At 36.0% G+C, this 113,838-nt stretch overlaps 1 protein-coding gene and 1 pseudogene across 1 annotated transcript; both read left to right on the forward strand.

Moving 5' to 3' along the window:
• LOC138923463 (UDP-glucuronosyltransferase 2B31-like) overlaps positions 1–1,522 on the forward strand; it is a 5,108-nt pseudogene extending 3,586 nt beyond the window's left edge.
• Positions 1,523–29,690: 28,168 nt separating this feature from the next.
• On the forward strand, positions 29,691–72,080 carry LOC100068026 (UDP-glucuronosyltransferase 2C1). The gene is made up of 6 exons (XM_001497927.5): positions 29,691–30,460; positions 52,445–52,593; positions 56,730–56,861; positions 63,802–63,889; positions 65,230–65,449; positions 69,606–72,080. The coding sequence occupies exons 1-6, from the start codon at positions 29,740–29,742 to the stop codon at positions 69,883–69,885; spliced, it is 1,590 nt and encodes a 529-aa protein (XP_001497977.3). The 5' UTR covers positions 29,691–29,739; the 3' UTR covers positions 69,886–72,080.
• Positions 72,081–113,838: the final 41,758 nt, after the last annotated feature.

Below are 113,838 nucleotides of genomic sequence, written 5' to 3' on the forward strand. Positions count from 1 at the left end.
TATAACTTTTCTGTAGACTAGAGACACAAATTAGGTATGGGAAAATGCTTGAAAGACTGAACGATGGGACAGTGCCTCAGGCTCCCATTCTTTCCATGCAATTATCAAGCGCCATTCTCTTTACATTAAATTGTAATAGTTAATCCATGTCAGAATCCATGTCTCAAGTTTGTTCAGAAAAAAAAAATAGATGACATGGAGACGGAGGTGAAAGACATGCTTTTGTTTAGTGCATCTCATTCATCATGCACCCTCCTGCTCCCGGATGGTCCAGGACTTTGGTCCTACAACATAGTTTCTTCTATAACATACACAAGGGAGAGTGAGTCTTGGAGCTATGGGAGGGAAGGCTTGCTGTTTCCTGGTGAGGATGGCATCATTAAGGAGGATTCTTGAGCAACTGCGGTTTCTCTGCTTGCCTCCCCTAGACTCCTAAATGATATTCAGCTTCCCCTGGGTAACTGGTTTATTCTCTGGTACAAGTGGAGAAGAGATTGAGACAAGTGTGAACAATGTAAATCTTCACTCTGGTGATCCATATTTAATGTAGAATATCATTATGATTTTTAGAAAACAATTTCTTATTTAACCACTTATATTCGCCTTGGGGTATTTCTTCATTTCAATGAGCACAAAATGGGTTCTAAGCCTGGTCCATGTCCCATGCGAAACCCTGTCACACTGGTTCTCCCTGGAGACTGAGGATCATTGGTTAGCAAAGAAAATAAAATATGTCTAAAATGCCTTAGGATTCAATAAAAATGTCAGGAATATCATAAAAGAGGAACAAATCTAATACGATGAAGATGGAAAATGAGACTACAGTCATTTAGAATGTAAAATTCATCTGAAATACTTAGATGGTTTCAGAGAGATATTCACTTAGAAATATAATGTATCAGTTATCTTGAATTCATAATACTTGAAAAGTGGAATGAATCTTTAATGAGTTTTTGAACTTAGAAAGGTTGCAGAGGTGAGAATAATTTATTAGCTATTTAACTCTCTCAGTTACATGGGTGTTTTTTGGTTTTTGGGGTGGCTGTTGTATAAATTTTAAAACACTGGCATAATTTGAAGATCTTGACCTACAGAGACCTGAAACTTTATTCTTATTTTTTTGAAGAAAAATGGATACCAATTCAAAAATTTACATATTCTCTTTTCTAACTTCTTTTCAGGAAGACTCCCTACGTTGTGTGAATTGATGGGGAAAGCTGACATATGGCTGATGCGAACTTATTGTGATTTTGAATTTCCCCATCCTCTCTTACTTAATTTTGAGTTTGTTGGAGGACTCCAATGCAAACCTGCCAAACCCTTGCCTAAGATAAAACATTGGTCTCTGGAAAAGAGCTCTTCTTTTCTAATCCAGATATTGTCTTATAAAAATACATGGGGCAATACATAAAATTTCTTCACATCATTCCCACACATATTATATGTTTCTTGTTTCTTTATCACTGAAGACTCTAGGTTGGCCAACAGTTGTTACAAGGATGATAGAAATTTATAATGAAGTACAAATCATATAATAAGTAAGATTGAGGTGGTGTGGGAGCTCTTTACTTGTATTTTATTTAAGAAAATTGCAATCAGGTATTTAAAAGGGTTAAATTCCAATAATGTTATATTAAAAGTGCAAATATGTGCCAGTATTCAAAGGTCTTGGGATGTGGTGCTTTAATGCAGGATACTATGATAGCCAGGAAATATACAAAGGCCGCATTCTAACCAGTAATATCTTTTTTTTCTTTTCTTTCCTCCTTTTTTTTTGGAGGAAGATTAGCCCTGAGCTAACATCTGCTGCCGATCCTCCTCTTTATGCTGATAAAGTTTGACCCTGAGCTAATATCCGTGCCCATCTTCTTCTTCTTTATATGTGGAATGCCTGCCCAAACAGCTTGATAGGCGATGCTAGGTCCATGCATGGAATCCAAACCAGCAAAACCCAGGACACTGAGCAGAGTGAGCAAACTTAACAAACAGCTTCACCACCAGGCTGGCCCCCAAGTAATACCTTTTTTTATTAAATATGAATGTTCAAGAGAAAAGGAGAAAAAAGATTTAACTTACCTATCTCATTGAATTGGTCTGAGAATAAAAAGTTCTTAAATGTTCTTTCTTATTAGCCGACTCTATTTTCGAATTGGCCCACACACCGAAATTTATTTGTAAGCCCAAAATCGATACTTGCAGTGCCTTCATCATCATTCATGGATGTGCACAGAGTAGCAAAAAATTGATTCACCTGACAGGCATGTTCCCAGTTGAAGTCAAACAAGGTGATGCTCTGTCTTGTTGTACGGCTCCCATACTGTAAGCAAGTATCCCTTTCCCAATCTATTTAATGCCTCATTTTTGTGGGTTTTTGGGTGATTGCACTGTTTAGAATGGACCCCAAGGATGGTGCTGAAGTACCGTCTAGTGTTCCTCAGAGGAAGCAAGACGACAATGATATGCCTTAGGGAGAAAATGTGTTTGTTAGATAAGCTTCATTCAGTTCCATAAGTTATAGCTGTTGACTATCATTTCAAAGCTAACGAATCAACAATACATATTAAATAAGATGTCTTCAAGGAGAAACACATATAAAACAAGGTTGTGTGTTGATCACTTGATGAAAATGTTGTAGCAACAGGCTTGCAGGAACCATCCTTGTGTTTCCTCTGGGGGCAATGACTCAGTATTCGCTCATCATGTGTTTGCGGCAACTTCACAGAACATAACTGTTGGGAACAATAAGAATCGACTAAGTATGGACAGCCCTTACACAGTGCCAAGCACATAGTGCTTAATATTAGCTATTGTGATTTCCATTGGACTAGTGACCCTTTTAACAAAAGGAATTAATTTTAGAAGACAAAGTAAGCAGATGAAAATGTTAAAATCTATTTGAAGCTTTAAGCAGTCTCACCTGTATCTAGACTGGAGGGATTCCTTCAGAGATACATATATGAGTATGTATATATAGGAGTGGATATTGGCAAATATTTTTCAATTGCCTCCAGCATTTGATCTAATCCTACATGAGATCAAAGAACTTCACAGCATAAAACAGAGCAGCGATCATTGTAGCCTGATAATACAATTTGTGCAAATCAGCCTCTCTCCAGAATTAGCTGTAGTGGTGCATTAAAAATCATTTGGTGTTGCATAAATTAGATATAATCCTGTTTCAAACTTTTAAATTGTCTGATCTGACGAGCTGGCTAGAAAACAAATGTAGTAAGTAAAGTCTTAGGGAGGAAATGCCTGGTTTAATATTAACCTGCACAACAGACCAGAGAGTTAGAAATATAAATAAAGGTTTTCAATGATTTTATGCCATAGTCTCCACTTAGTTCACATTCACACTCATTAGATGTCTCAACCATCAAATCACTCTCAAGGAGTAAAATCTCCTCAAAATAACTGGTTTACAAGCAAGATTTGTCACAGTCATTGTCAGTCAAGGCTTTAGTACTCTTGAAGTATTTGGGCCCAGATAAGATAGAATCAGTAGTCAAGTAGAAATTTGTACTCAAGCTTGAAACCTTGTGTGTGATGTGTATAAATGACATGTGTCAATACATGTCAGTGCACCTTCATTAGGACTTTGAAGGAAAATAGAAAGAAACAAACTGCAGGAAGTTTTGAGAAGCTATTTCCTTATTATGAGCTGAGATTAGTATAACACGCTCAATATTAGCAGAGCATGTGCCAGAGAGAAAAAGAATATGAGACTTTAAGAAAATGAAAATTATTTCATAAATTTGTAAGTCTTTGTCTCTTTCAGTGAATTAATGTAATATTGCCAGAAAAAAGGTTAATAGATCGGTGTCTCATCTGGGGATTCATTTAGGGAGCGTTATGGTGGTGAGAATTTGAAACACCAGGAAAGGTTGTGGCTGATGAATTGAGGGTCTTATTCATGTGCATATAGATGATTTAACAGCAGTACTTTCCTTCTTTTACTAAAGCTAGTATATGTAACCTCATAATCAGGTCATATTACATGTAGCCATCAAAATCAAGAAAGCTTACACGCCAAAATTGACTTCCTGAAAAACTGCCAAGAAGTGTAACAATTCAGTAACAAATATATTGGACATGGAGTGACATATAAATTCAAGAAGACTTTTCACTATATTCAAGGAATTCTGTTAGGAGTTTAGATCCTTTTAAATTCTTGAATTCTTCTGTTTATATCTCCAAAGAACACCAAAAAAAAAAAAAACCTATCAAACACAGCTTGGATTATTTGTCTTATTACAGGAAGAGGGAACAGCTCTTTGACAGGCTTTCATTACTATTCCAGGAGAGGGAAGTCAGAGGAAGCTAATTTTAAGGTGTTGGGACCTGGGTTGCATTATCAAGGAGGGCCTTGTAAAGAAGGGAACTGGTTGCAACTTAGCAAAATTTATGACACAACTTTGGACTATTGGACAGAGGTGAAGTCTTCAATCGTGTCCTAATGAGAAAGTACATGGTTTAGTAAGTTCACTGTAAAACAGTTTGTCACATCTTGTCACCCTGGGACAAATTACTGGGCTATTTTTGCTGGGTCTCAGTGTTATCTAACAAAGGACTAGGAGAAAAATTCCTTGTCCTGGTATTGTTGATGCATGGAATAGAATATATGTTCTTTTTTGTGCTCATTTAAGAAAATTAAACCTGTGTTGCTACAATAGTGACAGTTTATGCAATGAAGACTTTCTCTTTACTGTCATCTCTTATTGAGAACTGATAAATAAATCACCACAGTTGTCAGGTGCTAATTATGCCTCACCTACCAATTTTCAATAGTTTCTTGCTTGGTCTTCTTATCTCCATGTTCCCCTACGTCAGACTGCATTCTTCGCTTCTGTCAGTGTTTCTCCAAAGATGATATTGGAAAACACCACTACTTTTCTTTGGTATAGTATCTATTTTATCGAATTGGGACCTCTTTTATGACGACTATTTGTTATTAAAAATATCTAGGAATAAATATAATGCTTGTTAAAATTTCAGTAGTTGTAAAAATCTAAATTCTCATAATTCTTAACTTTACTGTGTTGTTCATGTCATATTTAATGAATTTTGTAGTAACTGAGTGACATCTGCTGGCTTAATGTAATGTGTTATATTTGTGGCAATTTTGAGATGCTACTACAAATACTTTGACAATCCCCCATCGTGTCTCCTCCCCTTGAACTCTGGCAGCTGTCTCAGCAAAAAGGATGCAGTGGAAGTGATGCAGCTTCACTTCCAAGCTTGGTTAGAAAATGTGATCCATTCTGTCACTGTCTCTTTGTCTCTCTGTCCACTCACTTTGGAGCCCTATGTTGTACCCGAAGTTTCTGAGACTGAGAGACTATGTGGTGTAGAGATTGCACAGAGATGTCTAAGAAGTCCGTTGTTGTTTCAGCCCCCAGCAGTCTGAGTCTTCTCAAAACAATCTTAAGGGATCTCTTGCACACACACAAAAAAGAAAAGCATTCAAGGTGATAGGTTAATTAAATTGTGCTCAATACTTCACAATATGTACATATATCAAATCACCACGTCCTACACTTTACATATAGACAGTTTTACTTGTCAGCTATACCTCAATAAAGGCGGGAAAAAAAAGAAATTCTTCTCTATCTCATTACCCTTGCCACTGGATTTTTCCCTTTTGGTCTCTTTCTCATCTTTCCAAATTCATCTTAAATTTCACCTTCTTTGGAAGGTTTTCCTCCACCTTACTATCTAGTATGGTTTTCTAGGTTATTATTATTATTATTATTTTGGGAGCTAACGTCCGATATTTATTTACATATGAAATCTGTGTAATAGAGTTATGATGATATAGTGCATAACACCTGACAGCAGCAGGACATTTTGAGGAAGTGAACATTTAATACATTATATAACACTAGTATCTATACACATACTAAAGAATTTATTTTTTAGTATATAATAATTGTAGGGATAAACACAAAATATAAAATGCAAAATAAAAAGTATACCAAAGAAACCCTAAAATATAATATAACTCTCTCAGAGAACTAAAATGGAAGAAGCAGAAGAGGACCTTTCAATAAAGCAGAACAGCACTTCAATAAATCACTTCAATAACAAACAATAAGCAGATTTATTGATATTGTTTTACTGTCAAGAGTCAGAGACATACGTGATATTGTGCATTTTTTGTCTGTAATATTAAGTAAATTACATGACAAAAACCTGCCTATATAAAATTATTGATCTAACTACATATTTGTAACTTTTACAGTAGTCCCAGCTATTTTATAACTTTATCTCCTCGTGCTCTTTAAACCAGGCTTGCAAATTGGCCCAGAAAGCAAGCCGTCCTCACTTTTCCTTTATAATACGATTCTTCCCCATTCTCTGAGAATAATTTAGGAAATCTGCATTCCTTACTAGATTCTTGGCCTAAATCTTTATCTACCACTGGGAGAGAAACTACTTACAAGGCTTTTTTAAACACTGTTTTGTGTGCCTTGAAAATCACTGTGATGAACCCCTCACTGCAGTTGTGTATGAAATGTGACAGCTCATACTTAGAGCGGGCACACTGAGGCTGGTGCTAAGATAATTAAAAGTTCGTAGTAGTTTTGAGATCCACAATCACTTGCAATTTATGTAGTAAAATCTAAAACCTAACACCCTAAAAAAGGCAATATCTTAAACTGTAATTAGTTAACTCATTAATTTCTGTAACATACTAAATGGTTTTTTGAATCGAGGAACTGCTCCTACTATTAAGAACTCTGTCATAAAGAAATAGTCAAAAATAAATAAATAAATGAAATAACCCTTAAAAACTCAAAATATTTTCCACTAAATACTGATATGAACATGTGACAAAGACTATAAAAAGTTATTCATTTAAATCTATGCAAACTCTTTTAAGCTCAAATATTGTTTTAATAATACTCATCAAGGACATACATGAGATGAAGAAGGTACATTGAAAGAGAATATATTGCAAAGCCTAGACAATAGTATTAACTCTATGATGCTGCAAATGTTTTGTAACAAAAATGCCTTTTCATTCCCGTGTGGACAGAGATTTTCCTTATGGCCATCTGTAGCTATTACTCAGTGGAACTCATTCTTTTGGATTTAATGAAGGCCATGCCATGTGTGAATATTTGAGGCAACTTCAGCTACAAAAGTTTTTGTGCACACTTTGCGTTTTCTGTTTGACACCACACCGTCAAATGAATTACCCTTGTTCCCTGGTTTATTCTCCTCCTCCTTATCTTCCCCAGACCCATTCTGCTTGGGCACTGGCTGAGGTTCCTTCCACTTGTGTACACTGAAGAGCTGCCTGGATAGAGAGACATAGGACATATAACAGAGGCCACCCTTGGGCTCTGGCAGGAAGAACCACCTGATTTGTGCTGCAGCATGTACTTATAGAACTGCAGGAGATCTTTTGTGGTGAAGCGGCACACAGCACATTTGTGAACCTTAAAAACATTTCTTTTTTACTTTTCCACCGATGGAGTAATACTTACTCTGGGAGCTCTAAACTCTAAACCCCTTTCTTCCAGCTTCCCATTTAGAATGGGATCTTCTGTTTCTGTTTTCTACTCAATTGTCACTTCTTCCATTTATTACTTTTTTTAGAATCTCTTGTTCTTATCTTTTTGAGTCCTCAAAATTTATAAGTATGTAATGGAATGATAATTTGTTTAAAAATCCTTAACAATAATTATTGAAAGATATTATAGACTGTGCTATGCACTGTTGACAGAGAGAAACTAGCCAGAAAGGGCCCCTACTCCTTTTGAGTCACAGTCTACAAGAGGAGATAGAAAAAACAAACAAACGGGGGCGGCCCTGATGCTGAGTGGTTAAGTTGGCGCGATCCGCTTCTGCAGCAAAGGGTTTCGCTTGTTTGGATCCTGGGCCATGGACATGTCACAGCTCATCAAGCCATGCTGATGCGGCATCCTACATAGCAGAAATAGAGGGAACTGCAACCAGAATATACAACTATGTACTGGGGGCTCTGGGGAGAAGAAGGAAAAAAAAGATTGGCAACAGATGTTGGCTCAGGTACCAATCTTTAAAAAAAAAAACAAGGAAAAAATGATCACAAGTGCTGTAAAGAGAACAAACAGAGTTGGAGAGGTGAGACTAGATTAGATAAAAATTGTTGGAATGGGAGTTTAATCTGTCATCCTCTCCCCCAGGTTACTTTACCTACTATGAACACAAGCATCGCTACCTACCACACTGTCTCACTGTAAGTGAGCGATAAGTAAGTTGAATGAATAAATGAATGAATGGATGGCTTACAAAATGTAACATTTGTTGAATGTCTTCAAATTTCACTGAACCAAGTTCTTTGTGTACATTGTCTCACTTTATAATCATAACAACACTAAGTCAACCATATTTTATAGGTAGTGATAGTTATCTTGGCCGAAATCAGAGAACTTTTCTCATGCTGGGCCATCTGATTCCAGAATGGAGATATATGACCAAGATAATTAATCATTAGAGGTAATGGTTCTATGAAATTAGACTTATTCAGTGCATAATAATATTCTTACTTCAATCCCATTCTATTTATTCTGTGCATGGGCTTCTATTAACATAAATTTTACATTCAAATGAATATAAATAATTGAATTTTTGTATGTATAATTTCCCCAAAATAAATATTTTAAAAACACTCTTCAAATTCAGTTAAAGTTCCAATAAATGTTCTGTTATCCACAGCTGGAATTGTGAGTTAACCTCTAACAACTTGTATGTGAAATATCATGGGAAAGGGAGAGAAGAAATAGTGTATACAAATAACACATAGATGTGACAAGCAAAGAGAAAATATCAAAGCTACTATAGTTTTCATTGTAGATTGATCATGATGTCCTTGTTGATAAGTATGACTTCCTTCTTTGGTTTCCATCTCACATTTCCCTGGCCTTCAAGCAGAAACTTCTCTGGGTTCTTTACCTGGTGAAGTGACCCAAATTTTCATCCTGAAAGGTCTGAGTCTTTAATCTTCCTGCCTTTTCCTGATTGCAGTTAGTGTTCTATTAACATTTAAAATTTGCATAGAAGTTAAAGAAGCATTCCAGGGAATCCTCTGGGTCCAGACATAGTCCGACTTACCTCTGTGGTGTAGCAGCAACCAAAGTTTGCCTTGGTAATTAGAATGAATCACTCCATATAGTAGATTAACGTTTTTTTTTTTTTTCTTGTCTATTGTTTCAGTGGCATGAAAATCTCAAAAAGGCTAGATGGTAGTTTTATCTTGCAATTCAGTGGAACCATTATTGTATCCTCTGGTGGAAGCATTCCCCATTGAAGATTAAGATGAGTTGCTGGAATGCAGAGCAAAAATTCTGCAGGTGTAACAGTGTAATCCCACTTCTACTTTTTGATTCTTGCACCCATGTATTCTGGCTACAGGAAGACAGCACTACATAATGGTCTCTGAATCAAAGCGTGAGCTGCCTGTCATAAAACAGAACTTCATCCTTTCAGGGTGTTGCCTCCAAAGTGTTGCTGTAACTTAGTCATCTGTAAGCCATGCCACCTTTGAATTTGGCCAGCTACTTCTGGGTGATGGAGCATGTGATAAAATCCATTGCAAACTTCTCTGCTCACTCTGTGCCTTGTCTATTCACTCTTTTCATTGTGTCTGTAATGACTAGAAGTTCGTTTTCACGTGCTTAAATTTTTCATTGTTTCTTTTTTCTACAATTAGTGTTGTCACTGTCTTGTTTTAAAGACTTTTTCCTGTGTCAAGACCATGAAAATGCTGTCTATAATACGTTTTAAAAATAGTTGGTAGTTTTGCCTTTCACATTTAGGTCTTCAATACCTTGGGGGGTTGATTTTCCTGCGTGCTGGGAGGCAAAAAGCCAGTCTCTTTCCCTCTCTGTCTCTCTTTTTTTCTCTTTTTCTATAAAGATAAGCAATTGTCCCATTGCAATACAATGACAAGTATAGCTTTCTCCTTTGAGGTCTTTAACCATCTCTATCATATAGCAAATAATCACACATGCGTAAATGTTTTTCTGGGCTCAATCTGCTTGTTTTTGCTCGGATGCCATATGGCCCTAATTATTATAGTTTTCTAACGTTTCTGCAGTGAGGTCCACATATGGCAGGCCTGTTACCATGTGCTTGCATGGGCGAGGCTCTCTCCAGTTCTCTGGGAGGACTCCCACTGAGTGATGAGGCAGGTCCATGGGCAGACAGGAGTGGCCCTGATTCACAGCTGAGTAGAGCTAGAACCAAGACAGATAATTGCTTTAAGTTCCAAAGCTGAGTCTGAGGCCTCTAGGCCTGCCTTGGGGGCCACAAATAGTTCCCTCTCCTACAGGCTCCCTGGGCAGGCAAGACAGTTCCTGAACAATGACTAGGAGGGATTGGAGAGGAATCAAAGGATTGCTTCAGGACCCAGAGCTGGGGAAGGCCTCATGTGAACATGCTTCCACAGAACAGATGGGCATGTCTTCCTCTGGGGCTCTGTGCAGGCAGGAGTGCTATTGGATCATAGCTATGAGGGGCTGGAGCTGAGTTACCAAGCTGCTTCAGGATCTGCAGTAAGGACTAAAGTCACAGGCCTGATACTGAATGCATGAGCAGGTGTGGCTCCACCCAGGTCCCTTGGTAGATTGTGCAAGTGGCAGGACCAAGGCAATTCAGGGCTCTAGCCAAGCCCACAGTGGTATTTGGTTGTTTCTGGGTCTGTAGCTGTGATTATGGTCAGCCAGCCTGCCACCTGGATGTGGGCCTGCCTTTTTGAAATGATCATACTTCGTCTTAGACTCCACCAGGATTTCACAACCTCGTATCTTGATCTCAAACTCCCACAAAAGCACTTTTGCCCATGGATGGCTGCCGATTATTGTTACCATGAGTGCACACGAGTGAGAGACCTCCTATTCTGCCATCTTGCTGATGTTTCTTGCCTAGCTATGAGCATTTTGATAACTATAAATTTTGAATTGTCTCTTCAATCATTCCTTAATATAGAAAACAATAGCCATTCTATTCTGTATTGAGCAAACCATATCTCCAGAATCACATTCACATTCTAAATGCTACAATCAAGAATTATGTTTAAAAACACAATTCTTTACAGATCAGAATTTCTTGCAGCAAAGAAGAGTCAGAGTCAAAATTTATCTCAGAAGAAAAATATCCATGGGGACATATGAGCCTTTATTATGAAGAAAATAAGTGTTGATGATGGAAGTTTGAAGCTTATATGTCATGAAGGTATGTTTTAGAATGCACTTAGAGAAACGTTACCTACCAGCATAGGCGTACTTTATTCTCAATCAATTTTTATGACATTTGTGTTTTGTCAAGAGAAGATTAATCTTTAAGTCATGATGACAGTAGTAGTTGCTGGATAAGGAAATATGAGTTGACAACAGATCTCTGTTTAAGATCTGTCAGGGAAGACAATTGTACTGTTTTATTTATTTATTATTTTTGAAGAGTAAAATTATTGCCACAGTATGAATCTATTCATTTCTCTGGGCTATAATGAAAGAGAAATATTTGGGCTCCAGAAATGACAAGCAATGTGAAACTAATTACAAAAATTGAGCTTTTCAGTTCTTTCTCCTGTGGTTTGGTATAAATACAATGTACTATATTATACTTGTATTACTATAATTATTTTAAAACATTTAAGTATAGACATTCTGTCATTCTGATTATATAAGTGTATATGTGTGTGTGAGTATGTATGTGTGTGTTTCCTTTAATGGATACTCTGGCAGGAGTTATCTAACATGCCCTAATTAGATTACTTACATCCTAGAGGAAACTCCTAATGTCACTTTAATTTTTCCTTTGAGAAACTCTAACTCTCACTGAACCTGTGCTCAAAACAAGCACAGGAAGATCATAAGCCAGAGTTATGATAAGTGCTCAACTTCTCATCCAGTTGATGGTGAATGGGGCTGAACTTTGAACAGCCTGCCCATAACAAAGGAAGAAAATGAGTGTAGCTGGTCTGCTATAAAAGGTCAATAATATTGAGCAACACAGCTCAAACTACCAAAAGCTTCCTAAAGACTACATTCTACAGGATAGGAATGCAAGGGCTTAAAATTGAACACAAATCAAAGTGATTTCTAATTGAGTCTAAAATGAGTCGATTATCATGCATTGCCTGTTGAAATATGATGGTTTGGTTTTTTTTCTTTAGATTCATTTGAATATTCATTTGGACAGAATTTTTTTCTATTTTCTTAATATTGGGGTGATTCTAGGTGTATACTTTGAAGACACATACTCTAATGTACTACTGCTTTTTGTGGTCATAATGTATAATTTATTTTGAAACTGTAAATAGTGGTTCTTATGGGGTGAAGTGTGTTCCCCCCAAAATATCCTAACCACCAGTACCTCAGAACGTGAATTTATTTGGAGATTGGACATTCAAAGAGGTAATTAAGGTAAAAGGAGGTCATATAGGCCACCCTATGTGGAGATTAGACGTAGACACATATCAGGAGACCATGAGAAGACACCAGAAGATAGCCATCTATAACCCAAGAAGAGAGGTGTTAGAAGAAGCCAACTTTTGGACACCTTGATCTTGGACTTCTTGACTGCAGAACTATGAGATAATAAATTTCTGTTGTTTATGCTACCTTGATTGTAGTGCTTTGTTATGGCAGCCCTAGCAAACTTGCACAGTGGTATATAGAAGGAAATTTGAATCTTGCATGCTGATGTGGTATATGAGATGAATTTTGAGAGTGTCAAGTTTGTATTAATGTATGAAAGGAGGATTATGCATGACTTGGAAGATGATACAGATATAACAAGTTAGATGTGCTTATCAAACTTGTCTTTTGAGAAATACCATCAATAATTCTTGGCATACTCAATCATTATTTTCTGGGAAATAATTTCTATATTGAGTAGGTGCATCCTAGATTATTGTTTATCTTTCATAAACTTATAGCAGTAATAACTATCAACTTAAAATTTGTAAATATATTAGATTCTCAATAACAAAAACAAGATGTGCATTTGGGAATACAGATATGGGTGGTAAGATTAGGATAATCATTTCTTGCTAGAACATTCTCAGAATATACATACTTGCCATAACAGAGCTCAGAGTGGGTGAGTAATTAGAAGAGAAGGCAAAAATATAGAGAGTTCATTGAGGAATAAAATAAGAGTCTATGTTGTACACAGCAGCTTGAAGGAAATGATGATTTTTGAAGGTTTATTTAAACACTGGCTCCGAGCTAACATGTGTTGTAAATCTTCCTCTTTTTAATTTTTTCTTATCCCCAAAGACCCCCAGTAAATATTCGTACATTCTAGTTCTAGGTACTTCTAGTTCTGCTATGTGGGGTGCTGCCTCAGTATGGCTTGATGAGCGGTGCTAGGTCTGCACCCAGGATCTGAACTGGTGAAACCCTAGCCGCCAAAGCAGAGTATGAAAACTTAACCACCTGACTGTGGAGTCAGCCCCTATTTTTGAAGTTTTAGTGAAAATTAAACTAGATCATAGGGTAAGACTATTTCTATGTTTTGTTGGTTTATTTATTTATTTGTTTGTTCATTTATTGTGGTGGAAAACAAGTAACATAAAATTTACTATCTTGACCATATTTCAGTTTACGACTCAGCAGTATTAATTATATTCACATTATTGTGTAATAGAATTCTAGAAGTTTTTAACCTTGGAAAACTGAAATTGCCCCATTGAACAACTCCCATTTCCTCAACTCCCTAGCCCTGGCAACCACATTTGTATCTGATGTTTCTATGCATTTGCTTACTCTAGGTACCTCATATAAGCAGGATAGTTCATCTTTGTCTTTCTAGGACTGGCTTATTTCACTTAGTGTAAGGTCCTCAAGGTTCATTGTTGTCACCGCAAGTGGCATGGTTTCCTTCTTTTTTAACTTTTAATTATTTTATTGAGGTCATATTGACTTATAACATTGTGTAATTTCAGGCGTACATTATTATATATCAGTTTTTTTATAGACTGCATCATGTTCTCCACCAATAGTCTAGTTTTTGTCTGTCACCATACATATGTACCCCTTTACCCTCTTTGGCCTCCTCTCATCCCCTTCCCCTCTGGTAACTGCTAATCCGTTCTCCTCATCTATGTATTTGTTTATCTTCCACACAGGAGTGAAATTATTCAATATTTGTTTTTCTCTGACTGGTTTATTTTGCTTAGCATAATACATTCAAGGTCCATCCATGTTCTTGTAAATTAAAAAATTTTGTCTTTTTTGTGACTGAGTAGTATGCCATTGTGTGTATACAGCACATTTCCTCTATCCATTTATCTGTTGATGGGCACTTGGGTTGCTTCCACATCATGGCTATTATGAATAATTCTGCAATGAACAGAAGGATGCATAAATCTTTTTGAATTGTTGATTTCATGTTCTTTGGATAAATACACAGTAGTGGGATAGCTTTATTGTATGGTATTTCTATTTTTAATGTTTTGAGAAGTCTCCATACTCTTTTCCGTAGAGGCAGCACCAGTTTGCATTCCCACCAGCACTGTGTGAGAGTTCCCTTTTCTCCACATCCTCTCCAGCACTTCTTAATTCTTGTCTTCTTAGTTACAGCCCTGCTGATGGGTGTGAGGTGGTATTATAGTTTTGGTTTGCATTTCCCTAATAATTAGTGATGTGAAACATCTTTTCATGTGCCTGTTGGCCACTTATATATCTTGTTTGAAAAAATGTTTGTTCACACCCTCTGAGTTTTTTCTGAGTTGTCTATTGTTGTTTTTGTTGAGTTGTATGAGTTCTTTATACGTTTTAGAAATTAACTCCTTGGTGGATATATGATTTACAATTTTTTTCCCAGCTGATGGGATATCTTCTCTTTTTGTTCATGGTTTCCTTTGCTTTGCAGAAACTTTTTAGTCTGATGTAGTCTTATTTGTTAATTTTTTCTTTTGTTTCCCTTGTCTAAGTAGACATAGTATTCAAAAATCCAGTCCTATGGTCAATGTCAAAGACTGTCATGCCTATATTTTCTTCTTTTGTTTTATGGTTTCAGGTCTTTACTCCATTTTCTGTTAATTTTTGTGTATGGTGAAGGTTAATGTTCTACTTCCGTTCTTTTGCATTTGGCTACCCAGTTTTCCAAGCACCATGTATTGAAGAGACTTTCCTTTCTCCATTGTATGTTCTTAGCTCCTTTGTCGAAGATTAGCTGTCAATAGATGTGTAGTTTTATTTCTGGGCTTTCAATTCTGTTCCGTTGATCTATGTCTGTTTTTCTGCTAGTACTATGCTGTTTTGATTACTATAGCTTTGTAATGTATTTTGGAGTCAGGGAATGTGATACCTCCAAGTCTGTTCTTTTTTCTCAGGATCTCTTCATCTACTAGGGGTCTTTTGTTATTCCACACAAATTTTAAAATTCTTTGCTCTATTTCCATGAAGAATGTCAATGGGATTCCTACCAGGATTGCATTGAATCTGTAGGTGGCTTTAGGTAATATGGACATTTTAACTTTGTTTATACTTCCAAGCAAGGAGTATGGAATGTCTTTCCAAATCTTTATGTTGTCTTCAATTTCTATCAATAATGTCTTATAGATTTTACTATATAAATCTTTCAGCTTCTTGGTTAAATTTATTCATAGGTATTTCATTCTTTTTGTTGCTCTTGCAAGTGGGGCTGTATTCTTGATGTTTCTTTCTGCGAGTTTGTTATTAGTGTATAGATATGCAATTGATTTTTACATGTTGGTTTTGTACTCTAAAACTTTAGTGTATTAATTGATTATTTGTAAGGGTTTTTTTGGGGGATTCTTTAGGGTTTGCAATATATAGAATCATATCATCCACAAATAGTGACATTTTTCCTTCTTCCTTTCCAATTTGGATCCGTTTTATTTCTTTTTCTTGCCTAATTGCTCTGGCAAAATCTTCCAGTACTATGTTCAACAAGCGCAGTGAGAGTGGTCATCCTTCTCTTGTACTTGTTCTCAGAGAAATAGCTTTTAGTTTTTCACCATCAAGTATGATGTCAGCTGTGAGTGGATCATATTGCCCTTTATTGTATTGAGATACTTTCCTTCTATATCCATTTGATTAAGAGTTTTATCATAAATGGATATTAGATCTTGTCAAATGCTTTCTCTGTATCTAATGAGATTATCATGTGATTTTTATTATTCATATTCTTAATGTGATATCACATTAATTGATTTGCAGATATTGAATCATCCCTGCATTCATAAAATAAATTCATTTGATTGTGGTGTATGATCATTTTAATATATTTTGTTAAATTTGCTAATATTTTGTTGAGGACATTTGCATAGATGTTCATCAGCAAGATCGGCCATAATTTTCCTTTTTGTCTTGTCTTTTCTGGTTTTGTTATGAGGGTAATGTTGACCTGGTACAATGAGTGAGGAAGCCTCACATCCTCTTTAATTTTTCAGAAGAATTTGAGAAGGATAGCTCCTAAATCTTCATTGAATGTTTGGAGAATTCACCAGAGAAGCTGTCTGGTCCTGGACTTTTTTTTTTTGGACAAAGATTTTATTGCTGTTTCGATCTCTTTACTTATGATTAGTCTATTCAGATTCTCTGTTTATTCTTGATTCAGTTTTTGCAGATTGTATGGTTCTAGGAATTTATCTATTTCATCTAGGAATCCAATCTGTTGGTTTATAGCTTTTCATACTACTCTTATAATCCTTTGCATTTCTGGTTGTCCATTGTGTTTTCACCTCTTTCATTTCTGATTTTATTTATTTGAGTCTTCTTTCCTTTTTCCTTAGAGACTCTGGCTAAAGGTTTGCCAATTTTGTTTCTCTTATCAAATAATGAGCTCTTAGTTTCATTGATCTGCTCTATTGTTTTCTTAGTCCCTATTCCATTTATTTCGGCTCTGTTTTTTATTATTTCCTTCCTTCTTCTGAATTTGGGCTTTGTTTGTTCTTATTTTTCTAGTTCTTTTAGGTATTGTGTAAGATGGTTCATTTGAAATTTTCCTGTTTGTTGAGGAAGGCCTGCATTGCTGCAAACTTCCCTCTTAGTACCACTTTGGCTGCATCTCACAAGTTTGTGTATCCTGTGTTTTCATTTTCATTTGTCTCCAGGTATTTTTTGATTTCTCCTTTGAATTCTTCCTTGATCCAATAATTGTTCAGTAGAATGTTGTTTAGCCCACATGTATTTTTGACTTTTCCATCTTTTCTCTTGTACTTGATTTCTAGTTTCATACATTGTTGTCAGAAAAGATGGTTGATATGATTTCAATCTTCTTACATTCACTGGGGTTTTATTTGTTTCCCAACATATGGTCTGTCTTTGAGAATGCTCCATGTGCATGGAGAAGAATGTGTGTGTATTCTACTGCTTTTAGATAGAATGTTCTATATATATCTAATAAGTCCATGTCATCTGATCTAATGTTTCATTTAAGGTCCCTGTTTCCTTGTTGATTTTCTAACTAGATGATCTGTCCATTGATGTAAGTGAGGTGTTAAGGTTCTCTACTATTGTTGTGTTGCTGTCAATTTCTCTCTTTAGTTCTGTGAACTGTTGCTGTATATACTTTGTTGCTCCTGTGTTAGGTGGATATATATTAATGAGTACTATGTCTTCTTGGTGGAATGTCCCTTTTATCATTATATAATGCCAATCTCTGTCTCTTGTTATCTTTTTTTCTTGAAGTCTCTTTTGTCTGATATAAGTATGACTACATCTGCTTTCTCTTGCTTGCCATTTGGTTGAAGTACCACTTGCCATCCTTCCCTCTGAGCCTATGTTTGTCTTTAGAGCTGAAGTTTATTTCTGGAGGCAGTATATTGTTGGGTCTTGTTTAACACATGAAGCCACTCTGTGTTTTTTGATTGGTAAATTCAATCCATTTACATTTAGAGTGATTATTGATATAAGAGCGCTTAATAATGTCATATTCTCTTTTGTTTTCTGGATGTTCTATGTTTCTGTTATTTCTTTTTCCTTGTATTTCTGTGTGCTATTTCAGTTTGGTGGATTTCTGTAAAAAGTTTACCAATTTTCTCTTTATTTATGAGTTAAGACTCTGCTGTGATTTGTTTTGTGGTACCCATGAGGTTTGTATTAAAGATCTCACAGATGACATAGTCCTTTGACTGGTAGCCTCTTACGTCTCTTTGTTTATGAAGATTCTGACGTTTCCCTCTTCTCCTTCTATGCTATTCTTGTCAAAAATTCTTCATTTTTGTGTTGTGAGTTTGTGTCCAAATTGAAGTGGTTATAGTTATTTTTGGTACTTTCACTTTAAGCTTTACGTTATACTTAACTGTTTACTAACCTATTCTGATAGAGAGTTCCAATCGTCTGATTTTTTTCTGTCTATTTATATCTTTGCTCAAAGCTTTGTAAACCTTTGCCTTTTTATTTCAGGTAGGAGGGTTTCTTTTAACATTTCTGGTAAGGCAGGTCTTGTGGCAATGAACTCTCTCAGCTTTTGTTTGTCTGGGAAAGCTTTTATTTCTTTGTCATATCTCAAAGATAATTTTGCTGGATAGAGTATTCTTAGCTGATAGTTTTTATCTTTCAGTACTTTGAATACATCATTCCACTTTTTCCTAGCCTCTAGAGTTTCTGCTGAGAAATCCACTGACAGCCTGAAGGTTTCCTTTGTGGGCTATTTTCTTGTCTTTTGCTGCCCCTAATACTTTTTTCTTTTTAATTATCTCTTGATAGTTTTAATATTCTATGCCTTGGAGAAGGTTTTTTTTTGCACTGAGTTAATGAAGAGTACAATTAGCTTCATGTAAATCCCTGTCTAGTTTCTTCCCCATGTTTGGGAAGTCCTCAGCTATTACTTCTTTGAATAAACTCTCTGCTGCTTTCTGCCTCTCTTCTTCCTCTGAGATACTTTTAATTCTTATGTTACTTTTCCTAGTTCAGTCAGCTTTTTTTTGACAAATTCTTCATTATTTTAACATGTTAGTTTTCTCCTTTCCTCCACCTGAATTATTTCTAAGTCTCTATCTACATGCTCCCAAGGTGGGCTTTTCTTAATATGTGAGAATTTAAGGAATAAGTACCTCTGGACATATCTCAGGTAAACAAGAAATACCAACAACAAAATCTCCAAGACACACATATGAAATATTTATCACAGAACAAATTAATAAAATCAACACCAGTCAGGATTAGAAAGACAGATGTAACACGTACATGGCATCATTATATCCATTTAAATACCAAAGTAAGGCTGAACAATACTGGAAACTGCTGTCATTGACAAGATGTGTATCTTGTAAGCCTTAACAATGTAATAATGATAATATGTCCAATAAAAATTCAGATGTGAGGTTTAAGAGACATGTAGGAGAGGTTGAGAAGTGACTTTAGATGAGAAGTCATTTCCTATTGACCAAAATTGGAAACATTTGGAAATAATTATTCTAATCTCTAAGGTCAATATTTGTTCATAGATTTATACGTAAATTTTAGTTAGTGATTTACCTATTAAAGAAATATTTACCCAAAGCCTGGCCATTCTTTTAATTTGACTATAGTTTCTCTTTCCTTGAACATATTTATTTGAACCATTTGAACTAAAGTAATACTAAATGTAATTGTTAAGAATTTATTTTCTTAATTATTTATTTATGTTATTTTTATTTGAAATAAAACAGTATTACAAAGTAAAATCAAAATGAAAAGATTTTTTCCAGTTTTACTGAGACATAATTTAAATATAACAACGTATATGTTTAAGGTGAACAGTGTGTAGATTTGATGTCTACAATTAAGCACTTAAGTATTACATTATGATCACCACTGTAGCACTAGCTGATACCTCCATCACCTCACATAATTACAATTATCTTTGTGGTGGGAACATTTAGGATCTACTCACTCAGAAGCTTTCAAGTATATAATACAATATTATTAGATTTAGTCAAAATTCTGTACAAGATCACTAGAAATTATTCACCTTATAACTGGGAGTTTGAGACCAAGGCATGGTGATCAATCATCAGAAGTCAAGCAGTCACAATGAACAACAAGATTAGAGTGGTAGCCAGGCAAGCCAAACTCTGAAAAGCTATGGATATGGTTATCCAACAGGCAGCCTTAGGGACAAAATGGATAAGCCTCTAGACAGAGCACTGCTTAGGCTGTATTACCAGAAGAGTTCAAGGATAGTCATCTGAAAGTTGAGGATAATTTCTCACCTAAAATCACAACCACTTGCCAGTTTTTTGAATTTGAACATTTTTAGACCTGGAACTCATTGACTGATAAAGAGAATGGGTCCTCCTCAGGAAGAATCTTGTAACATCATTCTACATGTACGTGCTTATGATTCCCTCAAATCTTTCCAAAAGAGACAGCAGCATCCCTGGAACAACAGATGAGTTTCTCAGTTCCCCAAATATCTAACTGAGTAGATACATTTTGTCTTTGGGACAAGTCTCAAAAGGGATCCTTGGCCTATGGGATAGAGTCCATCATAGTGGGAAAGGCCATACAGAAGCACTTTGCATTAGTTTCTTAGGGCAGCTGTTTCAAATAACCACAAACCTGGTGGCTTAAAACAGTAGAAATTTATTGTTTCATACTTCTTGAGGCAAGAAGTCTGAAATTAAAGTTGCATCAGAATGCTTTCCTTCCAGAAGCTTTGAGAAAGAACCCATTCCATGCCTCTCTCCTACCTTCTGGTGGCTGCTGACAATCCTTGGTGTTCCTTCACTATGGCTTCCCTCTAATCTCTGTCTTCATGTCATCTTGTCTTTATTCATCTCTAATCTCTCTCCATCTTTCTTTTTATATGGAGACCTGCCATTGGGTTTCAGTCCATCCTAAATCCACAATGAAGTTATATGGACATCATTAGCTTAAGTATTTTGCAAAGGCCCTTTCCCCAAATAAGCCCCCTTCCATAGTTTCCAGGGATTAGAACTTGGACATGTTTTGGAGAGGACCACTGTTCAATTCACTATATCCTTTAAATAGCTTCCTCTCAGCACTACCCTTACCTTTCACTCAAAGTGCAAATAAAAAATAACATCACAGTTCCAAGGATAGTGAGAATTAAAGATCTTAAAGATTTAAAGGATGCGGGATGATAGACTCTATTATATCTCCATTAATTAATAGTCTGGCCACGGCATACCCAATGGATCCAGGACTCTGATAATAGACTCCCCAAAACTCTACTGAGTAATTGCTCCACTCTCAGCCTCTGTGCCAGATGTGACATCTCTGCTAGAGCAGATTAACTCATCTTCAAGCACATGCATGGTATGAGGCCATTGCTTTAGTGAATGTGTTCTCTTCCATCCCTATCTGGAAAGACAATCATAAATGGCCCTCATTCTCTTGGAGCACATACAATATACATTTACAGATTTGATTCATGACTATATAAAATAAACTTTCTTCACTTTCTTCTCCTCGATCATTTGATAGCCCAAAGAGTTACATATTCTCTCGACATCCTTCAGAAAACTGTGCTAGCCAAGTTTATTGATGATATTATGCAAAATAGAAAAGATGAGCAAGAAGTGATCAGTGTTTTGGAGTACTGCATAACACCCATGAGCTCCAGAAATGGAGAGATAAAGTCTCTTAATACTAAACTATCTGTCACATCAATAAAATTGAGATGCAGTCATCATGTGTATTTGAGGTCATCCTTTTTAAAGAGAGGATAGATTTTCACATTTTGCCTTTCTCTCCACAAAGAAGGAAGACAGTGAATTGCAGGCCTTTTCAGGAATTAAAGGAAGTATATTCCATACTCCGGCTCATATACCAGCTACTATGAAAGACTACCAGCTTTGAGTGGGCCTAAAGCAAGAAAGAATTCTACTGTGCATGTAGCCTGTGAATGGCTATATTTACTAGGTAGACTTTATGGTATTAAAAATGTCACTGATGAGAGAAGATTTTATGTGGAATTCATGGCAAGTGTAAGAAGAAAATTACAACTCTACAGGACAATGCCATCAGGATTGAAGAATTACATGCATTTGGAAAAACACATACTGATATGCTATGGGGCACTGTTAGATGAAACATTCAATCATGGGACACCATGCTTACACTTACCAGAGAACATCCATCACAGAACAGGTAATAAACAATAACGTAGTAAATAACAACAAACTGACTCAACAAGGTGACGTCAGCCAGCCTCTATCATCAGTCATCCCTGTTCTGGACCCAAGAGCAAACTTGCAAAGTGTCCATGTTGGCAGATAGTGAGGCTGTGTATGGACCCAAATGTATGAACTCACATTTGCCAGAACTGATCTAACTACTCCCACCACTGTATATCCAGAGTGTCAATTCTGCTAGCACTAGAATGAAACACTGATTCCTTGATATGGAACAATTGTTTGAGTAGACCAACTAGGGACTTGTGGCCCAGTTTCCTAAACTGGACCCTTTTCACTCTGGCTATTTACCCTGACAGGAATAGCCACATATTCTGAGAATGACTTTATGTTATTATTTGCTTGGGTTCTGCAAAAAGGTCACATTTCACCAACCTGGAAATTTAGAAGTTTAAAGAATTGATAAGCCTGAAAAATATAAAAGCAGTATTAAAGTGAAGATATTTAAGGCCATGTGTGAAAATTGGTTTTAACAGGTCAAAATAAAGCCCTCTCCAAGTGGCTTAATTTTTCAGTAGAAAATAGTGTGGGCTATGCTGAATTTCTAAATTTGCAGATCCTATTCCAGATGTCTAGTCTCCTCAAACTCCGCTTTCTTTTTCCTCATGCAGCAATAACTCCAGTTTCTGATAGATATCTTGTTCTTGCGATGTAATCTGAAAACTGGCTACAGTCAGAAAGGTGGAGTAATCTTAGGGTTCATTATTTTCCCTTCTCTTGGTAATCATATTTCTTTGAAATCTAATGTTCATTATCTGAAAATAATTTATATATATAATTTACCTAGTTTTCTAGTTGTTTATGGCAGAGGGTTAATCTGGCTCCAGTTGCATCATCATGTCCAGAAATAGAAGTCAATACTTTAATTCTTAAGCAGTTCAAACAACTTGAAACATTCTTTGAGGGGACAAATTGAAGCAGATCCTGTTGTAGCTTAATAAAAAGGGGAATTTTTGTAATGTAGACATGTAGTGACTACTGAACTCACATCTGAGAGACAATAAACCTTTTCATTTTTTCAAGACTTCCAAAAATTACATGAACAAAAATGAACACTTTTTTAATATAAAGAACAAAATGATTAACACTCAGGCCATAATGTACCAAATAATATTGAGAGAGTAATACCGACAACGGATGAATTCATTGGTGTAGGTCAAAGGCATTTAGCTCTTCTGTGGTTAACAACAAATATAATTCAGAAGAACGCTTGATTTAGGGGATTTTTAAAATAACATTCTAGCATTATTTTAAAATCTTAAATTTTTTCCAGCTTTATTAAAATAGAATTACAAATAACATTGTGTTATTTTGAAGTGATTTGCTACACTTATATATTGCAAATAATTACCACATTATTATTAGTTAACACCACTATAATGTCACATAAATACCATTTCTTTTTGTGGTGACAAAATCTAAAATCACTTTACTTATCAACTTTCAAATATAAAGCAGTAGTCCTAACAATAATCATTATGTTGTACTTTTGATCCCCAGAATTTATTCATCTCATACTTTAAAGTTTGTACCTTTGATAAACAACTCATTTCCTTCAAAGTCCAGTCTCTGTAAACCACTATTCTATCTCTATTTCTATGAGTCTGGCATTTTTAGATTCCACATATATGTGAGATCATACAGTATTTGTCTTTTTTTGTCTGACTTGTTTCACTGACCATAATGTCCTCAAGGGCCAGCCATGTTGAGGCAAATGGTAAGATTTTCATCTTTCTCATGGCTGTTTAATATCCTATTGCATACGTATACCACAACAACTTTACTCATTCATGTGTTGATAGACACTTAGGTTGTTTCCATATCTTGGCCATTATGAACAATGCTGCAATGAACATGGGTGTGCAGATATCTCTTCCATGTCCTGTTTTCATTTCCATTGGATAATCCCAGAAGTAGGGTTGGTGAATCATGTGGTAATTCTTTTTCTAGGCTTTTGAGAGAGCTCTATACTGTTTTCCATCGTTGCTGTAATAATTTCTATTCCCAAGAACAGTGCAGAAGTGTTCTCTTTTCTCCACCTCCACACTAACACTTGTTATATCTTGTCTTTTGATGATTTTAACCATTTTAACAGGCAGGAGATGATATGCCATTGTGATTTTGACTTGCATTTCTGTGATGATTAGTAATTTCAACCACATTTTCATGTATCATTTGGCTATTTTTACAAATTCTGCGAAAACTATCTATCAGTTCTTCAGTCCATTTTTTAATCAGATTTTTTTTTCACTATTGAGTTGTGTGAGTTCTTCATACATTTTGGATATTAACATCTCCTCCGATATATGATTTGCAAATATTTTCTCCCATTCGTTGGGTTGCCTTTTTATTTTGTTGATTATTTCTTTTGTTGTGCAGAACTTACTAGTTTGATGTGGTTCCACTTGTTTCTTTTGCTTCTCTTGCTTGTGCTTTTGGTGTCATATCCAGAAAATCATTGGCAAGACAAATGTCAAGGAGCTTTTTTCTCCAGGAGGTTTACAATTTGGGGTGTTATATTTAAGTCTTTATTATTTTGTCTTAGTTTTTTGAGTGGTGTAGTGTAGGTGTCCAGTTTAATTCTTTTGCATGTGGGTATCAAATTTTCCAACCCCATTTACTAAAGATACCATCCTTTTCCCATTGAGTATTCTTGGCTCCCTTGTCAAATATTAGTTGACCATATATTCGAGGCTTTTGTTTTCTGTGCTCTGTGTGCTGTTCCATTGGCTTATGTGGATATCTTATGCCAGTACCATACTTTTTGATCACTACAAATTTGTAGTACAGTTTGAAATCAGGAAGTGTGATGCCTTCGGCTTTGTTCTGGTCTCTCAGGCTTTCTATGGCTATTTGATCTATTTATCTTTATGCATATATAAGGATTATTATTTCTATTTCTGTGAAAATGCTTTGGAATTTTTATAGAGATTGTATTTATATAGATGCTTTGGGTAGTATGGACAGTCTAACAATATTAATTCTACTGATCCATGTATACAGAATGTCATTTCATCTTTTGTGTTTTCTTCCATTTCTTTCATCAGAGTCTTGTATTCTTTTGTTTTTTATTCCCTTTGCTGAGTAAGAATAGCCCTGAGCTAATATCTGTTGTTAATCTTCCTCTTTTTGGCTTCAGGAAGATTAGTCCTGAGCCAACATCCGTGCCAACCTTCCTCTACTTTATATGTGGGTTGCCTCCACAGCATGGCTGACAAGTGGTGTAGGTCCATGCCCAGGATACAAACCTGCCAACCCAGGCCACCAAAGATGATTGTGCCACACTTAATAGGCCACTTCTGGCCAAAAATCTTGTATTTTTCAGTACCATGATGTGTCACTTAATGATGGAGATACATTCTGAGAAGTGCCTTGTTAGGTGATTTTGTCCTTGTGGGAACATCATAGGGTGTACTTACATAAACCTAGGTGCTATATCCTAGTACGCACCTGCACTATATGGTAGTAACCTATGGCACGATCATTGTATATGTGGTTTGTCATTGACTGAAATGATGTTATACAGTGCATGACTGTATACCGATCTCTCATGTCACTTGTAAAATTAACTCCTAAGCCTTTTATTGTTTTTTTTTTTCTTTTGAGGAAGATTAGCCCTGAGCTAACATCTGCCACCAATTTTCCTCTTTTTTGCTGAGGGAGACTGGCCCTGAGCTAACATCCATGCCCATCTTCCTCCCCTTTACATGTGGGACGCCTACCACAGCATGGTTTGCCAACAAGTGCCTCGTCCGCACCCAGGATCCAAACCAGTGAATCCCAGGTCGCCATAGTGGAACACACGCACTTTGCTGCACCACCGGGCCACCCGATATTTTATTGTTTTTGCTTCTATTGTGAATGGGAATGTTTTCATTATTTCTTTTACAAATGTTTCATAGTTAGTGTACAGAAACATAACTTATTTCTGTATGTCGATTTTGTATTTTGAAAATTTACTGGATTCACTGATTATTTCTAACAAATTTTTGGAGGAAATTTTAGAATTTTATCTATGTAAGACATATCTGGAAACAAAGAAAATTTTACTTCTTCCTTTCCAATTTGGCTGCCTATTATTTATTATTCTTTCCTGATTGCCCTCGCTAGGACTTCCAACACTATATTGAATAAAAGTGGTGAGATTGGGCAGATGTTTTCTTCCTGATTTTAGAGAAAAAACCATTAGCTTTTCACCATTGAGTATGATGTTAGCTGTGGGTTTGTCATATATGGCCTTTATTATGTTGACATATGCTGCTTTTATACCCAATTTGTTCAGCATTTTTATCATGAAAGGATGTTGTATTTTTCAAATGCGTTTTCTGTCCTTACTGAGATGATCACATGATTCTTGACTTTCATTCTAATAATGTGGTGCATCAAATTTATTGATTTGCTTATGTTGAACCATCTTTGTATCCCAGGAACAAATATCACCTGATCATATTATATGATCCTTTTAATATGCTGTGAAATTTGGTTTGCCAATGTTTTGCTGAGAATTTTGCTTCTATATTCATGAGGAATATTGGTCTGTAGTTTTCTTTTCTCTTTTGAATGGATAATTTCAAATGACGTCTTTGAGTTCACAGGTTCTTTCTCCTGCTTGATTGAGTCTGCTGTTGAGATATTTTTCCATTTTTTATTTAGTTCATTGTATTCTTTAGCTCTGAGAATTCTGTTTCTTCGTCCTCGTCTAAACAAAATGGTCTCTTTAATTTTTTTCAGCTTCATGCCTGATTCTTTTTATAATTACTGTGTGTTGAACCTCCCATTTTGTACATATATTGTTTTCATGATTTCATTGTCTATCTGTGTTCTTTTACAGCTAACTCAGCTCCCTTGAAACAATTTAATTTAAATCTTTTTCAAGCAATTTATAGATTTTCATTTCTTTGCTTTTGGTAGCTGGGAAATTATTTTGTTTCTTTGGTGGTGTCATATTTCCTTGATTTTTCATGCTCCTTGAAGTCTTGCATTGGTGTTCACATTTAAAGAAGCAATCACCTCCTTTAGTCTTTACTGACTGTCTTCGGTAGAGAGGTACCTTCATCTGTCAGTCTGACTAGGAATTCTGAGGTTTTCTAAGAACTTTTCCAAGGCTATCACTGCTCCACACATCTTGTTCCCACTTGAGGGAGATTTATTCAGATTATACGCCTCTTCTAGATCTCACAAAGCCAGACCTAGATTTGAAAGCTTCCCATTTGCTTTCTCTTGGCCTGAGGCCTGAATTCTCCAGTTTATGAGAATTCTCCTAAGCTCACCGATTAGGTTCAGCTTTCTGCACTTGCTTACTAGCCGTCTATATACCTCACCATCACTCTCAGCATCAATGGGAGCACACATCTGGAGTCAACAGGATAATGGGAGTGAAGTGCCTGGAGCATGGTGGGCATCTTTAGGCCAGTTGAGGGAGGTCTGCTGACAAGGTGTCTCCAGTGGCTTGTGGGCAAGCTTTCTAATGGAGTCCTCAAATTGTTGAGTAGGAAGTACCATGAAATAGTTTGTAGCATCCTTTTGATGAGTTCTGAGCTCTGGCTATGATCCTAACCTCTTCTAGCCCCTCAGTCTTGCAGATCACCTCAGTAATCTGAGTAAGGCAGAAAGAAGTGTGCCTCTCGGGCAGCATCCTGCATGACTGGGGAAGCGAGGCTTTCACTCACATGATCACACTTCCTGCTGCAGCAGAAATCAGAGGTCACTCTCTTCTCTTCTGGCACTGAGTCATGCTGCCTTGGGGGAGAAGGAACACAGACAAACTGAAACTGTTCCTTTTACCCTCTTCAATGCATCTATTCTTGGAACTATTTGTTCTATGCTCAATTGAAACTTCTCCATTGGACTCCCAGATTCCCAAAGTACTCTCATCCCTGGGTGACTGTGAAAATCAATTTTCTGTCAGAGGTATGAAAGTAGATAACGCCTATTCTACAATCTGCTGATGTCACTCCAGAAAAGAATTTCTTATGATCAAAAAGCTCAAAGGAAGGGGGTATGGATTTGAAGAGGAAAGTGGAAAAACATAAGATTAGAAAAGTAGTCAGGATCTTGGGGGCCATTTCAGACAGAGTAGATTTTAACATATAGAAAAAAGAATGTTATTAAAATATTTTGCTCAGCAGTGACATTCTTTGAAGTAGATTATTTTGAAAATCAGAAAAGTTCATATGCGGAAAGTGGGTTGCAGATGTGTAAAAGTGAAAGTAGGAATATCAGAAGTCTATTGCAGTTAATCTAGGTTAGATATAGAAACAGCCAGGGTCAGATTGACGATAAGTAAGACTGATAAAGGAGAGGAGAATGATTTTTATTTGGGGATAGAATTTATAAATATGATGCTCAACTGAATAATTGTTCAATCTTAATTTTTATTATCCAGTTATTCTTATATTAATAAAAACAATAGTGTTATTATCATTATATATTCCTATTGATTAACTACTTGAGGAAAAAGATCAACTCTTTTTTCATAAAGGTTGGCACCTGAGCTAACAGCTGTTGCCAATCTTCTTCTTTTTTTGTTTCCTGCTTTTCTCCCCAAATCCCCCCAGCACATAGTTGTATACTCTAGTTGTGGGTCCTTCTAGTTGTGGCATGTGGGACATGGCCTCAATGTGGCCTGACAAGTGGTTCCATATCCATGCACAGGATCCAAACCCAGTGAAACCCTGGGCTGCCAAAGTAGAGCATATGAACTTAACCACTTGGCCACGGGGCTGGCCCCTTAAAATCAACATTTTAAACAAAACTTTATAGATGAAGTTATTGTCCTAAATATCATTGGATCCATTTCTACATGAGGTAGCAGATTCCAGGTATGGGGATCCAAATGAAATAACAGAATTTTACAATATAAAATGTCTGTTAAATTGAGAAAGCAAGAAAAATAGAATGCATTGCCAGAAGATAGGATAAGATTATTGCTATCTTCTTCATGACTTGTCTTTTTTATTCTACTATCTGTCTTCACAACACAACATTAATCTAAGGTAGAATCAGAACCTGAACTCATACCTGCAGTAATAGTAAAAAAAAAAATTTCTTCTTTTGCTCTTAAAGATAAATGTGATTTAGTAGAAAGAGCACTAAATTTAGCATTAGAATATTTAGATAAGTCTTCCCTCTGCCTTAACACCTCATACGGCGCACATATTTTCTTCTTCTGGCAGTAGACGATAGCCTACTTCGTGTCTAGAATATCTAGCAGAGTTATCAGTAAGAGAAATACTAGAGAGACAATTCTGTTCAACTGAACTTCAAATGAAACCAGACAAAAAGTTAGAAAAAATCCAGTCTTAATTGAATATGAATCACATGGTGATGGCTTTTCTTACATTATTTAGAGTTTAGATTTGTGTTTGTTTCTTTATTTTCATACTCTCTAAAAGAAGTGTTGAAACTCTGATTATGAGTAGTTCCTTCCTAACTCGCTTTATTGACTTTATTGGCCTTTTCTTTATCAAAGCAATTGCATTTAATTGCAGTCAATAACACAAAATGTGCTGTTCAAAGTTCAGCCCAACCTACTATACGTTGGTTGAGAGGGTCAAGAAAGATGCATTTGGACTGTGAACTTCACGCACTTGATTTAAACCCACATTTTGTTAGAGCAGGACCTGATCATGAAGACTGTGGAAGGTTTCTGTGTCCTTTTCATGCTGCATCTGTGTTTCCTCCTCTCTGGAAGGACTGAGAAAGTACTTGTATGGCCCATGGATTTTAGTCATTGGATTAATTTGAAAGTTATTCTGGAAGAGCTCCATCTTCGTGGGCACGAAATAACCCTCCTAGTACCCTCATTTAGCCTTATGATGGATCATACCAAGATTCCCTTTAATGTAGAGGTCCTTCAAGTTTCAGTAAGTAAAGAAACTTTCATGGAAGAGTTCAATACCTTTCTCTACACAGCAAGTTTTGAACTGCCAAAACTTTCATGGTGGGACAAGCAAGTAAAACTGACGGAAATGTTCAAGAGATTTTTAAGGACACAAAAAAGCGTATGTGATGCTGTTATCACAAATAAGGAGTTACTCAGCAGGCTGCAGGTAGCTAAGTTTGATATCTGTGTTGCTGATCCTTTAAGCTTTTGTGGGGAGCTGTTGGCTGAGCTTCTCAATATTCCATTTATATACTCTTTTCGCTTTTCTGAGGGGAATGCCATTGAAAGACTGTGTGGTGGGCTTCCCACCCCTTCTTCCTATGTTCCTGGAAGCACAACAGGACTGACAGACAACATGACTTTTGTACAGAGGCTGGAGAATTGGTTATTGCACGTAATGAGTGATGTGATGTACTTATATTATCTGTTTCCAGAATGGGATGAGTATTATAGCAAGGTTTTAGGTAAGAGAAATTTGCATGTAGTAAGGATTCTTATTTAGTACGTAAAATGTAAATATTTATCTGAGTGTATAAAAACTTTAAAAAGGTATTTTTAAGTGAAGACTCAAACTCCTGTGGGGCTTGGAGTAGTGAAATTGAAGTTAAACAGTGACTGTGCTGTTTTAGGCCAAAAAAATGATTCTTTTGTTTTTTTGTTTTAGATGTTACAGTACTTATAATATATTAGAGAAAGGAATATTCTTTATATTTATACATAAATACTACTTGTTGCTCCTAATTTTTTTAAATATCTGGAAAACCTACATCTAACAGTGTGATTTCCCACACCTTGGTCTCTTTCTCTCTTGTTTACTTCTTTTCTACACTTTCCTTTCTTTCTGATTAACTTGCTATTTCTTAGGCTTTCTGTTTGCCTCATATCTAGGCTTGGTTGCTTCATTGCAGGAATTCTCATGAAGTGAGCACAAAACTAGAAAGTAAATAAATATATCTTGGTTCATCTGCTCTTGTCTCCCAAAGAGGAAAAAAATAGATTTTTTCTGAAGGACCATGTTTCCAGATTTTTTAACTTATCTCGCTTTTTTGTTGTTCTCGTTCTTTTGAAAAATGAATGAGAGGGCATCTGCTGAGCTTTGATCCTGAGCGCAATGTTTCTCTCGATTTCAGCAAGTCTTTTACTCCTTCTTTTTTCCGTTCACATAATTGATTTTTTTATTTAAGAAAGTGTTCATAAAACTGTATTAAGAATGATTTTGCATAATATATTAGTTATCTTTGAGGAAACAGTACCCTGCCTACGTTATTTAGGTTCTTTCTTTTTGTGAGACATAATTGACACCTAACATTATATTAATTTCAGGTGTACAGGATAATGATTTGATATTTGCATATATGTTCAAATGATCACCACTGTAAGTCTGGATAACATCCAACAACATACACAGTTACAAATATTTTTCTTGAGATGAGAATTTTTATTTTTATTTTTTTATTTTTTTATTTTTTATTAATGTTATGATAGATTACAACCTTGTGAGATTTCAGTTGTACATTTTTGTTAGTCATGTTGTGGGTACACCACTTCCCCCTTTGTGCCCTCCCTCCACCCCCCCTTTTCCCTGGTAACCACCGATCAGATCTCCTTGTCAATATACTAACTTCCACCTATGAGTGGAGTCATATAGAGTTCATCTTTCTCTGACTGGCTTATGTCGCTTAACATAATACTCTCGAGGTCCATCCACGTTTCTGTGAATGGGCCAATTTTGTCTTTTTTTATGTCTGAGTAGTATTCCATTGTGTATATATACAACATCTTCTTTATCCAATCATCAGTTTCTGGGCATGTTGGTTGGTTCCACGTCTTGGCTATTGTAAATAATGCTGCGATGAACATAGGGGTGCAAGTGACTCTTGGGATTTCTGATTTCAGGTTCTTAGGATAGATACCCAGTAATGGGATGGCTGGGTCATAGGGTATTTCGATTTTTAACTTTTTGAGAAATCTCCATACTGTTTTCCATAGTGGCTGTACCAGTTTGCATTCCCACCAACAGTGTATGAGGGTTCCTTTTTCTCCACAACCTCTCCAACATTTGTGGCTCTTGGTTTTGGAGATTTTTGCCAATCTAACGGGTGTAAGGTGATATCTTAGTGTAGTTTTGATTTGCATTTCCCTGATGATTAGCGATGATGAACATCTTTTCATGTGTCTATTGGCCATATTCATATCTTCTTTTGAGAAATGTCTGTTCATGTCCTCTGCCCATTTTTTGATGGGGTTGTTTGTTTTTTTGTTGTTGAGCCGTGTGAGTTCTTTGTATATTATGGAGATTAACCCTTTGTCGGATAAGTGGCTTGTAAATATCTTTTCCCAATTAGTGGGCTGTTTTCTTGTTTCAATCCTGTTTTCCCTTGCCTTGAAGAAGCTCTTTAGTCTGAAGAAGTCCCATTTGTTTATTCTTTCTATTGTTTCCCTCAACTGAGGAGTTATAGTGTCTGAAAAGATTCTTTTGAAACTGATGTCAAAGAGTGTACTGCCTATATTCTCTTCCAGAAGACTTATTGTTTCAGGCCTAATCTTTAGGTCTTTGATCCATTTTGAGTTTATTTTGGTGTGTGGTGAAAAAGAATGGTCAATTTTCAATCTTTTACATGTGGCTGTCCAGTTTTCCCAGCACCATTTGTTAAAGAGACTTTCTTTTCTCCATTGTAGGCCCTCTGCTCCTTTGTCGAAGATTAGCCGTCCATAGATGTGTGGTTTTATTGAGATGAGAATTTGAAGATCGACTTTCTTAACTACTTTCAAGTAGACAGTATAGTATTACTAACAATAGTCACCATGTTGTACATTACACGCTTGGACTTCCTTATTTTAGAAATGAAATTCATATCTTTTGAACAACTTCACCTATCGTATCCACCCTCCATACCCCAATATGACAACCACCAATTTAGTCTCTGTATCTATCAGTTTGTTTTGTTGGGTTTTTTTAGATTCCACATATAAGTGATATCATACTGTATTTGTCTTTCTCTGTCTGACTTACTGCGCTTACATAATTCCCTCTAGGTTCATCCGTATTGACAGAAATGACAGGATTTCCTTTTTTCTCAGGGCTGAATAATATTCCATTGTATATACAGTGACATTCTCATTATCCATTCATACATAGATGTACACTTCGATTGTTTCCTTGTCTTAGCTATTGTAAATAATGCTGCAATGAATATGGGAGTGAAGACATGTCTTTGGGATAGTGATTTCCTTTTCTTCGTATATATACTCAGAAGTGGAATTGCTGGATCATATGGTAGTTCTATTCTTCATTTTTTTAGGAAGGTCCCTAATCTTTTCCATAGTGGTTGCTCCAACTTACGTCTCCACCAACAGTGCACAAGGATCCCTTTTACTCTACATTCTTGCCAAGTTTTCTCTCTCTTTTTTTTTGATGATACCCATCCTAACAGGTATGAGGTGATATCTCATTGAGGTTTTGATTTGCTTTTCCTGATGATTAGCAATTTTGAGCATCGTTTCATGTACTTGTTGCCCATTTGAATATCTTCTTTGGATAAACATCTATTCAAGTCTCTTGCTCATTTTTAATTGGATTCTTTGGCTTTTATGCTATTGAGTTGTATGAGTTTCTTATATGTTATGGATTTTAACTCTTTATCAGATACATAGTATGCAAAAATTTTCTCAAATTTCATAGGTTGTCTTATTTTGTTTATCATTTATTTTGCCTTATAGAAGCTTTTTAGATTGAAGTAATCCCTCTTGTTTATTTTTAATTTTGTTGCTTATGCTTTAGGCATCATATCCAAAATTTAATGTCAAGACTGACATTAAAAAGCTTTTCTCTATGTTTTCCTGTTGGATTTTTACAGTTTCAGGTCTTCCATTTAAGTCTTTAATGTATTTTGACTTAATTTTTGTGAGTGGAGTAAGATTCTGGTCTAGTTTCATTCTTTTGTATTTGAATATCCACTTTTTCCAGTATCGTTTAATGAAGAGACTGTGTTTTTTCCCTTGAGTATTCTTGGTTCCCTTGTCAATTATTAGTTGAATATATTTGCATGGATTTATTTTGGGCCTCTGTGATTCTGTTCCATTGACCTATGTGTCTGTTATTTTGCCAATACCAAATGGTTTTAATTACTATAGTTTTATACTCTAGTTTGAAATCAGGAAGTGTGATCCCTCCAGGTTTGTTTTTCTTTCTCAAAATTACTTTGGTTATTCGTGCTCTTTTGTGGTTCCGTATGAATTTTAGGATTGTTTACCTTATAACTAACTTTGAAATTTTGCTTTTATTCCAGTAGCATTGGATTATAACATTGTATAAATTTCAGGTGTATATCCTAATATATTTCAAATTCTGTGTAGATTACATCATGTTCACACCCAAAGACTAATTATAATCCATCACCACTCATTTGTGCCTAATCACCCTTTTCACTTTCCTGTCTCCTCCCCTCCCCTCTGGTAACCACCAACCCAATCTCTGTTGCTATGTGTCTGCTTGTCATTGTTTTTATCTTCTACTTATGAGTAAGATCATATGGTTTTTGACTTTCTCCCTCTGGCTTATCTCACTTAGTATAATACCGTCAGGGTCCATCCATGTTGTCACAAATGGCCAGATTTCACCATTTCTTATGGCTGAATAGTATTCCATTGTGTGGATATATACCACATCTTCTTTATCCACTTTTCCCTTGATGGGCACCTAGGTTGCTTCCAAGACTTGGCTATTGCGAATAATGCTGCGATGAACATAGGGTTGCATGTGTCTTTATGCATTTGTGTTTTCAAGTTATTTGGATAAACTCCCAGCAGTGGAATAGCTGGATTATATGGTAGATCTATTCTTAAATTTCTAAGGAAACTCTGCACTGTTTTCCATAGTGGCTGTACCAGTTTGCACTCCCACCAGCAGTGTGAGGGTTGTCTTCTCTCTACATCCTCTCCAATACTTGCTGTTTCTTGTCTTCCTAATTATACCCATTCTGACCAGAGTGAGGTGATATCCCATTGTAGTTTTGATTTGCATTTCGCTGATAGCTAATGATGTTGGACATGTTTTCATGTGTCAGTTGCCTATCCATATATCTTCTTTGGAGAAGTCTCTGTTCAGAACTTTGCCCATTTTTTTAATAGGGTTGTTGGTTTTTGGTTGTTGAGACATATGAGTTCTTTGTATATTTTGGATATTAACCCATGTGATATATGGTTTGCAAATATCTTCTCCCAATTGTTTTTTTTTCCTTGTTTAACTTTTTTTTAATTTTTATTTTTTTTGGATGTACGTCATATTTCGAATTCTGTGTACATTACATCATGTTCACCACCCGAACACTAATTATAGTGCATCCCCTCAGATGTGACCCTAATCACCTCTTTTGCCCTCTCCCCTCCCCCCTTCTCCAATAGTAACCACCAGTCCAATCTCCAATGCTATGTGGGTTTTTTTTTTTTTTTGTCATTTTTATCTTCCACATATGAGTGAGATCATATGGTATTTGACTTTATCCCTCTGATTTATTTCACTCAGCATAATACCCTCAAGGTCCATCCATGTTGTCACAAATGCCCGGATTTCGTCATTTCTCATGGCTGAGTAGTAGTCCATCGTGTATAAATACCACATCTTCTTTATCCATTCATCTCTTGATGGGCACCTAGGTTGGTTCCACGTCCTGGCTATTGTGTATAATGCCGCAATGAACATAGGGGTGCAAGTATCTTTATGCCTTTGTGTTTTCAAGTTCTTTGGATAAATACCCAGCAGTGGAATAGCTGGATCATAGGGTAGATCTATGCTTAATTTTCTGAGGATACTCCAAACTGCTTTCCATAGTGGCTGCACCAGTTTGCACTGCCACCAGCAGTGAACAAGGGTTCCCTTCTCTCCACACACCCTCTAACATTTGTTGTTTCCTGTCTTGTTAATTATAGCCATTCTGACCTGAGTGAGGTGATACCTCATTGTAGTTTTGATTTGCATTTCCCTGATAGCTAATGATGTTGAGCATCTTTTCATATGCCTGTTGGCCATCTGTATATCTTCTTTAGAGAAATCTCTGTTCAGATCTTTTGCCCATTTTCTAATTGGATTGTTGGTTTTTTTGTTGTTGAACTGTATGAGTTCTTTGTATATTTTGGATATTAACCCCTTATCTGATGTGTGGTTTGCAAATATCTTCTCCCAATTGTTAGGTTGTCTTTTCGTTTTGTTGATGGTTTCCGTTGCTGTGCAGAAACGTTTTAGTTTGATGTAGTCCCATTTGTTCATTTTTTCTTTTGTTTCCCTTGCCCGGTCAGACATGGAACTTGAAAATATGCTGCTCAGACCAATGTCATAGAGCGTACTGCCTATGTTTTCTTCTAGAAGTCTCATGGTTTCGGGCCTTACATTCAAGTCTTTAATCCATCTTGAGTTGATTTTTGTGCATGGTGTAAGGGAATGTTCTACTTTCATTCCTTTGCATGTGGCTGTCCAGTTTTCCCAACACTATTTATTGAAGAGACTCTCCTTTCTCCATCGTATGCTCTTGGCTCCCTTGTCGAATATTAGCTGTCCATAAATTTGTGGGTTTACTTCTGGGCTCTCAATTTTGTTCCATTGATCTGTGTGTCTGCTTTTGTGCCAGTACCATGCTGTTTTGGTTACTATGGCTTTGTAGTATAATTTGAAATCTGGCAGTGTGATACCTCCAGCTTTGTTCTTTTTTCTCAGGAATCCTTTGGCTATTCGGGGTCTTTTGTTGTTCCATATAAATTTTAGGATTCTTTGTTCTATTTGTGTAAAAAATATTGTTGGAACTTTGATAGGGATTGTGTTGAATCTATAGATTGCTTTAGGAAGTACAGACATTTTAACAATGTTAATTCTTCCAATCCAAGAGCAGGGAATATCTTTCCATTTCTTTGTGTCTTCTTCGATTTCTTTCAACAATGTTTTATAGTTTTTGGTGTACAGATCTTTCACCTCTTTGGTTAAGTTTATTCCTAGGTATTTTATTATTTTTGGTGCAATTGTAAATGGCATTGTATTCTTAATTTCTCTTTCTGCTACTTTGTTAGTGTATAGAAACACAACCGATTTTTGTACATTGATTTTGTATCCCACAACTTGACTGTATTACTTTATTATTTCTGAAAGATTTTAGTGGACTCTTTAGGGTTTTCTGGATATAAAATCATGTCATCTGCAAAGAGTGACAGTTTCACTTTTTCTTTTCTAATGTGGATCCTTTTTATTTCTTTTTCTTGCCTGATTGCTCTGGCTAGGACTTCCAATACTATGTTAAATAAGAGTGGTGACAGGGGGCATCCTTGTCTGGTCCCTGTTCTTAGAGAGATAGCTTTCAGTTTTTCTCCATTGAGAATGATATTTGTTGTGGGTTTGTCATATATGGCCTTTATTATGTTGAGGTATTTTCCTTCTATACCCAATTTATTTAGAGTTTTTATCATAAATGGATGCTGTATCTTGTCAAATGCTTTCTCTGCATCTATTGAGATGATGATGTGATTTTATTCTTCATTTTGTTAATGTGGTGTATCACGTTGATAGATTTGCGGAAGTTGAACCATCCCTGCATCTCCAGAATGAAACCCACTTGATCATGATGTATGATCTTTCTAATGTATTGTTGTATTGGATTTGCTGGAATTTTGTTGAGGATTTTTGCATCGATGTTCATCAGTGATATTGGCCTGTAATTTTCTTTTTTTGTGTTGTCCTTATCTGGTTTTGGTATCAGGATAATGTTTGCTTCATAGAAGGAGTTAGGAAGCCTCCCCTCTTCTTCAGTTTTTTGGAAGAGTTTGAGAAGGATAGGTATTAAGTCTTCTTTGAATGTTTGGTAGAATTCACCAGGGAAGCTGTCTGGTCCTGGACTTTTATTTTTTGGGGGGTTTTTGATTGCTGTTTCGATCTCTTTACTGGTGATCGGTCTATTCAAATTTTCTATATCTTCTTGGTCCAATTTTGGAAAGTTGTATGTTTCTAAGAATTTATCCATTTCCTCTAGATTATCCAATTTGTTGGTGTATAGCTTTTCATAGTATTCTATTATCTTTTGTATTTCTGAGGTGTCCGTTGTAATCTCTCCTCTTTCATTTCTGATTCTATTTATTTGAGCCTTCTCTCTTTTTTCTTGGTGAGTCTAGCTAAGGGTTTGCCAATTTTGTTTATCTTTTCGAAGAACCAGCTCTTGGTTTCGCTAATTTTTTCTATTTTTTTGTCTCTATTTCACTTACTTCTGCTCTGATTTTTATTATTTCCTTCCTTCCACTAATTTTGCGCTTGCTTTGTTGTTCTTTTTCTAGTACCTTTAGGTGCACTTTTAGATTGTCTATTTGGGATTTTTCTTCTTTGTTGAGGTAGGCCTGAATTGCTATAAACTTCCCTCGTAGAACCGCTTTTGCTGTATCCCACAGATTTGGGCATGTCGTGTTTTCATTTTCATTTGTCTCCAGGAATTTTTTGATTTCTTCTTTGATTTCTTCATTGACCCAATCATTGTTCAGTAGCATTTTGTTCAATCTCCACATTTTTGTGGCTTTTCTGGTTTTCTTTCTGTAGTTGATTTCCAGTTTCATACCTTTGTGGTCAGAAAAGATGCATGGTATTATTTCGATCTTCTTAAATTTATTGAGACTTGTTTTGTGGCCTAATATGTGATCAATCCTGGAGAATGTTCCATGGGCATTTGAAAAGAATGTGTATTCTGTGGGTTTTGGATGGAATGTTCTGTATATATCAACTAAGTCCATCTGGTCTAATGTTTCCTTTAAGGCGAGTGTTTCCTTATTGATCTGTTTGGATGATCTATCCCTTGGTGTAAGTGGAGTGTTAAACTCCCCTACTATTATTGTGTCACTGTCTATTTCTCCTCTTATGTCTGTTAATAACTGCTTTATATATTTAGGTGCTCCTATGTTGGATGCATAGATATTTACAAGTGTTATATTTTCTTGTTGGATTGTTCCCATTATCATTATGTAGTGCCCATCTTTGTCTCTTATTACAGTTTTTGATTTAAAGTCTATTTTGTCTGATATAAGGATTGCTACCTCCCCTTTCTTTTCTTTACCATTTGCATGGAATATCTTTTTCCATCCTTTCACTTTCAGTTTGTGAGTGTCTGTAGGTTTGAAGTGTGTCTCTTGTATGCAGCGTATACATGGATCTTGTTTTTTTATCCAGTTGGCTACCCTATGGCATTTGATTGGAGCATTTAATCCATTGACATTTAAAGTAGCTATTGATAAATATGTATTTATTGCCATTTTGTCACTTTTTGGGGGGGGGTGTTTTAGTAGCTCTTCTCACTTCCTTTCTTTTTCTCTTGCTCTCTTCACTTGTGGTTTGATGGCCATCTTTAGCAATATGTTTAATTTCTTTTGTCTTACTTTTTTTCCTGCTTGTTATAGGTTTCTGGTTTGTGGTTACCATGAGGATCCTATTCAATATACTATGCATATAACAGTCTATACTGAGTTGATAGACTCTTTAGCTTGACCTCTTTCTAAAAGCTCTACTTTTTCACTCCCCTCCTCCCACATTATATGTTTTTCACATCATATATAGTCTTTCGTTTAGTGTGTGTTTATCCATTACCCTCTTATCATTGAAATAGGTAATTTTAGTACATTTGTCTTTTAACCTTCATATTATCTTCACAGGTAGTTGAACTGCTGCCTTTACTATACTTTTACCTTATAAGTGATTTTATTGCCTGTTTTTTCTTCTTGTTGTTTTGGGTTTTTTTGATAATTTTTTTTCTTTTGTCTCTATTTGTGGTCATTGCTTTCCCGCTTAAATAAGTCCCTTCAGCATTTCTTGTAGAACTGGTTTCTTGGTGATAAACTCCTTTAATTTTTGCTTGTCTGGGAAGCTCTTTATCTCTCCTTCCATTCTGAATGACAGCCTTGATGGATAGAGTATTCTTGGTTGTAGGCTTTTTCCTTTTAGCACTTCAAATATGTCGTGCCATTCTCTTCTCGCCTGTAGTGTCTTGGCTGAGAAGTCTGCTGACAGCCTGATGGGCTTCCCTTTATATGTCACTTGTGGCCTTTCTCTTGCTGCTTTTAGGATTCTCTCTTTGTCTTTAATTTTAGACATTTTGATTATAACATGTCTTGGTGTGGGCCTCTTTGGGTTTCTCTTGCTTGAAGCTCTCCGTGTTTCCTGAACTTGGATGTCTGTTTCCTTCCTCAGGTGAGGAAAATTTTCCTCTATTATTTTGACAAATAAACTTTCTGCCCCTTTGTCTCTCTCTTCTCCTTCTGGGACCCCTATAATCCAAATGTTAGCACATTGATATTGTCCCAGAGTTCCCCAACACTGTTCTCGTTCTAATTCTTTTTTCTCTTTTCTGTTCTGCTTGGGTGATTTCCTCTAATCTTTCGTCTAGCTTGCTGATCCATTCTTCTGCTTCCTCTACTCTGCTGTTGAGTCCCTCTAGTGAATTTCTCATTTCGAGTATTGTATTCTTCATTTCTGATTGGTTCTTTTTTATATCTTCCAGTTCTTTGCTGATGTACTCACTGTGTTCATCCATTCTTCTCTGCATATCTGTGAGCATCCTCATTATATTTTGTTTGAATTCTTTGTCAAGGAGGTTACTAGTTTCTGTTTCACTTAGTTCTTTTTCTGGTGTTTTGTAGTGTTCCCTTGCTTGGAAAGTATTCCTTTGCCTCCTCATTATGCCTCTTTCTCTGTGCTATTTTCTTTGTACTAGGTGAGTTGGCTATGTCTCCTGATCTTGGAGAAGTGGCCTCATGTATGAGATGCTTTATGAGGCCCAGCAGTGTGCTTCCATCTTGTCACCAGACCATAAGAACCAGGAGTTACCCCTTTGTGGGCTACTTGTGTTCTTCTGCTGTAGCAGGGTTGCTCCCACTGCAGGTACCCAGGGAGTCTGATCTTTCCTTCCCTGGCTAGCTATTTGTAAATCCGGTTTGGAGGGGCCTCAGCACTGTTGGCTACAAAGTCTATTAGCACACTCTTATTGCAATTGTCCTCTTAATTGGGTTGGTACCCAGTGCAGCTGGTTGCTAGGCTCAGGGGCATACAGTTGTGATAGGCCTGAGGCCAACAAGGCTGTTGTCAGTCCTCTTAGGAGTCCAGCTGAGTGGGGCTAGCCCTTGGCATGGAGGCACTCAGTTGTTTCAGGCTTTGGAATGTGGGGCTGATCCTTTTTATGGTTATTTGTGAAGCACAAGTCTTCTGCCACTGATAAGCCTCACCTCCCTCTGGACCACATACACTGTCAACACAGTCCTGGTCCGTGAACACTTCCCAACCCCCTGGAGCATACCCCAATGCCACACTGCAGAGGCCCCCATCTCTGTCCCAATTCCCCCCATGGTTCACCTGGTCCTCACTCAAGCCCTGCCCCACAGAGGCAGACACCCTTTCCTGCCTGTAGAGGATCAAGGCACTCAGTCAATGCAAGCTGAAAAGTAGACTGAGGGCTTGCTGTTAGGTGGGGCCAGTCCCTAGCGCAGGTTGCTTGCCCTGGCTGAACTGGATTAAATCTGTGCTCTAGTGGGTGTGGCAGACCCCTGGGCTAACAGCCCAAGGAACATGCCTCAATGGCTCCCACTGGTGTCTGTATCAGCACGCCTGGACCAGCTCAAAGCAATGGCCCCCACCAATGTCTCAGTCTCCGGAGAGGATCCTCCTCTCACCAAGATGCCCCCAGAGCCCACCAGGTGTGTCTTGTTTCACCAAAGGACAGTCAGCCTTCTCTCTGGTGATTTTCGGTTGCTGCAATGAGTGAGTTTGTGCGTGGGCCCTTTAAGACCCAGATCTTTTTGGCTTTCAGCTGATAGCTTTTCTGGGGTGTCCTCACTGCAGTTAATAGCCAGCAAAGCCAGACAGTAAGACCCCCCTCTCAGTTGGGCTGAGTCCGAAGGATGGTTATAGAAGTATTGCCCCCACTCCGGACCTCACTCCTCCAGGGAGGGCTGTGTACATTAGGGTGACTCCCGCATGGCCAGCTGAGAAGCGCCGCTGGTCCCAAAGGTGGTTTCTTTCCTCTCCTGCCAGAGTTACTGCCTCTTCTGCTTTCGTCAGGACTGTCCCTTGTCATGGGGGTTCTTTTTATTCAGTTTTCAGTTTTTAATCCAGGGTGATTCTTCCCAAAAGTCTTGTAACCTGGTTGTGTTCATGTGAGGAGGCGAGTTCAACATCTGCTCACAGCGCCATCTTGACGAGATCTTCTCCCAATTGTTAAGTTGTCTTTTCGTTTTGTTAATGGTTTCCTTTGCTGTGCAGAAAATTTTCAGTTGATGTACTCCCATTTGTTTATTTTTTCTTTTGTTTCCCTTGCCCAGTGAGAGATGGTAGTTGAAAATATGGTGCAAACACTGATGTCAAAGAGAATACTGCCTGTTTTTTACTAGAAATTTTATGCCTTCCAGTCTTACATTCAAGTCTTTGATCCATTTTGAGTTGATTTTTGTGTCTGGTGTAAGATAATGGTCTACTTTCATTTTTTCACATGTGGATGCCCAGTTTACTCAACACCATTTATTGAAGATATTGAAGAGACTCTCCTTTCTCCATTGTATGCTCTTGGCTCACTTGTCGAATATTAGCTGTCCATAGATGTGGGCGTTTATTTCTGGGCTTTCAATTCTGTTCCATTGATTTGTGTGTCTGTTTTTGTGTCAGTACCATGCTGTTTTGGTTACTATAGCTTTGTGGTATATTTTGAAATCAGGGAGAGTGATTGTTCTTTTTCCACAGGATTGCTTTGGCTATTCATGGTCTTTTGTTGTTCCATACATATTTTAGGATTCCTTGTTCTATTTCTGCGAAAAACGTTGTTGAAACTTTGATGAGGATTGCATTGAATCTATAAATTGCTTTAGGAAGCATGGTCGTTTTAACTATGCTATTTCTTCTAATCCAACAGCACCGAATATCTTTCCATTTCTTCAATTTATTTAGACAATATTTTATAGTTTCCAGTGTACAGATCTTTCACTTCTTTGGTTATTTTCATTCCTAGGTATTTTATTTTATTTTATTTTATTTTGTTGGCACTTGTAAATGGGATTGTATTCTTAATTTCTCTTTCTGCGACTTGGTTGTCAGTGTATAGAAATGCAATTGATTTTTGTATGTTGATTTTGTATCCTGCAAATTGACTGTATTCATTTATTATTTCTAAATTTTTTCGTGGATTCTTTAGGGTTTTCTATATATAAAGTCATGTTGTGTTCCAATAGTGACAGTTTCACTTCTTCTTTTCTCTTTTGGACCCCTTTTGTTTCTTTTTCTTGCCTGATTGCTCTAGCTAGGACTTCCAGTACGATATTAAATAAGAAAGGTGAAAATGAGCATTCTTGTCTGGTTCCTGTTCTTAGAGGGATAATTTTCAGTTTTTCTCCATTGAGAATGATATTAGCTGTGGGTTTGTCATATATGGCATTCATTATATTGAGGTATGTTCCTTCTATACCTATTTTACTTAAAGTTTTTACCATAAACGAGTACTGTGTCTTGTCAAATGCTTTCTCTGAATCTATTGAGATGATCATGTAATTTTTATTCTTCATTTTGTTAATGTGGTGTGTCGCATTGATTGATTTGTGGATGTTGAATCATCCCTGCATCCATAGTATAAAACCTATTTGATCATGATGTATGATCTTTTTAATGTATTGTTGTATTCAATTTGCTAGTATTTTCTTGAAGATTTTTACATTGTTGTTCATCAGTGATATTGGCCTATAATTTTCTTTTTTTGAGTTGTCCTTGTCTGGTTTTGGTATCAGGATAATATTGGCTTTGTAGAATGAGCAAAGAATCCTCTCTTCCTCTTCAATTTGTTGGAACAGTTTGAGAAGGACAGGCATTAATTCTTTGAATGTTTGGTAGAATTCACCAGGGAAGCCGTCTGGTCCTGGACTTTTATTTTTTCGGAGGTTTATGATTGCTGTTTTGATCTCCTTACTGGTGATTGGTCTATTAAAATTCTCTACTTCTTCTTGATCTAGTTTTGGAAGGTTGTATGATTGTAATAATTTATCCACTTCTTGTATATTATCCAATTGGTTAGCGTATTGCTTTTCATAGTATTCTCTTATAATCTTTTGTATTTCTGAGGTGTCTGCTTTAATTTCTCCTCTTTCGTTTCTGATTTTATTTTTTTGAGCCTTCTCTGTTTTTTTTCTTTTCCATTTTTTGAAGAAGATTAGCCCTGAGCTAACATCTGCTGCCACTCCTCCTCGTTTTGCTGAAGAAGACCAGCCCTGAGCTAACATATGTGCCCATCTTGCTCTACTTTATATGTGGGACGCCGACCACAGCATGGCTTGCCAAAGTGGTGCCATGTTTGCACCTGGGGTCCAAACTGACAAATCCCAGGCTGCCAAAGCAGAACATGCATACTTAACCACTGCACCACCTGGCTGGCCCCTCTCCTTTTTTTCTTCTTGAGTTTAGCTAAAGGTTTGTCAATTTTGTTTATCTTTTCGTAGAACCAGCTCTTGGTTTCATTGATTATTTCTATTTCTTTTTTAGTTTTGTTTTAATTTATTTCTGCTCTGATTTTTATTATTTCCTTCTTTCTGCTGATTTTGGGCTTTTTTTTTTGTTCTTCTTTTTACAGTTCCTTTAGGTCCATGGTTAGATTGTTTATTTGGGATATTTCTTGTTTGTTGAGGTAGGCCTGAACCACGTTTAGAACCACTTTTACTGTACCCCATAGATTTTGGCATGTTATATTTTCATTTTCATTTGTCTCCAGGTAATTTTTGATTTCTCCTTCGATTTCTTCATTCACCTACTTATGCTTCAGTAACATTTTGTTCAATTTTCACATTTTTTTGGCTTTTCTGACATTATTCCTATAGTTAATTTCTAGTTTTACACCATTGTGGTCCCAAAAGATGCTTAGTATTATTTCAATCTTGATACATTTATTGAGACTTGGTTTGTGACCTAATATGTGATCAATCCTGGAGAACATTCCATGTGCATTTGAAAAGAATGTGTATTCTGTGGTTTTTGGATGGAACATTCTATATATATCTGCTAAGTCCATCTGGTCCAATGTGTTGTTTAACGCCAATGTCTCCTTATTGATCTTCTGTTTGGATGATCTATCCGTTGGTGTAATTGGAGTGTTGAAGTCCCCTACTATTATTGTGTCAGTGTCTATTTCTCCTTTTATGTCTGTTAATCATAGCTTTATATATTTAGGTGCTCCTATGTTGGGTGTATAGGTATTTACAAGTGTTATATTTTCATCTGATTGCTGCCTTTATCATGATGCAGTGCCCTTCTTAGTCTCTTGTTACAGTTTTGTTTAAAAGTCTATTTTTTTCTGGTATAAGTATTGCTGCACCAACTTTATTTTCTTTGTCATTTGCGTGGAGTATCTTTTTGTATCCCTTAGCTTTCTGTTTGTGAGTGTCTTTACTTTTGAAGTGTGTCTCTTGTATGCATCAGACATATGGGTCATGTTTTTTATCCAGTCAGCCACCCTACACCTTTTGATTGGAAAGTTAGTCCATTGACATTTAAAGTAGCTATTGATAAATATGTATTCATTGCCATTTTGTTACTTTTTTCTGGGTGTTTTAGTAGTTCTTTTCTATTACTTTCTTCCTCTCTTGCTCTCTTCCCTTGTGGTTTGATGGCTTTCTCTAGTAATATGCTTGATTTCTTTCATCTAACTTATTTGTTTATTTATATATATTTCTGCTTTGTGATTACCACGAGGTTCCTATATAATATTCTACATTGAGTTTATAGTCTCTTTATTTTGATTTCTTTCTGTAAGCTCTACTCTTTCATTCTCCTCTTCCCACATTTTATGTTTTTGAAATAATATCTAATGTCTTGTTTTGTATGTGTCTATCCATTATTCTCTTATCATTTAAATAGGTAATTTTAGTACTTTTGTCTTTTAACCTTCATAGTATCTTCATACACGGTTGATTTTCTTCCTTTACCATATTTTTGCCTTTACCAGGGATTTTATTGCCTGGATTTTTTTTTTTTTGATAGTTTTCTTATCCTTATTTGTGGTCATTGCTTTCCTACGTAAATAAGTTCTTTCAGCATTTCTTGTATAACTTGTTTCTTGGTGATAAACTCCTTTAATTTTTGCTTGTCTGGGAAGCTCTTTATCTCCTCCTTCAATTCTGAATGATAACCTTGCTGGACAGAGTATTCTTGGCTGTAGGTTTTTCCTTTTGGCACTTCAAATATGTCATGCCCCTCTCTTCTACCCTGTAGGATTTCAGCTGAGATGTCCACTGACAGCCTTAGGGGTTTCCTTTGTATGTCACTTGTTGCCTTTTTCTTGCACCTTTTGCCCTTTGTCTCTCTCTTCTCCTTCTGGGATATCTATAATATGAATGTTAGTGTGTTTGATATTGTCCCAGAGTTCCCTCAGACTTTTCTCATTATTTTTAATTCTTTTTTTCTTTCATCTGTTCAGCTTGGGTGATTTCCTCTGGTCTTTTGTCCAGTTCACTGATCCATTCTTCTGTATCATCTAATCTGCTATTGATTCCCTCTAGTAAATTTTCATTTCTAGTGTTGTATTCTTCATTTCTGATGGATTATTTTTTTATATTTTCCAATTCTTTGTTGATGCTCTCATTGTGTTTGTCCAGTCTTCTTCCAATATTGGTGAACATCCTTATGAGTTTCTGTTTGAACTCTTTGTCAGGTAGATTACTTATTTCTGTCTCATTTAACTCTTTTTCTGGGGTTTTGTCCTGTTCCTTTGCTTGGAATGCATTCTTTTGCCTCCTCATTATGCTTCTTTCTCTATGCTTACATCTATGTATTAGGTGAGTCAGTTATGTCTCTTGATCTTGAAGAAGTGGGCTTATGTAAGAGATTCCTTTTGAGACCCAGCAGTGTGCTTCCCTTTCATCACCAGTCCAAATGATCCATGAGTGACTCCTGTGTAGGCTACAGCTGTTCTTCTGCTGTGAGAGGGTTCTTTTACTCCAGGAACCCAGGGAATTTAGTCTTTCACTCTCTGACTGGCTTTTTATAAATCACGTTAGGGGAGCCCCAGCACCACTGGCTACAAGTTCTAATAGCACATTCTTGTTGCAATTTTACTTTTGATTGGGTAGGTACCCAGTGTAGCTGGTTGCTAGGCTCATGTGCTCACAGTTGCTGTAGGTCTCAGGCCTACAAGGCTGTTGACAGCTGTCTTAGGATTGCAGCTGAGTGGGGATGGTCCTAGGCACAGGAGCACCCAATTGTTCCTAGGCTTTGGAAGGTGGGGCTGATCCTCTTTGTGGCTGTTTGTGAAGCACAGGTCTTCTGCTACTGAATAAGCTCCACCTCCCACAGGTCCACACACACCATCAACACAATCCTGGTCCATGCACAATTCCCAACCTCTGGGAACATACCCAGTTGTCTGACTGCAGAAGCCCCCACCTCTCCACGAATGCCCCCCACAGTTCACATGGTCCTCACACAAGCACAGAGACAGACACCCTGGCCTGCCTGTAGAGGATTAAGTCTCCCAGTCTATGCAGGCCTTCAATTAGCCTGAAGGCTGGCTGTTGGGTGGTGCCAGTCCCTAGGTCAGGCTTCCTGGCCTGGCTGAATTGGATTAAATCTGTGCTCTAGTGGGTGTGGCAGGCCCCTGGACTAACAAGTCAGAGAAAGAACTTCAATGACATCTGCCAGCATTTGGGTCAGCATGCCTGTACTAGGTCATAACAATGTCTACTACCAAAGTCTCAGTCTCTAGAGAGGCCTCACCTCTCACCATGATGCACTCAGAGCCTACCAGGTGAGTCTCTTTTCACCAAAGGACTGTGCAGCTTTCTTTCTTGTGATTTTTAGCTGCTCTTTGAGATGGGTGAATTTGTGCATGGACCCTATAAGAATTGGGTATTTTTGGCTTTCATGTGATAGCTTTTCTCGGGGTATTCCCTACTGAAGCTAATAGCCAGCGAAGCAAAATAGTAGGACACTCATCTCAGTTGTTCTGAGTCTGAAGGGTGCTTATATTGGTAATGGGCCCCTGCTCAGGTCCCCACTCCTCCATAAAGGGCTGCGTACCTTAGTGTGGCTCTCACCTGTCTGGCTGTGGAACTTCATGGCTCACAAATGTGGCTTTTCTTCTCTTCAGAAGGAATTTCTGGCTCTTCTGCCTCAGTCAGTACTGTCTGTTGTTGTAGCAGTTCTTTTCATCCCGTTTTCAGTTTTCTCTCCAGGGTAATTTTTCCAAAAATAGTTGTAACCTGATTGTGTTTGTGTGAGGAGGTGAGTTCAGAGTCTGTCTATGCTGCCATCTTCTCCTTGTTACTAATTTTAACAGAAGTGTTTATAATACCTTATCATTAAGTTTAAGTTTATTTCTTAAAATATTAATTTTTTCCTTTAGAGTTGTGGTCTCTTATTTTATAAAGCAACAACTCTTTGTTTTTTCTGGCATCTAGTCTAACTTTTCTCCAAGAAATCATTCCTCACAACTCACACAAAAAAATGAATGTTTTCAATAAAGTATGCTGCCAAGGAACATGCCGTATGTTCAGGGAGACATATGACCTCATCAAGACTGACACATTGCATTGAGGCTTTTTCTAGGCATTCTGTGATAGAAGCAGGTGCTTATTTCTTCAAGACTTGACCCTAAAAGAAATGTAGGCAGAGACTGCTGCACCCATCACTTATCCATGGTCAGAATCAAGCAGCAAAAGGCAAAACCGAGAAAAGATAACTTAGAATCTCATCTTGGAGACATTTTCTGAGTCATGGATTAGGCAGTGACTGATCAAATGCTGGATCAAAATTGTTTATTTACCTCTGATTCCAACGGTTTGGTACTCACTTTTGGAGCTTCTTACATAGGGAAACATTAGTGATAAGATATGACTCTGTATTCTCTCCCACCTCTTGGCATTCTAGAATATTCTTTTTTGGGAACATGTTAATAATCTGAGAAAGAATAATGAAGATGATAAATAGAAGGAAAATGTTTCTTTGACTCTCATAAATTAAAAAAATGCTGTTAGCTATAGATTGTCATTTGGTTATTCAGAATTTAGGATCCTCACTTTAAAATGTATTCTAAGTATATTTTTCTAATTTTTAAAACTATAACTCATAAAGAGTTATTAAGTGAATTATAATGTAGATAAATTCAAATCATTGAGGAAGAAATCAGTAAGATACAAATCAAGTTCAAAAAATATTTTGAAGAACTATTTACAAACATTTTTGGGGAAAAAAGGAACGTTAGGATAATTCTACTAGGTTAGACACAACTCTGGTTAATGTACTTTGGGACAATAAAATCATAATTTTTAGGGGATGTTCTTTTCTACCAGACAAAAATATACAAGTTAACACTATGTTACTGTAGCTGGACTCAAAAGTTCATAGTAAATCAATAACAAATTACCAAGTAAAACATAGAGACAATCTTCTAAAATTTAATAATCCTTCTTTCCTTCATCAAAATGCCGCGGCATGGAATCAAAAGGGCATAACATAATTTCTTTTGATTTCCAAATTTGGAAGATTTTCTCATAATCTTTTCATCCAAATCCATTACTTTTTACTCCTCTTGTCCTATATTGTCCTCATTTCACTAAGATACATTAAGTGCATTAGACATCATCTCAGGAGTAGATTTTTTTTTTTTTTAAGATTTTATTTTTTCCTTTTTCTCCCCAAAGCCCCCTGGTACATAGTTGTATATTCTTCGTTGTGGGTCCTTCTAGTTGTGGCATGTGGGACGCTGCCTCATCGTGGTTTGATGAGCATTGCCATGTCCGCGCCCAGGATTTGAACCAATGAAACACTGAGCCGCCTGCTGTGGAGCACGTGAACTTAACTGCTCGGCCACGAGGCCAGCCCCTCAGGAGTAGATATTTAATAGGAAATGCTATCATCTTGATATGAAAGAGAGTCAATCAACCATATGACTCTGCAGTTCTACTCTGAGGTATACATACGAGATAAATGAAAATTTATATGTTCACAGAAATATGTGCATGAATGCTCATAGAAGCATTATTCAAAGTAGCCAAAAATAGAAACAGCCCAAACGTTCACAACTGATAAATAGGTAAACAAAATGAAGTATATCCATACAAAGAAATATTATGCAGCAATAAAATGTAGGGAAGTACTGATAGATACTACAACGTGGACATACCTTGAAAACATTATACTAAGTTAAAGAAGGTAGCACATGAGGACACATAGTGGATAATTTCATTTATATGAAATGATATAAGATTATTCTGGAAGAAGCCAATAGAAACAGAGTGTAGATTAATGGTTGTCAGGGGATGTGAAGAGGGAGAAATAGAGCCTGACTGCCAAAGGACATGGGATTTTTTCTGGGGAAATGAACATATTCTAAAATTAAATAGTGGTGATGCTTGTATAACTTTACCAATATACTAAAAACTACTCAATTGTGTTTAAAAGAAAGGCTTGTATGATATATCAATTATATCTCAAAGAAAACTATCATATAAATAATGAGGGAGTGAAACATCACATAAAGAGAATAAGATTATACCCATGGCTGACACCGATGAGCTACCAAAATGGGATAAATACAGAATATAAAACCGGATTTTAAATATCATTGTCATTACCATGATCAAACCCATAAATTATGGATATTTGCTCGTGATCTCTTATACAGATGGATTGTTTTGGTAACTTCAAAATCCCTTATATTTTCTGATCCAACCTTAGTTCACTTAGAACATCAAAGAGAATATTCAAAAGGCCATATGTTGGGAAACCATATAGTTATTATGATTTCCTCATATCAGTAATACTAAATGCATATTTCAGAAGGACACCAAATCTCTAAATAACCTTCCTTATTCCACAATAACCGAATAGAATTTAGAAATGAAGCTCTAACTCTAAACTAAGGAAAAATGATTTAATTCAGAGTCACTAATTTGAGTTCTTATTCAGTTAATGTTTAATGGTTACCACTTCAGTTGAAGGGTGCCCTTTTGTACTGTTTGCCAACTGAATATGTCAGAAGAGCAAATATTTTGCCTCCAGATTATTATGCAGTGCTATATCTTTACCAAAGAAGACAAAATTTTTGAAACAGGAACTTTAATTTTGTATAGCAAAAAGACAATCACTTTTGAAAAGTTTGTCAAAAGATTTCCATTCCTGCGATGAACATAGGGGTGCATAGGACTTTTGGACTTGCTGATTTCAAGTTCTTAGGAGAGATACCCAGTAGTGGGATGGCTGGGTCATACGGTATTTCTATTTTGAATTTTTTGAGAAATCTCCATACTGTTTTCCATAGTGGCTGCACCAGTTTGCATTCCCACCAACAGTGTATGAGGGTTCCTTTTCCTCCACAACCTCTCCAACATTTGTAACTTTTTGTTTTGGATATTTTTGCCATTCTAACAGGTGAAAGGTGATATCTTAGTGTAGTTTTGATTTGCATTTCCCTGATGATTAGTGATGATGAGCACCTTTTCATGTGTCTATTGGCCATCTGTACATCTTCCTTGGAGAAATGTCTGTTCATGTCCCCTGCCCATTTTTTGATCCGGTTGTTTGATTTTTTGTTGTTGATCTGTGTTAATTCTTTATAGTGGAAGCAACCTAAGTGCCCAGCAACTGATGATTGGATAAAGAAGATATGGTGTATATATACACAATGGAATACTACTCAGCCATAAAAAAGGACAAAAGCGTCCCATTCACAACAACATGGATGGACCTTGAGGGTATTATGTTAAGTGAAATAAGCCTGATAGAGAAAGACAAACTCTGTATGACTCCACTCATAAGTGGAAGTTAACATATAGACAAGGATAACTGATTGGTGGTTACCAGGGGAAAGGGGGGGCTGGGGGAAGGCACAAAGGGTGAAGTGGTGTACCTACAACATGACTAACAATAATGTACAACTGAAATTTCACAAGGTTGTAAACTATCATAATCTTAATAAAAAGAAAAAAAAGAGATTTCCATTCCTGGTAAGATGTAATTAGTTATAGTGGCACACTTGAAAGCACCAGAGAAAGATAGATAAATTACAAAAGTCATTTTTCAAACACATCAAATGTTTTTTGGAGCACCAAGGGTGAGATAAATTGGAATTGGAGAAGAGGAGGAGACACTGCTATTGTGAGCTGAGGATCACTGCCTGAGTTCCCTGCTCCTGCTGGGAGCATCTGCCAACTCTGTTCAGGGACTAGGGCTCAGGCTTAGCTCAAGCAGAGAGACTGTATTGTCGCCAGGCTTTTTCCATGTTCTGGACTGAAATTCTAGTTTGGTTATTCATAACCTCACTATGGTATACTTTTGATGTGGGGGAGGCCAATTGGATTCACATGTGTTACATAGGCCCAAAATTGGTACTTTAAGAATTTTTCTTAGAAAATTGGATGGTAAAACATTTTGTACTTCACATTAGTTTGTTTTTCCTCTATTACCCTTCCTTTTTATTCAGGAAAACCTACCACAATATGTGAGACTATGGGGAAAGCTGAAATGTGGTTGATTCGAACTTCCTGGGATTTTGAATTTCCTTACCCTTATTTACCTCACTTTGAATTTGTTGGAGGACTACACTGCAAGCCTGCAAAGCCCCTCCCGAAGGTAATTAAATGTCTTTATGTTTGCTTCGTTGAGTATTTGTCTTTTGGAATGATTTCTAGTTTATTATTTAAAATATTTGACGTCAAACTAAAAACATAGACACAGGAATTAATGGACAGTATCCTCTTAGGCTATTATACTGACAGAGGGAACTTTTAACATTAACATGGCAACCATTAGTTATGTTCATCAAGTATACCAGATACTTGATAGGAATGAAATTCCTAGCCCTGAGCTTAGTGGAACCATGGAGTACTCTCTAGGTGATAACTATGAGCCAAAGTGTCACGGATCACTTCCCGATCCAACAACTAATTGTCAGGTCCAGATACTCTAGAATTTTCTTTTCCTTTGTTATGTCAACAGGCTGTGCTCCAAATATTGGCTACTCTGTCAATCTGAGTTCTGGATTAAAGAATATCTGTACCAACAGCAGCTCATTAAATGGACGTATGGCATGAGAAAGAAATAAATTGTTTTAAGACACTGAGATTTTGTAGTTGCATGTTATTTAACATCATCTCATCTTAGAATTGGAGAATTGTGAGGAATTATAATAATTTGAGAATAGATCAAACTGAGATGTGAAGACCTATCTAAAAGATCTGGCAGAAGTGCAGTGATGATGAACAGTTTGGTTTGAACAAAGGAAATAAATTAGGCTAGAGAGTTAATTGAGGGATAGGTTATAAAAAATAATGAGCACTACTAAGTATTCTTTACTTCAAATTTAAGGTCAGTGAAGGATCAATGTAAAATTTTTAAGCAGTAACATGATGCATCTTACCCTTTCATAAAACTTGGCTATTAAATTTTTTGGAATGGAGCAAGATTTGAAGAAGGGAAATAAGCTAAGATACAGTTGCAATGCTTCCTGAAAGAGATTATAGAGATCCAAACTACAATATGATAGTGATTTGAGTAGAAGTGCAGAGATTTAAGAAAGATTTACAAAGAAAATCAATAGGATTTGGTTATTGCTTGGAGGTGGAGATTAAGGGAGAAAGTTCAAGAACAAATCCTTGGCTTTCATTTCTTTGTATGTCTTTCCTCTATTGTTTCTTTTTATGGACACTTTAGTTGAGCACATTGGCGTTTATTAAGGTAAGGAACAGTTGTGAGGGTAAATAATGTGTTTATATTTGGGCATGCTGAATTTGACATACCAATGCAGTGTCTAGTAAGCAGTTATTGAATTCAGTGTTCTTAATCTCAGGGGACAAGCCTATGTATTATTTGTGATAGACTTCTTTCTATATCCATTTACATTCACAGAAAAATTGAACAGAAAGTACAAAGAGTTTGACCTATCCCCTGTCTTCTTCCCACTCACAGCTTCCCCCCACCATCAATATCCCACACCAGTGTGGCACATTTGTTACAATCAATAGACTAACATTTACACATAAGTATCACCAAAGGCCAGTGTTTTCATTAAGTTTAACTGTTTGTGTTGTACTTTCTGCAGGTTTTAAGAAATGTAAGATGAGATGTATCCACACTGATAGTATCATACAGAATAGTTTCTTTGCCTTAAAAATCCCCTGCTCCACTTATTTATCGCTCCCTGCCCCTAAATCCTGGGAAACAACTAATTATTTTACTCCCTGCATTGTTTTGCCTTTTCCATAAGCAGTGATTTAAAATAATGATGTCGAGGAATAAGAAGACATGATTTTGTATTGGTTAAGTCACCCTGGGTAGATGTAGAATTTGGGATGGACCAGAAGACTGTGAGCCAGATGGCAAAGGCTTCTGTGAACAGGGGTGTTGCTGAAAGTCTGACAGGTGACATATTAAAAATAAAGTACTAAATTTGATGCAATCATATCCATCATTTGTACTTTATGGTTTGTACTTTTCAATGTCTCATTTAAAATATTTTTCTCATTTCTAATATTAGAAAGCTACTGTTTCATGTTTTATTTTAAAAGTTATAATATTTTATTTTAATATGGATTCATCTATCCCATTTAGATTTTATATTAATGTATGATATGAGGTAAAGAGTCCCCTCCATTTTATGTCTAAGTAGTGAATATATTTCTATAGTGTTGCCTAATAGTATATAATCGACTCAGTGTGAATTTTTCTCAATGGTTGTCTCAATGACTTGTGATATCACTTTATATATAGCAGGCTTTTAGATACTCATGGTTTTTTTCTGGTCTCAATATTTTGGTTTTGTGTTCACTTTGTCTGTTAGGAGGTTAGTACCACTAAATGTATTGTATATTATTCTCTGATTTTAAGAAGTCTCCAGTATTTCTTTTTCTCTTTCAAAGTTCATTAATTATTTATAAAAACATATTCTATATAATTTTAAAATATTTGCCAATTTATCAAGAAAATTATGCCATAATTGAAAATATAAAAAATTTGATATTTTTATGTATTAAGTCAATCCATCTATAACCACAATATGAAGATTAATTTTATGAGGTACCCAGATATGTTTCTAACATTTTCTGGATGTTTCTGCAAGGGCATTTTTGGATGAGATTAACATTTAATTAGTGAACTTTGAGTAAAGCGAATTGCTTTCTATTATCTGAGGGAGCCTCATTCAATTAGATGAAGGCATTAATAGAGCAAAAGACTGACCTCTCCCAACCTAATGCAGTGTCTGACAGCAGAAGGCCTTCAGATTTGAGCAACATTGGCTCTTCTTTGGATCTCCAACCCGATGCCCTACCCTGAAGATTTTGGACTTATCAGGCTCCATAATCACGTGAGCCAATTCCATAAAATAAATCGCTCTCGATAGATAGATAGGTAGATAGATAGAGAAAGAGATAGAGGGGGGAGAGAGAGATGGATAGATAGATTGATATAGATGGATAGATATACACACATAGTATTGGTTCTGTTTCTCTGGAGAACACTGACTAATACACACAATACATCTCTTTATATATTAGTGTCTTGTTTTACGTCATTTACTAGAATTTGAAACTTTTTTCAATAAAAGTACATTTGTCTGTACTCTTAAGCGGTTTATATTTTTTAATTGCTATAGTGAATGATGACTCATTTTAAACATTCACATTGGCTACTGCTGTTGTGAGGAAATATTATTGATTTTTCTGTAGTGATTATAAATCTGACCAAATGTCATTTATAATGGTTTGCATATTGGTTATTTTCATTTCCCAATATTGTCATTCACAGCTGTACAAAGTTTATGTCTTCTCATTTAAATCTGACACATTTTTTTCTTGTCTCATTTGGTTGGCTTATTTTGGTTAGTACTTACATATAGGGTGAAAAAACTTCCTTTAACTTCAGCATGATTAAACATACTATTTCTGTTTTCAATGCAAAGCAATACATTCCCATAATATTACTGTTCTCTCCTGATTGTGCATCATAGGTATTTCTACATCACTTATTTGATCAGTAAGTTATATGGCTACCTCATTCCTATATGTGTTTGTGGAAATTTATAAAAAGTGCAAATGGAACCAAAATAAAGAAAAATTTGAAAAAACGGGAAAACAATGTAAACATCCCATTAGCATGTCATATTACTGACTGATTCAGCATAAAAGTTAACGATAACTTCAAAGTACCCAAGGTTAAATATGAAGTGAAGTAGCAGAGCTATTTATCTTAAAGTAGAAGTCAAGTGTTCATTTGGACCATTGAGGAGAGAGTTGGATAGCAGAATAGAGTATTAAGTATGGTCATTGGCTTTACAATCAACAAGCTTAACTTAGAAATTCAGTTCTGCCATCCACAGCTGTGTAACCTTGAACCAAGTCCTTAATCTCTCTGAGACAGCTATCTCAGCAGCAAATGTATACATATCCCTTAAGATCACTGTGTATTGAAGTTAAATGCTACATATAAAGAGCTTAGCACCTGGCAAAAGATAACTAGTAGTCAATAATATGTAAACACAAAGACACACCTCAAAAATCTTTAGAACATGCTTGATAGAAAACTTCTGTTTAAACCATTTTTAATTTGCCTAATAACCAGCGATTTCAGGTCATATTTCATACTTTAAAATGGCTAATGTATGAAAAGGTAGAACTGGTTTAGTAACTGAGACACATTGAGAAGAGTGTACGAATATTGTATTCTCATAACTCTAGACTTTCATATTACAAAGACTCTTGTTTTCTTTACAGGAGTTAGAAGAGTTTGTCCAGAGCTCTGGAAAAGATGGAGTTGTGGTATTTACTCTGGGTTCAATGATCCAAAACCTCACAGAAGAAAAGTCTAACATGATTGCATCAGCCCTTGCCCAGATTCCACAGAAGGTCAGATAATCTTATTTTTTGAGGGGCAGCTAATCTAAAATCCATGAATGTCTCCTTAAAAGTGTACTTTACAAATGTAGAAAAAGCTATTGGTATTGTTAGTGTCAATTTAACTGGTTCTTAAAGAAAAAATATTAAATGTTAGAAGAAGATAGCTAAAAACATTTGACTGCTCTCTTGCTTTAAATCTGGCATTACTAACAGGAAAGCATTGCAGTATTTTCTTTAACTAGTGAATTACAACTAAATCTGACCTCAAACAATCTGTCAGCTTTATGGCTAGGTTTTAAGGCTTCCATGTAATCTAATCTAGTTTTGTTGTTGTTTTTTTCCTACAAAGATTGACCCTGAGCTAACATCTGTTGCACATCATCCTCTTTGTTGTTTTTTTCCCCCTCCCTAAAACCCCAGCACATCATTGTATATCCTAGTTGTAAGTCATTCTTGTTCTTCTCTGTGGGATGCCACTACAGCATGCTTTGACGAGCAGTGTGTAGGTCTGCACCCATGATCTGAACCAGTGAACTCTGGGCCACTGAAGTGGAGCATGCAAACTTTACCACTCAGCCACAGGGCCAACATCTCTGGTTTGTTTTTTAAGTCTGAGGCATACATAGAGGGTACAACTAGCATGACAGAGAATAAAGGAAAAGATATTCAAAAACACAGCCTCAATTCACAAGGTCCTTGGGACCATATTTCCTTATAATCAATGATTTTGCACGAAGCCTTAATTGAGTCTGGTACTGATAGCTTAGATTCTTGGAGTACTTCTAAATAGTGATTCTTCTGTTTAAACAGTTAACACCTTTAGTAGGAGCAGGCCCGGTTGCCAAGTGGTTAAGTTCACACACTCCATTTTGGCAGCCCAGGGTTTCACTGGTTTGGATCCTGGGCATGGACATGGCACCACTTGTCACGCCATGCTGAGGTGGCGTCACACATGTCACAACTAGAAGGACACACAACTGAAAAACATACAGTCATGTACTGAGGTAATTTGGGGAGAAAAGCCAGAAAAAGGAAAAGAAGATTGGCAACAGTTGTGAGCTCAGGTGCCAATCTTTTTAAAAAGAAAAACTTTTAGTAATATAGTAAAAGGTTTGTACAGTTCATAATATGATGCTCCTTTTAGATTTTTTGTATTAACATCATTCTAGATTATAACTGAGTAATGTTTTTCTCATACTGCCAGGGATAATGTTCCTTTCTAGTTTTAGGCAAAATACCAGAATATATGTCATTTAAGTTCTAACTGATCATAACAATACTTGTATTTATATCCAAATTTCTTTCAAAAGTTGTTTGCTGAAGTAATACTCATTTAAACATTTAATCTAGAAAGGATCTTCATAAAAATATTCAATTTTCTATTACATTAAAATACAGTGGTTAGAGGTGACATGAGGATGGTGTAGGAAGAACCAAGGATCTGCCACTTAATCTAAAAACAATTATACCGCCAGAAACTGTTTGATGTCACTATTCCGGAACTCTGAAGTCCATCAGAGCACTCACAACTTCCAGGGGAAAGCTTGCCTGTTAAATAGTGATTAATTAAAGTTGGTCAACTTCAGCCTTTAGAAGAGCAGCAGCTTCAAATCCTCCATCTCCCAGCCCCAAGCCAGGCAAAATGCCTGTATTCCTGGTATGATTTGTGGAGCCAAGGTTGGAAATAAGGATCATATCTTCCAAATATGGGGCTTCTGTATTCTGATTGTTGATTGTTACCTTTAGTCACTGAGGTAGAGGCCTGGAAGTTGGTCACAGGTTTTTCAACCCCCACAAGCTAAAAATACTTCAAGAAATTTAAAAGAGCAACACTGTCTCTTTTTTTTTTCCATATTTCCTTTTTTCTCCATTTAGGAGAAAGACAATAAAGAATGAGACCACTTTAAAACATCCTCACAGAGAGCAGAATTTAGAAAGCCATGTGCATGTCCAGCAAGAGACACAGGTTAAGAAAAGATCTGAGAAGATGTAAAGCTTTCACCTCAGGCTGATTCCTGGCAAAGAGATACCCTGCAAGAACCGAAAAAAAAAAAAAAAAGAAAAATCAAGCCACAAGGAAAGAGGAGAATCTCAAATCCAGAGTTAATACATTATAAGAATCCAACGTCCAGTTCTCTACAAAAATCGCAATGCATACAAAGATACATGAAAGCATGGCTCACTCAAAGGGCCAAAATAATGTGAGAGAAAGTATCCCTGAGGAAGCTTAGATGTTGGAATTACTAGACAAAATCTTTGAAACAATTGCCTTAAAGATGATCAAAAACCTAAAGGAAGATATTGATATAAAAAAAATACAATATAGGAACATAATGAAAAGATCAATAAAGAGAAAGAAACTACAAAATGAACAAAAGAAATCTGGTGCTGAGAAGTATAATAATTGAGATGAAAAATTCCTCTTGGATTGAAAAGCAGACATGAACAGACAGAAGAAAGAACTGGCAAACTTGAAGACAAGATGACACAAATTGTTGAGTCAGAGGAACAGAAAGAAAAATAAATGAAGAAAAGTGAACAAAGCCTAAGGGACTTCTGAGACACAACCAAGTGGAAGAACACACACACTATGGAAGTCCTAGAAAGAGGGAAATGGTCAAAAATAACATTTTAAGTAATAGTGGTTGCAAGTGTCCCAAATTTAATGGGAGAAATGAATCTAGAAATCCAAGAAAATCAACAAACATTAAATAGGATAAACTTAGGGATGCACACCAGACACATTATAATCAAGCTGTTAAAAAGCAGAGAGAATGGTAGAGTCTTGAAAACAACAAGAGAGAAGCAACTAATCACAGAAATGACCTCCATTTCTCATCAGAAACCTTGGAGGTCAGAAGGCAGTAGGATGATATTCTCAAAATTCTAAAACAAAAAATTCTCAACTGAGAATCTTACGTCAGGCAAAAATTTCCTCAAAAACGAAGTATAAATTAAAACATCCCCAGGTAAATAAAAGTTGGGGGAGATCATTACTACTAGAACTACCCTTCAAGAAAGGCAAGAGGTAGTCTTTTATGTTGAAATGAAAGACTACTAGATAGTAACACAAAACCATAAGAACTACAGATCTGCAGTAAAAGTAACTACAAAGGCAATTATAAAAGCTAGGAATATTGCATTTTTGGATGTAACTCCATATCTTCACTTTCTCACTGATTGAAAAGAAAAATGCATAAAAAACAATTATTAACCTGTATTATTAGGAACACAGTGTATAAATATGTAATTTGTGACATCGTTAATGGAAGGCGGGATGGAGCTATAAAGGAGTAGAGTTTTTGTATGCTATTGAAGTTAACAACCAGATGGTCAAAGGATAAATTACAGGGATAACTTAAAAATACTTTAAAATGAGTGAAAACTGAACAGACTGAACTTATGAGATACAGTGAAAGCAGTTCTCAGAGGGAAATGTAGAGCTGTAAAGGCCTATACTGCAAAAGAAGAAAGACCTAAAATCAATAAACTAATTTATATCATAAAGCATTAGAAAAAGAAGGCAAACTAAACCCAAAGCAACCAGAAGGAAGGAAATAATGAAGATTAGAGCAAAGATAAATAAATCAGAGAATAGAATAACAGCAGAGAAAATTAATGAAACCAAAAGTTAGTTCTTTGAAAAGATCAACAAAATTATCAGAACTTTAGCTAGAGTGGCAAAGACAATAAATGAGAAAAAGTAAATAACTAAAATCAGAAATGAATACAGGGAGAACACTACTGACTTTACAGAGATAAAAAAGATTATAAGGATGTTATGAACAAGTGCATTCCAGAAAAATTGGACAATCTAGAAGAAATAAATTCCTTGAAACATACAAGTTGTTTAAACTGACTGAAGAAGAAATAGAGTATTTCAACAGACCTATAACAAATTAAGAGATTGAATTCCTAATCCAAAATCTCTGAACGAGGAAAAGTCCTGGATCAGATAGCTTCATTGGTAAATTGAATCAAATATTTAAAGAAGAATTAAAGAATTAAACTAATCATTTTCAAGTTCTTCCAAAAATTTGCAGAGGAGGAATCACTTCCTAAATGGTTCTGTGAGGCCCAACTTACCCTGATACAGAAGCCAGATGAAGACATCCCAAGAAAATAAAATTACAGACCAAGATTCCTTGTAAATACAGCTATAAAAATCCTCAACAAAGTATTACACATCAAATCCAACAGAATATTGAAAGGAGTATTCACTATGATAAAATGGAGTCTATCACAGGAATTCAAGAGTGGGTCAACACAAGAAATCTATCTATGTAATACATTACATTAATAGAATGAAGGATTAAAAAACACACAATCATTTCCACTTGCACCCAAAAAAGGAATTTGACAAAATCCAACATTCTTTCAACATAATACCTCTCAGAAAACCAGGAATAGAGGGAAAATTCCTGAATATGGTGAAGCACATTTTTGGAAAACCCACAGGTAACATCTTACTCCATGGTAGAAACTGAAAACTTTCCTCCTAAGGTAAGGAGCAATACAAGGACACCTGCTTTTACCGGTGCTATTTAGCATTGTACCAGACGTTCTAGCTTAGGATCTTACACAAGAAAAAGAAATAAAAGGCATCCAAATTGGAAAGGAAAAGGTGAAACATTTTCTATTTGCAGATATCATTATCCTATATACAGAAAGTCTCCAAGAATCCATAAAAAGGTACCAGAACTAATAACCAAATTCAACAAATTTGCAGCATACAAGATCCATACAAAAATCAGTTATGGTTGTACACATGATCAATGAACAATCTGAACATGAAATTAAGAAAACAATTCCATTTACAAAAGCAACTAAATGAATTAAATATTTAAGAATAAGTCTAACCAAGAGGGTGAAATGTGTATATGCTGAAAACTAAAAAACATTATTACTGCAAGATATTAAATAAGATCTGAATAAATGAAAAGCCATCCTATGTTCAGGGGTACGGAGATTTAACATGGATAAGATGTCAACACTATCCAAAGAAATCTACACTCAATGCAATGCCTATCAAAATTGAAGAGTCTTTTTTGGAGAAATGGGAAATCTAATCCTCAACCTCATATGGAACTGCAAGATCCACAAATAGACAAAAGAATCTTGAAAAAGAAAAAAATTAGAGGACTCACATTTTCCAACTTTGAAATTTAATATAAAACTACCACAAATTATGTAGTACTAGCAGAAGAATAGATACGTAAACCAATGAAGTAGAAGACAGAGTCAAAAATTAATCCTCACATGTACGGTCATTTGATTTTCAACAATTGTTTAAGGTCACTCAGTGGAGAATGGACAGTATCTTCAAAATAGTGCTGGTAAAATCTTGATATCCACATCCACAAGAATGAAGTTGGACCCTCACTTTACACTATATATAAACATTAACTCAAAATGAGCCAAACACCTAAACTGTAGACATAAAAGTATAAAACTTTCAGATGAAAGTGCTAGAGTAAATCTTCCTCACATTGGATTTGGCCATGATTTCATAGATAATGACATAAAAGTACAGGCAACAAAAGAAAAAATAGATAAACTGGACTTTATCAAATTAAGGACTTTTCTGCATCAAAAGATACTATCAGGATAGCAAAATGCAATGTCTATATAGAGGTAAAAGTATTTGCAAATCATGTATTTGATAAAGAATTAATATCCACAATATGTAAAGAACTCCTATAACTCAACAAAAAGCCAATTCAAAAATGGGAATGGACTTCAATAGACACTTGTCCATAGAAAATATACAAATGGCCAATAAGTACCTAAAAAGATACTCAACATCATTAATCATTAGATAAATGCAAATCAAAAGCACAGTGAGAGACCACTCCACATGCCTTAGGATGGTTATTATCCCAAAATGGAAAATAACAGCATCAGTAGGATGTGGAGACAAAAAGACTCTTGTGCATTGCTAGTAGGAGTAAAAAATGATGCAGCCACTGTGGGAAAACAGTGTTGCAGTTTCTCAAAAAGTTAAATAGAACTACCTGATGACCCAATAACTCCAATCTTAGCTATATATCCAAGAGAACTGAAAGCATGAACTTGAATAGGGTTTTTACACAATAGTCATAGCAACATGATTCACAATAACCAAATAAATGGACAAACAAAATGTAGTATGTACCCACAATGGAATATTACTAAATCTTCAAAAGGAAGGAAATTTTAATGCACTACAACATGAATGACGCTTAAGGACATAACACTAAGTGAAATAGCCAGCAAGAACAAGACAAATACTATATGATCTCACTTACATGAGGTACCTAGAGTAGTCAAATTCTCAGAGACAGAAAGAAAAATCGAGGCTACCAGGGACTGGAGAGTGGGGGAACACGGAGTTATTGTTTAAGGGTGCAGTGTTTATGTTTGGGATGATGAAAACTTCTTGAGGTGTAGAAGGTGGTGATGGTTACACACATTGTTGATATACTAGACGCCACCGAATTGTACCATAATAGATTAAAATGATAAATATCATTGTGTATATTTTACAATAGTAAAAATAAGACAATGTTTGCCTTTATATTACTGCCAAATAAGTAACAAAAGTTCAAAACACTAATTCTTAAAATAATTGTAAGTAACATCCCTCCCCCTTGCTTCTGATAACTCCACTTAAAACTGCCATTTACCAGAAAGGCCTAGTAACACCAATTTGTAATTATTTCAGATACAGATTTTTTTTTCCTTTATCTACCAAATGAGAGTTGTCCTGTTGATGACAGCCTATCTATCAGGAATATAGCAAGCAAGTGAAGCATAGTTGCAGTTTGAACGATTTAAAAACACCCATTACTTAATCACTTAGGGCCTCAGTTTGCTCATCTGTTATATGGAGGCATTGAAGTAGATTAATTCTAAGTAACTGAATTCTGTGATTCTGAAAATCTTTTAATAAAGGCATTTATCTTAACAGGTTCTGTGGAGATACAGAGGAAAGAAACCAGATACATTAGGACCCAATACACGGCTATATGACTGGATTCCACAGAATGATCTTCTCGGTAAGACCAAAGAGAAGCAAAACAAAAGAGCTGAATGAGGGATAATCTGAATGATTATTCAATAACAAATATATCCAACAAATTTGTATTCAAAACAAGCAAAAAAACCACTTCCAGTCTTCTTCACATTTTTTCTGAAGTTTCTTAAAGGAAAAAGTATTCATGACTCTTGTTAAAGACTGCAAGGCACACTATTGAAGGCCGTCATGGACTTTTGCAGTGAGGCAGAGAGATTGGCCTCAACTCTGAATGCAAAAAGGAAAAGTAGAGATTTTATAGCCAAGGAGCAGAGCAGCAGAGGGAACAGGGGGAAGGAGGGTGGGCACTAGATGGAAAATTAATCTGAGGAAACCTCAGGGGCATGGAGGACTCTGGATAAACTGACCTAACCAGATGCTCGCTGAAGGTAGGTCAGGGTGATGAGACATCACCTGGGAGATGCTGACAGATTAGGAAACTGATCAGATATAGAGGGTGATCAGATATTGAGTCTGGGAGAGTCTAGCTAAACTGACTTAGCAGGATTCTTGCTAAAATTAGACAATGCAGAGACAACACACAGAAGCGAAAATATCAGGGCCTAGTTGAGAATAAAGTTCAGAGGAGCCAGACTAGAGTTTGGTCGAGGAGAGAATCTATGTCCAGATGTAACATTAATATGGAACTTATAATTCTCCAGTTTACTATACAATCTCCTTCTTCTCAGAATCAGAGTCAACATACCTTTAGATCAGGCTCTCATTAAATTTGGCATAGAATATTGCAGTATCTCCTGAGTCTCTGTATTGGTTTTCAACTGCCTCTCTTCTCTCTTCCCCACTATAGCTATTTGAAAATAAAAACCTGGTAATTCTATTTATCATTTTTAGTATTATAGATGACTCCATATTATAAAATCAAGTGCAAAATCCCATTTTCTTAAACAGAGTACTTCATGAACTTGTCCTAGTATTGTTTTCTAGCCTGTTAGTCCAACATCCTCCTGCTGAAACACTGCACATCTTGCTTCCCCTTCCCCATCCACACAAGACTCTCATTTCTTCAATCTTTCCATTATATCTTGTTAATATATTCCTTAACCCAACACCTTGTCCACCTGACAACTATTGTCCATCATTTAAACTCCAGAGAAACCTTCTCAGAGATTTAGGGAATGACTTAATTGCTGGGATAACGAACTGCTGCTTTTTTTAGAGCTTATAGGAATTTATATATGGCCTCATGGCACAGAATTGTACAGAAGATATTGCCTAATTGAATCAATGTTCTGTGCAGTGGTCATGGTTTTCTGTTTCTGAAACTCTCACAACTTATGATAACGATATATTTTTTCCTGTTAGGTCATCCCAAAACTAGAGCATTTATTGCTCACTGCGGAACGAATGGAATCTATGAAGCTATTTACCATGGGATCCCTGTGGTGGGAATTCCAATATTTGGTGATCAGTTTGGAAATATTGCTCGTTTGAAGGCCAAAGGGGCAGCTGTTGAAGTAGACTTGCAAGCAATGACCAGTTCTGATCTACTTAACGCTTTGAAGGAAGTTATTAACAACCCATCGTGAGTATAGAATATACTCTTTACTGAGAAGCAAATAATATTTTAAAAGAAATAAACTGATTCATTAAATTTTAAATTGGTTACTTTTAAATAATCACCAACACCTTAATAATATCAAATAAAATTATCTTATACTTCTCAAATTCCATGACATTTTAATTCACATATTGTTAATGAGTAATTGATTACAACCTCAAAGAAACTCTAAATTTATGTAAAGAAAATAAGCTATTATTAAAGAGACACAAAGCTTTATTTGTATGAATAGAAATTGTTGTTTGTTTCTCACAAATTGCTGGTAGTACCATTATAGAGAATTTAGGTATTATAACAAAAAAATAGAGACACAAAAATTAAAACTCACTTAATTCTCCTCGTGCAGCTATAACCAATTACCAATAGAGAAGTATTACTTGAAATATTTTATTTTTTCTAATTTATAAAGGATAAAGAAAAGCATGAAAATGATTTTATGAAAATTGCATCATACTAATTTTTAACAAAAATGTTCTATATTGCTATATTTTAACTTAAAACAAGAGGAAGAAAACAGAGTAAAATTGGGAGGTCAAAATGGGGACATAGAATTCCCAGCCTGTCGCTCGACAAACATCAATAATTAGATAGCTATCCATGAACAAAATCAGCTCCGGGAGAGCTCTTGACTCCACGCAAGAAATTGTAGCGAGACCGTGAAACAAAAAAAAAACCGTGTAAACAATCACCGAAGAGAAGGAAGATCGTTTCCGTTTGCCTGCATTGTCCCATCCCCCAGCCAGCATTGCTTACTTACTGCCAGGAGGGAACTGCTCAGCTAGAAAGACTCCCTAACCAAGAAAGTAAGGGTGGGTTGAGTGACAGCTTCTCCAGCCTTTGGGGCACAGAAATAGAAAAAAAAAAACAACTCCTAATTTGATATGGAGCCACAAAGGATCCAAAATAGCCATGGTAGTCCTGAGAAAGAACAAAGCTGGAGGCATCACGCTTCCTGACTTCAAACTATACTACAAAACTGTAGCAATAAATGAAGGAATGGTACTGGCTAAAAAGGACACATAGACCAATGGACAGAATTGAGGGCACACAAATAAACCCTTCCACATATGGTCCACTAACTTTGGCCAAGTAGACAAGAATATTCAATGGAAAAGAATAGTCTCCTTAATAAATGATGCTGGTAAAACTGGATATCACATACAGGAGAGTGAAACTATGCCCTTATCTTACACCACTCACAAAAATTAATTAGAAATGAATTAAAGACTTAAATATAAGACCTGAAAACATAAAACTCCTATAAGAAAACATAGGGGAAAACCCCCTTTATATGAGTCTGGCAATGATTATTTTTGGATACAACACAAACAGCACAAGGGACAATAGCAAAAACCAACAAGTGGGGCTACATCAAACTTAAAGATTCTATATGCAAAAGAAATGATCACAAAATGAAAGGCAACCTATGGAATCGGTGAAAATATTCACAGATTATATATCTGGTAATGGGTTAAATCCAAAATATATGAAGAACTCATATAACTCAATAGCAAAACAAACACACAAGAAAAACTAAGTAGATAAAAAAGTGAGCAGGAGTACTGAATAGACATTTTTTCAAAGACATACAAATGGCCAAAAGGTACAACAAAAGGGGCTCAACATCACTAATTATCAGGAAATGCAATCAAAACCACAATGAGATATCACCTCACACCTGTTAGAATGGCTGTCATGAAAAGACAAGTATAATAAGTGCAGATGAGGATGTGGAGAAAGGAGAACACATACTTTTGCAGGGAATGTAAACTGGTACAACCACCATGTGAACAGCAAGGAGTTCCCTCAAACAATTAAAAATAGATTACTATATGATTCAGCAATCACATTTCTGGTTAAAAATCCAAAGGAAATGAGGATAGGACACGGAAGAGATATCTGCACTCCCATGTTCATTGCAACATTATTCACAATGCCCAAGATAAGGAAGCAACCTAAGTGGCTGTCAATGGATGAATGGATAAAGAAGATGTGGTATATGTATACAATGGAATGTTCTTCAATCTTTGGAGAGAAGGAAATCCTGATATTTGTGACAACTTTGATAACCTTAGAGGCATTATGCTAGGTGAAATCTCAGACAGAGAAGACAAATACTTTATGATATCACTTACATTTCTAATCTAAAAAGCAAAACTCAGAGAAACAGAGAGTAGACTCTGGTGGCTATCAGGGCCTAGGAGTTCAGGAAGTGGACATATACTGGTCAAAGGGTACAAACATACATGTATAGGATGAATAAATTCTAGGGATCTTTGTAAACCATGGTGATTATAGCTAATAATATCGTAATACATGCTTGAGAGTTGCTAAGTGAGTAGATCCTAAATGTTCTCACCACAACAAAAAAACATGGTAATAATATGATGCGATGGAGACATTAGCTAATGTTGCAGTGGTAATCATATTGCAATGTATAAGTGTATCAAGCTATACATTTTACACCTTAAATTTACACATTGTTGTAGTTAAATTATATCTCAGTAAAGTTGGAAAAAATTCTTTCATTTTGATGTTACTTGGTAATACTATTTCATTTCAAGATAAACATAACTGTGACCATAAATAAATAAACATAAATTCTCAACCATAAATGATTACATTAATTATGTTATTTTATTTAAAATAAATCAAATAAATATATTCAGGGAAAGAAAGAAACTATCGTGAAACTAAAAGAATTGCCAGGCTTTGTATAAGTATTCTCTAATAGATAAATCTCTTACTAAAAATTACATATAGGTCCATGAACAAATATTGACATTAGAGATTAGAATAATTATTTTTTAAATGTTTCCAATTTTGATGAATATAGAATGACTTCTCTAAAGTCACTTCTCAACTTCTCATGTTTGTCTCTTAAACCTCACATCTTAATTTTTGTTTGTGGTCTTATCATTACTTCATTGTTAAGGCTTACAACATATACACCTTGTCTATGACCACAATTTCGTGTTGTTTAACCCTACTTTGGTATTCATACAGATTTAGTGATGTCATTCATGTTTTACCTCAGTCTTTCTATTCCTGAGAGGTTTTGGTTTTCTGAATTTGTTCTCTAACAAATATTTTGTTTAAGTCTCTTGGAGCTTTTGTTGTTTCTTTTTCTTCCTGAGATATCGCCAGAGGAACTTATTCCTCAAATTCTTGCATATTAAGAAAAGCCTGCCTGCTGTTTTAAAACCAAAGGATAACAGGGCTTTGTATAAGTTTTCTGATTGCTCATTCTCTTCATAAGAACTTTTTACATGTTGTTCCACTATTTTCTGCAATGTAATGTTCTATCTTCTCCTCAAATGATGATTGCACTTCACTGTGGAAGAATTACCTCCTTCCTTCAACTCCTTTGCAAATCCAAGGAAATCCTTCTTCTAGGTCAGCCACCCAAAACCTTAAACCAAAACTCTGGCCTGGTCTTATGTTCCTTGAGTGAAGTTAGAAGGGTTAGTGTTCTCACTATTGCCGTTGTCCCTTCTCACCACAGGCACTTACATCCCTCTGTAGCTTGAAGCAAAGATTCCAGTCTCCACTCAATCTCAGGCCCTACTTTTTGCCCATAGGGTCACATTAACTTTTTGGTTTGTTCTCAAAGTCAGACTAGGAGAATCATCAACAGAAACCAATGCCTGCTACCATTGAAGACTAGCTTATTGTTAACATTTACACTCCAGATCCAACCTGTGGGGGAAGAGGGAGGTCTCTTTATCATAGTTTTGCTCCTCAATGCTACTTCCTGTCACTATCTTGTTCCTAAATCCACACTTAGCAAATGAAATCAAAATTCTTTATTCTTAACTGAAATGTCTACATTCATTTTTATGAACATTTTAAATGCTGTTTCCAATCAGAAATTATTTTCTCTCCTACCTCCAATTATTACTTAGACTATGAAATATTGAATAATTCCAACTGATAGACTGCCATATCTAGAAATTTCTCGTGAGAAAATAAACTGTCATATGCATTCTGGCTCTCAATGATATCACCTATGACAGGGTTATGATATAATTATGTAGTAACCTTTAATAACATTACATAATTTAGTATATCATGTTCTTCATAAATTTTTCAAGTTTCTGTCTATGTATCCAATCTTTAGCTATAAAGAGAATGCTATGAGGTTATCAAGAATTCACCATGATCAGCCCATGAAGCCCCTGGATCGAGCAGTCTTCTGGATCGAGTTTGTCATGCGCCACAAAGGAGCCAAACACCTGCGGCCAGCCTCCTACGATCTCACCTGGTACCAGTACCGTTCTTTGGATGTGATTGGGTTCCTGCTAGCCTGTGTGGCAACTTTTATGTTTCTGGTCACAAAATGTTGCCTGTTCTGTTGCTGGAAGTTTGGGAAGACAGGAAAGAAGAAAAAGAGAATGTAGTTTTCTTTGAGTTTGTCTGGAAATCTTGATAGGGCCCATCCAAGTTAATCGAGACACTGAGTTAAACAGATTCCTCTCCTACTCTTCCAAGCTCTTGTCCATTCCTCAGCTTATCAAGTCAGAGATTAAAGACTCTTCCAAGGAGTTGGCCTCATGATTTAGAATTAAGGTTTAGGTAATCTAGTCTTTAAAAAGAGAAGATAAACATATAAACGCATGGAAGTTGCTACTATTGAAATCTTAGTGCTTTACTTTATTCACTTGTTTCAGTTCAACATATTGAGATGCTGTTTGAGGCCTTAGGAACATAATGATTAATTCTGTATTCAGTATCCATCATATGGAACATTTTCTAAATATTTAACATCATTTTGGTTCCCATATGTTATAATTACTGCACATTCTCTAAAGCAACTAGACAAGAAGCAGGATAGAGGAAGCTGTAACAAGAGCCTCCCTTCCAATTAGAAATATCAGGAGACTTCTATGGTTTCTACTCTTCTGTGAAGCATGTTTATACCATCAGTTTCATTTCATATGACACCTCTGACTTTGTCCTCCTTGGACTTCAAAACACTATTTTTTATCTTTGATATGCAGGTTGTCTTGATTTGGATATTAATCATAGTAGTACCTGATTTGTATTGTAACACTTTGTGGCTTCAGAGAACTGGTTGATTTTTACAAGGTAGCAGGATTGATGGTATGGTAGAGCAAAAGTAAATGATTGGAATTTAATACTTAACCTTTTACCTAATTTAAATTTTCTGAAAAATTCTTTCCTACACTAATTTTACCTATCTATATTTGGAAAGAAGAGACAAAAGTACTTAGCTACACTTCAGATACTTTGGGGTAAAATGCATTCTCAGAAATGCTATTTGCTGTGGGAGTGATCTCTCCATTTAACAAGAAACTCAATGAGTTACCCCATTTCTTCTTCTTCCTTTCCTCCATCACTTCACCTGGGCCTCTCGTAAACTGTACCGTGACTACTATACCAGGCACAAGTACTTAGGATCCTTTATACCTAGCGTTGTCCAGAAATCTTCAGTCAACTTGAAGACATAAGTCGAATTTTAATAGAAGTAAGGCTTTCTCTTCCTGTCTTTTCTAAACACATTCTCTTGCAATATATTTGGCAATTCTTTGTCCTTAAGTTCAAGGAATTATTCAATATGTGGTAACATTGTCCATTGAGCAAGTTTAGTAAATGATTTACCACAGAGTTTGATATTTATAACCCAAGCTTGAGAGACCTAAAATTATGGCTCTGTGTTAGAATAATACAAATAACTATGGGCGTATCTGTATTTTGCTGTAATAGTGACACAAATACGAGGAAGGTAACCAATTAATTCTTAGGTGAGAAATTAACTTTAAAGAAACATAGGAGAAAAAAGATATTTTCCCAATTTTATAAGGTTTTGAAATAACTGAATAATTATAATGATTTCAGGTGTAGAATTTAAAAAAATGTAAACACAAACGCTGCTTGGTTTAAGAGCCAGTTAATGTAACCACAGCAATAATTTATAATGGTGCTGAATTATTTATTCTGGCAATAAGATGATGCTCTTTCCTATCATAGTCTTTAAAATCATAGTTTAATCTTTGATCATTTTACGTCGAAGTCAAGATATCCTTTCACTTTTTTATTATTGTAAGATTATGTAACTTAAGTAGATAAAGTAAACTCAAGATTTGAAAGTTTGTTAGCAATTTCTGAGTTTATTCAAAAGAATTACCCTGACAAATAAATGAATATATTCTATCTTGTAGAGACAAATTCTTTTCTTAGAAACAAATATTTATCTATTTAAATCACCTATAGATCATTATATCAAATATATTAACATTCTGATAATAATTTTCAGTTTGCAGAGGCTAAATTTTTATAAGCTTACTGTATTTTTTCCAGTTTGAGTTTTAATAAGAATACATTTTTCAGGAGTAATGACTTCTGGCTCTCTTAGTCTGTTAAAATAACATATTTTAAAATACTTTATTTTAAAACTATTTACAATTCATATGTGACCATTTTGTAAAACTCTGCTCAGTTTTCTTCTGGATCATAACCCAATTGAAAGTCTAATAGGTAGATGAAAGTATTTTGTACATATTAACATGCATATATGTATGAACAAACAGTTCTGTTGTAGATATCATAAATAAAAGTGATTCATATTGCTGTATGTTTTGATCTTTTAACTTGCTTACCTTTTATGAGGGGAGTATTTCTTTCTTTTAAGTTTTACATAGTTTACCAAAAATAACGATTCACCTGCAGACCCAGATCTACCATACTTCCTAAATTAATGGAATGGTATCCATGATATTTTAAAGTGTTATACAGCTGGGACTGAGAAGAGAGTCTGAAGAGTCTCTGTTTAGGAACAGAGAACCTAAATTCTGCAATGCAAGCTGAATCACTACCTACCTTCTACTTTTCCCTTTTCATTTCTCCCACAGTTCTTGGCTTTTAAATCCCACTCCAATTCTGACAGTGTTCTGGATTCTGGCTGTAAACCCAGCTGAATAAACTGAAATCCTAATCTCTCACTCTCAGGTTCTGCCAATCATTTCCCCCAGAGATGGTCCTTTCATCAATTCAGATGAAATCATCTTATATATGATTCCACTTAATCCATATGACATCATGAAATGAAGTCACCTATCTTTCACTCTTAAAGCAATTGTCGTTTCATAAAATAATGATTGTACCATGAAGAGAAGCCATTTTTTCTTTTGAGATCATTTGCCCTATTTAACATTCCTCCTTATAGTTCCTGTCTCTTTCTAGGAAATCCTAGACATAGGCTCTCATCACCCAGGTAATGATGAGAGTGGGGGTCCTAAAATTCCTGAAGAGTTTAGAATAAACTAGATTTTTCTTCCTTCATTGATATAAAATGCCTATTTCTTCAATAATTAATAGGAATTGAAGGAAGATTCACTGTCCAGGTGTCATAAAGTCATCAAATTGCTTGTGTGATAGGTAGAAGAAACCGACTCTGTTAGTATTACTCCTGAATCATCCCTTTGCAGCGAGATTTCATTCCAGATCTTCACAAAACCCAATGCCATACACCTGGAGAAACCTAAAATTTGAAATGTGAGTTCACCTGTTATGTTTGTATGTTTACAAGACCAGATGATGAGGATGCTTGTCACCAAGTAGTTGATACTCTTAGAGCCTCACAGACATAAGTTGAGTACATTATCTGCTAGAGTTTATTAGAGAGCAGTGGTCTCACTACCCAATCATGCCCATCTCAGACAGATTATGAACATGAACTCAATCATGGACCTGTTCCTCATTCATGAGTCTAGATGATAGCCTGCTAGGAGCTGCTCTTCATTTTTTTCCTCCCTACTGGAAAGTATAATGCAATCTTGATCCACATGTTCTGAGTTCTTCCTTTGAGCATTTCTTATGACATCTTTCTTCTAATTCTTTGTCTCCTTTGTGATGCAGCAATTTATCTCAACCTAAATTAGAAGTTAATTCCAGTTAAAATTCCAGATAAGATCTCTTTATTAGATTAAATTACACAGAATCTATTTACCATGGTACTTGCATTCAGGAGAAAGAGAAATATCTGGATCTTCTAGAGGTTATTCAATAATCACTTTGAACTGACACTAATCTCTGAAGACCCAAAGCACCACTATGGTACAAAAAGAAGAGTGAGAATTCATAAAGGTCAAGTTATAGGTAAAGATTTACCCTCAGTTCTTCTTACAATGGATCCAGTATGATCATGGACTCATCTTAGATTATTTCTCTGATCCCAGAAGGCAGATACACTTAGCAACTGAGAGGATCTCCATGTGAGTAACCTCACCTGGATGATGATAGGCCTATGGTTATTTTCATGGAGGTCTAGAGCCTAGTATTAACTCTGGGTTGAGCTAAGTATGTGTGGCTAACTAATAATTTATGATTTGGTGTTTATCTTTGAAAGTCTTCCTCCACTTTTCCCATTAGCCTCCAAAGGCTAGTTTATTTATGGATTACAACTGCTATAATCCATGAAACAGGCTGGCTTAGTTAAAGGATTAGAGGAATGCAAAGGACCCCATTAGTTATTTTTGTCTTCTACATCAAATCAAACTTCATCATACAAATCTCGTTGGTTTATTTCCTACAACAAAATGTGTCCTGTACAAATAAGAAAGGACCCTGGGGATCTGTGCCTGGAAGTCTTTTGGACCATTGATGTTCATCTTTACTCTCTTTCTCTTACTTTAACTCCACAGGCTCTAATTATCCTGTGTGAAAAGCATTACCTGAGTATTCTTTATGGAGGCTTGTGAGGCCTTTCAATCACCCAAGCTAGAGATCTTCACAAAAGGCCAAGTGGAAGCCACTGGAATTGCTGGCTCCTCACCTTTCAACAAGATAATACATCACAAGCACTGTCATAACTCTGGGGATTTTTCAGATATCCACGTACTGTCAAAGACTTGGAAGATACAGAGGTGAAGATTCCTATCACAATCTCATTTAACACACTTGTTTGGAGTACTAAAAGTTAAGTGAGTCATAGAAATGATTATAATTTATCAGAAAATAATTTACAAAGCTAATCATAGGTTCACATACGATATCTTAAGTGTAGCAAATCAACACATCCCCTGGTATCAGGGACTCAGCTATTAATCTGGAAAATGCTTTTCTCCTCTATCCCTACCAACAACGAGCATGAGTGTCTGGATTTACTATGACAATAGACACTGTATATAGTATTCGGAGCTTGAAGATATTTGTGGTCCATGAAACGCTAATCAAAGGGCATCCACTACAAAAGAAGCTCAGTGACTAGATGGAGATGACAGCCCATCCTATAGATTTCAGTCAACTTCTTTTCCCATCCTCCCTGTTTCTTTTGAATATGCCCACATACAAAATGACCATGGAAGCATGGGCTGCAGAATATGCACTTCCTCCTTTCAGTACTGAACTAGCTGCTGCCATTGCATGTGTCTAATATTCTAATACTTAAGACCAATATTGAGCCCCCAATTTTCACCATCATTTTCTGAGTGGAACAGCCACATAATTGGTATCAAAATGATACACAGGACTCCTTCCAGGATGGAAGGGTCAGTTTTGGTCCTCATAGAGTGATACACATATTTAGACTACGTATTTGCCATTCCCTACCTTAAGATTTTCTTCCAGGACCACTATTCTTGAACACAGTGATTGTCTTTTCCCTTGTGATGGCATATCGCACATCACCACACATGATCTTTGAATAGGCAGCACAGTTTACAACAAAGGTATCAGGAAAATGGACTTGCTGTTCTGAATATATGGGTTGTGTTGAGGCTACAATTTTAATTTTACTCAGCAAAAAATCAATTAAGTGCCTGAAGCAGTAGATCCAAGAGACCACACAAACCACATAGTAAGCACATATAGTTTAAGAATTTATTTCCTTTAAATCTAGGTTGGTAAATAATTGAAAAATACAAGACATGGGTATAGGACTCAAATCTCCAAATTCGTCTCTCTGTTTTAACTAACACCAGATGTCCTGTTTCTTACAGAGACTCAGGGAGCCAAGTATACATATTGTTCATTGGAAATAGCTTTTTGATATTGTGGCAGGTTGGGTTTTCATGCTAGTTAGGCACTGGATGTTGTAACATATCACATTCTTTGGTCAAAATTTTTTAATTGGATTACCTCATTAAACCTGCATCATTATTCTTAAATGCACCTGTGTTTGTCATATTCTTACCTCTCCAGTGAGAGATTATCATCTATTTATCAGGATAGTCAAATTCACTTGGGGTCATATAAACCAGTAAATGAACTTCAGGCCAAATTAAGTTCACTTCTAAGCAATTTTTCACGTAAGACAATTATAAATACATGATGACAAGCAAACAGGATGAGTCAACCTTTGCAATATTTTGAAATAGACGTACAATAATATGCCCATTACCTGGAAACAATTGATTTAATACATTATTGGACAGGTCAATTAAAAGCTGAAAGATGGCATCGTCTGGAGGTCTGTCATACAGAAAGTGCTTAAGACCTTATTCTTGGGGTCAGTATAGGACGCCATTGCCTCCAAAACCAGAATATATAATCTGAGACCAAGACATGAAAGTAGCAGTTAATACTATTACAAGAAATAAATCTTTCAGTAATTTTTGCTTCCAGTCTCCATAACATTAGGGCTCGATGGATTTTAAGGTCCTATTTCTTGAAGAAGGAATGCATTTATGAGGAAGTAATTTTGTGAAATTGAAAGCTGAGCCTGTCCTCTCTCATCTGCCTGAACCAACACACAGAGAATGAAATTAGGATGTTGCTTAACAATGAACAAAGAGCAATATTTTGAGAATCCAGGAGATACACTGTGATGGCTCTTAATACTACAATGCCCATTAGTACTTGCCAATGGGAAGCTGCAGCACCCAGTAAGGACAGTACCACTAAGAACTGGGCTCTGATTACCACAATATTCTCTTGATCTTTAGATTTTAGTTGATAATAGCACTCCCAGTTGCTAGCCCCAAAATTCTGCATTATCCCTTGGTGATTCCCCCAAATCCTGCTCCTATGCCCAGAAATAGTTACATAATTAAGTTGTTGATTAAGTATGTTTGTAATCATTGTACTGAAAAGAGGAAAATGCTGAAGAAGACATTAATATACTAGGTGAGATTCTGTCCTTTACACAAAATGTGTATGTATAGGTAAAAACTGTACTGTAGATAATTGTGTGTCTAGTGCTCTGTTCAATGATAACAGGACCCCAGTATGACTAGTGGACACAGGAAGCCCCAAATCTAACCCTGAACCACAAATATCTCCCTGTGAGCACAGGGAATGTCAAGGCAATATGCACAAGAAAAAACAGTAAATGAAAAAGAAAGAAAGATCATCAGGTGTGTTTGTGCTTATAACCCCAAATACAAAGCTCTCTGTGAAAATGATGAGTGCCTTTGGTCCAGATGTAACTGCTTCTCACAATCCCTAACATACACCCAAATTGACTACCAGAGATCAAGGTACTGAACAAATCTGTGGTGGTGGTAACATCAATGAATGTGTTTGTTAGTAGTTATTTAACTGTACACATATATTGGTGCATTTTATAGTTTGTAAATTATAACACAACAAAGATAATATAAAGAGGAAGAAGGCATGAATTAGAAATTATTACCATGTATGCTTTTAAAATTAATAACAGTTCTTTAAGCTTCAAACTACGCAATCTCACCTGTCAAACTTGGAAATGTATGATGTTTATTGTATTTGTGGAGGAAATGTCTAGTTAAACATTACATTGTCTATAAAAGTTGATCTTAAGTGAGACATAAGGTGAAGATTTCCTTAATCTTTGTCTTATAAACTCATATTAGTCCAGAGATAAAGTGGGCTAGATGGTTTACCCAGTAATTCATTTCAAAGGAGTAAAATCTACCATCCTGATGATCTATGGACAAAATGTGTCAATCATTTACAAGCATGGCATTCAGTTCCCATGTAATAATTAGGCCAGTCGTGAGCTATATGGTCAAATTGCTATCCCATTAGTTATCCAAAGGAAACAAACTGCTGAGTTGTTAAAAACTTTTGCCAAATGTGAAGCAGTTATTAAATGGCATGCCCATTTTTTACTCTTCCATCTGTGTTAATATCATTTTCAAAATTGTATGTCTCTCTAAGGCAACTGATATCTTATCATAAGAAAATAGTGAATTTAACACCAAACAGACAGAAATTCAATGTGATTAACGTACTGGTAATGTGGAAATTTGAAACCTCAGGAAGAGCATTGTGAATAAAGTTCTTAATTATTTGGATCAGAGTGATTTCACAAGGCTATTTTTTTTTTCTTAAAACAAAGCAAAGGGATGTAAACTCTCTGGTTTTGGGTATTTGGAGAGATATGTAAGAACCATTTACTAAAAAGAATCCTGAAAACCTACCCAGAAGAAAAATAAATCAGTAATAATAATTTTATCTGACTTATGAGGGCATGGAAGTGAACCTTGGGGCCTGACTATGGACAATCTCTTGTTCCTGCCTTCAAGGAACAAGAATTCATCTTTATCAATTGCTGGTGAATGTGGTTCATTTCCACAACTTTTCCACTAGTTTTATTTATCTTTAGTTTAAGGGCTATAAATTTTATGTCACCCATTTCAGCTGAAGATGTTTAATGGCTTGGCATGTTAGATGGCAACAAATTATTAACAATTTATCTCTATTTTCAACTGCAGGCATCCATTTAAAAAAATATCCTTCTAACATATTTCTTACCTGGATGAGCAAATTTTTTCTTTACAAGAAATGGAATAATTTGTCCAGAGCTTTGGAGAATATGGTGTTCTGGTGTTTCCACTGGGACTAATCATCAAAATCTCACAGAAGAAAACACAAACATGATCACAGTTGGCCTTCCCCAGATCCCAAAGAAAGTCAGATAAACTTTAAACTCTTTACCATAACTATAATTTGCTTTCCAGAAGAGGAGGTAAAATTTCAAAATGCACATGAGCCAAAAATCTTCCTATATCTATTTTGCATTATTTCTACACATTGGATTAAATTTTGCAAATCTTTCTTTGCATTGCTTTCATAAAATTATATAAGCATAAATTCAGGATCAGATTTGGATATTATGGGTAAGGACAAAACAATTTCTAGATTAATTCATCAGTCAGGCTTCATTCCACCAGATTTTCTAAATAAGGTATGGCACCTGAAATAGCATCAGATGGAGTCATTTTACCATTCCAAACACTTGTTACCTAGTGTAGAAATGGTAACATGTTTAGTTGACAAGCTCTGACTCCAGGCATAAAATGAGCTCTTACTTCCACTTCTGCTCTGATTCCCTCATTTTCCCAACTGAATACTGTGTACAGTTTGGGAATAGCATACTTAAAATGTCTCCTGAGAGAGATGGCACGGGCCACTGTGAATCCTCTTTTACTCTGATTGTAGAGTAGAGGAGAGAGACCAAAATCCATTCCAAAAATACCTACTACTTTTTCTAGTTTCATTTGGGAAATAGCAACAGAAATGTTAGGACATAGGTTCCTAAACTTAATGTCTCTTCACTTGCCCATTTGGAATGTGACTTAATCAATATAGTTGCTTCTGAATAATCAGATAAACAGCTCCAACTTTCTAACATTGGGTAGGAATAGGCATGTATAAATTTGGGGGAAAAGTAAGCAGGTAGGAATAGGCATGTATAAATTTGGGGAAAAAGTAAGCAGAATCAAGTCTAACCTAGAAAAATGTAAACAAGTCTGCTTCTTTTAAAATCTTTTTGTTTTGTAAAGTTATAAGATCAGCTCTGTCATTGCTTTTGAGCTACAGGCTAGGTTTATGCCTGTTCTGAACTCCTTCTGAGCAATCTACACTACTTTTATGACAGTGTTATTTCAGAACTGACCTGGCATATAGTACATAGCAACTTGCCATAAAAAAAAAAAAATATTCCAGTAATCTAAAATTCCTTGGAATTTTATTCCATTGATATGGTTGCAGAATCAGGCTCTAGTTAGAATCACGGTCTGTTCAATCTTTTTTGTATTATAAAGTGGGATTAGATCACCTAACAGGATACCCCAACAATTTTCACATTTTAGCTAATGAAAGTCAATTGACTATAATGTGGGATCCTCTTTCTTGTGGATGTATCAATGACAATATTATGATTTCTGATAATTTCATGGGCTTTTCTTCTTTCTACCTCAAAACAAAAGAAAACAAGTGATTAGGCATCTAGTGGCAAAAATACATTAGATTCAAGTCAATGATTTCTGTCTATGATATTCTAGGAAACAGTATTTCCCCCACTATATAATAAAAATTAAGTTTTGTTGCCTCTCTAAGAAGAATACATCTTACTTCTTACTCCTAAGTTAAGGACATTATATTATTGACTACATAGCATAGAAAGACATAAATCTTCAGCTGAATATCTATGGATAATAAAATATAAGCAAATCATCCCTTATTTCCTTAAAAAAATGTGGGAGTAAGAATTGTGGTTGAGAAACCTAAATTGAAAACCTTAGAGAATACTGAAATCATAAAAAAGACTGTAAGCAGCAATATGGGCTTTAATGTTGCTGCCAGTGAAGGCTCACGAAGAGATGAAAAATATATTACTGGAAACTGAGGGCAAAGGAATCCTCTAACTATAGAGTCAGACATCTTTGGGAAATTGTGTCCCATGATGATGTAGAAAGCAGGATTTCTAAGTGATTAACTCATGTGCTTAGTTGAAGATATTTTTCAGCAAAGTTTCAAGATTCTATGTGGGATTTCTTCTGCTGCTTAAAGTTAAATGTGAGAAGAGAGAGATAAATTGATGGAAGAACTGTTAAACAACAAGGAGGTTGGGCTTGAAGATTTATAAAATTCATAGTCTGTCTAAATTGCTAAGGAAGCTTATATTAAGGGATTCACTGTGAGAAAAACATGCTCTAGAGGAAAAGCTAAGAGTGTGGCTTCAGAACATTTTGCTAACACTTCAGAAAAATCAAATGGTTAGAGTATTCAGTCACACAAAAGACTGTTTGAAGAGATTGGGGGTATGACTCAATTGATTCAGAGAAAATCTAGGAAGATACTCCTCAAACATCTCAGTAAAAGTTAAGAGAGAGATTTAGCTAAGAAAGATCTATCTAAGAAGGAATGAGCCTCTTACCTAAGGGAATGACTCTCCATGACATAAATAGGAGACCCACAAAGTTATTGAGAATTTTATACCAGTAGAAACACTCTCAGCTTCAACCAAAAGAGAGTAGAAAATGAAAGAAAGCTGCCTGATCTCCAAATTTCTGCAAGAAAGAAATGGGCTTCTAAAACTACTTGGTTGCAGGACCAGCCTGGTGGTGCAGTGGTTAACTTCGCATGTTCCACTTTGGTGGCCCAGGGTTTGCTGGTTCAGATATTGGGTACAAATATGGCACTTCTTGGTAAGCCATGCTGTGGTAGGCATCCGACACATAAAATGGAGGAAGATGGGCATGGTCAGCATTCCTCAGCAAAAAGAGGAGGATTGGCAGCAGATGTTAGCTCAGGCCTAATCTTCTCAAAAATAATAAAATAAAATAAAATAAACCTACTTGGCTGCAAGTATGTGCTATCTTCTATGAAAAAGGAAACATGGTGCAGAAGGGAGACTCAGAAGGCCAGAGTGCAGAGTGATGGAGTACAAATCATCATCCCCAGTTCTTGAAATCTAGTGGTATTCCCCAGGTGGATTTTGCAATGGCTCGAAACAGCAACTCTTTTTTTTTTTTTTTTCCTTCAGGAAGATTGGCTCTGAGGTAACACCTGTTGCTAATCTTCCTCTTCTTTTGCTTGAGGCAGATTGCCTTTGAGCTAACACCTGTGCAAATCTTCCTCTATTTTGTATGGGATGCCTCAACAGAATGGTTTGACAAGTGTTGCTAGTTCTCTCCCCAGAATCCGAACCAATGAACCAAGGTGAACCTGAATGCATGAACTTACCCACTCTGCCATGGGACCTGCCCCCAGATTAGGGAATTTTGACCAGATGAGATTTTGGACTTTGACTTGAAGTTTCAATGTTTGAGACTTTGGGGCACATTAGGATATAGTGAATGCATTTTGCACGTGTGATGGACATGAATGTTGGGGCCCAGAGCACAGACTGTTATGAGCAGAATAATTTCTGTCAAATATATCGGAGCCCTAATCCTCAGAATCTGAATATGTGAGCATCCATGGCAAAATGAACTTTACAGCTATTGTTACTGATTTCTAATTTCATAAAATTGTGGACAGAAATGATGGTTGGAACTATTTCAAGCTTCTTAAATTGCTAAGGCTTGTTTTGGGCCAATCATATGATCTATACTGTGAAGGTTCATGTCACTTAAGAATATATATTCTGCTGCTGTTGGATGGAATGTTCTACATATATATTTGTTAGATCCATATGGTCTAATGCATAGTTCAATCCAACATTTTCTTGTTGATTTTCACTCTGAGGGAACTATTCATAGCAGAAAGCAGGTTTTTGAAATCGCTTACTGCTTTTGTGTTGTCCATTTCCTCACTCTGATCTGTTAGCATTTACTTAATATATTTAGGTCCTTGATGCTGGGTGCATATATATTTAAAATTGTTATATCTTCTTGGTTAGCTGATCACTTTATCACTATATAATCACCTTCTTTGTCTCTTCTTACCACTTTTGGCTTAAAATCTATTTTATCTAATATAAGTATAGCTACCCGTGCTATCTTTTGGTTTCCACTTGCAATGAATCCCCTTAATTTGAGCCCTTGTGTGTCCTTAAAGGTGAAGTGAATCACCTCTGAGCAGCTAGAGTTGGGTCTTGTTTTTGTTTCAATCAATACACCCATTCTGTGCCTTTTGATTGGAGAATTCAATTCATTTACATTTTGATGATTTACAGATATGTAGAGAGTAAGTAATGCCATCTTATTAATTGCATTCTTACTCTTTTTAGTTCCGTTTAACCTTTTTTCCTTTCTTTCTTTCTGACTTTGTGAATTGACGATTTATTATGGTGGTGTGCTCTGATTTCTTTCTCTTTGTCTTTTCTGAATCTGCTAGAGGTTTCTGTTTTGTTGCTACCATGAAGATTCCATAAAATATCTTATAGATAAAACAATTCATTTAAACTGATAGCAACTTAACTTTGATTGCATACAAATCTCTAGCCTTTTAGATCACCTTTTATGTTTTCATGTAACAATTTACCTCTTTTTACATTGTCTATTTGTTAACAAATAATAGTACCTGTATTTGCCTTTAATTATCTTTCCCTTTAACCTTATCCTATAGTTAAGTGGTAAACACAGCATCATATTACAGAATTGAAGTTTTCTAAATCTATCTGTATATTTACCTTTATCAGTGTGTTCTATATTTTCATGTTACTAATTACTTTCGTTCATTATTTTTTCATGAGGAAGATTGATCCTGAGCTAACATTTGTTGCCACTCTTCCACTGTTTGCTTGAGGAAGATTGTTGCTGACCTCACATCTGCACCAATCCTTTTCTATTTTGTATGTGGGATGATGCCACAACGCGGCCCAATGAGTGATGTGCAGGTCTGCACCAGTTATCCACACCCGTGAACCCCAGGTGGCCAAAGTGGGGAGTGGGAACCTAACCACCATACCACAGGCTGGTCCTTAATTAGCCTCTCCTATTTCAGCCAAAGAAATGCTTTAAGCATTTCTTGTAAGGTAGGTATGGGTAATAAATGCCCTTAGCTTTTATTTGTCTAAGAAAGTCTTTATTTCTCCTTCATTTCTGAAGGATAACCTTCCCAGACAAAATTTTTTTTTTTTTGAGGTAGATTAGCCCTGAGCTAACATCTGCTGCAAGTCCTCCTCTTTTTGCTGAGGAAAACTGGTCGTGAGCTAACATCCGTGCCCATCTTCCTCTACTTTATATGTGGGACACCTGCGACAACATGGCTTGACAAGTGGTGGGTAGATCCGCACCCGAGATTGGAACTGGCAAACCCCGAGCTGCCAAAGCAGAACTTGCATACTTAACCACTGCACCACCAGGCTGGTCCCCCAGATAGAATATTCTTGACTGGAAATATTTTTCTTTCAGCGCTATGAATACATCATTCCACTCTCTGGTGGGCTGTAAGGTTTTGTGCTGGAATGTCTACTTAGAGCCTAATGGGAGTTGCTTTGTAGGTTACAATTTTCTTCTCCCTTGCTACTTTTAGGATTCTCACTTTGTTTTGGATTTTTAAAGGTTTAATTAAAATATGCCTTGGAGAAGATTGTTTTGAATTACAGTATTGGGGTGATCTATTAGCTTTGTTAACTTGGATATCCAAATTTCTACCCAGGTTTGGGAAGATCTCAACTATCATTTCTTTAAACAAACTTTCTGTCCCAATTTACAACTCTTCTCTTTCTGGAACTCCAGTTATTGTTTTGAAGATGTCCCATGGATCACACAGGCTTTCTTCACTCTTTTCATTTTTTTCCTTTGTTTTCCTCTATGGTGTTATTTCAAATTTTCTATTCTCTAACTCACTGATCCTATCTCCTTTTTGGTCTATTTTGCTATTGAGTCTATTATATTTTCCATTTCATTCATTAAATTCTTCAGCTCCGGAGTTTCTCTTTGGTTCTTTTCATGATTTCTATCTCTTTGTGTTTCTTAAAATTTATTATTTATTTATTTACTTATTTATTGCAGTAACATTGGATTATAACATTGTATAACTTTCAGATGTACATCATAATATATTTCGAAATCTGTGTAGATTACATCATGGTCACCACCTAAACTCTAATTACAATCCATCACCTAACACACATGCCTAATCACCCCTTTTGCTCTTCACCCTCCTCCCTTCCCCTCTGGTAGCCACTAATCCAATCTCTGTTGTTATGTGTTTGTTTGTCATTGTTTTTATCTTCTAGTTAGAGGGGAGATCATATGGTATTTGACTTTCTCCCTCTGACTTATTTCACTTAGCATAATACCCACAAGGTCCAGCCATGTTGTCACAATTGGCCTGATTTCATCATTTCTTATTGCTGAGTAGTATTCTATTGCATATATATACGCCAAATCTTCATTATCCATTTGTCCCTCGATGGGCATCTAGGTTGCCTCCAAGTCTTGGTTGTTGAGAATAATGCTGCGATGAACATAGGGCACATTTATCTTTATGCGTTTGTATTTTCAAGTTCTTTGGATAAATACCCAGCAGTGGAATAGCTGGATCATATGGTAGATCTATTCTAAATTTTCTGAGGAAGCTCCATATTGTTTTCCATAGTGGCTGAACCAGTTTGCACTCCTCCCAGCTATGTACAATTGTTCCCTTCTCTCCACATCCTCTTCAATACTTGTTGATTGTTGTCTTGTTAAATATTGCCATTCTGACTGGAGTGAGATAACATCTCACTGTAGTTTTGCTTTGCATTACCTTAGTGATTAATGATGCTGAACATATTTTCATGTGCCTGTTGGCCATCCATATATCTTCTTTGGAGAAATATCTGTTCAGATCTTTTACCCATTTTTTTAACTGGGTTGTTGGTTTTTTTGTTGTTGAGCTGTATGAGTTCTTTGTATATTTTGGATGTTAACCCCTTCCCTGATATATGGTTTGGAAATATCTTCTCCCAATTTCTAGGTTGTCTTTTTGTTTTGTTGACAGTTTCCTTTCCTGTGCAGAAGATTTTTAGTCTGATGTAGTCCCATTTGTCTATTTTTTCTATTGTTTCCCTTACCGGGTCAGACATGGTATGTGAAAAAAATGCTGCTAGGAACGATGTCAAAAAGGGTCTCTGTTTTGTTCTAGAAGTTTTATGGTTTCTGGTCTTACATTCAAGTCTTTAATGCATTTTGAGTTGATTTTTGAGCATGGAGTAAGATAATGGTCTACTTTCATTCTTTTGCATGTGGCTGGCTAGTATCCCAACAGCATTTATTCAATTCTTTGTTCTCTTTGTGTGAAAAATGTTGGAAATTTGGAACTTTGATAGTAACTACAGTGAATCTATAGATTGCTTTAGAAAATATGGACATTTTAACTATGCTGATTCTTCCAATCCATGAGCATGGAATCTTTCCATTTCTTTGTGTCTTCTTCAATCTCTTTCAACACTTTTTTATAGTTTTCAGTGTATAAGTCTTTCATCTCTTTGGTTACCTTTATTCCTAGATATTTTATTCTTTCTGTTTTAATTGTAAATGGGATTATATTCTTAATTTCTTTTTCTGCAACTTCGTTGTTAGTGTATAGAAGCACAACTGATTTTTCTATGTTGATTTTGTATCCTGCAACTTGCCTGTATTCATTTATTATTTCTAAAAGCTTTTTAGTGGATTCTTTAGCATTTTCTATATATAACATCATGTTGTCTGCAAATAGTGACAGTTTCACTTCTTGTTTTCCAACTTGGATCCCTAAAATTTCTTTTTCTTTCCTGATTTCTCTGGCTAGGACTTCCAATACTATGTTAAATAAGAGAGGTGAAAGTGGGCATGCTTGTCTGGTTCCTGTTCTTAGAGAAATAATTTTCTGCTTTTCTCCATTGAGAATGATATTAGCTGTGGGTTTGTCATATATGACTTTAATTATATTGAGGTATTTTCTTTCTATATCCATTTTATTTAGAGTTTTTGTAATAAATGGATGCTGTATCTTGTCAAATGCTTTCACTGCATCTATTGAGATGATCATGAGATTTTATTCTTCATTTTATTAATGTGGTGTATCATGATGATTGATTTGTGTATGTTGAACCATCCCTGCTTCTCTGGTATAAAACCTAGTTGATCATGATGTATGATCTTTTTAATGTATTATTGTATTTGAGCTGCTAGTATTTTATTGAAGGTTTTTTTGTTGATGTTCATCAGTGACATTGGTCTAATTTTCTTTTTTTGTGTTGTGCTTGTCTGGTTTTGGAATCACGATAATGTTGCTTTCATAGAATGAATTAGGAAGCCTCTCCTTCTCTTCAAATTTTTACAACAGTTTGAGAAGGATAGGTATTAATTCTTCCTTGAATCTTTGGTAGAATTCACCTGGGAATCCAACTGGTCCTGGACTTTTATTTTTTGGGAAGTTTTTGATAACTGTTTCTATCTCCTTACTAGTGATTGGTCTATTCAAATTTTCTACTTCTTGATCCAGTTTTGGAAGGTTGTATGATTCTAAGAACTTACCCATTTCTTCTAGGTTATCCAATTTGTTGGCATATAGCTTTTCCTAGTATTCTCTTATAATGTCTTGTATTTCTGAGGTGTCCATTGTAATTTCTCCTCTTTCATTTGTAATTTATTTATTTGAGCCTTCTATTTTTCTTGTTGAGTGTAGCTAAAAGTTTGTCAATTTTGTTTATCTTTTCAAAGAAGCAGCTTTTGGTTTCACTGATTTTTTCTATTGTTTCTTTAGACTTTATTTCATGTATTTCTGCTCTTATATTTATTTCCTTCCTTTTGCTGATTTTGGGCTTTGTTTGCTATTCTTTTCCTGGTTCTCTTAAGTGCACTGTTAGATTATTTATTTGGGATTTCTCTTCTCTGTTGAGGTAGGTCTAAATTGTTATAAACTTCCCTCTTAGAGTCTCTTTTGCTGTATGCCCTAGATTTTGGCATGTTGTATTTTCATTATCATTATGTAGTGTCCTTCTTTGTGTCTTGTTACAGTTTTTGTTTTAAAGTGTATTTTGTCTGATATAAGTATTGCTAGCCCAGTTTTCTTTTCTTTGACATTTGCGTGGAGTATAGTTTTCCATCCTTTCACTTTCAGTTTGTGAGGGTCTTTAGATCTGAAGAGTGTCTCTTGTATGCAGCATATATACGTCTCTTGTTGTTTTTGTTGAATTTGCCACCCTATGCCTTTTGATTGGAGCAGTTAGTCCATTGACGTTTAAAGTAGCTATTGATGAATATGTATTTATTGCCATTTTGTTGCTTCTTTTTCTGGTTATTTTAGTAGTTCTTCTCTTTTTCTTTCTTCTTCTCTTGCTCTCTTCCCTTGTGGTTTGATGGCTTTCTTTAGCAATGTGTTTGATTTTTTTCCACTTCCTTATTTATTTATTATAGTTTTCTGGTTTTTGATTGCCATGAGGTCCATATATATAGTATTCTGCCTATATAGCAATCCATATTGAGTTGATAGACTCTTTAGTTTGACCTCTTGTTAAAAGCTCTACATTTTTACTCCCCTCCTCTGAAATTTTATGTTTTTGATATCACATCTAATCTCTTATTTTGTGTGTGTCCATCCGTTACCCTTTTGTCATTGAAATAGATAATATTAATACTTTTATCTTTTAACCTTCATATTATCTTCACAGGTGGTTGATCTGCTAACTTTACTGTATTTTTGCCTTTACCAGTGGTTTTATTGCCTGGTTTCTTTTGGATAATTTTCTTATCCCTATTTGTGGTTTTCTCTTTCCCACATAAAGAAGTCCCTACAGCATTTCTTATAGAACTGGTTTCTTGGTGATAAACTCCTTTAATATTTGCTTGTCTGACAATCTCTTTATCTCTCCTATCCTGAATGATAACCTTACAGGATAGAGCATTCTTGGCTATGGTTTTTTCCTTTCACCACTTTAAATATATCATGCCACTCTCTTCTAGGCTGTTGGGTTTTGATTGACAAGTCCACTGATTGCACATTTTAATTATAATTTTTCTTGGTGTGGGCCTCTTTGGGTTTATCTTCTTTGGTGCTCTCTGTGCTTCCTGTACTTGGATATCTCTTTCCTTCCCCAGGTTAGGAAAGTTTTCAGCTGTTATTTCTTCAAATAGATTCTCTGCCCCTTTGTCTCTCTCTTCTCCTTCTGGGACATCTATAGTATGAATGTTAGTGAACTTGATATTGTCCCAGAGTTCCCTTAGACTGTTCTCATTATTTTTAATTCTTTTCCTTTGGTTTGTTTGGCTAGGGTGATTTCTTCTAGTCTTTTGTCCGGGCAGCTTATCCGTTCTTCTGTATCATCCACTCTGATATTGAGTCCCTCTAGTGAATTTTTTATTTCCAGTATTGTAGTCTTCATTTGTGATTGGTTTTTTTCTATATTTTCCAGGTTGTTGTTGACGTTCTCACTGTGTTCATCCAGGCTTCTGTCAAGATTAGTGTGCATCCTTATGAGTTTTTGTTTGAACTCTTTGTCAAGTAGATTGCTGATTTCTGTTTCATATAGTTCTTTTTCTAAGGTTTTGTCCTGTTTCTTTACCTGGACCATATTCCTTTGCTTCCTCATTATGCCCCTGTCTTTGTGTTTATATCTATGTATTTGGTGAGTCAGCTATGTTTCCTGTTCTTGGAGAAGCATCCTTATGTAAGAGACGCCTTTTGAGGCCCAGCTTCTCTCTCATCTCTAGTCCAAATGTTCCAGTAGTGATCCCTGTGTGGGCTACATGTGCCCTTCTGCTTCAGCAGCATTGCTCTTACTGCAGGCACCCAGGGAGTCTAAACTTCACACCCAGCAGGCTGTTTCTAAATCAGGTTTGGGGAACACCAGCACCATTGGCTATAAGGTCTACCAGCATACTCGTGTTGCAGTTTTCCTGTTAAATAAGTAGGCACCCAGTGTAGCCAGTTGCTAGGGGCTTACAGTTGCTGTAGACCTCAGGCCTGGAAGGCTATTGTCAGCTCTGTCAGGATTCCAGCTGAGTGGGTCTGGCCCCAGGCATGGGAGCACCCAATTGTTTCAAACTTTGGAAGGTAGGACTGGTCCCTTTGTGGCTGTTGTGAAGCACAGGCCTTCTGCCACTGATAAGACTCCCTCCAGCCCCCACAGGTCCACAAACAGTCAACACAATCTTGGCCCATGCACACTTCCCAAACCCGTGGAGTACACCCAGTCACCCCACTGCAGAGTCCCCACCTCTCCACGAATGCTCCCCACAGTTCACCTGGTCCTCACACATGTCCTGCCCCACAGACGGAGGCAGACCCACTCGCCTTCCTATAGAGGATCCAGGCACCCATTCTATGGAGGCTGAAAAGTTGCCCAAGGGCTTGATGATGGGTGGTGCAAGTCCCCAGGGCAGGATGTCTGCCCGCCCTGGCTGAGCTGGATTAGATCTGTGCTCTAGCAGGTGTGGCAGACCCCTGGGCTAACAGACCAGGGGAAGAACTCTAATGTCATCTGCCAGTATTTGTGTCCACATGCCTGTACTAGGTCACGACAGTGGCTGCCACCAATATCTCAGTCTCTGGAGAGGTCTCACCTCTCATCAAGATGTGCCCAGAGCCTACCAGGTGCATCTCTTTTCACCAGAGGACTGTGTACCTTTCGTTCTGGAGATTTTAGGTTGCTCTCTGAAATAGTTGTATTTGTGCATAGGCTCTTTAAGAGCTGGCTTTATTCCACTTATGTCAATAGCTTTTCTGGAGGCATTCCCTGTTGTAGTTAGCAACCAGCGAAACTAGATAATATTACAGTTGTCTCAGTTGTATTGACTCTGAAGTATGCTTATAGTGGTAATGTGCACCTGCCCAAGTCCCCACTTCTCCAGGGAAGGCTGCATACCTTAGATGGCTCCTGTCCAGCTGGCTGTGAAGCTCCACTGCTCATGAAGGTGGCTTTTTTCTCTCCAAAAGGAATTTCTGCCTCTTCTGCTCAGTCCAGACTGTCCCTTGTTATGGGGGTTCATTTTATCCAATTTTCAATTCTCTCATGGGGTAATTTTTCCAAGAATAGTTGTAACCTGGTTGTGTTCATCGGAGGAGGTGAGTTCAGAGCACACCTATGCTGCCACCTTGATGAGATCCTTCTACCTCTTTGTTAAATTTATTATTTTGTTCATGTATTGGTTTCCTAATTTCATTGTTATACTTCTTTCCATTCTTGTGGTCACTGAGTTTCCTCAAAACAGCCATTTTGAATTCTTTATTGAGTAAATCACGAAATTCTGCGTCTTTGTGCTGGTTACAAGAGGATTATTATCTTTGGCAATGGCATGTTTCCTTGATTCCTCACGTTTCTTGGAGTGTTTTATAGCTGTTTTTGCATTTGAAGTTTCACTCTCCTCCCTCAATCTTTACAGCTGCCTATAGGTGGAAAGTACTTTTCATTGGTCCTTAGATCTGGGGCTTTCTCAACCTTGTATAGATGCACCTGCTCCACACTTTTTGCTCCCTTTTGTAGCAGAAATCTTAGAATATATGTTTTTTCTTGATCTTAAAACTCACTAGACCAGCTATGTGAAACTTCTCTTTTGTTTTCCAGAAGGTGGCACTACTGCACAAGTTTTTGGTTTATCCTTTGCCCATGGGCCCTGGCCTGTTTTGTGCACACAATCTTTGTCTAACAGAAATCACTCTCACTGCTGCCCTCTGGAACATGCACAACAATTGGTTGCAGAGTTGGGAACACTGTAGGTTGGCACTTGGGCATTAAAAAACTAACTAAAAATAAATGAATGAAAGAATTTAAAGGCTGAATTTGTCTTGATTATTAAAGTATATGTATTCTAATTATTTTAGCAATATTTGTTGGCAAATGCATGGGATATTTTAATTAATTTTGCTTCATTTCCCATAGTTTTGTCAAATTTAGAAGAAGATTTTCTAGATTTCAGTCTCAGAGTTCAGCTTCCATTAGGTTTAGGGAGATTCATGGTACTACATCTATCCTTTTATCACTCTTTATGCACAAAAATTCCTTCAAAGGGAATGGCTGGAATTTTGTGTATAAGGAAGAAATTACCTTCTATGAAAATTTACATTATTTTTTAAATTTTATATGATATATGGTTGCTTTTTACAACAAAATAGAGCTATTTGGGAAAGTCGTTTGTTTCACAACTTAAAGTAATTTTTCCTATGACTTTAAAGATCTTTGACTTTGGTGTTCTCCCTCTATAAATAACATTTAATGGTGCATGATCTCACATGTAGTTCATCTAATGAAGTTAATGTCTTTGAATGTTTGTTTCAAAATATATGTGGACTTATATCTCCCCTCACTAGAACAAGAGAAATGTTTAGATCCTTTAAGATTTGTTGTCGTATTGAAAATGTTTTTGAAAGACAGATTTATATGAAACCATTATTGCACATAAATAAATTTAGATAATCTTTTCTTGATCTTTCTATATCTTCTCAAAGACCTTTCTTTCTTCTCTCTCATCTCCTTAATACATAAACATTGAGTCCTTCAGCAGAGGTGATAGTAATAACATCTTGTCTTCTATATTTTTTTTCTTAAAGATTGGCACCTGAGCTAACATCTGTTGCCAATCTTCCATTTTTTCTTCTTCTCCTTCTTTTTCTTCTTCCCAAAGCCCCGCAGTGCATAGCTGTATATTCTAGCTGCAGATCCTTCTGCTTGTGCTATGTGTGACACTGTCTCAGCATGGTCTGACAAGAGGTGTTATATCCGCGCCCAGGATCCGAATCAGTGAAACCCTGGGCTTCGAAGCGGAGCGCATTAACCTAAACATGTGGCCACAGGGCCAGCCCCTCGTCTACATTTTAAGGTTAGGTAACAAATATCTGTAATCAATAAAAAAGTAGAAAAGTTTAAATGTAGATTTCTAGTATTTGGAAAAATAGAAATCATGTCACCAAGTTTTAACAAATCCTCACAAAAATCATTTTATGATAGGAGAGTTCTATAATCAGAAAAATGTAAATATCTCAATTGATCAAGACATTTTCATTCTAAAATCTATGCTGACAATACAGTGCTCATCTCATAGTCCAATTCATTTCAAATACAAATCTAATGAGAAATATTTTCTGGGAAACTTAACAAAAGGATTTGTATTAGTTCATCCAAATAAGATAGCATATTTTTAGAGAAAAATAACATCTTTAAACTGGAAAATATCTTTGCTATATTTCCTAATTAAAATTATCAGTAAAAATTATTTTGTTCAAACATAAACAATAATAAAGTCCATAAGATAGAGAACAGTTTATTAATATTTTCTTTGCAATTAAGATCATTAAAGGTCTTTCCAATGTTTATCCTTAAGAATATCTTCTAAATATCAATTTGTCATTAGATTATTTCTAAACCAGTCATCATTTAACATTTGTTGTGTTTCTAAAGTTGTGAATTCCACAATTCCACATTTAAGAAATAGTTTTGAATGAGAAGTGTATACAAAATTGTTTATCATGTTAAGGAATATAAACTCCAAAATCAAAGGAAACACCACATTTAATAAAAAATGTGCCCACACTTGAATAAAGCTGACCTAAGATTTTCCATACATTGGAGACAACAAAGTAGGAATAAAACACAGAAAAAAATAAAGCACTCTGTTTACCTCTGCTCAACCACACACACACACGCACACACATCACTGAATAATATTGTGGCTTTGATTTCTTTCTCTTAGTCAGATAAATTGAAGAGCTCTAGAGGACCATGGCCATGTATCTGACTGACCAGGCCCCATCAGACATATCATAGCACCATGCCCTAAAACTGGGGTTAAAAATCTGAAACAGCTATTACTCTAATAATCATGCGAAGCATTTCAAATCACATATTTTACTTTTCCAACTTTGTGCTTTTGCTCACACAATTTTTGTTGCTAGAAATAAGTTTATTTCCCTACTAATATACAATATTGCATCCTCTATCAGGAAAAGGTGCTAAAATCATTCAAGAAAAAAAATCTTCTGTTTCTTCTTTCACATTTATATGTCTTACTTTCAGCCATCTAAAACTTAAATGGGGGCTGGCCCAGTGATACAGGTGTTAAGTTCACACATTCTCCTTTGCAGGCCTGGGGTTCGCCAGTTCGGATCCCTCATGTGGACCTACACATCGCTTGGCAAGCCATGCTGTGGCAGCTGTGCCACATATACAGTAGAGGAAGAAGGGCTTGGATGTCAGCTCTGGGTCTGTCTTCCTCAGCAAAAAGAACAGGATTGGTGACAGATATTAGCTCAGGGTTAATCTTCCTCAAAAAAAAGAAAAATATGTAATGAAGGACAAGAAATCAATGTATTTCTTTCTACAAGCATTTTCCTTATCTTAAAATAATGCTAGTGTCTTATTTAAAAAATCTCTTAAATCAAGTATAATTCTGAATTATATTTGTTATGAACCACAGAAGAGCTAAAGACCTTTGACCAAAGCCAATAAATTCATCCATTATTAATAATAGTCTCTCAATGTTATTGGGTGCTTCCTGGCCTGAGTGTTAATCATTTGCCCTTTATTAGGAACAAAAAGGTGCATATTTTATTCTCTTAATTTTAGTAAGTTTGGACAAACAAGAGGATATACTTTCTCTAAGATATAAGTTCTTTTAGTGACAAAAGGCTATATTAAGAAGATTTCCTCCTTGCTACAAGCTTCCTCAGCTTCTGCTTTAATTTTTCTACTCAAGAATATTCCAAGATGTTTGGACTGCTTTAGAATTAGATATTGGCTTCCATTTCTGGTCCTCATGGTGTAATTGTGGCCAGACTAACCCTCTACCATTATCAACTAAAAAATTGGTCAAATTATATGTAATTATATATAACAACTATTTTCAGATGTTGAATATTAGGCATCAGAAGAACATGATAACTAAGAGACAGGAAACTGACAAGGTGAACTCTAAGGACACTCCAGCTTTCTGAGTGTAGTCACTTTCCAGATTACATTGCAAGGAACAGGATCTCCATCAGAAACTGGGGGTATCATTGCATAAGGAAAGAAATAGAAGGTGGAGTTGAGGAAACTAGGCATGTAATATCGAATTTGCATAGTTTAGAAATTCAAAATGGCCTACACTATTTTCTCCTGAAAATTAAGCTACTCAGAGAAAGCTTTGTGTCTTCCTGCTAAAATCAATTTTCACATCTGGCCTTAAACTATCTTGATTTGAATACCACTTTTATGTCTCTCAGCTTTGCGAACTGTTCAAACTGCTAAAATTCCAGATTAATGGATTATGAGCTTTTCTTTCTTATCTACATTTCTGATTTATGCAGATAAGATAGATAGATTCCCAGTATATGTGGCTAATCCTGTCAGAGTAAATAGCCAGATGGAAGGGATCCAATTTAGAATACTGGCCCTAAGTGTCCAGTTATTCTAGTCAAACAATGGTGTCATAGCAGGTACACAGTGCTTAATTCTACTTCTAGCAGATTTGATAGTCTTGACATTCAGTTTAAAGAGTAGTTAGATTATCTTTGTTAAACAAGAGCATAAACATGTGGGCCCATGCATAGCTTGGCTCTCTGCCACTATAGCCACTTTGCTAATTTGCTCTTAGGACCTGAACTGGGATGGCTGATGATAGAGACTGACTGATGTCACCTGGCTGAGTAATTTTGCCCACTTTATTGTTTAGCACTTATTCCATGAAGGATGTTCTCTGGGGAGCATTAACTTGGTGTTTCATAGTCAAACGTACAATCTCTAACAGGGCCCTATAGCAGACCAGGACTTGTTTTTCCAAATGCATGTAAGTCTTCAGTCTAGATGGCATCGTCTTGCTTTGTTGTGGTTCTCCCGTTAGGCTTGCCAGAGATTCCACACAGCTAATATAGGTTGTGCAATCCCTTTTTGGTGGCCTATTTTTTTCTTTGGGCTGTCTGCTCTATAACCGTATCCATAGCTTTTCTTCGGTTAGGCCTGCTGGCTGCAAATCTGTTCTTAGTGTTCACAATGACCATTTTGACCACCTGGATTCTGATGAATGAGCACCCTCGCTTGGTCTCTTTTATTTTTGGATTTGATTATGTTTAATATTAGTGAGTTAAATTTTATAACGACCAAAGAACATGTCCCTCAGAGGACAGCCACACTGAGCCTGCCTTATAACTTCAGTAAACAATCATCTGGTGGATTTTCCAGACCTACATATCTATCTTAACATATGTGCTGCTAAACCTGTTGATTCTTTCTCCCACTGTTTGCCATGGCACTTCCAGCACATCAGTTTCACTCTGTGTGGGCCATCACTTTTTCATGATTTAACGGCACCCTAGTTGTCTGTTACCACCAGCTCCAGAAGTCTGAATACTGGTATTAAATCCTATGTCCTGAGAGAGTGCTCCAAAATGAAACTATGCTTCCTTATGCAACTGTATGTTCTATTTTCCATAACCAGTTGCTTAGCATACAGTTCCCTATATAATCTCCCAGTTCTTGTTGGTAAAAATTGGCTAGATCATTCAGTTCTTTGAGTTATAACATCTTTCCTCCTTTGGTAGTGCAGCTATACCTGGATGTATTACTATGTGACTCAAACCTATTGGCCCATGGCCAAGAATGGAGATAAGAGCAGATCCTGAGAGGGGCACATGATGTCGTGTGGGTAGAAGACACTACATCATCCTCAAACAATAGAGAAGTGCTATACTTTAACAGAGGGGAGTGGGCCACTTCTGAGGACTCAGAGGGTTCAAGGGAATCTGGGATTTCAAAATCGTCATGTACAATTAACCATTTATCAGATGTATTGTGATTCTGCTCTTTCTCAACTAGGGTCCTGACCTTGATAAAAGATAAGACTAGGTTGGGAATTTAAGTGGAACTGGAAATGTTTCATTTTTAGAATGACATCAGATATTCTTTTGGCCTTCTGAAAAAGATGAGAATCTTCTTACTGCGAAGGAGGCCTCTCTCACTTTCACCATTAGCCTTAATTTGAAGGATGATAGCTGCTATTTTTCCATTACAGTCTTCAAAACTTGAATTCAGCAGAAACAATTATCCAGCTCCATTGTCCTCATAATTTCTATCTGTCCCATATGTATCAAACACTTGATATATCATAACCACCACAGACTTTCTTTTCAATAGTATATGGTGCCAATTCACCATTGCTGAAAATAGTAAAAATTTCACAGTTATCACAGTTACAAGACATTTGTATCCCACCTACCATCAGCGATAGAGTCCTCATTCCAAGTGGTGGTGAATGATCAGCTCCAAAATTTGATCTTAGTGTCTACTCTCTTATTGCACGCTAGGTATCTATTATCAAATGTTGAGTACTCCCAGAAAGGTGACTCTGAGCTGGATATAAGCTTGCAGGTAGGTTACCAAGGGATGTTCTTTGAAACAAAGTCTGTGAATGTGAAGGTTAGGAAACAAAGTTGGACAGTTTAAAAAGTAGGGACATAATAAAGTTTCAGCATAGGTCTACACCAACGCACTGGGAGTTCTGAAGCTAAGATCAACTTTAAGAGTTGGCCAAATTGAAGTTAAGTGACTAGGTACTGAAAATGGACTTCCCTAGGAAGGAGACATCATTTTAGACTAGATAGTCCTCTTCATCCGTGGCAATCCTCAAAGAAAGCAGGCAGAAGAGCACTGTCAGCTGACAAATTTCTTCGCAGCTGGGGAATAATATCTATGTTCCAAAAAGGAGAATCTGGGTAACATATCAAGCTGTCCACCAAAAGACGTTATCAAGATCAAAGTATATTTCAACTCTTGGTAATATTTTGCTTAAAATCTATCTTTAAATTATTTTTCAGTGAGATTCACCTCTCACTTCAGGTCAACAGGTTATTACTTGCATGAAATTAATAAAGTATTAATTCTATCAAATATATCCCATGACATGCATCTCTCACTTCCTACTTTTAATTTGATGGGAATTATTGTTGAGATTTTTTTCTAAATATAATTTACCTGTATTACAAAAGCAATCTAAACAACAAAGATCAAAGTAAGATACTTAGAAGATAAATGCTGTCTAAGAGTAAGTGTTGAGTAAGGAAGAGTAACAAGGAATGTTGCAAATGTTCAGAAAAGAAAAAGGTCATAATTTAGAGCCAATATTTTCAAATAAAAGAAAGAAAGTAAAGCAGCATTTGACAATCACCCACATTTGGATATAAATGAAAAAAAATGCAGGGAGTATCTACAGTCAGAAAAACAAAGGCAAGAGAAAGGAAATGGAACTAATATAAAAGGTGTGAAAATATGGAGGAGGAAATTCAGAAAGCCTGCTTGGAAATGCTCAAATAAATCAAAATAGGTTTGTTTTGACACAATGCTGATTTCTTGTCAAGAGACTCGCTACATGACAAGTAATGTCCTCTTAGCCTAGAGGCATTGGTGTTTACAGTGATCCTGGGATTTATTATAAGCACAGACAACTACAAGATTATTTACCTATTCTTTATTTATTTGCTTTCCAAAAGCTCTGCTCTGAGCTATTTTAATCATTGTGAACTTGATATGTACCAGTTATATTTTAACTACTAAATTGATTCTTTCCTGGATATAAATGACAGCCACATCAAACTTAACAGAAGTTTATAGAGAGATTGAATTTTACCAGGATGTCTAAGAAATGGACCTCTCTTCTTGTGCTGTTTTGTTATTTGAGCTGTGGGTTCTGTGGAAAGGTGCTCATGTAGGCAATGAGATACAATCATTGGATGAATTTAAAGATGATCCTGGACGCACTTGCTTAGAGAGGCCATGAGGTGACTGTTCTGGTATCTTCAGCTCCATCCTTGTGGATCCCAACAAACAATCTGCTCTTAAATCTGATGTTTATTCTACATCCTTTACTAAGAATGAACTTGATTTTCTTTTCCTGCAATAGATCAAGATGTGATCATCTGAGTTACCAAAGAGCATCTTGTGGGCATATGATTCAAAGATGCAAAGAATTAATTATGAATATTCTGATCTATTCAAAAGCTCTATGAGGATGCAGTTTTGAAAAAGAAACTAATGAAAAAACTACAAGATTCCAACCCTAATGTTGTTTTTGAAAATGTCTTTCTCCTTGTTGTGATATGTCATCTGAAATGCTTAACCTACATTTAGTCTACAGTCTTCGATTTACCACTGACAATACCAAAAACTCTGTGAAGGGCTTACATTACCTCCTTCCTATGTAACTGTTGTCATATCAGACCTTAGTGACAAAATGACATTTATAGAGAGGATGGCAAATATGTTGTATTATATAATTTTACATATAGATTTATATGTATGTATATAGATATATAAAATTAAAGAGAATTTATATTTTCTTAGATTTAGTGTAAAAATGGACATATGATAATTTTTCAGTCAAAATTTATCAATCATCCAAGAAAGCTTGTGCAAATTGTTCTCAAATTTGTAGCCCTGGAGCTGTAAATCCATCTGACATTGGTCTCCCATATTAACACTCTTAGGGCTTCTTTATTTAAAGAGCTACATATGTACAACATTTTTCATAAATCACAATGTCTCTCTTATTTGTTGCTGTATAACAAACCATACTAAAACCTAGAGTTTAAAAGAGCAACCATGTTACTCCTCATGATCCTGTGGACTAGCAATTTGGGTTGGGCTCAGTGAAATGTTACTTCTTTGGGCCTTGCTTTGTCTCACTCATTAGGCTGCAGGTAGCTATCAAGTTAGCTGGAGCAGAATGGTCCAAGAAAGTGTCACTCACTTGGCTGGGGTTTAACAGACTAGCTGGACACTTTGTCTCCTCCATGTAGCCTCTCCAATAGGCAAGTTTGTCCTTTTGAAGATGGTAGCGGAATTCCATAACAGCTTGCATAAATGTTATAGGCCTAGAACATGAATGCCATTTTTGCTACCTTCCACTGCTGAAAAGGTCATGAGGCAAGTCCAAAGTCAAATAAATAGCCTTCACTTCTTAATAAGAGAAGTTGAAAAGAATACATAGCCCTTTTTAATATACTAAAGTAAGGAACTTCATTAATTATATTTAAAAATCAAGAGGACAGCCATGAGGAAATATATTTTACCAATCTGGTTCTAGCAAAAAGTTTACTTTATGTATAAGAAAGTATGCCAACTTTGTGTAAGTTTGTGTTTACCTGTTTTCTAATTAAATATTTCTATGACCTCACAGCTAAGTTTTCTTTCAGTTTTCAGAATCAATGTGTCTGATATTTGTCTTCTAGATTGAATTCATTGATTATTATTTCTGAATTGCTTCTGTGGTCTAATCACCTAATATTTCTATTAAGAGGAAAATTCTTAGTTATGGATAAGTTGTCTCTGAGCATTATCTAGTATTACTTCTTTCTTCTCAATGGGTTAAAAGTCATCTGCTAAAGAAATCTGAAACTTTTGGAATTACTTTACAGTTATCAATAACTGTTCTCTTGTTCTACAGTTACTGCTTCCCTTCAGTTTAAAAAATAAAGCAAAATATGAGGGTCTAATGTACTTTTCATACCTTAATGGCTCCTAATTATGATTCGGTGAGCACATTCACTCAATAACAAACATTTATTGAGCTTCTGCTATGATTTTTTGTCTCCAGTAGGCAGAAGGAAATTAGTCAACATTTATTGAGAATTTAATCTTCCAGTAAACCTTCTACATCCTTTAAATTTATTGAATCATAGAAAACACACATAGAAATCATTTGTATACATACTATTATTATCCTCATTTTACAGATGTGAAAACTGAAGTATAGAAAGTTCAGATAACTTACCCAAGTTCTTGTGAGGAAGAAATGTTGGGAATAGGATTGAAACACAGCAGTCTGGCCCCTGGATCTAACTCCTTGGTGTATTGCATTAACTAAGAGAAAAGAGAGACACACTGACTTCAAAAATCCACACATACCTTAGAGAGACATTGTGCTAAGTACCAAGTATACTACAAAATAGAAGAACAAGAAAGTTAGTCTTTCTTGATCTTGGTGGTCTCTTTAACAGATATTTTCCGTTGCCAGTATATATCTTTCAACTATCCAAATTTAGCTTTGCCAGGTTGGGTGTTCCCTCATCACCTTTTACTCACATATAAAGCATGTTTTTGTTGGGAACTATTGTAAATATTTTGAAATCTAAAAAGAGAAATAGCTTTCAAATGAAACTTAACCATACTTAGCATAACTGTAATAATTATTCTCAATGGATAAGAAGGTATATAAGGATAATCTAAGGTTACAAAGCAATTAAAGATCTAGGTTTTAAATCTCTAAACTTTGACTATTTGTATATTGTATGAGGATATAGGAGGCAGTGGCTTGGAGAATAAAACCAAAGTCTAAACTCTCAAAAAACAAATTTGCTGAAAATTAATCAAGAATCACAAGTCATAGAAAATAAACTTTTTGATGAGATTCAAGAGCAAAGGTGTGCAATGGAATGAGACGGAAAACAGGCATCAAATGGCAAACAATCAAAGAAGAAAACTGGTTGGTAAGTGTGTGTGAGAGTGGGTAGGTCTGCCCATAATAAAAGACTAAACAAGTAGTCTAAAGACCAAAGTTTCTATGATTAATCTGCTAAAAATTAATCAAGAATCATAAGTCACAGAAAATAAGCTCTTAGACGAGATTCCATAGTAGGGGCACACACAGAATGTGAAGGAAAACAGGGATCAAATAGCAAACAATCAGAGTAGAAAGCTGAGTGGTAAATGTGAGGACAAGTATGTTGGAGGGTCTGTGGGAATGTAAGAATAAGCAAATAATCCACAAAGAAGCTCAGGAGATATTTTAGGTAAATAAGGGAATACAAATGCAAGAGATTGATCCAAGCAGACTTTTACAAAAAAAATCATTTTCTATCCTGATTTTCCAGAAGGTTTATGTCATTCCTTGAAGAGACAGCCATGACAGTACTGTTGATTTATTCTAGGGATAGAAACTGACAAAGGAGATCCCGTGGCCAACTTTTAAATCCTAAAAGGGAGAATTTTCAGCATTTTTGCAGGTGAAGCTCCCTTATCACCAATTCCTACATGTTGTTAATGCTTGCTTTAGTTTCCCATATGTATAACTTTTCTGTAGACTACAGACACAAATTAAGTATGGGAAAACACTTGACAGACTGAAATGTGGGATAGTGCCTCAGGCTCCCATTCTTTCATACAGTTATCAAGCAACAATCTCTTTACATTAAATTGTAATAATCAGTAATCAAAAAAAGAAACATATCAGGAGGTTTCTGGTTTCTTCAGAAAGAAAAAAACAGATAACATAGAGATGGAGATGAAAGACATGCTTTTGTTTAGTACATCTCATTCATCATGCATTTTCCTGATCACAGATGTTCCAGGACTTTGGTCCTGTAACATGGTTTCTTCTATAAAACACACAAGGGACAGTGAGTCTTTAAGCTATGGAAGTGAAGGCTTGTTGTTTCCTGCTGAGGTCAGCATCACTAAGGAGGACTCTTGCGCAACTGAGGTTTCTCTGCTTCCCATTCTCTAGATTCCTAAAGGATATTCAACGCCCCATGGGTAACCTAGTTATTCTCTGGTGCAACTGGAGAGGAGATTGAGACAAGTGTGGACAATGCAAATCTTCATGCTAGAGATCTGTATTTAACGCAGAAGACCATTATGATGTTTAGAAAACAATTTCTTATTCAACCACTTTCATTCACCTTGGGGCATGTCTTCATTTCAATGAGCACAAAATGGGTCCTGAGCCTGGCCCATGTCCCATGTGAAACCCTGTCACATGGGTTTTCCCTTGAGACTGGGGATCATCAGTTAGCAAAGAAAATAAAACATGTTTAAAATGCCCTAGGATTCAGTGAAACTGTCAATAATATCATAAAAGAGGAACAAATCTAATACTATGAAGATGGAAAATGAGAATATGGTCATTTAAAATGTAATATCCATCCTATATAATTAAATGATTACAGAGATACATTCACGTAGAAATATAATGTATCAGTATCTTGAATTTACAGTACATGAAAAGAGGATTGAATCTCTAATGAATTTTTGAACTTAGAAAGGCTGCAGAGGTGAGAATAATTTATTAATTAACTACTTAACTCTCTCACATATATCGGTGTTTTTTCAGTTTTGAGGGGATTGTTGTTTAAATGCTTGTTTAAATTTTAAAACACTGGTATATTTTGAACAACTTGACCTACAGAGACCTGAAACTTTATTCCTATATTTTCAAAGAAAAAAACTATGTCATTTCACAAATTTATGTATTTTTCTTTTCCTAATTTCTTAGCAGGAAGTCCCACTACATTGTATGAATTGATGGAGAAACCTCATATATGTCTGACATGAATTTAATGGGATTTTGAATTCCCTCATCCACTCTTACCTAATTTTGAGTTTGTTGGAGGACTCCAGTGCAAACCTGCCAAATCTTTGCCTAAGATAAAACACTGGTCTCTGGAAAAGGGTTTTTCTTTGCCGTTCCAAAGACTGTCTTATAGAAATACATGAGGCAATATCAAAACTTCTTCACAGAATTCTTGCATATATTATGTATTTCATCTTTCATTATCACTGAAGTTTCTGGGCTACACAACAGTTGTTACAAGGATGTGCGAAATACAGGATCATGTGGGATATAGTCACTATAAAATATTCTTTCAGTGTCCAACACATAAGAAAGGATAATTTTTTCAGTAAGTATTTTCTGTCTACTAGATGCCAGATTCTGTACTCTGTACTGAAGAAGAAGAGGTGACTGAGATAAACACAGTTGCACCCCATGGGGAGCTTATAGACTAGTTGGTCAGAAAAATGATAAATGGTAAAACAAGTATATGCAGTTATTTATAATAAAATACAAATCATGTTATAAGTAAAATTGAGGTGATATGGGAGCTCTTTGCTTGTATTTTATTCAACAAAATTGCAATCAGGTATTTAAAATAATTAAATTCTGATAATGATATATTAAAAGTGAAAACATGTGTCAGTAATCAAAGGCCTTGGAATGTATGCTATCATGATAGCCAGAAAACATACAAAGGCCCCATTCCTGCCAGTAATACCGTTTTTTCATAAAATATGGATGTTTTACTTACCTATCTCATTGAATTGGTCTGAGAATAAAAAGTTCTTAAACATTCTTTAGTATTTTCTAACTGTATTTTGAATTTGCCAAATCACTAAAATTTATTTGTAATCTCAAAATTAATACTTTCAGTGCTTTCATCTTCATCTATAGATGTGTACCAAGAAGCAAAAACAGGGATTCACCTGACAGGCATGCTCCTGGTCGATGTCTCACAAGGGTCTCTTCCTTGTTGTACCGCTCTCAAACTGTAAAGTGTCCCTTTCCCAGTCTATCGAATGCCACATTTTTTTGCATTTTTGTGGTTTCTCTGGTGATTGCACTGTTTAGAATGGCCCCCAAGGATGGTGCTGAAGTGCTTTCTAGTGGTCCTCAGAGGAAGCAAGATGACTATGACATGGCTTAGGGAGAAAATATGTTTGTTAGACAAGCTTCATTCAGTTCTGTGAGTTCTAGCTGTTGACTATGAGCTCAATGCTAAGGAATCAACAATATATATTAAACAAGGTGTCTTTAAGCAGAAATACATGTAAAACAAGGTACTGTGTAGATCGGTTGAATAAAATGCTGTAAAGAGAGACTTGTGGGAGCCCAACCTCGTGTTTCCACTGGCAGCAATGATTCAGTATTCAGCAATGATGAGTTTGCAGCAACTTCACAGAACACAACTGTTGGGAATAATGAGAATCAAGTAAATATGCAAAGCCCTTACACAGTGCCAACCACATAATGCTTAATAAATATTAGCTATTGTGATTTCAGTTTGACTAGTGACTCTTTTAACAAAATGAATTCATTTTAGAAAACAAAGTAAGCAGATGAAAATGTTAAAATCTATTTGAAGCTTTAAGTAGTCTCACCAGCATATAGAGTTATTCCTTCTGAGAGATATATATGAGTATGTATATATACAAGTGTACACTGGCAAACTCCTGAAATTTGCCCCTTCAGATCCCAGGTTCAGACCTCTGCAACACTTATCAATCCATGCTGTGGTAAGCGTCCCACATATAAAGTAGAGGAAGATGGGCGCAGATGTGAGCTCATGGCCAATCTTCCTCAGTAAAAATGGGAAGACTGGTGGCAGATGTTAGTTCAGTGCTAATCTTCCTCAAAAATAAAAAACGTGTATATGTATATATATAATTTTGAAATGTTAAATGGTGGTTGTTGTGGGCCGAAGTGTGTTCCTCCCAAAATATCCTAACCACCAGTACCTCAGAACGGGAATATATTTGGAGACCGGGCATTCAAAGAGATAATTAAGTTAAAAGGAGGTCATATAGGGGCACCCTGTATGGAGATTAGGCCATAGACACATGCCAGGAGACCATGTGAAGACACCAGAAGATGGTCATTTATAATCTGAGAAGAGAGATCTTAGAAGAAACTGATTTTGTTGACACCTTGATCTTGGAGTTTTAGACTCCAGAATTATGAGGTAATACATTTCTGTTGTTTATGCTACACAGTTTGTAGTGCTTTGTTATGGCAGCCCTGGCAAACTTATACAGCGATATATAGGAATAAATTTGAATCGTGAATGTTGATGTGGTATATGTAATGAATTTTGAGAGTGTCAAGTTTGTATTAATGTATGAAAGGAGGATTATGCATGATTTGGAAGATAATATAGATATAACAAGTTAGGTGTGCTTATCAATCTTGTCATTTGAGAAAAGTCCGTCAGTAATTCTTGGCATACTCAATCATTATTTTCTGGGAAATAATTTCTATATTGAGTAATTGCATCCTAGATTCTTGTTTAGCTTTCATATACTTATAATAGTAGTAACTATTAACTTAAAATTTATAAATATATTAGTTTTTCAATAATAAGAACAAGACATTGTTGTGCATTGGGGAGTATAGATATAGGTGGTTAACATTAAGGTAACCATTTCTTGCTAGAACATACATCAGCGTTCAGAGCAAGTGAGTAAACAGGAGAGAAAGCAAAAATATGGAGTTAATTAAGGAATAGAATAAGGGTAGATGGTGTACACAGCATCTTGAAGGAAATGATTTTTTTTGATGTTTTAGTGAAATTTAAACTAAATAATAGGCCAAAAATATTCCAATTTTTGTTTATTTATTTATTTATTTGTTTGCTTGTTGTGGTAAAAATCAGGTAACGTAAAATTTACCATCTTAACCATTTTTAAGTTTACATTTCAGCAGTATTAACTATATTCACATTATTGTACAATAGAGCTCTAGAAGTTTTTCATCTTGGAAAACTGAAACCACACCATTGAATAATTCTCCATTTCGCCATCCACCCCAGCCCTGGCTAACACCATTATATCTGATGTTTCTATGAATTTGACTTCTCTAGGTACCTCATATAAGCAGAATCATTTGTCTTTGTCCTTTTAAGTCTGGCTTATTTCACTTAGTATAATGCCCTCCAGGTTCCTCCATGTCATCGCAAGTGACATGGTTTCCTTCTTTTTTAATTTTTAATTATTTTATTGAGGTCATATAGGCTTATAACATTGTGTAATTTCAGGTGTACACTATTATATATCTGCTTTCACATGGACTGTATCATGTTCACCACCAATAGTGTAGTTTTTATCAGTCACTATACATATGGGCCCCTTTGCCCTATTTTCCCTCCCTCCATCTTCTTCCCCTCTGGTAACCATTAATCTGTCTCCTTATCTATGTGTTTGTTTGTTTATCTTCCACGTAAGAGTGAAATCATACAGTATCTGTCTTTCTCTGTCTGGCTTATTTCGCTTAGCATAATACCCTCAAGTTCCACCCGTGTTCCTGCAAATGGCACAATTTTGTCTTATTTATGGCTGAGTAGTATTCCTCTGTGTGTATATACCACATTTTCTTTATCCATTCATCTGTTGACAGGTACTTGCGTTGCTTCCACATCTTGACTATTGTGGATAATTCTGCAATGAACAGAGGGATGCATAAATTTTTTGAATTGTTGATTTCACATTCTTTGGAAAAATATCCAGTAGTGGGATAGCAGGATTATATGGTATTTCTATTTTTTAATTTTTGGAGAAATCTCCAAACTCTTTTCCATAGGCAACATCAGTTTGCATTCCCACAAGCAGTGTATGAAGGTTCCTTTTTCTCCACACCCTCCACAGCATTTCTTAATTCTTCTTCATTATAGCCTTTCTGGATGTGTGTAAGGTGGTATTGTAGTTTTTATTTAAATTCCCCTAATATTTGGCAATGTGGAATATCTTTTCACATGCCTGTTGGCCACCTATATATCTTCTGTGGAAAAATGTCTGTTCAAATCCTCTACCCATATTTTTGATAGGGTTGTCCATTGTTGTTCAGTGTTATGAGTTTTTTAAATCTATTTTAGGAATTAACTCCTTGAGGGATATATGATTATAATTATTTTCTTCCAATTGGCAGGTTGTTTTCTATTTTTTCTCATGGTTACTTTTACCTTACAGGAGCTTTTTAGTCTAATGTAATCCCATTTGTTAATTTTTTCTTTTGTTTCCTTTGCCTAAGTAGACATGGTATTCAAAAATCCACCGCTAAGTCCGATGTCAAAGAGTGTACTGCCTATATTTTCTTCTGGAGTTTCATGGTTTCAGGTCTTACATTCAAGTCTTTAGTCCATTTTGAGTTAATATTGTGTACGGTGTAAGATAATTTTCTTCTTTCATTCCGTTGCATTTGGCTGTCCAATTTTCCCAAAACCATTTATTGAAGAGACTTTCCTTTTTTCATTGTATGTTCTTGGCTTCTTTGTCAAAGATTAGCTGTCCATAGATGTGTGGCTTTATTTCTGGGTTCTCAATTCTTTTCCATCAATCTGTGAGTCTGTTTTTCTGCTAGTACTGTGCTGTTTTGATTACTATGGCTTTGTAGTGTATTTTGAAGTCAGGGAGTATGATACCTCCAACTCTGTTATTTTTCTCAGGATTGCTTCATCTTATGTTACTTTTCCTAATTCAGTCAGATTTTTCTTGAAGAATTCTTCATTAATTTAATACCTTAGTTGTCTCCCTTCCTCCACCTGAATTATTTCTAGGTTTCTATTTTTGTGCTCTTAAGGCAGGCTTTTCCTAATATGTAAGAATTTAAGGAATAAGTTCCTCTGGATGTATCTCAGGTAAACAAGGAAACACCAACAAGAAAAGCTACAAGACACATAAATGAAATACTTGTTAGAGAACAAATTAATAAAAGTCAAACCACTCAGGAATAGCAAGATAGTGGTAAAACTCAAATCGCATCACTATATCCATGCAAATATCAAACTAAGGCTAAACACTACTGGAAATTGTGATCATTGATAAGATGTGTATGTGATAAGCCTTAACAATGTAATAACAATAATACGCCAAACAAAAATTAAGATGTGAGGTTTAAGAGACATGAATGAGAGGTTGAGAAGTGACATCATAGTGAGAATTCATTCGATATTGACCAAAATTGGAAACATTTAGAAATAATTATTCTAATCTCTAATGTAAATATCTCCTCAAGGATTTATAAGTAATTTTTAGTAAGTCATTTATCTATTAAAGAAATATTTATCCAAAGCCTGGCAATTCTTTCCCTGAATATATTTATTTATTTTATTGGAAATAACGTAATAAATGTAATCCTTTATTGTTGAGTATTTTTTTACATATTTATTTATTTATGATCACAGTTATGTTTATTTGAAACAAAGCAGCATTACAAAGTAACATCAAAATGAAAGTTTTACTGAGATATTAAAATATGACATTGTGTAAGTTTAAGATATTCAATGTGTAGATTTTATGTGTACACGTATGTATTGCAATATGATTAGCACTGTAGCATTAGCTGATACCTCCATCACTTCACATAATTACCATTTCCTTTTTGTGATGAGAACATTTAGGATCTATTCACTTAGCAATTTTCAAGTATTTAATAATATATTATTAGCTTTAATCAACATGCTGTACAAAGATCGCTAGAAATTATTCACCTTATAACTGGGAATTTGAGACCAAAAAATGGTGCTCAATCAACAGAAGTCAAGCAGTCATAATGAACCATAAGGTTAGAGTGGCAGCCAGGAAAGTCATACCTATGAAAAGCTATGGATAAGGTTATACAGCAGGCAGCCTTAGGGACAAAATGGATAAGCCACTTAAAGAACACTGCTTAGGCTGTATTACCAGAAGAGTTCAAGGATAGGCATCTGAAGGTTGAGGAAAATTTCTCCCCTAAAATCAGAACTACTTGCAGGTCTTTTGGACTTGAACATTTTTAGACCTGGAACTCGCTGACTGATAAAGAAAATAGGTCCTCCAGGCAAAGAATCTTGTAACATCACACTACATGTACCTGCTTATGATTCCCTCAATTCTTTCCAAAAGAGACAGCAGGAGCCCTGAAACAACTGATCATTTTCTCAGTCCCCAGCAATATAATTGAAGAGATACACTTTGTCTTTGGGACAGGCCGCAAAACGTATCTTTGCCTATGGGATAAGGTCTGTCATAGTGGGAAAGACCAAACAGACACACTTTGCATCAGTTTCTTAGAGCTGCTGTAGCAAATTACCACAAACCTGGTGGCTTAGCACAGTAGAAATTGATCGTTTCATAGTTCTGGAGGGAAGAAGCCTGAAATCAAAGTTGTCAGGATCCATTCCTTCTGTAGGATTTAGGAAAGAATCCATTCCATGCCTTCCTCCTACTTCCTGGTGGCTGCTGACAATCCTTGGTGTTCTTTGACTGTGGGGTCCCTTTAGTCTGTGTCTTCACAGCACCTTTCCTTTTCTGTGTCTCTAGTCTCCCTCCATCTTTCTTCTTATAAGGAGACCTGCCATTTGGTTTAGAGTCCATCCTACATCCAGAATGAAATTATCTTGGTATCTTTAGCTTAAGTATATTGCAAAGACACTTTCCCCAAATAAGGTCATTTACATAGGTTCTGGGGATTAAGACTTGTGCATATTTTGGGGAGGACCACTATTCAACCCACTGTTTCCCTGAAACAGCTTCCTTTCAGCACTCCTCTGACTTTGCAGCCAAAGTGCAAATAGGAAATAACATCATAGTTCTGAGGATAGTGAAAATTAAAGGTCTTAAAGATTTAAAGGATGCAGGATGACAGACTCTATTATATCTCCATTAATTAATAGTCTGGGTACTGCCTACTCAAAAGATCCTGGAGACTGCTAATAGACTCCCCAAAACTCTAGCAAGCAGTTACTCCACTCTCAGCTTCTGTGCCAGATGTGGTATCTCTGTTGGAGCAGATTAGCTTATCTTCAGGTACATACATGATATGAGGCCATTGCCTCATCATATTAGCTCATCATAAATATCATCATATTTGGTGAATGTGTTCTCTTCAATTCCTATCTGAAAAGACAATCACAGAGAGTTCTCATTCTCTTAGAGCACACAATGGCATACATTTACAGATGTTCCTCAGGACTATAGCAAATAAACTTTCTTCTCTTCTCTCATATGACAGCTTAAAGAGATATAGATTCAATGGACATCCTTCAGAATATTGTGCCCACCCACTATGTTGATGATGTTATGCAAAACAGAAAAGATGAGCAAGAAGTGGTCAGTATTTTGTAGGACTGTGTAACACCCATGAGCTCCAGAAATTGAGAGATAAACTCTATGAATATTAAAGTATCTGCCACATCAATAAAACTGAGATTCAGTCGTCAGGGGTATTTGAGGTTATCATTTCTAAATAGAGGATAGATTTGCACATTTTGCCTGTCTCTCCACAAAGGAGGAAGACAGTAAATTGTAGGCCTTTTCAGGAATCAAACGAAGTATATTCCACACTCTGGCTCATATACCAGGTGCCACAAAAGACTACCAGCTTTGAGTTGGCCTAGAGCAAGTAAGGAACATGCAGTGGGTCTTGCCTGTGAAGGGCTATATTACTATGTAGATCTTATAATATTAGAAATGTCAGAGGTGAGAGATGATGCTGTATGGGTTCATGATAAGTATAATAAGAGAATCACAACTCAAAAGGACAATGCCATCAGGACTGAAGAATTACCTGTGTTTGGAAAAACACATACTGCTATACTATGGGGCCCTGTTAGATGAAACACTCAATCATGGGACACCATGTTAACACTTAGCAGAGAACATCCATCACAGAACAGGCAATAAATAATAATGTAGTAAATAACAATAAACTGACTTAGCCAGTTGACATTAGCCAGCCTCTATCATCCGTCATCCCTGTTCTGGACCTAAGAGCAAATTAGAAAATGTCCATGGTGGCAGAGAGTGAGGCTGTGTATGGGCCTAATGTATGGACTGACATTTACGAAAGCAGGCCCTACTACTTTACTACTCTACTCCCAACACTGCGTATCTAGAGTATCAAGTCTGCTAGTACTAGAATGAAACACTGATTCCTTGATATGGCACCCTTGTTTGAAAAGACCAAATGAATACTTGGGGTGCAGTTTCCTCAATTGGATCCCTTTCACCCTGCCTATTTACTCTGACAGAAATAGACACATATACTGGGTATTACTTATCTTATTATGTGCATGGGCTCTGTGAAAAGGTCACATTCTACCAACCTGGAATTTTAGCAGTTTAGACAGTTGACAAGCCTAAAAGATATAAAAGCAGTATTACAGTGATGGTAGTTTAGGACCATGTGTGAAGACTGACTTTAACATGTCAAAACAAAGCCTCCTCTGAGTAGCTTAATTTTTCAGTAGAAAACAGTGTGGGCTATTTTAACTTCTAAATTAGGCAGATCCTATTCCCCATGTATAGTTTCCTCAAACTCCACTTTGTTTTACTCACACAGTGATATCCCTAGTTTCTGAAAGAGATCCTGTTCCTTGCAATGTAATCTGAAAATTGGCTATAGTCAGAAAGTTGGGATAATCTTAGCGTTCACATCATTATTTTCCCTTCTTTTGGTTATCATATTTCTTTGATATCTAACGTTCATTATTTAAAAATAGTTGATGTATGTAATTTGTCTAGTTTTCTAGTTGTTTATGGCAGAGGGTTAGTCTGGCTTTAGTTACATCATCATGGTCAGCAATGGAATTCAATACCTTAATTCTTAAGCAGTTCAGATGACTTGGAACATTATTTGAACTGACAAATTAAAGCAAATACTGGAGAAGCATTGTAAAAGGAGAGGAATTTTCATAATGTAGACATGTAGTGACCACTGAACTCAAATCTAGGAGACAGTCAACCTTCTTAGTTTTCTAGACTTACCAAAATTACGAGAACACAAATAAGCACTTTTTTTTAATATAAATAACAAAATGGTTGATGCTCAGGCCATAATGTACCCAATAACATTGAGAGAGTAGTACTGACAATGGATGAATTCACTGGTGTATCAAACATCTTTAGCCCTTCTGCACTCAATAACAAACATAATTCAGAAGACTGCTTGACTTAAGGGATTTTTAAAATAAAATTCTAGCATTAATTTAAAATTTCAAATCTTTTCCAGCTTTATTAAAATATAACTACAAACAACATTGTGTTATTTTGAAGTTATCACACTTATAGATTGCAAATAATTATCACAATATTATTAGCTAATGCCACTATAATGTCACATAAATATCACTTCTTTTTGTGGCGAGAAAAATCTAAAGTCTATTCACTTAGCAACTTTCAAGTATAATTCAGTATTATTAAAAATACCGTTATGTTGTACATTTGATCCCTATAATTTATTCATCTTATAACTGAAGGTTGGTCCCCCTTGACCAACATCTCATTTCCCTCAAACCCTGGTCCCTGGAAACCCTTATCCTATCTCTGTTCCTATGAGTTTGGCTTTTTTAGATTCCACATATATGTGAGACCATACAGTAACCATCCTTTTTTGTCTGACTTATTTCGCTAACCGTAATGTCCTCAGGGGCCAGCCAAGTTGTGGCAAATGGCCAGATTTTTATCTTTCTCATGGCTGTTTAATATTCTATTGTATAAATATACCACATCCACTGTACCGATTCATGTGACAATGGAAATTTACATTGTGTCCATATCTTGGCCCTTGTGAATAATGCTGCAATAAACACGGGAGTGCAGATATCTCTTCTACATCCTGTTTTCATTTCCTTTGGATAAATACCCAGAAGTGGGATTGCTGAACCATATGGTAGCTCTATTTCTAGTTTCTCAAGGGCTCTTTGCACTGTTTTCCATGGTTGCTGTATCAATTTATATTTCTGAAAACAGTGCACAAGTGTTCGCTTTTCTCCACATCCATATTAACACTTGTTATATCTTGTCTTTTGATGATGGCCATTTTAACAGGTGTGAGGTGATATATCATTGTGATTTTGACTTACATTTCTGTGATTAGTAATGTCAACAACATTTTCATTTTTACAAATGGCCATTTTTATAAATTCTTTCAAAAATATCTATCAGTTCCTCAGCCCACTTTTTAATCAGATTCTAATTTTTTTCCTATTGAATTGTATGAGTTCTTTATATATTCTGGATATTAATATCTTCTCAGATATATGATTTGCAAATATTTTCTCCCATTCGATGTGTTACCTTTTCATTTTGTTGATTATTTCTTTTGCTGTGCCGAGCTTACTTGTTTGATGTACTTCCACCTGTTTGTTTTTGCTTCTTTTGCTTGTGCTTTTGGTGTCATATCCAAAAATTTATGGGCAAGACAAATATCAAGGAGATTTTTTTCTGTATATTCTGTAGGAGGTTTACATGTTTTAGTGTTACATTTAAATCTGTATTCATTTTGTGTTAATTTTTGTGAGTGGTGTAGTATGGGTGTCCAGTTTCCTTGTTTTGCATGTGTTTATCTGCTTTTCCAGTCCCATTTACTAAAGATACTATCCTTTCCCCATGGAGTATTCTTGGGTCTCTTGCCAAATATTACTTGACTGTATATTTGAGGCTTTTATTTCTGGGCTCTGTACTCTGTTCCATTGGCTTATGTGGATGATTTTGCTAGTACCGTACTTTTGTATCACTATAATTTTTTACTGTAGTTTGAAATGAGGAATTGTGATGCCTTCAGCTTTGTTCTTGTTTCTCAGGATTCCCATGGCCATTTGAGGTGGTTTTTGTCCCCATACAAATTTTAACTTTGTTATTTCTATCTCTGTGAAAATGCCTTAGAATTATTATAGGGATTATATTTACTATAGCTCATTTGGGTAGTATGGACGTTCTAACAATGTTAATTCTACTGTTCCATGTATATGGAATAACATTTCATCCTTTGTGTGTTCTTCCATTTCTTTCATTAAAGTCTTGTACTTGTTTTATTTTTTTCTTTTTTCCTGAGGAAGATTAACCCTGAGCTAACATCTCTTTCCAATCTTACTCTTTTTGGCTTGAGGTAGGTTAGCCCTGAGCTAACATCTGTGTCAGTCTTTCTCCACTTTATATGTGGGTCACCTCCACAGCATGGCTGACAAGTGGTGTATGTCTGTGCCCCTGATATCAACCTGCAAACCTGGGCCACTGAAGGACACTATGCCAAACTTAAACAATAGGCCACTTCTCCCAAAAATCTTGCGTTTCAGTAGAGTCATGCATCACTTAATGATGGAGATGCATTCTGAGAAGTGCATCATTAGGGAATTTTGTCATTGCGTGAACATCATACAGTATTCTTACGCAAACATAGGTGATACATCCTAGTACACACCTAAGCCGTATGGTAGTAATCTTCCATGACCAACATTGTATATGCAGTCTCTCATTGACCAAAATGTTATGTGGACCTGACTGTATA

The sequence above is a fragment of the Equus caballus genome, chromosome 3, assembly GCF_041296265.1.
Source record: "Equus caballus isolate H_3958 breed thoroughbred chromosome 3, TB-T2T, whole genome shotgun sequence".
Classification (NCBI taxonomy): domain Eukaryota; kingdom Metazoa; phylum Chordata; class Mammalia; order Perissodactyla; family Equidae; genus Equus; species Equus caballus.

Bases quoted from the DNA above. Each gene is read 5' to 3' on its own strand.
- LOC100068026 (XM_001497927.5), top strand. From the start codon at position 29,740: ATGAAGACTGTGGAAGGTTTCTGTGTCCTTTTCATGCTGCATCTGTGT. The intron at 56,862-63,801 runs GTCAGATAATCT...TTATCTTAACAG, and splicing joins TTGCCCAGATTCCACAGAAG to GTTCTGTGGAGATACAGAGG. The intron at 65,450-69,605 runs GTGAGTATAGAA...TCCAATCTTTAG, and splicing joins GAAGTTATTAACAACCCATC to CTATAAAGAGAATGCTATGA.